The sequence below is a fragment of the Chelon labrosus genome (assembly GCF_963514085.1).
Source record: "Chelon labrosus genome assembly, chromosome: 3".
Lineage (NCBI taxonomy): Eukaryota > Metazoa > Chordata > Actinopteri > Mugiliformes > Mugilidae > Chelon > Chelon labrosus.
Genome location: NC_140339.1, coordinates 20,116,509 through 20,255,710, shown reverse-complemented (window position 1 = coordinate 20,255,710; position 139,202 = coordinate 20,116,509). Strand labels below are relative to the sequence as shown.

Below are 139,202 nucleotides of genomic sequence, written 5' to 3'. Positions count from 1 at the left end.
ACACGTGCGCACAAACCCTGGTGAGCACACTCCCACCAGCGGACAAAGTGCACGTTGGAAAATATGTCCCGTCAACCAGAAAACTTGTAGAATGACCTGAGAAAAAAATTCCCATATTTAGTTCAATGTACAGTTCAAATATTGTTCAATTGTTATATTGACTGCTGTCATTAAAGCACATGAATACCACTTGTCTCCTTAAAGTGTTGGTGTCCATCTGCATCATTTAGATTCAGTTTTAGCCTCTGGTTTGACCCTCAGTTAGTTTTAGTTTAACCATCAGCATAGCACAAAGCATTGTTAGTGTTGCTAAGGTTACCTGCAGTACTACATTGTTTTGTTCCTACTACTGTGTCCAGCGGATGGTATGAGGCCTTCAACCTATTTAAATCGGCACTCTCTGGCTTTCATAATTAGCTGCTGTGAAAATAAAACTGACACCGTTATATAAATTACTTTTTTTTTTCCCATCTCCAACTTGATGATAGCCCATTTTGGGGCCACTGATCAATTAAAGTCCTTTTGTAACCTCCCCTGCACCGGCACTCGCAAACACACTCAACCCGTTAATGAATGGACGGCTAATTAAGACTCAAAAAAGCGAGGGAGTCACTTCTTCTTGATTGATAGTGCCCACCGTGTTCTCTTCCTGCTATTTTGCATTTTAATGTTCATTAATAAACTTTTATTGTTTTGTTAATTATAATGCCAGCCTCCCTCGCCGAGATGATAACAGAAGAGAGCGATTTGTTCAGAGAGATTTTCAGCTACATGAAGGAAGGCGACAGACAAAGTGGCAAGAGAGTAAAAAGAGACAAAGTATGCACACAGAGAAAATAGCAGGAAGTGGAGGCTAACATATAGTAGTTGTGTAGTAGTGGTACAGCTGTGTTTACTGTTTAACTGAGGTTTTAAAGCCAGTGCCTTTTAAAGCTATGTGGGACGTCTGATTGAAATCTGCACAGCCTCTGGAAACGTTTGCCCTCTGTTGATGTAGATGAAGTTTTTGCAGTGGATTTGTGTGACGTTCTGAAAAGCAGAAAACCAACCAACCCCTTTAAAAACAATCTTGAAACATTCTTACAACTTTAATTTAACCCCGGTCATGGTATTGATTCGAGATGTGGAATCCATTTTTTTATTTTTTTTAATGCGTCTGTGTGAGGGGAGACAGAAACCGAGGGCTGCAGCACCTGATTGGTTTGTTAAATGTTTCCATGCTTAAGTACATCTGCTTGTGTAGGCGTGCGCTTATGTGTGCATGCTCATTTAAATGTGAGTGTGTGCATGTGTGCTGTGGCCCTAAAGGTGCTAGGCCAGGGACGCGCATGATGGATCGTGCAGGCCAGTTGATAGCGCCATTACTCACTGACACGCACACATTCTACACACTCTAGCACACACAGACACACACACACACACAGCACACACCTGCCTGACACCTGTTCCCCATGGGGGTCTGTCTGCCCCTGAGGCCAATGCCCTGGAGACGAGCAAAGCCCAAAATTATTCTGCACGCCAGCAAATACACATAAAGTTAGAAAAAGGAAAGAACTTCTAAACTTTGTAGGACATGTCCAAACATTGTCTTTCTCTCCCTCGCTCTTTCTCTCTTTCTCTCTTTCTCTCTCGCTCTTTCTCTCTTGCTGCTTATCTTTCCTTTTTCTCTTTTGCTGTAGGAGACAGAGACAAGTATATTATTATGTTGCGATGGTGGTATGCTGAAAATAGCGAGCGTATAAGATCAGAGAATGCATAAGCTACAGCATGCAGTACAATCAATAAATAAAATATCTGAAGCACTAGAGTAATTAAAACTGTCAAAGACATGGGTAATTGTTTACTCAAATACAATTCTGAGGTACTTGTTCTTTATGTGAGCATATCAATTTTATGGTTCTTTTTTACTTTGACTGCACTATATTTCATTTTCTGTGTTCCTCGTACTCCTTTACATTTGACAGCTACAGCTACTTGTTACTAAACAGCAGATTAGGACTTTAAAAACCAGTCATAACCTAATGAATGATATAAGATGCAATGTAAATGAAGCCCCCTGACAGAATTTACCTCAACCAACTACAACATTAGAAGGATGAGACACTTTTGGTGTGAACTGAATTCTTCATTCATTCATTCATTCATCTTCTATACCCGTTTAGTCCTGTTAAGGGTCACGGGGGTCTGCTGGAGCCTATCCCAGCTGTCATCGGGCGAGAGTAGGGGGTACACCCTGGACAGGTCGCCAGTCCATCGCAGGGCTAACACAGAGACAGACAACCATTCACACTCACACGCACACCTACGGCCAATTTAGAGTCACCACTTAACCTAATGAGCATGTCTTTGGATGGTGGGAGGAAGCTGTACCCAGAGAGAACCCACGCAGACACAGGGAGAACATGCAAACTCCACACAGAAAGGCCCAGCCAGCCCATGGATTCGAACCGGTGACCTTCTCGCTGTGAGGCATCAGTGTCATCAGACCACCTCGCCACTGTGCCGCCCCTGAACTGAATTCTTTCACTTCAAAACCTTAAATACCATTTCCTGGTGGCTTTTTTTTAATTGTTTGACTTAAGGAAGGTTTCGAATGCAGAACTTTAACATTTAACAGAGTATTTTTAAATTGTAGTATTGTCAATTACTTCATTAGGTTAAAGATATGAGAATGTTTTCCACCACTGCTTGGATGTAAATTTAAGGAAATACAAAACAATCCCACAATTAGCTTAATGAATTTACTTGGATATAGAGTATCTGTTTATAGTAGCCTATCAATTTTTAGTGGGTAGTCATCTCTGACGGTAAAACCATCTAACGAAAGTTCCTTGTACATTTTGCAGTTACAAGCTTAAACCACTCAGGGAGCAAACAACTATCTGAAAGATGTAAAAAACAAAAAAATAAAATAAAATGCAGTTGGTCACTAATAGCAACCCTTTTCACTATAACTATATTCTTTATAGTCATCCACTGTCACTAGTGGAACTTAATATTACATGCTGAGTTCATGAGTTGCCGTAGACCTTCCACTGTTTGTATTCAGATTAACCAGACTAGCAATCTTAGTGTTCAGTGAAGTAAAGATGGTTCCTCTCCTGTGTTGACTTACATGAGAAGAGAGAAAAGCTGAAAAGAATAAATAACATGACACAAATTGAGTGGCTAATTGGCATTAAATGGGGCACTTAATTGGCATCGAGCGCGGTGAGAAAACACTCATATCTCACTTCATCTTCATTAGTAGGAAAAACTGATGTGATTTGCTTGTGCGTGTGTGTGTGTGCGTGCGTGTGTGTGTAACTCAAAAGGAACTGTAACCAGCAGGCGATGATAAACACTTTTACTGGGTCAAATGCATACGACCCAGTGGTTTTCGATTTGAGTTGTTTCTTTCAAATCTTAAATTTCAAATAAAACATAAAAAAAAATAAAAAAATTCTGCAGAAAACAAAACATATCCATTATCTGCATAAAAGTGATTTTGGCTTGACATCTGACCCGCATATGGTTCTCCCATCTGTAAATGTTCAACCTGCCATCACTTTTATGTGGAAGAGGTCCTTTTTTTATATAGTATAAAATTGTTAAACGGGTCTGCCTGTTGAAAATATGTCCATCTCTTTAGCGCAAATAAAACAACTTGGCTGAAACGGCAAATAACATATGTGAGGATATGTTTTCATCTGCCACAGTCGGGTTGATGGATTAGATTTCTACTTCATTTTTAAAAGTACAGCCGTCCCATGCAAAACTTCATGCTCACAGTATTTAATATATAACTGGTCCAGACAGGTAGCTGAGTGTAAGCCGTGTGTCTGTTTCACACTGGGTTAGTAGCATTTTACATACTTCTGTGAGACTGCAATAACCCCAAAAGCAATACTGCTATGTAAGAATCAGTTGTCGCAGATATCAATCATTCCACACTATGACAGATTACATTGAAGAAACTCATTCTCTTCCGTGCGGAAGTTTTTTTTTTTTTTTTTTTTACCACATCTTTATATTGACTTTAATATGTGTCTCAGTATTTTTAAGTTACATTAATAAATATTTGTCTCTAACAGACGAACTGTCGGGACAGACAAACTCAGAAACAGACCGACAAAAAGAAGGTTAGCCTGGTAGACAGACAGGTAGCTAATGTTACATATAAGGACTCCCAGGGACTTGCCGCAGCACACAGCAGAGCACCTGGGGACACGGCAGCCATATGTTTAAGCTTTGTCTCGTCCTACAAAACTCAGTCTGCCCTTCACGTGATTTGTCAAAGGCCTGTGCACAGTGACAGGTACAGGGTACAGGAGGGCCTGAGATACTGAGACACACAGCAACTAAAGGAGAGAGGAAGATTGAGGGAGAACAGCAAGAAGAAGGGAGGGTGGGAATGGGAAGAAAGGGAGAAGCAGGGTAAAATACAGTAGGACCTCATGGCGCACAGGAGAGAGTGGCCAGAGACAAGAGCTGAAGTGGCAACAAAACAGATGTGCTGTGTCTTTTTTAAAAAAAAAAAAAAAGAATTTAGGATGGCGGTAAGCACAGAAGGGGGAAAAGAAGGAAGGAAGGACTGAAAGAAAGAGGCAGGTAGTAGACAGAGGGACCGGAGAGAGTTTAGAGATGAGATACAGGGGGGGAAAAGTATAGGTTAAGAAGCAGAGTGCCTCGGGGCTCCTTTTCCTCTTTCTCTCACTCCACTCCCTCACTCCCTCCTCCCGCTCTTCTCTCGTCCTGTCTTTCGGCCCCCCTACCTCCCACCAACCCACACCTCCACCAACCCCCCACCTCCCCCGCTCTCCCTCTGTCCTTCTGTGCAGGGGGTTGAGGCGCTGAACAGATTATAGCGTAATTAAGGCGCTAAAGCAGCACATTATCCACCTGGTGGCTTATCCGGGGCGGCTAGCACCGTGGCTAGGCTAATCAGTGTGTGCGCGTGTGTTCTTGTACGTGTGTGTGTGTTCTCGTATGTGCGCTGTAGATGAGTGCAGCCATTTGTATATTTTCACACTTTGCATGTCTATGGACACGTATTTTCCCGAAAGCGCGCATGTGTGTCTCTGTATGTTTAATAGTGTGTGTTAGCGTGTGTGTGTGTGTATGTGTGTGCGTGTGTTAGTGTGCACAGCCAGCAGCATTGGGGCCCATCTCACCTGATTAAGGCCTCTTATAGGGATGTGTTAAAAGCATTAGGTGAGGACACGAATGTAATTCGTCATGTTTAAAGGCTGGAAATTGAATCAGGGATTAGGTGGCAGCCAAATGAGAACACTAGACATTCCCGGCTAACTGTATCTCCTCTTCTCAATCTTTCTGCCTGTCTCTTTTCTATCATCCTCTCTCTTCATCATTCCCTCTATTTTTAATTTCAGTTGTTCCTTCTCTCTTATCCTGCCTCCACCTCCTTCCAGTTTTGAGTTGTCTCTGAGGTTACATATAGCCAACGCATGTTCCTACACCCACTTTCTTTCTCCTCTCTTTCTCTCCCTTGTCCTCTAAGTGGTTAAATTGAAAATAATTGTGCAGACAGACCACCAGAATGCAATACCACGACAATGTACTTGAACGAGAGGCCGGTATTATTAGGTTGTGGAGAGTACTAAGTGTATAGTGAAATACCTCAGAGAGTAATTTTATACCTTCAGACTTTATTAAAGCTAATAGGTTTATATATACCTCCCCGAGGCTGGTCAATTCATTAGTTGAAACCGTTCAGAACTATTACGCACACAACAAAGTCAGAGCGCTGAGACGGCAAGGAAGAGAGCAAGAGTGTCTGTGCGCCTGCAGTCGTGTGTTCTTGGGACATGTCAGAAATGGCGTAGCAGATTAATTCAACAAATATTCTGAGTTATTTTAAATAACTGCAATGAAACATGAAATTAAATGAGCTCATACAACTTGCTATCAATGATAAATTAACTTGTATGCATTACTTGATTAAAACAGGAATGAAAAGCAAGTACAAATTACAAATTAATGTATTCTAAAAATAGTGTGATGCAAATATAAAATCATTTAACATCTTCTGTATTATTATTTCACTGCTTTTTTTTTTAAATCTTGAAATTCAGTTTTGCATCTGTATGAATTTAACAAACAATTTAAAGAAGGTTAAATAATGTGATTATCACCAAACAATAATTATAATAAATATATTAATACTATGCAAATAATTTTAATTAATATAACCTCAAGTTAAAATGTATTATAGATTTACAAATAATTGTAGGCCCCTTCAGTTTGTGGTGGAACGTGTTGAGATTAGATTTGTTTTCACTGAGTAGACCACAGACAAATTCAGTTTTCCACGACAGATTTGACAAAGTCCTCGTGCAACGACAAAGAATCCTATCAGAACACTTGAAAGAAAAAAGAGAGCGGACTGGCAGCACGGGGGCGTCTTTGTCAAGGGCGCTGCCTTTATTTTCATACACTGCTGAATGGGACATGCAGAAAAGGGAAATGGTGAGTGCTAAAGAGCCCGTTGTGTGCGTGTGTGTTATGTGTGTGTTGTGTGTGTGTGTATGGGTGTGTGTGTGTGTGTGTGTGTGTGTGTGCATGCTCGTCCTTATATGTGAGAGACACCTTGAGGGGGTATGAAGGTGATGATGTTCAAGTCAAAGCCTTGTCTCCACTTTAAACAAGATAAAATAAATTATAACATATATTTATTGGCTTAAATTATAGTATTTAATGGCAGGTAAAAATAAAAAATAAAAATGATGCTTTTTAAATCACGTTACATTGCAACAAAGCAAGATTTTTCATGCATATTAAATGAATTATTGTCCAAAATCCTGTCATGTGCAGTATTACATTTAAAGGACGTCTTTGTATATATTACACATTTATCGCTTAACAAATTATTTCAGTCGTAAGAGGTTTAAGGTCTTGTATTCCTGTGTCAGCCATAATTTTTTTTCAGATAAACTTTTGCTCTGACATCACTGGAGGCAACAAATGATTTCGATTTGATAAGATTAAAATGTAAATGATACCTTTTAAGAGTATACGTTGATTTGGTGGACGCACAACATCAACCAGAGCTGTGTGCGCTATTATAATAAAGTCTGAATTGTCTTTCTGTAATTATTTGAAGAAGAACTGGAACATTAGCCTGCTTCTAAATCACACAACATATAAGAAGATTTTTTTTTCTATGATTCTGCATGTCTGAAACTCCACCTGTGCGTCGACAGGGGGACGCGAGTAAATCTCAGAAAAAGTTCAATTAAACAATGATGGCAAGCATCAATGCAGAAAAGGCTGAGTCATTGTCAAGGACACCTTTTTCATATTCAGCGTGGGGTACGACATATGTGATCGTGCATCTGCAGCTTCGATGAAATTATGACATTACTGTCTGCAGTTAGACAACATATGGTCCAAAACTTTTAATCAGTGACTAAATGCTTAAAATACCAAATATCTGACTTTTATTATATTTTCTTGAAGCCAAATGTTGAGGTATTTTTAATATGTGAGACTGAGCTTGGTATTTGAATGTTTTTCTGTTTTTTTCATCTGATCATCATCTGATTTGAAAGAAGAAGGTTCACTAAGGACAAATGTCTGCAAAAGAAAGCTAAACTAGATTAACTTTTTTTTTTTAGAACATTCCAGATATGATTAAAATGATTGATCTTATTTAATGTGCTTATTCCAGTTAGGAACAAAAATGTGGCTACAACGCAAAATCTGCATGCACTCTTCTAGACTTTCTGATTTAAATTGTTGTGCTCCAATATTTGGTTTTATACGCAGACCAGACTGCTGCACTGAGTAGGAGGTTATTTGGTCACATCTGTATTTCTATTTTTAGACTGGAATCCCAGTCATATGAATGTCATTGCCACTAACACAAAATAAACAGCTTTTTACCCTGAAACGTCTTCATTCAGAAGGTGGATAAAAACAATATGACACTTGTGTGTCACACCGGATCATAGACAGTGGCAGTCATGAAATTATTGAATTGTTTATTCATAACGTATGCATTGTTAGAAAGACGACATAGCTTGACATATTTGATGCTATTTGAGTGTAATTAAAAAACTGAACACTGATTGAGAGAATACGTTTTGTGTCTCACATTGACAAAGTATTAAATCCACCACACTCTTTGCTGCTTTCTGTTTTCTACAATTACATTTTGATCACAGTGGAACAAAATGTGACACAACCTCTTAACACCATCAGGCCAATTATTCACCTAACCTTGAATCAATGTACTAATCACGCGGTCATTTGTGGGGAAACCATGTGATTAATTTCTTCTATAGAACTGCCCTATAAAGTCAACAGTTTTTGTGTATTATTAGTGTCTACTTACATCACAATTAAAGAGTGGAGGAAACTGCATGATGGTATCATTTTATTGAACTACGTAATGCTGGTTGTTAATAAAATGACAAACTCATCCTGAAATACCCTGACTGCTGATAAACTTTAAAATTTTATTTCTCAAATGTCTGCATGTGTGTGTATGCACGGCTGTTTTCTTTTTAGATTATGTGTAAGCCTGTTTAGCTAAACCGGCATTGCACGTTCACCTGGTTTTATTTACTTATTAAAAGTTTTGGAGCGAAGCAGCAGCTTTCTAAACTAATTGAACCCACAGGAGCTTCCAGTCCGAGCATTTCGATGAATGTGTGAATTATGCGAGAGGTTGCAGTTATCAGAAAATGTCATCCCGGGCCCGTCTCTCTCAATGATCTAGTGTGTTTTTTTGTTGTTGTTGTTGTTGTTTATAACTTCACTTTATGCGTGGTTGTTCTGTAGCTATTCTGGTGCTGAATGTGCTGGATGACTCTGTCTGCCAGCTCAAAGACAAAGAAGGACGGTCATTAGACTATTCTGTAACATCAGGTACTGTACGCCTCTCTCTCTTTCTCTCTCTTTCTCTCTCTTTCTCACTATTCCTCGATCTGTCTTTTTCTAACACGCACACACACTTTCCATCTTTCTTGTTCTATTTTCCTGTTTTTCCCTCTCTCACTTTCTCTCTCTCTCTCTCACACACACATCAGGTTTTATTCTGCGCTATGGTCTACATTCCATCAATGTCTGGTATCATTTCCTGGTATAGAGCTCCATCTACAGGTCCTACGAGGAACACTTCAGATGCTGCTCACGTCCCTCTCACCCATTTACTGGTTTCAGGAGACAAACACTTTTCAGAATCATTCTCAAAGAAGGGAGAGCGCTGCTTTTTGTACTTTATCCCAGTCCACATACATGGCTGTATTATGAGAGATTTATTAGTCATATTGAAAAAAAAAACGTGTAAATTGTCATCTTCTCCAAAGCATAATGATCAAATAACACACGCAGTTTTGCCCAGAGCTGGGTTGCTGGAAGCATAAAATATAATTTAAAGTGTGTTTTACAAGAAGTCATTGATTTTGGCATGCTCTAGTTGATTAGGGCAAACCAGGTCAATTTGAAAGCGATCCATTTTTAACATTTGCTTTGAATGTGCTCACGTGTCGTACAAACTAAATTAAGATCAAAGTTTCAAGTATTATAATTAGTATCTTATAAGTATTAGTATATATAATTTTAAATGCATGAAGTCACTGAGCGCGTGTGCATATTCTGTACGGGCGGTACATATACGCGGCTGAGTGAGTGCAGCCATTGGCCTAAGTGCAACTGTTTTAGCTTTTGTCTTGGTTTCGCGAGCCCTTACAATAGCCTGTTATATTTGTTAAAGTGATGAATGAGTTTGCCCATTCCATTCTTCATTTTGAGTGCGTGTGCGTGCGTGCATGTGTGTTCCAGCGTTCTCAAAGTCATTGTTTCCCTAGAGAGAGGTCAGTGTGCTTGGTCAAAGCTTTCTGCTGCCATGCTCACCTCCCACCGCTGACCACAGAGCGAGGGAGGGAGGGAGGGAGACTGACTCACCTATACCTGTAATGCAGGGAAATTAAAATTCTTTTCATCTTGCAGCTCGACTTAAGGTTCATGAGACAAGTATATAAGTGAACAATAAAAGCATTATATCCCAAAATAAAACATAAACAGATACTCATCTGCAATTAGAGGAAATGTTCAGATTAACCTGGGTGTTCTGAACTCTTCCTTTAACTGCAGGTATCTGGTTATTAGCAGATCTTAGTCATGTGATTTTCTACTCACAGAGGTTCCTAATAGAAAACCTGAACTCTCCACCAGACATTTAGAACTGAGCAAGCAACTTGTATGTTGGATGAGTGGCAAACAGTCTTAAAGCTAACCCAACTAGTGCGAGTACCATTTTATATTTTTAGAGATCATGACGTGGTTGAATCAGAATCTTCACTATCAAAAAAATGTTATGGTTACTCAACTGAATCTTTCCTATGGCCACAAACTAATCCTACAGTTTAACAGCATTTCTGGTGTTTGGGTATTAAAGACGGAAGGTCATTTTTAACGTATCTAAATGTCTGGATTCAGCTTTCTGTAACTTATTATGAAATTCATACATGGCCTGCCAGTTGGGTCATAGCCTTACTTCTCTCACACACACACACCCACACATACACACACACACACAATACACCCATTATTAAACAGTCTGCCATGGGGGTTGAGTGTGTCGCCGCTCTCCTTCGTTCGCTCACTGCCCCTAGAACAATTTCAATTTTAATAGCTTTTACTATGTATCTGAAGCACTGGAGACACAAAAAGAAAGGGCAGCACACGCACACCCACACACACACACACGTGAGGGAGAAAACTAGTCCCCCTTGTTGAAAATAGAGCCATCAAAAATGAAGGCCAGCCCAGCGCAGCCGACAGACAGACAGACAGACAGACCCCACGAGCATCTTGTAATTATCCCTGTGGACGAGTTGCCTCTAGCTGGGCTCAGCTACCCACCCCAACCCCCTCTTTCTATCATCCCTCCATCCTGCCGCTAACCCCTCCACTGCTAATTTCATCCCAGGGATTAGCCCCTGCTTGCTTGTCTATCTTGTAATATTTCCGGAGGGTGAAATGGTGAAATATCGCCTTCTTCTACTTATAATAGGACTTACTGGCCTGGGTCGGGGCATGCTTATGCCTCCATCCCTCTCTTCCTACCTCCCTATTGCTATTCAGAGATGGAGAACGAGGGTGTTTTTTTTTTTTTTTTTAAGGAGATGAGGAGAGAGAGAAAGAACACCCCAGGAAGTGCCGCTGCTGCGACACGAGCTCTACCGGGAAGTGACCGCAGAGAAGGAGTGAAGGTGAAAGTGAAAGCGGTGCGTGGCGGCCCAGCGCTCTGGTAGTACCTGCAGGGCAATGCAAGCTGTTTTCTTTATGCATAAAAGAGAAGGAGGGAGGGAGAGAGGGAATAAGAGGAGGAGGAGAGACCTAGACAGAAGTGCCCCACGCTGCATCTCCACTACCCAGTCTTTTGTCTAAGTGTCTCTGATGTTCTGTAACGCCTGCCTGTCTCTCTCTGCCTGATTTTTGCCATAGCCTGTCTGTGCGGCACTAATTTGTCTGCTCTTTGACATCCTTCGTTGTGCGTCTGAAATTTGCTAGAGTTTACAAATACAAGCTTTTCAGAATTTTATGTTTTGCTGTTTTGTGCAACAAAAGAATTCTAGAAGAGAATTAGTGAATCATTACATTATATTACAAAAATACCTACAAGGATCACCTCTAATTGCAGTAAGTGAAATAAACTGAGAAACACTGATTATAAATGGCATCGTATATGACAAACTGAACAAAGAGCCTAACTTTCTGACATGACTGGACCGGATTGAGTAGATTGGGATGACGAATGCCACTAAATCCCACTTTGAATTACAGATTATTTCATTCGACTGAATAAACTCCAGTATGGTAACAGTCAGTTCAAATCTCCATGTTTCTGCAAAGAGATCCAGAGTAACGGAGCAGGTGCGTGCTGAACACTGAGATCGACAGCAGGATGACGTCCACGCTGCAACTGTCTCCAAAAGGTAATAAATTCTGCTCCATACTGATTTTAGCTGTAAGTCGTCGTATTATAATGCACAGGTAACCTTTAAAACTTTAAAATGGGATTATGACTGCTGTTTGTGTATTTTCATTGGTTTCACCTTTGTGTCTATCACAGTGTGTATGTCTGTTCACTTACACCTGCACTGAAAGCCATGCATGTGTGCACCCATTTAACGTCTTTCCACCTGCGTGTATGTCTGTCCATCTGTGTGCGTCTGCCTACATGTTTGTCTCTTCATACCCTAAATGACCTATAGCCCTCTGTCTCTCACACACTCCTCTCCATCACTCCAGCCTCTCATTACAGCTGCAGAACCCCAGCCTGTCACGTAATTAAAGGCAAAGTTATAAATGACCAGCAGGCCAAAAGCCATATTTCACAGGTGGCCGCATATTTATTTATAATTTTTCACCTTTAAATGTGTTTCTGATGCAAATGAGAGCCAGGACACTTTTCAATTAACTTTGGGGGCCAGTCCCTCTAAGTACCACAGAAGCTTGTTATTGAAAATAGAGTATTTTTGTTATCAGCCATAAATTATTCCTGTGTGTCAAAGAAATTGCTAGATGTAATGTATGGACCTGTATTTGGTGCTACCAGAGGTGTCCGGAGCCTTTCCCCTCCCTTAAGAACTTGGTGATTGCTTTTCTGGAAACACCACTTTTTTCCCCAGGTACACATACTGTATGATGCCCCCTCTCTCTTTTTTCTTCCCACTCTCTTTTACATGCACGCTTTCACACGAATGCACATGCACCAACGACTTCAGCTGCACAGTTTGCAGTTTGACGGTATATTATATGAGCAACTGGCCAGCAGGTTGATAGGTATATATGGTTCTTTAACGGTGACAGACTGAGAGTGTCCCCCTCTGCCTCATTTTCTCCTTAATTGACCCACTGAGGGAAAGCACTGGAGCGACCTCACTATGCTATCACATCAGGGATAAAGACTGAGAGGACGGAAGTCTCAGAGCTCACAAAGAAGATAGAAAGTTAAGTATTATAAAAAAAGTGGACAAGTGAAAGGAAACAAAAAGAAGAGACAGGATGACTATTAAGTGGGAGAAGAACATGTGTTCCTCCTGCTCTTCTGTCCCATCAGCAGCCCCTCACAGTGTGCGATGTGTAGGATATGCTTTGAGATATGTGTGCGTGCACTCGCAAGTGTGTTACATTCGTTACAATGTGTGTGCATCACACGTTAAGGTGTGTGTGCAGCTGTGCCCTCTCCCTGGTGCGTAAAAAACGTCCATTAATTGAATTCCCCCTAATTTCCCGTCAGCTTCGCCTTGCAGAGCGAGACGCCTGCCTGCCAGCCGCGCAACGCCACACTTCAGGTATGGTGGATAATGGAGGATGACATTTCTGTCCCACCATGCCTGAGGGCAGCATGTGATACATGGCTTCCTCTATGAAGGTTAAACTCAGCTAACCTGCCTTTGGCGTTTCATTACCCACTTGTTAAATACTCTTTTGGTAATAAAATGATTAAAAATTTTATTGCTTCTCTCAAATGAGGCCTCTTTTCAAAGGGATTTAATGACTTTGGAGATGGATATGAGTGTGTGTGTGTGGGTGTGTGTGCGCATGTGTGGGGTGCACTTGTGTGTGCATGCATGTGTGTGTGTATCCAGACAAGTGCATCTCCAGTTAGGCACGACCAGTGTGTAAAAACCTAATGAGAGTGATATGCTTTACAGCGAAACCACCATTATTCTCAGCCAAACGACCTGGGCCGTCATTATGTGTAAAGTAGCAATACCTTTTCCCTCTGCCGGGGCACATTCAAATAGACATGTTTTACATACAGCTCAGTCTGTGTCTTGAAGCGAAGTGAAGTATTTATACTAAAATGAATGGGCCTGACTATTTTTACATCACAAGTTAAGCACCGTGGCTATAGCAACGGGACATAAAATATTATATTCGACCCATTAACAGGAACCACAAGCCTTGCTATGCCCAATATGGCTCCACAGCGACTTAGCAAATCATTATACCCAGTGTCATTTTGGCTGTAAAATTAGCAGTAAAGGGACTCGAGAAACTGATCTCAAAAACCCAATAAACCAGTTTCTTATGGTCTGAGTCAGGAAACAGGAATGGGAAATGGAGACCTGTTTTAAGGCCACCCAAAAATATGCAGGAAAAGATATGTCAAGGTAAGTTGCAAATATGCAGTATGTTCATTTGTTGTAATTACAGAATGTCAAAACAGGATGTTTTTTTTTGGCTGTAACATTTTGAATTAATTTAAGCAAGCTTGCATTTGTATTTTTTCAAGAATTTCCTAGTTTACCCTGCATCCCTGTTGGATTTTTGAGTCAGTCCCAGTCAGTTTTGTTGGGGTTCATTGTTGGTTCAAAAAACCCACACACACACACACACACACACACACACACACACACTTAATAAATGGCTGGGTCCCCCTCCCTCGGGCCAGAGGAGTCAGTGCTGGCCGGTTCATCTGATATATCATGGCAGCCCGCTCTGCTCTGCTCCACTGGACCCTGTCCAACACCTGTTCTCCCATCAGGGGATGTTGTGTTGGCGTGGCATGGCTGTGCCACTGTACAGATTGGCACTGCCCAGTTGGGGCAGCGGAGAGGATGAAGTATGAGATTCCCAGAGAAAAAATGTAAGCTGTAATTAGGAGGGAGGACCCACAGTGGATAGCGGGTATGCCTTTTATAAATGTGCTGTGCATTTTTATGATTTAGGTTTCCCTCGACATTGTTATTGCAGCAAATGTATGAATCATGCAGTCAGTATTGATTTAGAGGTGGGTGTCTACTTCTGCTCAGCTGTTGTCAAACCAAATTATGAATGTATATTTGAAGGTTTTCACCCAAAATTGATAAAGGTTTCCATTTGTGTTCATCTGCTGCCCTTCATTTGCATCAAGAAGAACTAGAACAAGACTTCATGACTTTGATCTAAATTACTGAAAATTAATTTGTCACATAAAAAAAATTAAGTCTTTTCAGCTCAGTTTATGTGGTCGCTGAGAAAATAGGAAACTCCAAAAGACTGTTGCAACCCAACATGAAACTTTCAGGCATTTCATTAATCTACACTAAAACCCAAATATAATTAGGTCTGCTGTCACTGTTTTCCTCATTATGAGTTTTTTGGAACTAAAGCAAAATTAGTCTCAGGAGGTAAATCAACAGTTCAAAAATATCACATTTGCCACTTTAAGTGTTGGTCACAGAGAGTAGATATCATCCATGTGTTTCTACCTGTAAGACAACTTAAAGCTCCCGATACACTCACGTGTCTTTCTGTCTGTTGGTTTGTTGTAGCCACAGGGACATTTAGCACAGGGGTTCTCAGGGATGTCTCTTTTGCCCCATCAGCATGACAGAATGCCTGGGACAGAGGGGAGGTGCTAAACAAGAAATGAACTGCTGTGTAGGCGGGTCCTCTCTGCAGGGAACATGACATGCAGTATACTCTTCTCACAGATCCATGCTTCTGTCCATGCTGGTGGAAACAAAGAGAAATGAATTACAATTACAAGCATGCATCTGATTTGTTAAAATTATTGCACAATATTTTACTGTGACATTTCAAGTTTCCCCTCCCTCCTCCTACTTTTACACATTGACTGTATATGCTGTAAATTCTTTTTTTTTTTTTTTTTTTTTGTCCAGCAGAGGGCGAAAGACATCTAGAAATGGATTCGTGTCTGGGAGCGGAGTTTTAAATCACTTTACTGTGTATGGTTCCCCACATTTTTGTTTTAATTTTCATCTGAGAATATTGTTTTCCATTAATTATTTTATGTGTTTTTCCCCTTGTATGTATTGTGTGCCCTGTGTTGTACAGACTCTAAAGTCCATCTCAGTGAATTTATACAAATTAGTAATTTTGTACAATGCAAATAAAATGTACAACATGTATTGTAATAGTACCTTCATAAAAATCTAATTCCGTTTGATGTAAATTAAAACTGAATAACTAAAACTGCTAAATCTATTTTTAATGCGATTTTATTTAAAATTACACTCTATGCCATTGTTGAAGCAGAAATAAATTACCTACATTGGATGTGAACCACTTTGCTTCTGATGTGCACAGCATTCTTCTTAACTAAAACCTATAGAGCATGTCTAACTTGTTCTAAATTAACTGACTTCACTAACTTTGAGGACAGACAATTCCTGCTCAGAGGGGCTTTCTTCGGTTTTATTTTTCATGGTGAAATGTCAGCTTGATAACCTACTGGAAGTTTCCATCCGCCCGTCAGGTCTGATTCATTATAAAAATATGGGGGTTTAAAAATGTTCAGCGTACCAGAGTCAACACTAGCAATTGTGCGGCTCGTTAGAAAAGATACAACAGAAGAAAAGTACATTTTGTTTTATTTTTTTTCCCTAATTAATCAGTTTGTGTTAATAAAACAAAAAAATATCTGCAAAAACGACTCAAAAACTAAATCGAATATTGTATATTGTTAATCGACTAATCAATGCAATACGCTGATCATATCTAGTCATTTGATCTCAATAATTACACAAGGTTTTATTTAATGCTAGTCCAGATCTAGAAGAACAATTTTGCACATTCAAGACACATCAGACTAATCGATTAATCATTTTGGTTTGCTATTTTTCCAGAGATGCTGTCTTATTAGTTTAAAAACCTGACATATCCGAAAACCTTTATGGCTTTCAATGCCATTTCTAACATTTGATAGATATTAATAATAGCAATGAAATGTGACGATACTTACAAGAAATCTTTTGAGTTTCAGTAAAGTGTTAAGAAGAGGCAATCTCTCGGACCGTACCATTGCTGTGGAGGGAAGGGGGAGGGACCTTTCCTCGCGGAGGATCAGAGGTGATGACACTCGCGACACCCAGTCCCGCCGTAGGTCTCGCGCTGGAGACATGCTGACAGCATCCTGGATCAACTTGCAAGCTTCCCGTGAAGAATAGTTGCTTCTCCCGCTGGACTGTAGAGGTAAATCCGCTCTGCGGCTGTTTCTTTCCCTCACGTATGTTGAGTTTTCCTGCAGGTAGAGCACATCATTACCTCTCCTGGCTTCTTACTGAAAACAGAGCTTCTCTGCCAGCTCAGTTGTTGCTGATGCTGTTAGGAAACAGGAAATAATCACCGTGAACAAGGCACAGTGGAGCATTTAGCTGTACATTTCGCTGGAAAACATGTGGTATTTGCGTGTTACCACACTTCGTCCGTGTTTTTTTTACAGTCGTTTTACGCTTAATATGACAGGTCTCTGTGTAATTTTACCTCTATGGTTTTAAATGCAGTTTATCCACAAAATGCCCCCTTGCTTTATTTATTTATTTTTTGTTTTATGGCAGTATAGCTACTGACAGCTATGATGCATTTCCTCAGACTATATTAACTTGTAAGATCCAAAATCTTAACTGAAACTTAATTATGTTTCTTATATTATTTCTTATTATTTTTAAGGTTTGGTTTTTGGCCGCATAGCATAAACAAAGAAGCTTATGTACACAGCAGATAATCTGGTTGACTTTTATTGGATATTTGTGAATACATTTCTCTAAGTGGTCCTGCAATGTGACTTTTTAATAATCAATTCTGTGTATTTGATTATGTCCCATCTCGGATAATGTGGGGATTATGAATGTTGCTAATAACTTAACTAATGATGGTGGGGGATCTGTGTGCTCATGACTCGGTTAAAGTTTGGAAGACGTCCTGCGGCTAAAATGCTTTAAACCTTGTTACTAAGGTAGAGTTCTTGCTAGATTGTCATGCATGTAGACAACACAAGTTTCCCTGTAGTTATGCAAGATAGAGAGAGCAAAAGAAACAAGAACCGCTCAAGGACGTTTAGTGAGATAGCAATGCAACAGGCAGGGCAGATGCTGAACATTTCAGGGAGTTGGAGCTTTGTAATGCCTTCCAGCTATTTCTATGCACTAACTCCCCCAGATGTACTGTATACGGTATAGAGAAAGACATAGAGTCTGGTCCTGTATGCTATTTTGTATATATGCCAGTCAAATTGACTTCATATTGAGAGTATTTGTATGTAGGTATGCGCATGAGGAGAATAATTGAAAATTGTTGTTCTGTGGGTTTCAGTGACTGGACTTTGTGTGTTATGGTTGTGAGGATGATGTGAAGTTGAATGGTTGCCTGTAGGGTTGCCTGACCAGTTGGCCAGTTGGCTGGCAGGCCATCGATCCACTGTCCGTTGAGCAAACTGTGAATGAACGCATTTGCTGTGGGTCACCGGTCAGCGATGCGCCCATCTGAGGGACCACTTGTCTGTGTGTGCTCGCAGCTGACATCTCTTTGCATATGCGTTTTGCTGTGGCTCAGCGCTCACGGAGCATCTGCAAAGCTGGATGTTTTTCTGTTGTAATTCTACTGTTCAAGGCTGAAAAGCATTGACCAGCTGACACCGGTCGTCATTCCCTTGCCTTATTGCCTTGTGTTTCCATGCACAGTTACGTGAATGCACACACACCGATATGACGGACAGTGTGCTCCTTGAATGGTAATGTTGTGTGTGTGTGTGTGTGTGCGCGTGCGCAAGTGTGTGCGTGAAGACTGCAACCCCGTGTGTCAAACTGAACATAAAGAAAGAATAGCAGGGATGCTCCCGGGTTTGAGTGGGGCTGGTATGTGGGCCTGGCTCACAGAGAAAGAGCCTGGGGTTCTTATCTGACCTCTCTCAGGATGACCTTTCACCCCTCAAGACAAGCCTTTTGTGTCCACAGAGCCAGAGACCATGGGAGAGCGTGTGTGGGTGCCTGTGTATGTGTGTGTGTGTTTGGTTGCATGTGTATTAGAAGTATAGGCCACATCAAAGTCTTACTTAAACATTGTTATCTGGACTCACCTTTGACCTTTGCGGTCATGAGACATCCCTCAAACTCATACATCCATGCCCTCGCAGCACAGAGTGTGTGTGTGTGTGTTTGCATATATTAAGCACGGAGGAACACAGAAAAGGTGTGTAGGGTTGATTACCAGAGCTTTGAGCTTTTTAAGCATCCAAGAAGATGCTGTCAAATGTTAGATATAAAATTCACAGATTTCACAAATGGCAGTGATACGTGTTCTTGTGTAATATACCATAAAGCAGAATATTGAAATCTAATTAAAAGTGTTAAAATCCTTAACAGAAACAGCACTGGTGTGGTAGCATGTGGACTACTTGGAGCTTCAGAGTTTAAAGGGATCCTAACTACAGGTTTGTATATGCGAGGTGCTGTGTTTAGGGGTGGTGGTGTTGGGAAGGGAGTCCAAGGGGTCATAAAACACCACAATAGTGTCTCTCTCCCCAGGGTGAAAGAGAGGCAGAAAGAGAAGAAGAGGAGGGGGGTGAGATGAAAGGATCTCCCACTTCCACGGCAAGGAGAGAGGAAGGGGGGGGGGGGGGGGGGGGGGATGGGAGGAGAAAAGATCAACAAAGCTTTCTGAAAAGTTTTACTTGCGGCTTATGTCTGTCATCTCGGCTGCATGGCTTCCTTTGCGTGTTACAGGTCTCCTTGGTTTTGTTGGGAACACATTCGGTCATGGCAACGGAAATGGCTTAATGATAAATTCAGGACCTGTAACACATCAAGAGTGAGTGTGCAGCTGGAGATAAGAGATGGAGATGGTCACTTTGACTGCACAATACAAATCCAGGCACATGCTGTTAGATTTCAAAGCAGAGTGGTTGACGTTTTAGCAGACACAGATATTTAGCTGCATGTTACGCAATAATGTGTGTTCTGTGGGAATTCTGTTTTCTCTGGGCCATATCAGACACCTCAAATGACAATTACATGTATTAATATTTACAGACTGGCAGTTTTGGATTATTTGAGGTTTGGTGTTTCGCTTAAGATTCAGAAAAAAGGTTCTTTTATCTCCTCTCTTCCCATTTCCCTCCCTGTCTCCTCTTCTTCTGGTTGTAAAAAGATCAGTCTGCTCTTGAGTAGAAGGTGTGATTACTTCCTCTCAGTACCGGCTGTGTTATGACAGGGCTTTTTGTCTTCCACCCTCTGTCTCCCTACAAGGTGGTAGAAGGCATTAAAAGTCTGCACGGCTTCTTTACATATGAAAGTGCAGGAAGCAGAAGGTGGCTGGTAAGGTGTGTGTGTGTGTGTGTGTGTGAGAGCATGCGCATGGTGCTTGGTCATCTCTACCGTGAATCTCATTAGGAGAATTTTATTTTGTAATATATGTTTAGAGAAAGCCTGACCTGGCGTCTGGAGCTGATGTTGTTCTTTTTACATTTTTGCCATTTATTTAAAGTGGATAGTCAGGTGCATTTCATTAGACTTAAGTTTTCTGACACCAGATACCGGTTTGTGTGATCAGTTCCATTGCTGCTTTAGCTTCTCTCACTAGTGAGGGTATGGTCTTTTTGCCTTCATTTTTTTCAAATGATATATAGTTTTGACCACTGAATCTTTGGAGTCACGTTACCCGTGGAGCCTCAGATGGTTTTTTAAACAGATTTAGTAATCCAAACAAAGGTGGAGCCTAAAAGGGAGATTCATTTTTGTTGTTTAAAGAGCAAACGAGTGTTTCCTTGGCCCCATTGGCTTCTGCTTTCATGTTTTCTGCTGAAGGATGCTGAACACACACACACACACACACACACACACACACACACACACACACACACTTGGAGTGTGAGATTTAAGTCTGTAATTTGAGATGCTAGTCTTTTGGCTGGTGAATGAGTCTCATCTGACCAGGCTTGTCAGTCAGTCATGTGTATCTTTGTGTTTGTGTATAGCAGCCAGCATATGGGCAGTCAGCGGTTTAGAGGAGGGGGATTAAGTTGTTTATAATCCAACTTGGTATTTCCCTCCTCACTTGACCCATTTTTTCAGTGCAGAAAAGTCTTTTATGAAAATACTTTTACTTAATTAGTTTATTTAGTTTTATTGTTGTTTAATGTACTTTTTACAAGCAGATCAATATCTGTTAAAAAATATGTGAGAGAAGTGAACTGGGAAGAAAACCAAAGTGAGGGAGATGCACTTGAAGCGAAAGCAGAAAAACAGAGAGAGGGAGTAGCGTCTAGGTCAGGGTGCCCTGACTCTGTCAGTGCAGCTGATTTTATATTATGCTGTGTGGACAGATTCCATCCGCCACTAACTACTGCTGAAGCTTGTGTGGACCTGTGTGTGTGTCTGTGGGAGCAGATGTGTGAGTTTTATGTGTGTTCACCAGTGCGTAAGTGCAAATGTGTCTGACTGAATGGCTTGACAGTATTAAGCAGCACATGTAATATTAATGTCAGAGGGCTTTGGATGTATTCTTTCTTTTAGTGCAACTTATGTTTACTGTTTTAGTATCGACTCAGGTTGTGAGTCTGGCTTTTTGTCAGAATCAAACCTTTGTCAGTGCATTATGTCTGTTAATGGACAGTTCATGCATAATCTGTACAGATCATTTGTTTTAAATAGAAACAGTTCGCTGTTTATTTAAATCCAGACTTTCTTTTACATATTCTTTGTTCTTACTTCTTGCTTAGACTTATGTTTATTCTTCAACCCATGAAGATAAGTTCTGTGAGTGTACGTGGGAATAAATACGGTTATGATTCTGAGTCACATTTTGTGGCACATTTTACAATAACCATTGTGTTTGTTGTTTCCTTCTAAAACTGGCACTGCTTCAATACTATGATACTGGCTAAGGGAAAGGCTGCTAACTCTGTATTTACAGTCACTGAGAGCAGGGAAGCATGAGTTTCAGTTAAGATAAATTGGAAATGCAAACTAAAACTTCCATCAGCTTGCAGATTTATTATCAGTTACTCAGGCAAGGTTACTCTATGTTTGCAGGACACCAATGGGGAACTCTTATGCAGGCCAGCTGCGGACCACGCGTTTCGAGGAGGTCCTCCATAACTCCATTGAGGCATCGCTGAGGTCGAACACCGTCGTCCCTCGACCGGTCTTCTCACAGCTGTACCTTGAATCAGAGCAGCCGGTGACACATGATGGTGGGTTCCGCTGAAAGATTTCAGTCCATTTTATACTGCATCCATTTTTTTTCTTGCCCTTAAAACTTAGTGATGTGATGCGATGTGGTGTGTTTGTGTCTCCAACAGGCCGTACTGAGAACGATGATGAAGACGATGAAGAGGGCTCGGAGTCTAACAGCCCTCCAACACCCTACCAGATGAAGCCCCCACCTGATGGATGCTGCACTACAGATGGTATGTACGCATACACATCAACAGTACAAGCTCTTAAAAAATGCTAGTAATATCAGTCACAGGGGTTGCTGAACAGACACACTGAGCAAGAGATGTAGTTTTCTCTACTTGTGTCTGTCAGATTCTATCATGAAATCATTTTGTAAAAATAACTGTTCTATCCTTGTCTTTTTCTCCACACAGGCTTTTGTCAGGCAGGCAGGGACTTGCGTCTGTCTTCGCTTGCATCAGATGCCTTAGACGTTCCCCCTGGGTTTATGTTAGTTGGGGTAAAGTCCCCTTCCAACCCCGAGAATCTGCTGGTGTGTGCCGTGGATCGCCGCTTCCTGCCAGACGAACAGGGTCGCAACGCACTGCTGGGTGAGGCAGCAGGCTTGCAAAAGGAAATAACATTTATTTTTGATGCAAAACACATTAATATGTCAGCTTTCTGCTAAAGACCAGTGCATTTATAACATTATCCAGTTACATGACTAACTGTACGGCTGCATAAAGCACTTTATTTTGTACAAGTAATCATACATGTTTATGTGTGTATCCTCCAGGCTTCTCAGGAAACTGTATTGGCTGTGGCGAGAAAGGCTTCCGCTATTTCACAGAGTTCTCCCACCACATTAACCTGAAGCTCAGCACACAGCCCAAGAAACAGAAGCACTTGAAGTACCATCTGTACCGAAACAACCAGGGCATGTTGGTCAAGGGGGCTCCCATCTGCTGGAGGGGAAACGGTAAGAGAGGATAAATGTGTTACAGTGCACTTGGCAGCTGAAATGATATTCAGATTTTTTTTGTAGTGCAAACAGTGATTTCACAGATTTTAGTGACTGGAGATAAAAAGCCAAAGCTTTGGCAAGAATGTAGTGACTTTCTACACAGTATGTCCAATGTTGTACATGAACAGATTCAGATTGGTTATGCACAGTGACTTAGCGCACCGCCTGCTGAGTCTCTCTCTATTCCCTGTTGCCGCTACATGAAACAGGATTCACAAAAGGCATAACACAAAACAGCTGGCAAAATAAAGAGCATGATGTGGAACATGGTTAAAAAACAGACTGTACTCACAGTACACAAAGTGTACTCTTGCTACACAGTTCTAACAGTCCTCACTGTCTCCTCACAAATCAGTAACACCTTGAGTTATTTACCCTTGACTTCCTGAAATAAAACCTACAGTTTACAGGCTCCTGTTCAGTTTTTAGGATTTAATACAGATTGAATAGATACATAGAGGAAGTTAGACCGGTGTATGTTTCTGCATATAAAGACAATCAAAGACCAAGAAGGGAAAATAATCACAAAACCGATTTCTGTACTATTGTTTGGATTATGATTGTAGAATATGATGACAAGATGTGAATAGAAATCATACATAGAACCATGTCCAGTTATCCATTTTGAAGATGAAGACATGCTGATGGCTTACCAATACATTGGAGAATGATAGCTAATGTTGTAATGTAGCGATTCTCGGTGTATCTGTGGATCTATCGGTCCCAAATAAAAATGATGCCATTACAAAGACAGATAAAGATGTGGCCTCTAGTGTGGTCTTTTTTTGTGTTTGTTTGAGGTAGTAGGCCAGCCACAAGATGTAGGTCAGTGATTCAACATAACTTACGTTGATCTAGTTTGTCTCATTGCTCCTTGAAATTGGATTTTACTCACATTAGCGGCTGCAAAAGAACAACTTTGCCACCGTCAGATTAGCGCATTACTGACTGAATTAAGTGAAAAAGAAGGCCTTCATACACACATGCGTGTTTGAAAACATCAGGTGCTATAGCCATGATTGGAACAAAGCTGAACCTTAGGCCCTGTGTTGTCCGAGAAAACTGACCCGTGTTGATGGGGTAGCTCTGAGTGTGCTGGTGTGACCAGATGGACTGGAAGTAAAGCCTTAAGGACAAGTGAAAGGTGAATCTAAAGAGTGTACACAGAGGCCACAGCCTGGAGGTAACCCATCAGACTGTAATGGTGTGACAAGAGAGCACCTGGTGAAAAGGCCTGTACTACATCTATGGTGGATAGTAACACCATAGATACAATGTCTTCCTAATGTTTTTATCCTAAATTCCTCAATTTGTGAAACTTCAGAGTTTAATTCAAAATAACTCATTGGCGTATCCAGTATATTAAAATATCAGCTCTGAGGTGATCTCTTATTCCTGGAATATAAAGCATAGTCATCGATTTAGCCCCCAAACAACACAGTTTGTTGCTAGGCAGCAATGCCTAACCATGTGCGGGTAACCTAAGGGATGTCTGTGCATGTTACATAGGACAAAGAAGGAGACGCATACATAGTGGTCAAAGCACACTCAAACAGTGAATTCCTTCCTTAACCGTCATTCACTTTCCCTTGTTTCTCCTCTGCTGCAGGGCTTCCACAGGCAGAGAAATAGTACTAGTATTGCCCTGGAGCTGGTTTTAAAACACAGTCAGACCATGATTCTGATGGGGCTCCAGGCTTCCTACCTCAAAATTAACAAGATATTGCCTCCAGGCTTCAATGTACATGTCGACTCACACCCGTACACAAGTCTACAAGTAATAAGTCGTTACAATAACATGGGTGCTATGCATTTGTCTGTATTTCTCCTGTCTTTCAGACGGCAGGATTACACAGTTGGTCACCAGTGTCTCAGAAGGTCACTTGACATCAGAGGAACAGACACCGACCATAACAGTGACTCAGCCATCACACACACCTGGCAGCTACACAGGTAACAGAATCCACACGTACATGTCAATCTACTTCAATGTGTGAATTAATAAGAAAAGTTTTCCTTTATGTTTGTATTGTCGTGGACATAGATTTAATGTCATGGTTTTAAACAGGCTACATGTCTAGTTTGAACACAAGGCTGCTGAGCATTAATGACAGTGACATTTTGGACAGCCAGTCTCTGTTTCATTTTAATGATCACAGAAATAGCCCTCACGATTGTTGTTATTAATCCATTTCTGTCTCGCGTATCTGTGAATTCCAGGACCACACGTGGAGCCACAAACAGCTGACATTCCGCACACGCTGATAAACGGCAACCATGCTGTTCCCTCCATTGCCCAGCCGCCTTTAAACCAGTCGGGGCCTGGCAGACCTTCAGCTACAGGTAGAGACTGTGCACACTGGTGACTTCAGCTCTTTATTCCCGTTCATATCCACAGGGATGTGCAGAGATGTGAGCAGTTATCCTCCTCATGTGCTTCATGTGTTCAATTAGGATCTATATTTTTTCTTATGATATGCCAGGATTTGTGTCTTTTGATAAGGTTGTAGAACTTCTTTGGATACAAATAGAAATTATATGTAACCGTTGAGCATTAGAGACAGAATGATTTAGTGCATGTGCATGCATCTGCACAGAGTTCATTCTTGATTTCGTGGAGCGTCATCATTCAAATGAGAAACCTGAGTCCCTCTCAGAAATCCACCCTCTCCACCCCCTTGAGACATCACTGTTGTCATTATTGCATATTTCTGGGACATAATAGATATGAAATACAGACAATATATTTTTAGAAATCTAATTATAGGGTAGTGAAACTTTTTTCTTGCTTTTGTCTGACGTTTGTGTCTGTTGTCATTAAGCCCCTCCCCTGGGTTTCTTCACACCTCTGAAAGGGAGCACTCCTGCCACCAGCAGCCTAAGCAGTGTGTGTTGTGTGTGTGAGGGTGTCTGTTATAACACCCATGCTATACAGGAGCCAGCCAGCTGCATTGTGTGTTGGGGGTTGTCTTTTGTTTCCCCAGCTTTCATTCGTCAACACTTTGGGTACTAAACCTCTGCCTCCTTCTTTTCTCTTCTGTCTGTTTCTCTGCCTTTTCTCCCTCCCTCAGTCTGTCACCTCTATAAACCAGGGTTATAAAATCCTCTCTCTGTCTCATCTTTTTTTCCCCCTGCCTTCTCTCTGAATGAAAAGCTTCCTTCCTGTCAGTGTTGCTTTTTTCATGGCCTCTTTAACAAGTAGGCCTTTTATGTGTATCCCTGATTACTGCATTTCAACAGAAACTTGAGGAAGAGACAGGTTAATGCATGACTAAAATACAACTGTTTTCCATGACTATATCAACAGAAGTCCATCCTATAACATGAATTAGTCTATGTTCTATTCATTTGTGTGCTATTATAATGACAAAAGGGACTCATATGTGTTAGAAGAAAACAAACCAAGTAATAAAAATGTGACACTGGGAAAAAAAAAGAAAGAAATCAATGTCACAGATGAGTAGAAAACTGAAATAAATAAATATAAAAAACTAATCGTTTATGTGCAAGTTTATACATATTATGTACAGAAAGCTTAATGTTTTTAAGCTAATGTATATGCATATAATTTTGCTCTTAATCATCCAGGGCCCCATGCGAATGCTGGACCGCCAAAGAAGAGGCACAAGGGCTGGTCGCCTGAATCATCTGCCAACAGCATGCCAGAGAGCACTGTGAAGACACCGCCATCTTCATTAGCCATATCAACATTATCAGTGTCCTCTGTCATCACAAATGGAACCAGATCAGGTACAAACAGAAGACTAGTCTTACAGTCAACCGATGTAAATGATGAAAGGAGAAACACATGAGAGAACAATGTGGTGACGTTATTAATCTAAATGCTACAGTATATTTTAAAAAGTAAATGTATTTCTGTGCTCGTTTGCCCACATTCAGAGACCTCAGCCCTGCAGAGTTCATCGCAAGGGTCCTTAGCCCCAGTTTCTCCCCCAGGGCTGCCTGTAACAGTGCCTGATCAGCTGCTACATACCTGCAGACTACAACCTGTCATATTCAAAGGTTAGAAGATCAATTGTTTTAGTGATTTGACAAAATGCACTTTTCATTTATCATGTTTTCCACTCACCTGTCACTACTGAACTTTCTCAGACAGGTGAGTTTTTCAGTCACTGTCCAACAGATGGGTATTTTAGCTTTCCTCTCCTCCCAGGTTAGAGGTCAGCCAACACCCGAGGGGGTTTCTCAGACTTTTAGTCCCCTTCCCCTTTTCAGCCCTTTGTGTCACCTGTCAACTCATCTTTCTGTTTTTTCTCCTATTTGCCCTTCACGTCACCAATCATTTTCACATTTCCTGAGTTTTTTGGGTTTCTTTGTGTCTTCAGTCACATTTTCCCACCCCCTCAGCTAGCATGGTCTCCTTTGAGAATAGATAAAACTGCATTTTCCCATCACCTGATCCTGAACAGCTGCTGGTCTCTATTTGGGTTTGTTGCTGTGTAATGACTTCACTATAGTAACTCAAAAACTCAATAAACAGATAAAGATAAAAAAAAAAAAAATATTCGATTATTGTTTTCCCTTTTGCAAGAGGCACTTTTAGGTATTATATTCATTATATTCTGCATGCTTTTGGCTAAAAGGAACATATATTTTATGGGGCTATGCAGAAGGAACAGTTTTATAGTCATTGGCCAAATGAGTTGGCCCTCAGTCCAAGTTATTCTCTGTCATCTCTACATGTTCACCTGTTTTGTCCGTGCATCTCTTATTTACACAGGCCACGGCCCTCTTCCTCAGTTGACTGGCAATGTGAGCGAAGTGCTCATCAGCTCTCTGCTCCAGAGTTGTTACCTGAGCTCACAAACACTCCCCAGAGTCTATCAGCATTATGGTCCGTCCCCCATCCAGCCCCTGTCCACTGAGATGCAGATCCTACTCACTGTCTACTACCTTGTTCAGCTAGGTCAGTGCCTGTGTACACATTCAGTGAAGCTGCTGCGTTTTGAATGTAACAGTGTTAAGTTTTGTTTGTTTTGTTCGTGTCTCACATTTATTTTTTTCCAAAGGCCCTGACCAAGTGCCTCTGATCGAAGACTTGGAGCAAATATTCATGAGGTCATGGAGGGAGTCCCATCTCAGTGAGATCAGACACTACCAGCAGCCTCAAACACCTGGAACCCAAGGGAGGCACTATGGCATAGAGGTCAGCCATGACAGTTAGCATCATGGCAACTAGCAAGCTATGACACTTGCATCACACTAGCATCACATAAAGTGTTTCTGTTTTGCTATTTGCATGTATAATGGGGAAGTGTTAATAGTTAACCTCTTCATTCGTCATTTTACAGAACACATACTAATGACAAGACAATATATGACTGAATGAATTAAGAAAGTCCTAATTTTTTGTTGTGTCCCCAGACGCCCTCCACCTTGCCTGGTCTCCCCCATCATTTCTCTGTACCTCCCCATAGCCAACAACCCCTCACTCCCAGCCAGCTGCCTTGGCTGGCCCAACTGGCTGCATCATCCTGTGGAGAGGGGGTGATAGTGTTAGGTGAGGAAGTTGGATCTTTGTCTCAAGGCCTCCAGCAAACGTTCAGCAGGTTAATGGATGGACGTCTTGAAAAGACCAACTATGTAGTCATTATTGTGACTGCACCGGGACAGGAAACACAATCCTGTGTGGTAGTTACAGGTGGGCCATTCAAACAGTATGCGAGGCTGCAATGGAGTTGTCCTGGGAATGTAAATAAAGTAATGAAAGATTTTAATTATACATATTTGCAGGCAAACACCAGTGTCGTGCCTTGGCTGAAAGTATGTTCTCTCCCAGTGAGGGTCTGAAAGAAATCAGCCACCAGCTCTCCACGGGTGTTGCCCAGGAACTAATTCACTATTGCAATTCCCTCGGTCAAGGTATGTTCGACATCTGTGGTATGTTAATGTGCATGTTTATGTGTGTTTTAATCTACTAACACATTATTTCGCTAATTTCTCAGACGGTGACATGGATTCCCTTCTGGACAGTGCCAGTGTGGACGGCAACGAGCCATCTCCCTTAACCAGCAGCCAGGAATCAGCCGAAGACAGGAGTCTTAAAAACACACACAGTCCGAAAGATTCACATACGCAGTGTTCAAAAGACTCACTCAGCCCTAAAGAGACAGCTTCAAGTCCCAAAGACACCTGTTCAGGTAAGATATACATGGGTTCTGGTGTATGGGTCAAAATGCATTTCCTCCTTTACACTAATGTCAAAATTCCCTAAAATGTGAAATAGGTCATGGGCAAGATAATTAATTGTTCTCTTTAGGCAGAGGTCATGTACTAAGATCATATTATTTTCCCCGCAGTTGTAATTCATTCTTTTTCAGTTTTAAGCTTCACATTTATTATGTGTGTTAATCTTGGGATTGTCTTTTTGCTATCAATCTTTTCTCTTTGGAGTTTCTTATTTTGCATAGTAAGTATTCACAGCAAAATAGGACAATCATGTGAATTTGTGTTTGTATGTCTGTAGAATACTCTGTAGAATGGCGTGAGGTTCGTCCCATCCAGCTGGCAGTGGCCCGGAAGCTGCTGTCCCACGTTTGTGCTATAGCAGACTCCAGCACACAGAACCTGGACCTTGGCTCCTTTGACAGAGTCAGCTTCCTCATCCTTGTCCCACCCTCCGAGGTCACTTTTCAGCAGACTGTACTCCACCTCTGGAGTTCTGGTTAGTCACACAGATTTTTATCAGCCATTGTATTCTCCTTTACTCTGTAGTCAGGAACCAGCGAAAGTGATGAGTCTTAAAATAGAGACATGAGAAATAGTTTGAATGCCTGTATCTAATACATGATGTGTTTTTTATGACCTGTACATCTCTGTCTTTGTATGTCTCAGGTGTCCTGCAGGAGCTTGGTAGTTTAGACCAGGAGTGTGTCGCACCGCAAGAGGCTGAGCGTTATGTGGTCAAGATGGACCAGACTGCCCAGGCGCGAATTGATAACCTCATCCGGGAAGCTCACAGCAACTCCTACACCCTCCACATCCTGGTCCATGACCATGCCCACTGGGATATTAGCAGGTGTGTGTGGGGAGAAAAATATGTTTGATTAAACAGCGTGACACCCCGGTACCACAAGAGCAAAGTAAAGTAATCAATGTGTTTTCTGTCACTCAGTGCCTCCTACAGCAGCTCAGATGGAGGTTTGGGTCTGGTGGACAAACTGCTAAACTCTCGACAGGTCAGAGATGCTACAAACATCCTGATTCTCCACGTCACCTCCTTCCCCTTTGCTCTTCAGACACAGTGCACCCGCATCAGCCCCTACAACGAGATCCACTGGCCATCCGCATTCAGTAATGTAAGGCTCTATGTGACAGGCGTTTTCTTTGTAGCGTAGCATACTGTAACTGCACATATTCGGATAAATAACTTGACTGTGTGTGTTTGTGTATGCAGGATGTGGACCTCTATCATGAAAGGATGCGATACTTTGGTGTGTCAGAGCTTTTAGAGTCGACTCGTTCAGGGAGCAGCTTGCCTCTAATGCGTTATGATTCCTCTTTTGAAAGCATGGCGTCCGCCCTAGAGGAAAGGTAGCACACTCAAATGTTCTTAATCTACATAAACAACGTATGCTTAAGACTCCCTTACTATCGGTTTTCCTCTCACTTCCAGGTTTCCAAAGCTGCACAGTGCTGTGATCCGGACCACAGTTTTGATCCACCACTACTGTGTAGCTCTGATGACTGTGTCGGGCCGAATCACCGGTTCCCACAATCTCCACAAACACACCTCTGTGGAAACCATGGAAATTGTCCAGTCTCTGCTCACTGCTGCCCAGCAATGTCCCACCCACCATGGTCACATGGTTCTACTGCGGATCCCCTCTTTGGCTCTGGCAACGTGGGCCCACCGACGGCTTTCCAGAGTGAGGAGGCAGCTGGGTCTGGAGGAGAGTTTTGAAATCATTCTTGGGAATCCCAACCAAGCACTGAACATTGGACAGACCTTCATTGATCAGATCAAGGTGGAGTTGTAGTTAACTTTGATCAATTTCATCAGAACTCACGAGTAAAAAAATGAAATGACATAGTGTGAAAATTGTATGTTTTCTGTTCTTATGTTTGTGTGTGTCCTGCAGATATGGTTGAAGATCCAGGATGCTGACTGGGTTCCTCGTACCTACTTGGAGCTGGAGGCCCTGCCATGCATTCTGATCCTATCAGGGGCTGAGCCACTGGGAGAATCACTGCCCAGGTGCACACACTCAGTTTTGATCATAAATCCTTGACTTTTGTTGTCAACCCTCACTGCACTGTAGTTTAACTACATGTTTAATTATGTCATTTGGAGTCTAATTAGTGAATGAATTTTATCCACAGGTCGCTAAAATACTGTGACCTTCGAGTGATAAGCTGCTCCTACCTGCACCGGACCACTCTTGAACAAGAGCTGGGACTGGCTGCTTATCTAGTGAAGGCGGAGTCACGGCCCCCACACAACCCCGGACCAGGAAGTGATCTGCTCGAAAGCGATGCCGAAAAACTCAGCAGCACTGACAATGAGGAGGAGGAGGGACAAGACCATGGTGAGATGAGGCCCACATAACTAAGTTATGAAATATTAATAGATAAAGTAAAAAAAAAAAGGGTTTTGAATGGAGATTTCAGCTGGTTTGGTTAGTGATTTAAAAATATCTTTCTTGGATGTGCTCTTGGTCTTGTTGTTTCTAGGAGACTCTCCCCTCTCATCCAGCCAGCCTCTCCAGTCTTGCCCGGACAGCGCTGCGTCGGATCCCTTCCCTGCTCAAAGCACCCCTTCTCCAAATGTCCAGAAAGGGACCGTGGATACCACACAATCTCCGTCACAATCACAGACTCAACATCAGCCCCAGCCCTCATCTCAGTCTTTTCCATATCCTCAAACTGCACCACACCACCAAACCCAGCCTCAAGTTCAAAGTTATCCCCACACCCAGCCCCCCAGTCAAATTCAGCCATTATCTCAAACAAATTCTCAGCCTTCCACTCAAGCTCCCCCCCAGCAGCAGTCCCTTTCCCAGATGCAAACACTCCACCACCAGTCTCAACCGCCTCCCTCTGCCCAGTCTCGTCGGCAACACTCCAAATCCACATCCTCTGCCTCCTTGTCCCCGCGAGCCTCTTCTCCACATCTGAGCTGCTCCTGGGCACGAGGGGTGAGTCGTCCACCATCTGTGCTCCTTCCTCACGCCCTCTATGACATTATCACAGCCAGTGACAGCAGCGGGCTTCCACGATGTACTTCATTCCTACCACATATGTCTGTTGCGTGGGCAAGCAGCTTCAGGTAGTACAAACATTTATTATTTTATACCAGTATGAATATTTGATACATATAATATATGGATATAAAAGTTGATTTACCATTTTGCTCTGCTCCAGCAGTATTTAGAACCTACAAACCTGATCAAGACGTATGTAATCATGTACTCTCTCTTCTTCACTCAGACCTCTGCTGAGTAAAATGATGACATGTACAGAACAGTCGCTCTACTATCGCCAGTGGACAGTCCCTTGCTCTTACCACATGGACAGCAGCAATCGCACTGAAGGACGAAGTGACAACTTTCACCCTCGCAGGTTGCTGCTCAGTGGACCTCCACAGGTATTTTCTGTCTTTCTTTGATTCAAACTTAAGCTCATATTGTTAGTGTATATATTTATTTTTTCGTTGTTTCTCCATGATTAGGTGGGTAAGACAGGAGCTTATCTGCACTTCCTGGGTATTCTGTCTCGCATGCTGATCCGACTGATGGAGGTTGATATCTACGATGAAGAAGACATCAACTACAGTCAGTATATTTGCCTCAGACTCTCGTAAATTATGGAGACTAGACTACTCCAGTTCATTTCCTAAGTTTTCTACTGTTGTTTCCTACCAACCCTGTTATGCATACACTTTAAAATGTGTTGTGTATTTAGGTGCCCAGGTGGAGGGAGTGCAGTACCACCCACCCAGTGCTACCTGGCCCAACCCAGACATCATGAGGACGCTGCCATTTGACTACACCATTCATGACCCCAAATATGATGATATCAGCTCAGTATATTGTCCTGCATATAAACCCAGTGCTGAGAGTAAGCACAGCCTCAAAAACACTGACACACAGCCACAACTATATCTGCTTTGTACATTGTTTTACAGGTTACCTGTGTGTTTTTCTTAAGTCCTAGTGTATACTTACCTATGTTGTCTTCTCAAGGAACTCCTGCTCGGCAGGAGGATGTGTACATACGTCGGCGGACTTCTAGGATTAAGCTTTCGAAGTACGCAGCCTACAACACGTATCATCATTGTGAACAGTGTCATCAGTACTTGGGCTTCAATCCTAGATACCAGGTCAGCACAATACATGACAGGCACACCGTGTGAGAAGTGAGACTCAAACTTCTTTCAAAATGTAAACATGACATATATCTCTACTCATAATTCAGATGTACGACTCGACGCTGCATGCCTTCACATTCACCCATCTACTGCTCGGGGAAGATATCCAGCTCTACTTCATCATCCCAAAGTCCAAGGAGCACTACTTCAGCTTCAGCCAACCAGGAGGACAACTGGAGAGCATGCGCCTTCCTCTAACTTCAGATTGGGTTTGTCTTTCTTCTGTTCCTGTCTGAATCTGAATCTGAACCATTTCCATGTTTACATTCTCCTGTATCATACACCAGTTCATTGTGTGGGTCAGAATATTCCTGCCCTCACATTACATTTTCTTATCATTGATTATCTCACATAATTGAGACCAATGTGAGTGTAAATTCTCTCATGCTGTACTGTGGCCCAGAGGCCAGTGTCCACTTAATCACAGATTTTCAGAGATACTTAATCCCTTCTTCAGAAACAGAGTTATACTATCTCTGTAGTCTTTTTCTATGTAAAGGGACAACCATATCTGCCTTTAACGTGGCAGGGTAAGACCGGGTGCAACACCTCTATTGATCCACTAGGTGGTGCAGGTTGACAAACTGTGTCAAACTATGCTCAGCAGCTTTTATTTATTTATATTGAAAAATATGTACACAGAAGATTCCTGTCATTCAGAATAACTTAGTGTAGCAGCAGAATGTTTTTTTTTTTGTCACACCAGCCATGAATGTTCAATCGTCTTTTCGCTGGCATTCACATGCTGCATGTATCTAAAACTGCGGCTTTATCCTACACAGACGGCCTTCCCGTTTCCTTTCCCATTTTTGTCATTGTGTTTTATTTCACATACAGCATTATCATTTGTATAAAACATACTTATTTAGGTTTTTGTTTTTTACTTTCACAGAGCCCAGACTGCATCAAAAGTCCAATCTTCACCCCGACCACTGGTCGTCACGAACATGGCCTGTTTAACCTGTACCATGCTATGGATGGAGCCTCACATCTGCATATTCTTGTGGTCAAAGAGTATGAGATGGCTGTCTACAAAAAGTACTGGCCCAACCACATCATGCTGGTGCTGCCCACCGTCTTCAATGGGGCTGGAATAGGTATGTCGCTGCTACTAGTGATAAGAACGCATGGTACATTCATGATCCCTTAAATAAATGCTGTTATATCAGGATTTTTTTTAAAGACCACCTTAATAAGACCTCGATGATCGTACAGGTGCAGCTCACTTCCTGATCAAAGAGCTTTCATATCACAACTTGGAGCTGGAACGTAGTCGCCGTTTGGAGGGAGGAGGCCCAGCGGGTGACGTCTGGCCCTTCATTATCCTGGCCGATGACTCCTGCGTTATGTGGAACGCTGTGGACCTCGACGCACGCAAGTACATACTGACAATTAATTTGCAGTGTATTCACTTCACTAGGCGTGAAGGACAAAATACTGTAGCTGTGGCTTTAACGAGAAGTGAGAATATGTTACATTATCGGTTTACGAGTTGGGTTTAACATAGCCGGTCTTTGATTTCTGCTGTCGTCAGCGGTCCAGTGGAGCACGCGGTGTCACTGAAACAAGTCTTACAGCACATGGAGGCCTGTCCTGACCTTGCCCACTATGGTCTATGTGGCATCAGGAAGTGGAGCAGCCGTGGAATCACAGGTAAAGGGCCACAATGTCAGACCATTCTACTATATTACTTGATTTATTTATTAATGGAAAAATAGCAAAGGGCAATAATATGCAACAAACTACAGCCTCTAAAATATTACGTCAGTAGCACTAGTATCTACTTGTCACAGATGCTTTGAATTTCAGTTTGTTATGTCTTGATCAGACAGGAAATTGTTTGCTTTTTTACACTTAATAAATCAATAAATTGTGTGTGATGTGCAATGCAAACAAACATCCCTGGCTCATGAGTGAAATGATGTTGTAGCTGCTTTTTGTTTTTTGTTGAACCAGGTAATAAGTATCGAGAGCCCTTCTCCAGAGGGCTCCTTCATGACTTCCTCCTCCTCAACGTCGACCGGAGTCAGAACATCCAGTACGACCAAAACCGCTTCACCTGCCACGACGTGGACTTCACCTTGAGGCTGCACAGTGCCGGCCTGCTTGTCTGCCGGTTCAACAGCTTCAGCGTCATGAAGAAGCAGATCGCCATAGGAGGATACAGAACATTTATTATCAAGACCAAGGTACATGCTGAGGAAGCATAAAGAAATCGGAATCAGAAAGTACTTAACTGAAAACAAAGATGTGTTGTTCTAGAAAGTGAGCAGCCTGCTCCAGTAAGCTCTTTTCATCTTGACTGGCATATTAAATATGGTCCTTAAATGACACAAAAGAAAAAGCGTGTGAATGACATGAGCACACTATTGCATAAGCCTTTGGCATTAATCGATAATCTTTATTTTCTCCAGATGACAGATGTTCCCACCTCAGTGGGGCCCTCGCAATACATCTGTGCCCCGGACAGCAAGCACCTTTTCTTGGCTACACCAGCTCAGCTCCTTCTGGAAAAATACCTCCAGCACACCAGCCAGAAACTGTTTCCACTCAGCACCAAGAACTACACACACCCTGTGCTGTCTGTGGACTGTTACCTCAACCTGGGACCTGAGGTAGGGTGGATGTACTTACCTCTCAACGGAAGCATGAATTCCTGCATGCTGTCGATACGAGTCACACTGTTCCTTCCTCCTGCAGGTGACGGTGTGTTTTGTGAGTTCCAGGCCACATTCCGTCAACATCAGCACCACAGGGTTGTTGTTCAGTGGCCTCCTCCTCTGTTTTGCCGATGCTTTCGTGACTCCTGGGTTCCTCAAGAAATTCACCTTTCTCAAAGGTACAGCAGGAGACCAGTAACAGACAATAAAAATGTGTGAACGATACATAATGATGGGTGTAAGAGGGAGCTGAAACGTGGTAAAAGTGGGGTTTACACAGGATATTTCTTCATTCTGAATGTCTAAATATCCTACATGTGGCATATCTTGATAACAAAAAATAACGTTGTCGTTCTAAGTGATTAAAAGTCATACTATATAACTGCAACGTCACTTATTCAGTTCTGCCCCGACACCTTGATTGCATGTCATCTGTTTAACCATATTTCATGTCTGTATCTTTGTCTTCGACTAAATAAAGACAAAAATGGTCTCGATAAATAGGACAATCTGCTTAAGATCAGTTAAATACAACAAATGTTTTAATTGTGTCTCATTTTTATAGACTGAATGAATGAATTTTATGAATGAATAAAAAAAGGTGTAAAACAACAAACTGTTATAGGCAATAATCTTCCAGTCATTATGTACATTTTAATTTCCATGTCATGATTAAAGTGTGTGTACCTCTCCCTCCTGTCTGCCTGCCTGTAGGTGCGACTCTGTGTGTCATCAGTGCAGATCGTAGCTCCCTGAGGCAGACGGTGGGCAGGCTGGAGCTGGAGGAGGAGTGGAGGTTCAGACTCAGCGATGAGTTCCAGACGGCCAACGCCAAAGAAGACCGACCGCTCTTCTTCCTGACTGGAAAGCATATATGACTGAAGCAGGGGTACGCAGTGGGCTGAAGAGTCGCAGCCAGGCATGGGATCACTTTAATTGCCAAAGACAACAGTGTGTTTCGTGGCGTGACAGTTCGCACTAACCCATGAAAAGAAAGATGAAACTTTGACTGTTACCTATCAGACACTCAAATAAGATGGAACCTCATGGGAAATTCTGGTTAAAAAAAAAAGGAAATTTGCAATAACCATGAAATTTGTTTCCTAAATAAGAAGCATCCATTATCTAATTGTGTGTTTGTGTGTGGATAATATGCTAAAAGAAATCATCTTGTACAGACAGTAAGCACAGATTTAATCAAAAAGGAAGTTAAATCGATGCTTTTTTACCCTTTAAGGAAACTCGCTAGACAACCAAATACTAGTTTTGGATTCTTTATGTGTTTGCAGATTTAGTTGTTTAGAAATTCTTACTGCAATATCTGAGTGTTCAGACTTCTTTGCCGGTGCACACGACAAGAGAAGCTTTAAAAAAAAGAAAGTGTAGACACAATCATTTGTGTGCAATGGTAACTGATTATTGGCAACATTTTTATAGGGAGATTTTCGTAGAGGTTTGTTTTGCATGTGTGTTTTTACGTCTAAAGTATTTTGAACTGTATTTTGTCATATTTGTGTTATGTAAAAAAAAAAGTACTTATTTCACAGTGTGTGCAAGAAAAATAACTGTGGAGCTGTTTATCTGTTCGAACGTTTTAATGCGTTGTGACAGATAGGCTGTACGATGATTCTTGTTTTTACCTGTCGGATGAATCCACTGTGTACTGACTGCATTTCACGGTGCACAGTTTTGTATGCCTTTAATTGTATAAATGTACAGACGTTTTACTTTTTCTTGTGTTTGTTTGGATGTCTCTCTGAAAATGTGCACGAAAAGGATACTGTGCCCATCAATAAGACCTGTGTGTTGCTGCACCTGGGTGCTCAGGAGATATTTGAGACTGCAAAGTGGATACTCATCCTACTCTCAGCGAGCTAGCTAAGGATCACAAGGACAGGGAGTCAAGTGGCAAAATACGCCTCGATGACAGCTGCCTTCAGAAACTCACGTGGAAGTCCTGCCTGTGTCTGGGTGTGTGTGTGTGTGTGTGTGATGCTACTTGAACACATGTTTAATGATGGTTTTTATTTCTGGATGAGTAAGGGCTTAAAACTCAACCAAAACACAAACAGATACACAGAGAGGACATTGATGATCCCTTTCAAGAGACCTCCCGCCAGAAAAATGCGGAATTTATATCGGCATGTGGCATCGAGCCAGCACCTGAAGCTGCAAAAAGAGAGTATGAACCCTCTCAGATTTCTTCCAAGTACTCAGAAAAACACTTGTTGGTAAATTTAGTCTAATACACTCACTGCTCAAGCAATATCTGCTCACTCAAAAACAGCCCCCCACATTTTAGACCCTAAGGACTCATCCAGAACTATCTAGAAGAGCTTTAGCACCTATTTAAGAGTTGTAATTAGCGGAGACATTAAGACTTCATTTTAAGTTATTCCTGGTCTCGCTCTCGAGGACTTGTTGAAATATCTTCACAAGTTCTGAGACTCTTCACTGAAGAATCTTCACAACTACTGTGAATCATGCGACATGGAGCTATGACCCAGATGGAGGAACAAGACTTCAGCAGCCACAGTGAGGATGACAGCCCCAATGACAGCTGGTCCTGGGTAACAAAGCTCAAATGATCTTTTTTTTTTTTTTTACTGATTAGCTGTACAACATGTAATGTGCTGAGTAATATAAAATAGTGTTGAGAATTATAACACTGAGTGAGTAGGCCTGCACTGCACTATTAAAGTAGGTGTGTGAGTTAAAAAGGTGGGAAAATATCTAATGGAAATGGAGAGAAGAAAAGCAAATCTTGAAACTCTGACATGAATTCCTGTGCGAAGAATAAGATGGAGGTGGAGGAGACCTCTGTCTGACCAGTTCCTTTAGAGTACATTCACTCTGTGTTTATTTGTCAGCGTGTCTGTGTTTGTGTGGCTTTACAGATGGTTCTCAGTGTGAAGCTTTGTGAACTTTTGTCTCTGTGTGCAGTATAACCGCGTGCCAGCTCATATCTCCACGCATGACCTCAAGCCCACAGAGGTACTTATAAAGGCATATTACACCATCACAGTCACTGAAGCTGTTACATAACACCACCACCATGCCTGGGCCCTGTGAGAGGTCTGTGAGCTCAGGCAACACCTCCACAATTTTCTCCTCTTGCATTACATCACATATGTGTAACTAAAACACTGCGTCCCAACGGTTTGGGAACAACCCAAAAAAACAGGATGGTGTTGACCTGGCCTCCAAATTCACTAGATCCCAAACTGATCAAGTATCTGTGGGATGATCCACAGAGGCCCCCTCTCCTCAACCCATAGGACCCAAAGGCCCCCACTAAAAACATCCTGTTGTCAGACACCACAGGACACCCTCAGAAGGCCCATGTCCATTCTCTGATGAGTCACAACTGTTTTGGAGGCACAAGGGAGACCTACACAATATTAGGAAGGTGGTCATAATGTTATGCCTGATCAGTGTATAGCTATATATGCTAAATGCTCATTTATGATGTGAAGACATAGTTTTTAGGGTCAGTTAATGATACCGACAGCACCGTTTCTGTCTTACTTAGAAATCATGATGCAGATATTTGTTTCAACATTAGTCAGATGTTGTTGTTGTTGAGGTGAAAATAGGTTTGGTGGCAGTGGCTTTAGTCAGACGCGTCTGTCCCTGGAAACCAAACTAAGCAGATTTTTCTAAAGCCCTGTAATGTGTCTGGATTGGGGGTAGGTTCAGTAGTTGAGCCGTGGTGTGTGGCCGGGGCAGCCCTCTGATTGGATCAAGAAGCCCATCCCTCTGAAAGACACCCCCCGTCTCCGTGGTGATGAAGTGAATGCATTGTTGACCTCGGAGGGAGTGCCTGAGAGAGATCAGGCCACCCCTTTCTCTACAAACCACCTTCTTCTTCCTTCCTTCCTCTCCCTGTCCCTCTCACGTGTCTGCCAGGCGGTAAACACACACCCGGTTCGTGCAGACAAGGAAGATATTAAGCCTCACTGAGAAACAATCAAATCACATGTCACACGTGCAGTATTGAATGAAATTCCTAAGATTGCACAGAGCTAATTGTGTGTCAGTGTTTACAGCTACAACCAAAACATGCAGGTGTGTAACTTCAAATTGTCAATCAGTTTCCTTAAAATGCTGCATTATAGGGGAAAATGAAGTCAAAATACAATCGTGACATTTGATGAATAAGAGATAATTATTTAGTAGTTTTTTCTTGTTAATATAGGATTTTCAGTATAGATATTATACATCCACATTTAGTCAGATGTATAGTGCCATGTGCTTAAGCCACATTAACCACATGACACCGTGGCCCCCCATGCAGTGGACAAACCAGTTCCTCTCCTTCCTCTCTGCCATATTTCCACATATACAAACCCACAAACGTCAACATTCTGCAGATTCTCTGTATGTCCTATTCCATACTCTCTCTGTCTCCTCCCGCTCTCACTACGGTTGGCTACTTTTCTGCCCCCGGATGAATGATCCGGTTCTTAGAAACCCCAACACGTGCTTCCTTGTTCCCTCTGCGTCCCGCTGATAGTATGTATGTGTGTGTGTGTTCATTGGCCACTTTGCTGAAATGAAGAGTCACGTGTTCCACAGTCATGCAGTGCAAAGTATGTATGTAATGACAGCGGAATTTTATACATAGGGTCAGGGATCACATGTTGGTTTCATGCACACACACAACTCATCTTGTGTGTCTGTTGAAAGGTCTTGAATAACAAACAAAGGTGGAGGCAGTCAGAAAGGGAGTGTAACTCGGGTGGGCTAGTTCTTAGAAACATTGAGCAACAGCTAAAAGCCATGAGACCCTGCCAGAGAGACTCTGTGGAGAGATAGACTTTTGTGTTTGTTTCTTAGAAGTGGGAACTCTGTGTCCAGACTCAACTCATAGTACCTTACATAAACCTACTATAATGTAATCAGATTTTCAGGACCGTGAAAACAACACAATGTTGTTTTCTGCCTGCCAGAAACTTTTTCATGGAGCATTAGTTTGTAACTTTAGCTGTTTGTTATCCTGAAGAAGTTTGTTTTTCAGTCATGCCTTCAACATATACAAATCACAGTTTTCACAAAATAACGGCATCATTCTGAATAAAAAAGAGCTTGAACTCAATCATTGTTAAAAATCTGATGTGGACTGTTGAGACCAGTTCAGTAGAAATAGTTTCAAAGAGCATGCATATTTCCTTTTGGGAGGATGTTCTAGCTACAAAGGTCAGGTCCAGGTCAACACCTTGTGCTGTTCTTCATGTTTTTTGAGTTGTTCCTAAATCGTTTCTGTATGTGTCTATGTCACTCTGCATCCTGCTGGGGATGGCTGCTGCCATCAAGGAGTGTCATTGCTATGGGCTGGGAGTCCCTGGTCTGGTCTAGGTGGGTGGTACATGTCTAAGGAACATCCACATGAATGACAGGTCTAAAAGCTCCCCAGCAGAACACTGAATTGTCACAAGATGGTCAGTGTTATTTACTTCTCCTGTCAGTGGTTTTAATGTTGTGGCTGATCGGTGTACACTGAATATAATACTTCAAAACAGGTGTATGATGCTACATAGTGTATGCCTGATTGTTTTCCTAGGAGAATTTAGCTTAGCTTATGACCTGGCAGCTAGGAAGCTGATTTGCTTGGTCACAACTTGATTTTTACATAGTTTTATACTTTTCCTGTAAAGATAAAACTGACTCTTTGTAACATGTAAATCAGAGAACCGTACTTCAAGCAGAGCCAGATTAACAGTTTCCACGATTCCAGACCTTATCCAATAAATAACCCACTAGAAGCTCCTGGATGTAGTCTCATCTGCCACACAGACAGATAATGATATCAGTCTTCTCGTCTAAGTCAAGGTATATTTTCCAGAATGTTGAAAAAAATGAAACCAAACCACTGAGGTCTTCATATTGCTGGTGAAACCTGGAACTTTCTCGAGGGCCCTGTTGTACTACATGGAAACATGCTTTGGGATGCAGTTGGTGAGCTATACACAGTATGTAGAGAACATCACAACAAGCCGTCTAGCCTGTCACTTATAGAACAATGCAATGAGATTTTATTTCTAATTGTGTTAACCTAAGCATAGCTCACTACATGCTAAAAAAAAAAAAACACATTGACACCGTCTTGGTCAGACTCTGGGTATATTTTTCGTTTTGACAACCGAGACACAGTCAGTTCATTTCATGAATGCAGATGACTTCAAGCTGCCTGAATGTCACTGCTATTCTTGTCTCCTCACATACTAGACGTGTACTTCTTCAGAATAGAAATGAGATCCTGATGCTCTTCTCTTCGGCGTACTCAGATGTACAGTATGTATGTATGCATTTAGGATTTAGCCTGCTCTGTGTAATTTGAGATTTCTTGAGATGCTATAACTGTGTCATGTACGGCCCCACCATACACTTTATAGTAGTGCTACAAAAAACACACGAGTGTGATGCTACAGTCAACACAAACAAGGTAGACGTAAGTCATTAATCAACTGTCTTAGTGCTTAGTAATGATAGATGGATAATTGGTAGATACTTTATTTAGCTCATGGGAAATCTGATATCTAGCTGCATCATTACACAGAGACAGAGGAATTACAGTTAGAAAAAAGGATAAAGAAAATAAAAGTACAGTGAGGTAGATTGTTTAAAAAGTATTTATAAAAATAGCTTTCTAGTAAAACAACCAAAGATTTTCCATGTTGTAGATAAAGGCTTTAACAATGTTAAATCAGTAATAATCCATTTAAAAGCACCTGGATTGCCTGATTGTGAAAAATCAGGGTGTTATTATATTACTTTACCACAGATATTGGTCTTATTACAATACTCAATACCCAGATGAGCTGTAACTCAAATGGCCCAATGAGGATTCTCTCTGATGGAATAATCAATTAATTAAATATCAACCCCAAACTAGTTTTAAATATGTTTCATTAAAATTTTTTTTGTTTATTCTTAGTCGTGTTGGTTGCATGAAACAGGAATGACCGGAGAATACAGCCTCAGATTACATCACGTTAATATAAAATCACGTTTAAATGAGTTTTAGAGGGAAATGTTCAGTAAACAGTCCGTGACGTCGGTGGCGACTCAGCCAATCAGCTTCCTCCGTGTCTGCGGCTCCATGCCTGAGGGAGGAATAGCTCAGCTATGGTTTAAATAGCGAAGCAGTCCCGAGCAGACGACCTAAGATCAGATGTCAGAATAGCTGAATGAGGCCGAGACTAACCGACGATGTTTGATTTGAGGACTTAAACCCGCAGAGGACATATGGTGGGAAAAAACCGGATGGCGGACAGATCCCCGAGCGGAGAGCGACGTCAATAAATAATGTAAGCGAGCGATAGAATTCCTGCTGTAACCTGCTGTCATGGGGCATCGTGTGAGATTTATGCATTATTTTATCTCATTTACGCATAATTGACTTCCACCAAAAAACAAACACCTGAGTCGGTGTTTGTTTTTTGTTTTTTTCGCGCATTTCAGTGCGCTGCTGTTTGAATGAACGCAGAGCTCCTGTGCAGACTGCAGAGCCTCACCCCGTGTGCAGATGTTTACATGTCGCTCACATTCTCATGATATCACCACAAGCCCCATGTTGGTGCATATAGTGTATAGTGTGCTGCTCTGGTCCAACACAGACGATAGTGCCAAGAACAAAAATATTAGTCCATGTCTGTTAATATCTAAAGAAGAAAGTCATAAATAATAATAACAACAATAATAATAATAATAAATGCGATTGTAAGGAAAGCATTCATGAAAATGGTTTCTTTCTGTCTGTCTTAATGTTATTCAGTTGTAACCTCTTTTAGTTGCAGTCAGTGTTTGTTATAGAGAGTAATCCTGGTGTCAGACACATTAAATTGATGTAATTGGATAATCCTTCACATCATCATCATCTGTAAATCCCTCAGCCTCCCTGTCACCTCTCAGCCCGCCTCTCTGTTTGCACTGGTGGTCTCAGTGCCTTTGCTCTAGTGGGGGCTGCAGCTATCTTTATATTCACCAACTTTTAATAAAAAGGCCTCTGCGTGGACTTTTATGTCACACTTTAGGCTATAGGTCACGCCCGTTTCTGAGATTAAGAGGAGCAGTCAGCGTGTGTGTTGTCAATTGAGTGGTACAGAGTGATCTAATGAGTGGTCTCGTGATTGGCTATTACATAATGGGGAAGCACTGTGACTGGCCGCTAAAGGCAAATGTCCCGGAGGAGTGGGCAAGGCCTGTGTGTGTGTGAAATCCGTTTGCACGTGGCCATTGTTGCCAGTGATATCAGGGCCATGCACAAACAACCGCATGTTCATGATGGTGAGTGTGAGACACAGAAAATAAAGAATGAGGGGGTGAGAATGGTGGAACCAGATAAAGGGTCAAATATGTATGCAGTCACACTAATGAGAATAACAGCTGACTGAAATTATAGGAAAAACAAAGTTTCCTCTGTTGTGTCAAGTCACTTGGGTAGCTTTCCTTTTATTTGCACAGATATTTAGATGTCTTTACTATATCTGACCAACTGAAAAACATCAGAAAGGGCAGCAGAACACATTCACTGGGTTAAAAACCCTGTGCTGTGTCACACAAACAAACAAACCTGTGAGGAGAGAGTCACACATGCCGGACCATCATAGCAGAAGATCCCCAATCTATGATTCACAGTAACTGAGGCGTGTTAACAAATCTTCGTCATCGTTACTGTTCTTATCATGGTCTGCTGAAATATGAGGCCATCTGTCCTCCGGGCGCCCCGCAACAATGTGTGCGCGTAGCGGTATCTGAGCCAGCACGAGCTGACAGGTGGATATTTTAAGGGACACCACACACAGAGAACAAAGTGTCATCGTGTACTGTGTGTGCTATAAACATTGGTCTCTCGTTTTGTTTCTGGATGTCACCCTGAATTTCCTCTTAATTTTAATTAACACAGTCTATTTCTCCAGAGGGATCCATCCTCCTTTGCTTTTGTTTGCTTCTTTTATTTTCCTTCAGAATAAGACCTTTGTCTTTTACTCCTTGATCCTCTCCTACTAACTCTAGTCTTCTTCCTCACAATGGTCATTTTTAAACAGTTCTGAATCCAAGTTATATAACAAATTCTGGTAAATTTAGAAATGTTTTCACTCACATTTAAAGCTCAAGACATGGTAGGTTGTTTGTATCAAGCAAACTGGACCTATTGCTTTACACAACTTATAAAAAGCAGATTTATATATTTGGCAATGTCCTCCCCAAAAATACCTCGTTATCATGTCCCTGGACTGAAGTGATACCCACAGTTGCTCCCATGAATAAGTTATCTTGTCCGTAGTGCCATTCGCTGTTTAATTCACACCACAGCACAGACCACAAACAGACCTTGCGAATACACTTGTGTTTTTTCCCGTTTCAGTATTTATACGAAGACATTAAATGTCAGCTTAACTATGTATACAGTATATCAATAATATTCACTGCGGCTGTTCCTTTCTCCTGGCCCGCACAAATCAACAACCACCAATCTCCCAGTTAATGTGCTTCCCTTTCTGGGTCTCTTTCCAGGGCCATGTTTGGCATTCTAGACATAGATCACTGGAGGCTGTGGATCAGAGACACTGGCACAGCACCACGTGATTAATCTCGTCCCTGATGGGCTGTGTTTGCACTACAGAGAGGACAAGCCATTTCTGAGTTTAGAGTGTGGTTTTGTTTCCAGCAGACAGACGTTAAAACATTTTTTTGTAAGGAAACCTGAATGTTTTCATACACCGCCACCATGCAGAAACATACTTTCGTCACCATGCACTGCACAATAATGTACTGTATACATTTAAATATTTTTAAATACTCGCTCAGACTGTACTGTTACCAGAAGTAATGAGAAGTAGATAGTCATATACACTGGTCAGCCACAACATTAAAACCACTGACAGGAGAAGTAAATAACATTGGCCATCTTGTGACAATTCAGTGTTTGCTGGGAAACTTTTGGACTTGGGATTCATTGGTGTGGATGTTACTTAGACATGTACCACACACCTAGACCAGACCAGGCAAACCCATCCTATAGCAATGATGCTCCTTGATGGCAGCGGCCATCCCCAGGAGGATGCAGCCTGACACAGACACACACACACACAAAAACGTTTAGGAACAAAACAGCACAAGGTGTTGACCTGGCCTCCACATTCACTAGATCCCAAAGTGATCAAGTATCTGTGGGATGGACTGGAACAAGACTGATCCACAGACGCCCCTATGACCCAAAGGCCCCCCACTAACAACATTCTGTTGCCAGACGCCACAGGACACCCTCAGAAGGACCATGTCCATTCTCTAATGAGTCACAGCTGTTTTGGAGGCACAAGGTAGACCTACACAATAAACAAACAAACTGTGGCTCAGTAGGTAGAGCGAGTTGTCCATGAACCAGAGGGTTAGCGGTTCAATCCCTGGAATGTGCCACCGAAGTGTCCTTGAGCAAGACACTGATCTTATCTGTGAGCGAATGGGTAGATGTGTCTGTGACTGTAAAGCGCTTTGAGTACCAATAGGTAGAAAAGCGCTATATAAAAGCAAGGCCATTTACCATTACCATTTAGGAAGGTGGTCACAATGTTATGACTGGTCAATATATATAATACCAGCAACTTTTAACAGCAGGGCAAGACCATGTCAAATTGGTATCGAGTGGGACAACAGTAGCTCATAGTCACCTACCCAGATTCTAAACGGTGCTGTTTTGTTTAGCCTATGTTATTTTTATTTCTTCGGCTACATCACATGGACATTGGAACTATTGGTGGTCATGTCTGCTATCCCCAGACAGTGCTACAGCATTGAAATCATCCAGCAGCAAACCTGTATAATGATCTGCTAGCTAAGATCCAGACCTCATCCAGGCCTCAACATCATCTTGTCATGGTTGCCAAAGGAGGGGATGCCATATGTGAAATGTAATGAACTGGAGTGTAGAGGACCATGCTGGGTTAAAAGCAAACCATGACTGGCCCGGTGTCCTTTGCATTTGTCCCATCATGTGATGTTGTGTTTACAATGTTATTGTCACTGTCTACATGTTCTACTGTCTGACTGACCAGTGGTTGGGATCATAGATTTTATGTTACATAAAATAGCAATCCATGCACACTAACAGTTAGTTAAAAACTGCACCTAGTCCTCTTTAAAGGCATTAAATGTGAACAAAGCTTAATAAAGTGGACAAACAAGAAGAATAAGTAGGGACGTATTTGTAGCACAAAAATCAACAAACTCTTCCCTCCTCTCTCTCTGTCTGTCTCTAGTTGCAGACCATGAACTATGTGGGTCAGCTGGCGGGTCAGGTGTTTGTGCAGGTCAAGGAGCTGTACAGAGGACTCAACCCTGCAACACTGTCTGGATGTATAGATGTCATCGTGGTGCGGCAGCCCGATGGCTCCCTGCAGTGCTCCCCCTTCCACGTCCGCTTTGGGAAGATGGGTGTGCTGCGGTCCCGTGAGAAACTGGTGAGATCAGAGTGTTCTCGTCACCCCACACTTACGCTTAACTTTCCTATCCATATGTATACAGTGTCTGTGTACAGGTAATATGGACATTTAACTATTCTTTATTGTTCTTTTTCATTTTTCAGTACCATTATAAATAGTTTAAAACAACATTTGCCCAAGCAAAAGCCCTGGATATAAAATTGTAATTACCTTTCATTACAAAATCACAAATTAAACCTCTGGTGACATTATATGTGTAATGCAGTAACATGTTTTGATGGAAACTGCAGTGTACTTCCTGAATGAATTCAATGAATTCTACACTAAAACGATAAATGCATCACTACATCTTTAATGAACAAGCTGAAAGTTACAGATAACACAGATGAACAGATTTTGATTTATAAAGTTACTAAAGCTGACATGGTTTAACGCGCCTTAAAGGACTGTTTATTCTGTTTTGCAGGTGGACATAGAGGTTAATGGAGAGCCAGTGAGTTTGCACATGAAGCTGGGAGAGAATGGAGAAGCCTTCTTTGTCAAAGAGGCAGAGAACAAGCTGGTGAGTAATGATTGACAGAGTCCTTTCGCCGAGTCAGTAAACACACACAAATATAGAACAGAACATACAGTAACTTGCGCACTTGGACGTTATGAAGCCTGAAATAAAACACAGGCGGTCGCTCCATTTGGTCTGGTGCTCTTAGAGAGGATGGTTTATTCTTACCCTCTTTAATGGTAGAAATTCACACAGGATGTACTGCTTTATTAATCTACAAGAACATAGTGTTATTTAAATACCTTCATTTAAAAAAGACAAGCAAAGCAGAAATAACCATCTTAATGGATATTTAATGGATATCTTAATTGAATGGGACTCAATTCTTTAATGCAGCTTCAAAGAGGAGGAAAGACAACTCTTTTAAATCATTAGATATATATTGATCATATTGATCTCACATTTCCTTGTGAATTTAGTCGTTTTGTATTTTTTTATTAATAAATTTTGAGTTAATTTTTGTCTTACATGTATAAAATCGGATCAAACACATTGACATTTCCAGATAAATTGTGCATGGACAATGGCATCTTTCTGTTTCTGGAAAAAAACAATCCCCTGATCTAATTCTGTTTGTACGAAAGCAGATAACGAATTTAACATATCAGCTGAAATATAAGCTGAACGACGAGGCAGAACAAGAGCTCCTGTCCTCCTGTGGTATCCTGTTGACCAGCATGACTTTAGTTTCCAGGAGGTGAAACCACCAGGACAGACGAAAGCAAAAACAGACACTGGTCTGTCGGACTCACACTCAGGCAGCTGGTAGCTAACGCTAAGACGTGACTGTGGACAGACCTGTCATATTGTTAAACTCAGCAGCATTACTACATGTCATATGTTGTCTTCATATGTACTGTCAACAAAAATCCTGGAGCACGCCCCTGATATCAATATGTGGATGTGGCACAATCTAAAAGAATCTAAATATACAAAAAAAGAAAAGAATAACAGTAGTGAATATCCCAGCACATCAAATTCAGGATCACTCATCATCATCCCATGACAATGTGACTGGAGTGCGTGCTGTGTAGAAACAGATCCGATTAGGAGGAGGTACTTGGCAAGCATCCTGTTCATGTTGGAGCTTTCGTCTGTTGCTTTGCCTCAATTTCCTGAACCAGCATTAATCTGTAAAACTAGAATTATATGGAACACAATAATAAAATCAAATGTAGACATACTCCACTTCAGTCTGAAGTCTACATTTGATTTTCAGACAAATAGCCTGAAGTGGGGATGCTTTTGTTTTCAAAAGTGATTCTGTAAAGCGATAGGTTAGAAGGGAGGCTGGGGGGATTTGAGGTTGTGGGACACGAAAACCAGGACAAATCGATACCCTGCACTGGTGAACAACTTTTCTTAGCAGTCACAAAGTTATTTGGGAAGTGGTGAGCAATGATGGCTAGGCTCCCCGTTCAAGAATTAAGAGGAATTTGTCATAATCTGGGAAGATCTAATTCCTAATCTGAAGGATTACATTGGCCCACTTCTGCTTTCATTACTTACTTTGTATCTATTATAAGACATTTTCTAACAGCCAGTTAATCCGTCCATCCGTGCAAGAGGAATTCCTTAGATTGACTCCAGCATTAATACTGGAATGCCTCAGCCCTTGGGAACAGATGGGAAAATTACGTCTTTCAAATTTAAAGCTGCAAAGCTTTTTATTATTCTTATTTGCAAATTATCTGACCGTGTCTGTGCAGAGGGTCAAATCTTCTCCTCAACATAACCCTCCCTCCACAGAGTGGAAAACCACCAGAGACCTATTTCTAGCATTGCCCAGTTCTGTGTACAGTTCAGACAAAGTAGAAGATAAAGGAAACAGACATTCACACCAAGAGGAGCAGGACAAGAACAGAAAACTTCCGGCCAGTAGTTTTATAGTCTCGTAGCAAAGCACGCTGGATCTTTTACTGAGGTTATACGATGAAATGCTGTCTGGCAGCTTGTGGACTGCGTCAGCTTCAAATAGTTTATCTTACGTCAGTGTATTGGCTCCGTCTTTCAGAAACCGTTTTCGTTTCGAAGCTCAACGGCAATTTTAAGAAACTATTTGGCATCAAGCCCAATCTTCAGCGCCTCTCCTACCCCCACCCCCGTTCCTCAGGGTGTAAAGTTAAACTCGAGGATTTGTTGGGGCTTGTGCATGAGCAGGCAGATACTGTGCATGAAACATTTACTAAATGTTCTACTCTTCAGGCTACAGCCACAGGAATCTTTTAATACTTGTAGTAGAATCGGATAATCTACTTAATGTCTTTATTTTGATGTGCCTCATGGGTGAAACCATAAAAATAAGTGTAATCGTCTTCATGTGTATTTCATCAGAATATTTAGCTTTTTCGTGCAACCTACAACAGAGATTAAAAAGAAAAAGCTGTTTTCTCAATGACTGTGAGGGTTTGCAGCATATAAACAACTGATGAATTGGTGGTCTGCTGATAATCTATTTGAAAACAGACATGACAATATTTTTCTCATTAGGGTATAGTGGTTTTGGGGGTCGATGTTTCCAGCGAGGGCAGACTCAGAGCAGATGTGACCTTGCAGAGTGCACATTCTGTGTACTGTCCCTTTTCCTCCCCTATCTAGATGAACTGGGCCATGTTGGACTGTGGTATGACACGTGCACCGCAAAGCATGTGTCAGTCTGCGCTGTTCAGATCATCTCTCCCTCCCTTGCGCTGCCTCTTTCTCTCTATTTATTCTTTATGCATCGTCATGTCGGTGCGGCTCTGACGAGCAAATCTGTAATTTTCCTAATCTGAGCTCAAACCCAAATTCACTCACCAGATTATTATAGACCCACATGGATAAAGCAAAAAAAAAAAGTTTTATCAGTCAGGAAACAGTTTATACTCTGCAATACTCTGTCGGTTCATCTCAATAACTGTTCTATAGATAAACATCCATGATCGTCAGTGGATAAATCCTAAATACTTTTACGTGGCCAGTACCAGCTTCACTAAAAGCTCCCAAGTGTTTTAGAGCAATTGCAAAAATAGAGTTAAGACAACTAGCTTTGCAAACTTTATGCTTTATATTTATATTAACATATCATCCAACAAAGGTTATGGCTGTAGACTTGCACTAACTGTCCAACATGACATCATAATGTTTCTAATTATATTTAGCGCAATTCTTTTCTGTAGCAGCTGCGGACCTGATTTTATATTCCTCCATTTAATACCCATTAACTTCCCATTTAAATTTGCTTAAATCAACAAAGACATTGCAGTGTACATATATAGAATATGTTCACAACAACAGCACTTAAATGTGGCCTGTAAATTCTTTCTAATTTTGAGACCTGCATCTATGTCTATCTATATCCCAGTAGATCAGCAGTGTCGGAAATAATCATACCAGCCAATTCGATTTGAATTCCCAAAGATGGTATTGATCATATCTACATGCCTAAATGCCAGCTAGTTGCTGCTATGTGATTGGTGGATGTTTGCGAACTGGTGAACATGTCAGTGAGGTGTGATATGTAATAAATTATAGATACTAGTGTCCACAAACTAGAGGGCTCTGGAGAGAGGGACTGAATCGAGTGCTGTAAGTTATTTCAGCTTGATTATGAATTTAATCATCATATCTGTTTGTATTTGCATCTCTCGTTCTCTTGTCAACAGGAAGTAGTTCCGTCCTACCTTGCTACATCACCCATCTTGTCAACAGGGGAGGAGTTAATGGAGTCCCAACTGGGCAGGGGCAGTTCTCGCCACCACGGTAAGCTCTGCTGACAAAAGAAACGCTGTGTAATGTGCGTAAATCTATGTGATTATTGAACAGTTTTTTTGTTCCTCTTTCTCATCACACAGACGGCATCCCTTGCAACTCACTTCCTGTCCAGGGCCTGGGACTACAGCAAGGTGATGGAGGGATGACCAAGAAGAGGAGGAAGCGGAGGAAGAAGGCACGGCCGGATGGAGGTGGAGGAGGAGGAGGAGGAGGGGGGAGGAGAGAGGAGAGCGGAGAAGAGTTCTCAGAGGACGAGGACATGTTCACTATTGACTTGAGCTCGGATGAGGAGAGGGAGGGAGACGCCAGCAGGTGTGTCCATGCATGAGAACCTGTATGATTGTGTGTTTGGGTGAAAGAGAGAGAAGGAGGTTAATAAGTGTCAGTCAGACTTTTCCATTTCTGAGGAAAACAACTTTCGTCAGAAATCGCAAGGTTGTGCCAATGAACCAAGACATCATGTAGCTGTCTTAGGTGGAAAAACCCTGTGTGTGTGTGTTTATGTTTTTCATACATCAACGAATGTTTTTTTTGGGCTTTGTAAGGATCTCTGCTACTAGAGCAACAGCTACTAGATATAATGCCAGAAATTAGTATGAGAAAACATTCAGATGGCCTTGACACTATGCCTCAGCCTCAGCTGTACCTTTTGTGTTGTGCTGCATCCTAAAGTTACTATGCTGATGTGCTAAACATTTTACTGCTACATCAGCATGTTACTTGTGTCACTGTAAGCATGTTAGCATGCTGAGCATAGCATTTAGTTCAAAGCCACACCATGCCTTCACTTCACAGATCCACTAGCAAGGCTGTAGACTTTTACCCTTGATAACAATCAAATGTTAGCCCACCATCTTCACCCTGAAGCCTTGAAAAACGTGGCTTTCACTCTTGTTTCTGTCTATGATAAAATATTCATAACACAAATCAGAGTTAAAAGCGTTTTTGATAATTATTTATCAAACGAGGAACTCTACTTCATCTGGATTGTGTGGGGATAGATTTTATTGACAGGGACAAACAACAATTCAAATGTTGCGGAATATTAATTTGTGCAAGTGAGTGACATCTTCTTTCTCCATCTGAGCTCAAACCATTTCTTATCTAGAAAGCCAATATTTGCATAAAGAATCGTTCAGGGACTTTGAACTAAGGATACATGATACATGAGAGTTTTTTTTTCAACCCCGTCTCAGTTCGGTAAAATTATTTCAATGGAACAAATCACTTGCTTGAAAATAAATCAAAGAGAGGTAATTTAATGTGGAAGCCTGCAAGTTTGTGCATGTTCATGTTTACGTGTGTAAAGCAGCTCTTGCATTCAAGAGCGACTCCAATTGGACGCGCTCCAGGGATTTGTCCTGTTCCCACAGTGTTCTGTGTCTCTTTGAAATAATGGCCCTCAGTCCCGTCCATACTGCAGGGGTTCCAAGCCTTTTTTAGGAAGTTAACCACATGGTGGGCTGGGAAAATTCCTAAAAGCCTCAAAGAAATCGACAAATGTGGCTGCTTTGTGTTGCACTTCATACTGTACTGGATGAGCGTATTTTCTTGGCTGGACTGTGGTGTGAGATGTCCAACACGTTTTTCTGTGTTGTTTCAAAACATTATGAATCATCTTTATCAGAACAAATGCTTTGTTGGACTTGCAGAGGGACTATTATTATAGTATGGTGTCTGTACTGGTTTTAAAACAACATCTGCATGTGTACAACTGACATCTCCCTGCATGTGTGTGTTTGTGATCAGACCAGTGTACAGAGATCAGGGGTCAACAGCCAACAACTACACACGCCCCAGCGCTGACAGGAATCATTCAGAGAGGTATTAGATACACACTTTATGATAAAGTTGGCATTTTTAACACCTATATATCATATACCTACAGTGTGTTCAACTACTGAGCCAACAATGCCAAAATGTTGGCTCATGCCACACCCAGGGGCGTATGCAAAACAAATACCTAGCACTTTCAGGGGAACTTTAATAAACTCATTTGGACCCATATTGAATACATTTTTTTATCTTTTTCATAATATACTGCTTATGGTTATGCTTATTTCTGACCTCACAATAAGAAGATAAAGATAGTACGAAATGAAGGAAAGAGAAAGTGAATTATCATCTATATCTGTTTGTTTGTGTCTTTTTATCTTCCTGTAGTAATATGATGAAGGAGACTCTGTCCATCCCTCCACCCTGTGGTCTGTCTATGTCTTGTCCACAGCGGACTTCTCAGTTCTCGTCCCTTCTTAGGTATCACCTTCAACTCCACCTTCTCTTAAAAATGGAAATGGAAATACTGTGTTAATAAAAGAAAAGAACTGATTTGACTCTGATCTAAGTGTCTTGAATGTCATGTTCCCAGCAACCCTGACGATTCACGGTCATCAACACCGAAGAGTGACTCGGAGCTAACCAATCAGTCTAAGGACAACCCTGAGATGCTGTGGACCTGGGGAGAGCTTCCACAGGCGGCCCAGGTATCCACACACTAATGATATCACATGGGAATGTTTGTATGTGACTTCATCTATCTGTGACATCTCTTTGACAGCAGTATCCACTGAATCATTAGATTCATCATAGAAGCCTTTAGCTGATTTAGTTTGTTGATTGTCCTACACAGTGTAGGTTCTGGTTTTCAGGATACTGTAAAACAAGATGAGCACAGTCAGAGTAGTCGGCAGCACTAGGAGAGCATGTTTAGTAGTCAGGTACCTTGCTCAAACGCACTTTAGCCGTTGATGATTATACAATATAGTCATATTGATTTATCATTTATTATTACAGATTTGTTGTTCCATTATTTTCAAATTACAGCTACAACAACAAAAATGCACAAACGTGCCAATTTGATCTCTGTCTTTTACAGCCATCCTTCCTGACTTCCCACCAGAAGCAGGACTCTGACAGAGTTTCCATCCCAATTTCTACCAGCACCCACTTCAGAGCCATCAGTGATGCAGGACCTCCCTCCCTCACTCTCTATAACCCCCAGTCAGAGGACAAAGACGCTGAGGAGGACAGAAGTCTCGCCAGAGTCGGACTAACTATCAAACACGAGGGCGGACCTGGAGGAGAGCAAGGTAATTATATAGAGGATAATCAAGGTAATGGAAAGGCTAACAAATCTAACACGAGCTAACAAGTCGTAGGCAATTATACACACAACACAAAACATTTATGAATACTATATTTCATAACTGATTCTACTTCACTGAGGATGTTCCAAGGAACATATTTATGTTTTTAATAATTACCAACCACTTTAACTGGTTGAAGCTTCCCTTGTGTGACCCCTAGTGGTGCTTTAGTTGACTTCTTGAGATTGAGACGCTGCAAACGTTAACCACATTCATCAGTAGATCCTGGTGATCCATGCGGTCGTTTTATCAGTCTGTTGATTTTCTGTTGTGTTGTTTTTTCCCAAGGGATAGGGGTGGAAAGTGTTGGGCCACTGTGTGCAGAGATGGAGGGTTTAACAGCCTGCTCAGTGTCTCCGAAGATTCTGCTTGATCACCTGGAAGAGGGCAGGAATAGAGGAAGTCCAGTCAGAAGGACGGATTCACCATCGAAGAGGAAAGGTACAGTGTGAGCCTTCCATTTTTAAAAAAAGGAGTTCTTGAACCAAGAAGTGTCTTTTCTGCTTCGGATTAAGTTTAATATTGTTCCTTCTAGAAAAGAGAAGCCAACATCTAGGTGCTGATGGCATATACCTGGATGACATTACAGAGCTGGAACCTGAAGTAGCTGCTCTCTACTTCCCTAAAAAGTATGACAACAAACATATACATCTACAGTGTGTGTTTGTCAGTGGCGTGTCCTTCTAAATCTCTTGTATTGTTTTTTTGCTGTTCAGCTCAGATAGCAATAACACCAGTGACCACTAGATGGCAAACAAAACCAAACAAAGATTTCACCTTAAGCTGTGGACTACACCACGTATGTGGATAGCAACTTCCTGACATTTCCAGTGTCTGTAATGAGTTTGACTTTAATATAACTAGACATTCCACAGGGATCATCATCAACATCAACTATTTTACTTTAACTCTATTATTTTGACATCTTGTCTCTCCTTTAAAGCAGCAGAAGGCATTTAGCAGGAGTGTAGTCATTGCTAGTTAGTTGGCTGCCCCAGGCATAGAAGTCAAGCAAACATACAAAAAAAAGACTATGTAATGTAATTAATTAGAGCAAGCCCACCAGAACCCACTCATATTGTATCACAGTAACTTCAGACTCAATATAAGAGCCTATGAGAACAATTTGGTCAATTTGGGACCAGAATTTAATCGCCTAAAAGGGGCGGGCTCAACAGCATTCATGGAATACAGCTTGACTTTCACTGAACTATATTTAAAGGACTAAATGTCTACAACAGTGACAGTCGCCAAACTGTGGTGGAATATTGTATAAAAATAATTTTTCCCCTTTGGCAGTGTGTCGCCCAATCCCCCCAAGGAACAAACTGTCCTCCTTTTCCACCCTAAATATGGGGGTGTTTATGTGGTGCTATAAATGAGATCCTCAGCTGTGATCAACAAACATTAAACTTCTGTTTGTGTCCTGCTTTACAAAAGCCCTGACACTTTTCAGTTCTTATACTGTTTGAATGACTTTGTTTCTCCCTCATCAGTGATGGAGGCAGCAGCTCAATGAAGGGAGACACGGAGATGATGATGATGGGCGTTCGGAGCGCTAATCAGTCCCCACAGTCAGTGGGCAGCTGTGGGATGGACAGCGGTGTGGACAGTTTGTCGGACCAAATGGTTGACCTGCCTCATGTCGCCATCTCTTTGTGCGGAGGACTCACAGACAACAAGGAGATAACAAGGGGTAGGATAAGGAACATAACTGAAACACTGACAAGTAATGGCACACAGGCGTTCAAAGTTTATAACACAGATTCAGCTCATCTGCTTAATACTTCTTAATACATATGTGTGCTAATCTGTGTGTGTGTTCTTGGTCTATTTTATTTCATGCCACAGAGCAATTCTTGGAGAGGGCAGTTTCCTACCAGCAGTTCTCTGAAAACCCTTCCATTATTGATGATCCTAACCTGGTGGTCAAGATAGGAAGCAAGTATGTATTAATGAGTGCATTTATCAAGACACATAGTGTATGTGTGCTTTATATTAATTTGTAATAACAATTCAAAATAGCAGACCATCATATGTACTGCATGCTGTATTAGCCATATTACTCAAGTTAAGACCTTTCAAAGTAAAGCACTGCATTGTCTCACTGGACCTCTCTTACTGGGGTGACTCAATTTCACAATTGGTTAAAAAAGTATTATTGACCTTTTTACCTAACTGCCAGCAAGTGTATATCTGTGCTTTGCAGGTAGGAGTTTGTCTGAGGGGTAGAAAGTTTTATGTAGCTTTCTTTCCTCTGTTGTAGGTACTACAACTGGAGCACAGCAGCTCCCGTCATGTTGGCCATGCAGGTCTACCAAAAACCCCTGCCGCAGGTGAGACCGCCACCACAATGACAAATATTCACTCTCATTTGTTTCCAGTATTGTGCGTATTGAGTTAAAGTAGCAGATTTTAAAGTGATTTTGTCAAAATTTGAAGTATAAATACTGTATAAATGTGCATAAGAACAAGTTGCTTGGATTCTTGTCACCAATAATGAAAGACCTGTTTAAATCCTTCACTAGAGTAAAAATACCAGTACTACTATTAACAATACTCTATTACATGACTGCAGGAAAAAAATAGTTAGAAAAATCCACAAGTATCAGCAGCAAGATGTAGTTGAAGAATAGAAGTAAAAGTACTGGTTGGGTCCCTCTGACTGATAAATTATTATTTATGACATTATTAGATTAACAATACTTGGGCATCGGTGTATGAGCACCATGTCCCAGAACTACACACTGTTTTTTGTAAAGATCCCACGAGCCAGTGAGGTTGAAACCCGCGGCTTTAATCTAATACAGCATGTTGTATTTAAAAAAAAAAAAAAAAAGAAAATACATGTAGTGGAGTAGAAATGATCAGTCACAAAGATTATACAGAAGAGTTCAAAATCATTTATTGTTGTGATTTTTAGTTATAAGATGGCTGTTCGTGTGTTTATTTATTTTGTTTTTTTTTGTAACTCCCTGCATCAAGTTTCTCCTGTGCACTCCCAGCATTTTGCAATTAATTCTCTTTAATCTGATGTTTCACTTTGGTTCAGTGTTGTCATTTCCCAGCATCCTCTCATTGTTTCATGTCAGTTAATCCCAATGCTACCAGCTAATGTGTGTTCACAGTCATTTCTGGCTCTAATTATCAATATATCCAGGCAATGTGATATCTGTTTTGCATAATATATGCTTCTATATGATATGTGATTTTGACCTTTATGAACATTATATATACACTGTCAGAAATGGCAGCAATTGAAATTGATCATTTATGAACACACATGGAAATGCTCAAATGAAAGCTGTCAGTCTTACACCACAGTGAAATATTTCATTAAATCTTTTGTCCTAACACTTGAATAACGTCATGTCTTTATCCCCCCTCCTTATTTTCCCTTTTATTTACATACATGCTTTCTATCACCATCCATTTGTGTTTACCAAGTGTTGGTGTTTGAGTTATGTGTTTTCTGCTTTTGGCCTCTTCTCATACTGCCTCCCTGGTCTGTTTGGCTCCAGCACTTCCCAGCCTGTATGATGCTTTCTTGTCAGGGCATGTCTCTGCGTGTCCGTATCTTGTCATCTTTTTCCATTACTGTCTCTCTCATTCTCCTCGTGATGTGCCTTGTTGTGTCGCCCACGTACCGCTATCCAACCTCAATCTTCAAAAATCTTTCATTTTCAGGTTTTCTTCTTTTGCTTTTTGCCAGCATGCGTTTAAGTTTTCCCCTCCAACTGCGTTTGGGTTAGTTGGAGGTTAATGTGGCTTGAAATGTTGTGTTTGTCATGCTTTCCTTTTAAGTCTTTTGGGTTGTCGATTTTTCTCTGTGATTTGAGTTTTTTTCCGTCAGTTTTGAGTTACAGTTCTCAGTCAGTTTTGAGTTGTATGTGCATGGTTGTGTCCAGGCCTCGGTGGAGAACATCATGAAGGAGAAGATGCCAAAGAAAGGAGGACGCTGGTGGTTCTCATGGAGAAGCAGGAACAGTGACTCGAAGTCAGTAAGTACACAGATAGGCACGGTGACGGTGAGATTTTCTGTTCATATCTCTCTGGTTAGTCCAGTTGAATCCGACCCTGGTTTGTTTCCCCTTTGGTCTGGTTGACATACTTGGATTGCACACCAAAAGAAATCACACTTAAAGGACATTTCCTCAAAGTGCACTCCACAGTTTACTTGAATACTGACAGAGCTTATGAGTGAATGCACTCAGAGCTTTCTTTTTCTGTATTTAGTCACTCGTGTGCCAGACTCATGTGACCACCTGGCAGAGTGAACGTTCTCACATGGTTCATTGTGATGCATTTTGATCCGCTTCGATTTTTCTCTGCGTGAAAAGAAACTGACCATGGTCAAACCAACAAACTCATCAACTGACTCTGGCAAGAGAAAATGTACCGTTGATTGCGAAAAAGTTGACTGAGCCAGTTGTGACCTTTGACCCTTTGTGCACTTCAGGAATCAGCGACAGAGGCAGGAGGAGACCGAGAAGAGGGTTCACTCACTATGTCCTCAGAGAACAGGTAACACAGTCAGTTTTTGTATGTTTTTGTGTGTCTTTTTTTCCATCTTTACATGACTGTGTTTCCCCCTCGCACACCTATATTGTCATCCCTTTTCTTCTTTCAGGTTGAAGGATGAGTCATCCTCAAGTGACGAGGATCACAGATCATCCACCCAGGTGTCAGGATCCTGTCAGTCAGAGCCTGGTGTGAGTTCTGGCGCTGTCTGTTATAAGAAGACTCTTCGGCTCACTTCAGAGCAACTGGTACAGTATTTAATCCTGCAGCCAGACTTGAAGCGGTGTAGGGACTTATTACATATTACAGACATGGTTTACAGCGATAAAGCAAGAATATGGGCAAATTAAAAAGTAACAAACATCACACAGCGTCTTCACATGGAACTAGATGTTACATTCTTGTGTTGACAGTAAACTAAGACAATGACGTTTTTGACATCAGAGTGGGAGGAATACCTCATATATTGACTTGTTATTATATGTGTTCCATATGTGGACTATGTAACACTAAAATGTTTGTGTCTGTCCTTGTCTTTGTGTGTATGTGTGTGTTCACAGGCTAGCCTGCAGCTGAAGGAGGGTCCTAACGATGTGGTGTTCAGCGTGACCACTCAGTACCAAGGCACCTGCCGCTGCCACGGCACCATCTATCTCTGGAACTGGGACGACAAGATAGTGATCTCCGATATAGATGGAACCATCACCAGGTAAGAGACGGCAGGATAGCAGCCCACAGTATCTGGCCTGTTCAGTTTCAGCAGATCACCAGCAGATGTCAGCGTTTTCAAAGGATTGGGAATTCACTTTGGGTCAAAGGCCATGCATGTGTGTGAAATTAGCTCTAAGGAACATCTGCATTCATTTTGTGATGGCGTCTTTCTTGTGATACATTTTAGGTCGGACACCCTAGGTCACATCCTGCCCACACTGGGTAAAGACTGGACTCACCAGGGTATTGCACGGCTCTACCACAAAGTCAGCCTGTGAGTGCTCCCTCACAATTACTACCTGTGTAGTTCATAGTTTATTTTGTTTTAACTAAAATACACTGCACTGTGGTTAAATATATATATCTCACTTTTTCACAGGAATGGATATAAATTCATGTACTGCTCAGCAAGGGCCATAGGAATGGCTGATATGACGCGAGGCTACCTGCATTGGGTCAATGAGAGGGGGACCATGCTGCCTATGGGCCCAGTGCTGCTCAGCCCCAGCAGTCTTTTTTCTGCTTTGCACAGGTCGGACACACACATCACGTGTACAAACGTGCATTTTGTATTATAAAAAATAGAAAGAAATTGAAAAATGGACAAAGATGAATATGTGAAAATGTGCTCAATGTTATGTTTTGTGTAGAGAGGTGATTGAGAAAAAACCGGAGAAGTTTAAGATCGAGTGTCTTACAGACATCAAGCAACTTTTCTACCCAAACACTGAACCGTTTTACGCTGCTTTTGGCAACAGAGCTACGGTGAGACTATGCTATATATATATATATTTTTTTATTATTCTTGTTCATATTTTGCTCTCATGGCTTATTTTCCAGAAGCTAATTGTTTGTGTAATTTCAGGATGTGTATTCCTACAAGGAGGTGGGCGTTCCTCTGAACAGGATTTTCACTGTCAATCCTAAAGGGGAGCTGACACAGGAGCATGCTAAAACCAATATCACCTCGTAAGCTATATTCTCCGTTCCTCTTGGATTGTGTACACAAGTGTTACCCAACACATGTGTACACTGCTGTCTAACTCGTTGAGTTCTATCTTTGTACAGTAAAAAATACAAAGTCTGCTTGTCTCTCTTAGCTTTGGGCACCTGTGCGAGATGGTCGACCACGTCTTCCCACTCCTGGTTCAGGATGAGGAAGCAGACTTCCCCCACTCTGACCCTTTTGGACAGAGCAACTACTGGAGCAAACCACTGCCTGATGGCACCAGTCATGAAGACGAAGACCCACTGCCCCTTGAAGCAAGCTGAAGAAACACCATCAAATCTATCATGGGGGTTGCTGCATTGCAAAAAAGTTCCCTGATGAGTTTCAGCTGCTTATTGGGAATGAAACTAACTAGTAAATCTTCTTGACAAGGACTTAACACAGGGTCAAAGACTCACATATCACACACGTGAAAGTGCACTGACTCACAAACGCACACACACACACACACACACACACACACACATTAACACTCAGAATATACAGTGTAAGTGTAACGCCTCTTTAGCTCCTTTGACAGGCCATCATTTTCACAATAGCATTTCTCACTTAGACAGAACCTATTCTGTATTCACCAAATAGTGAGAAGAGACTCAGAAACTTGGTTCAAGCGAATGATCCTTTCTGACCTCAAGTACAGTGGACACTTTGCACCATAAACCCCATGTTACATTACGGTGAAACCATCCAGAGCATGCAAAAAATAGAGCCAGACAACTTCTGGACCAATTCCCTTTGCAGGTTCAGCTAAATGTGTGTTGTCTTTTGACCGTGCTACTGTGAAATATGTGGTTATGGCACATTTTACAGTGTTCAGTGACTATATTCAAGATAAATGCAAGACAATGCAATTCACTTCTGTCTGTTATTCTCTGTATTTTTACACGTGCAAACAAATCAACTCCAGTGATATGCAAGAATGTAATGTGTAAATCGTTAATTTTTCTAATGCAACTAATTTATAAGCTCACATAGGACTAGTATATTTTCAGTTTGATAATGTTGGCACTGCACTGTTCAGTATACTTTCATGTACAGCACTGACCTGTCCTGTAGTGATGGATGGGTTTCTCAAAAGAAACACATATTTGTACATATTCTTTATTTTTTCATTTATATTCAGACGTTTGTGTTTTCATCCACTGATCAAATAACACCTACCGTACTGCATTAGTGAAAGAAGGAAGCCTGTCTTTGTAATTGTAAAACTTATAACAGGAGAAACCACTGTAAATTATTTTTGTGACCACGTGAAGTGATTTTTTTAAAAGCTCTTGAATTCATGTTTGTCAAAACTGTCAAAAATATTTTGGTACTGGTGGTCATTCAAATGTTCTTGTGGCCATAATGTGCTTTACTGTAAATCTTGTTTTTGTTTTTTTTTGTTTGTCTTTTTCAAACCAACTGACTCACGTTGCACTGAGAGGTGTCATTTTCACCATGTTACCACTAAAGCAATAGATCAACATGCAGTATTTCAAGAAAAAGATCTATTGCGTCTTTTCTCATTTCATGATAAATCATGAATGCAGTCATTTTGCTTTATTCAGTACCTCTGTTTTAATATGGATGAAGATGGAATCATTATGAACTATAGTATTTTTTTGCAGCATAGATACAGAAAAGCAACATTAACCCACACATTGCAAAACCTTCACTGTGCATGTTAAAACTAAACTGTTTAAATCAACTGAAGACAGATTCTGTACAGTTTGATTGTATTTTGAAATGATTTGCAGTTAAAGAGCCCTCCGACTGACCGTGTCTGAGGCCGTGTTATACTATCATATAGTGCTTCTATACTGTTTGTATGTGTGCATAGTGTGGACGTTGTCTGATGCCGTACTGTGGATGACTTTGCCTAAAAGAAAACTTAACAGGAACTAATCTTTTTCTGAACATAAAATGGCTGATGTTAATGTGAATCTGGGGAGTGAAAGTTAATATGCTCACGAGGAAAGAAAGCATGCTGTTGTAATGTTAAGATGCATATTTATGTGGATAAATTGTCACCCGATCTTTTAGGGAGGTGCATTGCAATTAAAACGCAGAAAACAGAGATGAGATGGTTTGGTTTCCATCCCCCATGTAATTTTAATTTTTACGTCCAAAATGTGTAGAAAGTCATCTTGATGATGATCACCCGATTCTTTCTGTGAAAGATTTAATAAAAATCTTGGCTAGCTTACAGCCTGTCTCTGTCTTCATTTTGTCACACTTTTTTTAAACTAAAAAGCAGTTGTTGGACATGTGTTGTTTACTTCCTTAATCTTTCCTTTCACCTCCGATGGTGACCTTCAGGTTTAATTGAACTGTCCAAGATGAGAGTGATATCCCAGAGCTCTGATGCAGTAAAAGAGAAGTTCGTCCACTGCAGACAGGAAATGCTTATCTTTCTTAAAGCATCTGTTCCATATTAAGGACTAAGCCCTAATGTAAATTAAGCCCAACCCATCAGTTCCATCTGCTTCCACTACCTCCCCATGCCACCTTTTCTTCATCCTCTGCACGCTTCTTTTCTTTCATTTCTTCTTTTCCCCCCTCTGTCATTGATGGAGTAATGCCGCAGCAAACAGCTGTGTCCCTTTTGAAGAAAACAGGATATCCTGTCTCTCTATTTGCTTGCCTCTCTCCGACTATTTCATCACATTCCTTGTACTTCTCATTTTAAGCCCTGCCCCCTTTTAACCCATGTGTGCACCCCCACAAACACACAGATCATCGTGCCCCCTCCCTCCCCTGTTTTGGCTAGAGTGAAGGAAAGTTTGGCTCTCTTTTAGGAGTAGATCATTTTTCACTGTCTTGTATCAGTCTTGAAAAAAGACACAAATATCTATTTTTCATATGATGTTGATTTATGTAGTGGTATGAATTTATACAAGAACATTTCAAATAAATTCTTAATTTAGGTTTCCTGCTGTTCCTGCTGTGGGTGTAGAATTATAAAGCATGCAATTACTTGTTACATACTGTAGCACTTACAGAGACCATATGGCCACATACTTAATATTGTGTAGGTCTCCCTTGTGTCTCCAAAACAGTTGTGACTCATCAGAAAATGGACATGGGCCTTCTGAGGGTGTCCTGTGGTGTCTGGTAACAGAATGTTGTTAGTGGGGGCTTTTTGGTCCTATGGGTTGAGGGGAGGGGCCTCTGTGGATCAGACTTTTTCCAGTGCATCCCACAGATACTTGATCAGTTTAGGATGAATTTGGAGGCCAGGTCAACACCTTGGGCTGTTTTCCATGTTTTGTGGAGTTGTTCCTAAACCATTTTTTTTGTGTGTGTATCAGGCTGCATCCTGCTGGGGATGGCTGCTGCCATCAAGGAGTGTCATTGCTATGAGGTGGGGGTACCTGGTCTGGTCTAGGTGGGTGGTGACCAATGCCATGTCCAAACGTTTCCCAGCCGAACATTACATTGTCACAAGTTGGTCTATGTTATTCACTGTGATTTTAATGTTATGCCTGATTTTATGGGCATATTTAATTAATTTGTCCATTATGGCAACGAACATTTTAATAACTGATCTATAGATCTAAGAATCAAACTAAAACGAGCGATAAGGAGTGTCGCGGTTGAGTTCCGGATGAACCGATCGTTTACGGACCGCCCATCAGTGTAACTGCGCTCCAGATGGGAGTGTGAGGCCATACGTAGCTACAACACTGGACTCCAGCTCCGACTACAGAATTACACAAGACCTGGCATTTATCCCGTCTTCTAACGTCTCTTTTGTCTGTACCAGGTTTGTAACAGCTTCTTCAAAGCAGCTGGATTTGCTCGGGGCAGGATAATCGGTTTTGTTTGGTGTCAACATCAGGATTCGACATTTTGGAGTTAAGTTTAAATATCGTGCAGAACAGCTGAGCAGCAAGTAACTATAACTTCAACTTGAACTCAGTTCAAGGTAGTGAACGAGCTTGTTCGGTATTAGCCCATGACCTACGGGGAAATACAGTTGAGCAAGTTCAACTTGACAAATATTTTGTTATCATTAATTAGTAACAAATCCCAGGAATGTCAATGCATGTACTGTGCTGGGTTCGTTTAATTGACTGATTGAATTATATCTTCAAACTTACAAAGTAACCACTACAAACATGAATATATTGTGCCTATATATATATATATATATATGAGTTAAGACGTGCAGCTGGTTAAATAAATAGACTAACACACACATATGTATCTTCATTTTTTTAAAGTGCCTATTCATTCTTGACAATGACTTTTCAGTTGGCAAGTTTTGGATTTATTGCACTGCATCAATTCCCACACTAAATGAAAAAAATTACGGCTGCAGTATAACCACATGTAATCATTGTAAAATGAAGAAGTACACAGTGTATTTGCATGAGGAAGCTAGTATAATGTCTTGTACCCAATCACAATCATAGTGCCCAACTGTGTGTAAAACTACAAAAATTCAACTTGTGCAAACAAATATGTTTATTATGTCATATAGGCTAGAATATTCCCTGCAGCCTAAACCAATTCCGACAATATAATTTTTATGCTTTGGGTATTTTTCTTTAAAAGTGTTAAGAATCTATATCAAGATTTGATCAAACCCAAGCTTATTGAGGATAAGCAACATGACTGCCCCAGCTGAATGGCCACGTTCATGTGGTCGCTCTTTTTATGTCCAGTTTGTGTTTGTCCATTAGATGTCTGCTGAACTGTACACTGCAGCTGGACCAGGTGGGAATAATGGAATTGCTGCTGGCACCACATTGGGAGGAAGCAAACCAATACACCGCTTCATTAAGGGTCAACCAAAGATTATTGGCGTGAGACAAACACACACACACATGTGCTCAAAAGATTGTTCAATTAGTAAAACTGATACTGGCGCATTACCATCGCAACTAATGGAGACATTGCTAATGATGCTGTTGTTAAAAAAAAGTAAAACCGTGCTGAAGACGTCACACTAGAAATGGCTTTTGGTTTCTCTTTCAGACCGCTGTGCTGATCATGGGTGCATCCTTCTTCATCTTTACTGTTTCGATTATGTCAGCTTCAGCGTCTCAACACATATTGACACCAATCCCGCCTGGTTTCATGTTGGGATCACTGGTTGGTAGTTAGTACTGGAATTATTCACATTGTTTTATAGAAACCAAATACTAATAATAATAAATAACCGAAATGTATGCAGGACGAGGGCTTGTAGTCATTTGAACCTACTTCAGTTATATATTTGTTTGTACTTGTATTTGTTGTCCTGTTCCCAAATTGCAGTGTATTTGGATTTTACAGAGCATTTGAGGGATCACTTAATGACACTGCTTTTCTCTTTACCCAACTGTAGTACATCACAACTGGGATCCTGTATATTGTGACAGAGCACAACCCCACCAAGAAAACAGTAAGTTCTATCATAGTTAAATTACTCAGTTAAAACTTAGTGCTTCCACTAGCCGATTAAACACTCTTAAACACTTATTCACTGATTTATTTGCAGGATTGTTCATTTTGTCATATATTGTGTGAACTATTATCAGTATTCGTATCTGTTTCTTCTTCATTTCTCTCTGCTGTAGGTAACCATGTCATTAGCTATGACCATTGTAACCATATTGGGGGTATGTTATTCTATCCTGGACACCGTGCCACACTTAGGAAGCTACTACCACTATAGGTACATACACTATCATGAAGAAAACATCACAGACTCCGAATGGCAATGGTTAATGTATTCTGAGGTGATTATTATTTCATTATTTGTTTTACTTTTTTTTCTTGTTGTTGATGACTATATAGTAGCCTGGCATAGCTGGCAGTCTGGTAACCAACACTGGAATGTCTTTATGAGGCGTATTTCAAGCGATACAAAGAAAAAAAAATATCTCTGCACATAATTAGGTAGTCCTATAAAAAAAAATCAGTGCAATGAATTATGTGGCATATGCTTTTCAACAAATTCCTTAATCACTGTGAACTGTCCTTTCCATTTTTTTTCACTGTCAGTATGTTTTACAACAGATGTAATAGTGGCTCTTCTGTAGATCACCGCATAAAACCCACCTAAATGATTTGATTGGCCCGGGAAATCTTAATAAATCTAATGAATGGTGGGGAAACTCTGGGCTAGCCTCCAGGCTACACATTTAGTACATGTTGGCTTGATGTAGAGCTTCTTCCTTCCTTTACTTTTACAGGATTTGTGAGTTTGAAGACTCTATATTTTTAATATTCGATATGTTATGCAGAGAGCTCACACTTGTGGCACAGAGCAGTTCACCTCTCTAACTTCTATTACAATTACTTCCATATGTTTTTGGACACAGCACTTCTGACTTCAGCTAATTACTTAAGCATATTCTAGTTACATTTATATAATAGAGATAGACTCAAAGTGCAGGCTCTCAGCTTTAATTTGAGGGTATTCACATGTAAATTGGAGGAAAGCTGTAGGAATAAATAATAATAATATTAATAATAATGCATTTAAACTAAAAGAAGAAATACCCATGACTAAACAACCCTGCAGACAGCTGCAGTAAAGATCTGGTAGAGCATCTCAAAAGCGAAAACCCATCTTTGGTGATATCCATGGATTCCAGACTCCAGGCAGTCATCTCCCGCAAAGGATTCTCAAGAAATTATTAAAAATTAATATATTTGTTCAGTGGTTTGGTTAATTTGTGTATTCGCTTTGGAGGCCGTTAAAATAAGGGGACCTCTGTCGACAAATGCTGAAAGTCCTACACATATTTATTTTTTTCTTTAACCACTTGAATTAAAGCTGAGAGTCTGCACTTAAGGCTGTCATTCATTATTTACAATAACTTGAATGTGTTTTGGGAATCATCTCAAATAAGAGAAACTGCATTGTTCAAAAAATCTACAGACATATCCATGTTTATATATTTTGGTAATTATTGATGGATTTATTTGTTTATTTATTTATTTATTTCTGCAGCCAATCATATGACCAGCTCCACTCCATCTTTGTGATGAGAAATTGTGAATAAAACGGTCCACTGGAGAAAGTAGACGTAAAAATTGGAGATGGAATGAAAATAGAAAATGAACTGCCGTCAAACATCTGGTTGTGTGATTTTGAGATGTGTGTCCTGTTTGTGTTTATACAGGCCATGGGAGTGAGTATGGAAGGTGTCATTGCGTGCCACAGTTTTGTTGGCGGAATTATTTTGATAGTAATGGCAGCTCTGGCCGGGTCAGCCCTGCGTTCCACAAAGAGCCAGGTAAAATACACAGCACAGATAACTTGTGACAGCCGTTCATGTCCCACTAAATGAAGCTGTCGCACAATATTTGCAAAGCTTAAACGATGTTGCAACATTAGACCCAGTCAAGTCAAGCACTCTTTCTCCTCTCTTTAGGCCATTGTGGTGATGACTGCTGCAGCGAATGAAACCCCAGTTGAATAACGAGCACAAGAGGAGGGTCTGAAACGAGCAGAGAGAAACAACATGAGGCATACAAAGACTCTTTGTTGATATCTCATGACTCCTAAACAGTAACCAGTTCTCACTAACATGCTGTAGTCACTGTGTACAATGTACTAAAATGTATATACTGTATGATAACCTAATGTCTTGTGGTGATTCTGTGATTCCTACTTCCTCCACCATGCTCCACAAGGATTATATTTACCTCTTTTGATGTTTGCCACCAAAATCAACAGAATGATGGCACTGAACTTTCCCCACAGTATAGCATTTAAGTGCAGTCCGGCTTGTCTCCACGTTGTGTTTGCACAGCATCTAATACACTAGTGTAGGTTGTTTTAAATTTCTTTGACATTAGGTCATTGGTGCTCTTGTTACAGTAAACAAGAACCAGAATTTCAAGGATCAGTGTGCAGAGATCTAACAGAGATCTATTTGTAGAAATGGAATAATATACTACTGCGAATAGTAATGTATTTTTTGTTGGCTTAAATGAAATCCATAGGTCTGCAAATGGAGCTAGAGTTTTCCATGTTGCCCTGACTCTAGAGAGGACCTTGAAAGCAGAGAGTGAGGAGTGTTCACTTGGCTGAAGTCTGCAACCTCACCTCAGGATGCCACTAAATCCTTCACACTGGATATTTGATAAGGCACCCTTTTTGTTGATGGTTTATGGCCTATTACGATTAGCTACGTCAACAGCTTATAGATCACCTACTAACACCCGATAGATCAGTTATAAGCCAATAATAAGAATCACAAATGGGGAAATTAAAAATATGATTGTCCTGAGCCAGCTCTCAGAAAGTTACTTGACTTGTTTCTGTTAACGACCAGAGCCAGTTTCTGATGGGCTACACCCATAGATGTTCCTATTTAAACTAATGCTTCCCACCAGTCCCTTAGAACTGAAGAAGCTACTCAGATGAGTGGCGTCTCCTCAACGTCTTCTCAAAAAAAAAAAAAAAAAAAGACTACAAGTCCAGTTGCCATTCTTCAACGCTTTTTAGTTATACCATGACCTGGATGACTGAAAACCTTCACAGAAATATAGCAGTTCATTAAGAAGCCTGTACTCGCTAATGACTTGCCAACATGTAGAGCTACATTACAAACAAATGGAGACACAGCCTGTGTTAATTTTGAGACATTTCAGGTGAATGTGATGCAAGTTTTTTTTTTTTTTATTCATACAACAGAGTGGGAACTTCAGAACATCAGCCACATGTGTTGAACTGTTCTTGGTACCTGAAGTGTTGAATACTGAACAATGCGACCCAGTTCCTCCTTCCCATCCCTTACAGAAGAAGTTTGGCATTGACGAGACAACATGCACAAAACCTCACAGCTGCCCTTGACAGCTCATGTTTCATAGCACAGCACACTATTAGCACAAACACTCAACACAACCAATGTACAGGAGACAGTATGAGACATATGGCAAATGAACTTCTCTGTAAACAAAGACGACAGAGTAATGTTTGATGAAAAGTAGTGACTACTGAATACAGATACACTAGAGTACTAAGTGGAATGGAGTCAACACGTACAGTAAATATGACAAAGAGTGACATGCAAATGCAATGAGAGCACATAGTGTGTATCTACACAATCGCTCTCTGCATTAGAAGTAAACACAAATGAAATGACCTTTTTCCTAGTTATGTTCGCCAAAATCTGCATTAAAGTGCTTAGATGCACTAGATTTTTTTCCGTCTTTCACTGTTATCATCTAACACTTCTGCTGCAGTCTACAATCACTAGTCAGAGAGAAGTCAGAGCAAAAGAAATATTTTGATTGCTTATGGCAGAAAAAAAAGAAGCTGTTAATCCAAAATGAACATATAATATCATCCGTTACCTTATAAATTGATGCTGCAAAGCACAAAATTAATGACACATCCAGCAGATGTGGGAAGACATTTTCTTTCATTAGGTGTCATGGTTTTGACTACATGTTAAGTTTTCGGCCTCCAACCAACTCCTACCAAATATCTGGCTCTTTCCCTCCCAAATACTCTTCTATGTTTAACAGCTGGTGACAATCTCTATCTGCTGGCTAGTGCAGGACCTCTAGTGTACAGTAGGTTCTTGGAGCACTGTAATTGAAAATAGCTTCTGAGACATTAAACCTGAGTGCACGCAGCTAAACAATGACTTGAAACTCACTACAAGCTTGGAGATACGGAGTCGTGTGACATTCTCTGTAGGTTCGTCACCACGAGACACTCCTTTCTCATTGTCACACCATTACAAAAATATCTGTTCTACCTGCTTAAAGCATTAACTTGGTCTATATACAGCAATGCTACTTTCTTCCCACGCTAGCTGCTCAGTGTGGATATCTACAGGTAAAACCAAACAACGTTACGGACCCGACACCAAAAATGGCTGAGATATGACAGAAAATCCTAATAGACTATAAAAGTGTCAGGTGTTGGTTCACTGTTGGTAACTGCATCCTTAAACAGTTGATTTCCACAATTGACATAGAAAAGATTGATTCTACCATGCATACTATTTTTTTGTATTCTTTGCCTCTTTCCTCTTCTTCACCCTACCTAAAATAAACAATTTCGATTACATTGCAGTGATATCTGGGATAACTCCCATCATATATTTGCAAAATATGGAAGAAAAAAGACGGTCCAAAACTAGCGGAAGCAAACCAATACATTTGGACAATGGGTTTCAGTTTTGCGGTCTCTCGTCATTGTCTCATACTGAAGAAGGAGGGGGCTTTCGGAAATTATTCCCAAAGGCACAGCGCTGGTGAACACGCATGTGCTCTGTGACACGGTATTGCCGTGAAAAGGTCATAGGGCAGTGGGGGCAAGGGAAGGGCCGTACGCCAAGGTGACTCCGCACATGTCTATTCAGAGAGCCCCGCTGGCTGAAGGAACGATCGCACAGAGAGCACTGGAAAGGGTGGTGAACAGGAGTTGACAGATGAGCTGATATATTTGTTGGCATGCTGGCTGAAAGGGTAGATGGTATGCAAACAGACAAGGTGGATGACATAGAGGCTTGTACAGAGTCTGGCACACTAGGGGATGAACAGACTGTCCAGGTACTGATCTGGTGTTCACCCTCTTTAGGGTTGGAAACTACCTCCCCAGCTTTTTTTATAACCTGACCTCCTGCCCTGCTTTGTCTTTTTCTTTCAGCACGTGTCTGTCCAAACAATGACACTGTCTCAGGCTCATCACCACTCTCTGCCTGAACTCTAGTTGTTTTCATGGCTTGCTTCCGGATCCCAGTTGCAGACATGTCCCTTTTGCAAGACACAAACAGCTCAGCAGGTTTGGTGCTTATGTTCAGCAGGACAACCTGGTCTGTAGTCTCTGTAGCAAAGTGCTGCTTCAAGGGACTTTGACCTGGACTTGCAAAGGTACCAACCTCTTCCTCATCACTGGATTCTGAGTGGCTAGGCTGAGAAAATTTCAAATCAGGGCCACCGTGTGGTAAGTCCTCCCGTGATAGGCAGTGATAATGAAGATGTCCATGGTATGACTGGCCCACAGCACTATACGTGGTGTCAGACATGACACTGTCCACCGGCGTTGTAGAAGTTAAGCGTGGCTCTGGGATTTCAATGCCTGAGATCTTTTCAGATTCCGGAGGCGTGCGGCATTCAAAGGGAGAAAGACAGCCAGTGCCATTATACAGACTTGATTCTGCTGTTGTGGAGAAAGGCAGACTTGAATCAACACGGTGTTTTTGGTTTTCCATAGCTGTATGTATGTCGTTTGAATCATAGTCATGCCGACTACGTTTTGTGCTCATCTCAGCTTGACACATATGTGAGTACCAGTTCGTTTTAAGTTTGTAGAGGTTATAATGGCTGTCCTGTGTGTCCTTTTCAGCTGGACAACCGTTACAGTAACTGTGTTCCTCATTCGCTTCTCCCTGGGTACATATATAGTCACAGTGAGAGTTACTTCCTGTGTTTGAATCCCTTAGAGGAAGTGGAACTACAGCATTCACATCTTGTGAGTGGTTCTCTGCCGCAGTTGACTTGGAGACGTTGTAGCACTCCAGACAATCTAGGCATTTATGATTTGAGGGACAATCCTCAAAACTGAGATGGCTTTTATGGTTTAAGCCTTTGCTCAGTTGCTGCTCGTTCTGTGCAAGTGAATCTCCCCTAAGATGGTTTGGGCTACTCTGAAAGGAATCACAATGAGCCTGCTGATCATTATGGTCTGTAATGTGGGAATATCCGTTGACCACATGTCCATTGTACTGTATTATACACTGATCTGTATTGCTTCTGTTGTGATCCTGTTGCAGCACATCATGTCTATCTGCACTGGATCTGTGATGTGAATCTTCTGTAGCACTTTGATTTAAACCTTGATCCATATCATGCTGGCTCTTTGTTACCAAGTGGTTTTCATTGCGTCTAAAATCTGGATTCTTTGCTCCATACTGATTCTTATGTTTAGTGGTAATAGCTTCAAAATTGTCGTCATTGTCTATGGCTGCTGACTGTGAGACAGAAACCTTGCTGGAGCTGACTAACGCCTGGGATGCTGGATGGTAAGGAGGCCCTGCAGACTCTTCTGTTAGTTGCAGGATAGCGGCTCTGCTACTGTGACAGATGACAGGCACAGCTTCACAACATAGTTTTGGTGATGAAGAAGAGGATGTAGAGGAGCTCCTCCTGTCCTCAACTGACCTCACTAGCACCTCCCCTGTGCCCTTATGCCAGATCTCTGGTTTTATAATGCCAGCTAAATGAAATGGATCCTTTTGTACCTCTTTGTCCTCTCCAAACATGTCATGCATTTCAGCAGTGGTGGGGATATTTTTAATCGAATCCTTTGGTGTCAGAAGGTTTACTTGTCTGTAGTCACGTGCCTTTACGTTACTTCCAATGCTTTCAAGTATACTACTGCAGGAACTTATATTAAAAGCACGTGCATTTGTTCTGCTACAGTGGGTTGCACAAGTTTTACTTCTATTTCTACTAGCACCTGTTTCTGCATCTTTACTACTGGAATCTATACTGGGTGAATGTGTCTGACCTTCATCACATGTCTCCGGACTGGCTGAATACTGATGAGTTGCTCTCTCTGGTGAACTTGTAGTACTTTGCATGCTGGGAGTGTCTCTTTCTTCAGGTCTTCTAAAGGCATCAGTACTGGGCGTTGGCGGCAGATCTCTGAAGGTGTGCACACTCGTCCCATAAACAGTATTTGTGGTTTTATACGACTGGTTTTCAGCTCCAGCTGACGCAGGCTCATTATCAACATCATTGACCTCATACTGTTGCCAAGCCCTCAGAACCTCCTCCAGTTTATCCATCTGCAGGTGGCAGGCCGCAGTGAGCAGACTGTAATACAGCTGCTGGTTATGAGAGTGTGGCAAAGCTCCCGTGTAAATGTACTCCAAAAGAAGTGCTAGGACAGAGTCAGTCAGACATGGAGCCTGCAGTTCCACCAGGGCACCAGTAGAGGACAAGAGAGACGCCAGTACTGGACTAGAAGCAGCCAGGATGCATCTTGGGGAGGAAAGAAAACTAGATTTGTTATAATGCATGAAATCTTGAACATAATGTGAGATGTCCACAGCGATTATAATGCATTAATGAGTATTTCGACAATATATACAGTACATGTTTGAGTAATAAAAAAGTTGTGTTACCCACCTGTGTGCAGGGTAGAGTTGACCTGGGCTTTGTCTCTGTCTGAGAACACAGTCACAGAACTGAGCTTGTTTTCTCTGAATGTTTAGATATGTCAACAGTGATGCTGCATGGCTGTTAACTTCCTGGGCAGAGGTTGACACCTGGAGAGTACAGGGCGGTCGTTATATAAGTTATATAAGTTATATAAGTTACATAAGTTACATATGTTTATACATAAGTTATATACATATATATATATATATATATATATGAGACAGGCTTTTCATGTTCCTACTTTATAGCTCTATTTCAAAATCTCCTTGAAGTGATGAAAACAGACCATAGACGTTTTTCTTTATAAAATGAATTTAAAGAGCTAGATACATTTAATGAGACTTCAGCTATCCAAATTTGCTAAAATGAGTTTTCATTTTCTGAGGTCAGAAGTTTTTTCTGTCTTTTTCTGAATATTATTCCACGGCAAGGAAACAGAAAGAGGAAATTTCATATCAAAACGGGCAAATTCTTCGAAAGCTACTAACTTATTTCACTCTAATTTGCTTCTGATAAACAGAATTAGATCTTTCCATGGAATGAGCACTGCAGATTGTGTCCCCATTCGCTTACAGTGAAAGCACATTTGGAAGGATTCTTTAAATGACCGCAGACTTTTAGAAAACATGTTTTAAAACCAATCATATTTACAAATTTACACTTTTACTGTGCCTAACATATTTTAAGTGCTTTCTTTGGTGGCTTCACAGTTTTGACTTAACATGCATCTTTGGCTTCCACTCATAGCTTCAACAGACTTGCACAGCAACATATCAAAACCCTATGTCCTCTTTTCTGCCAAATGAGCATAACTAGCCCATATTTTCTTTCAGTAATATCCAGCAGTATACAAGCACACAGTCATCTTGTTAAAGCTAAAGCTGTTTAAATCACACAGTTGTCATTTCCAAAGTGTATAAGTTTTGTGAAACTATATTGTACTTTAAGCAAACAAAGACAACAAATCCATAACTTCAATGAGCATGATTGTTAATAAATGTTTACTATCAGCAAATATGCACAACAAGAAAAAATAAAGATACACAGCCCCAAGCAGCAAACTGTTATTAGACTATTTGAACATATAGAAATAAATACTCTCTTACCTCCATGTTGTATTGAAAGTGGAGCAACAAATATCCACAATCTTGCTTGCAGTTAAATGGAGAAAAGAACCTCCATGGAGGATATATAGTCCCAGTTTACCATCTACGCACACTGTATCATTCGGAAGACAATCACACGCTTTTCATCTTGAGGTTGGCATGACGCGGAAGGACAGGTGCTTATAAGGAGTGCTGGCATCCAACGTCAGAATCTCCATCTCCTGTTATGGAGGGAGACTAAGACCAGCCCACTGAGAACCAGCAAGAGACCACAGAACTGAAGCAAGCAGAGACAGTACTTCTACTGCAAGTTAATTATACTTAATAACGGAATAATTACTTAAAGCAATTATGAAGCCTCCTTTTTTGTGGGGAGGTCAAAGGTCATGGTCAGTCGCAAAATAGTCTGTAGTCTGACGTGAGCTTGATTTTAAGGGTAAAATGTCTGGAACCGGAGCTGCAAGAGTCTTACAGTGCCTGTGTCAAACTGGATCTGTTCAAAACATTAACTGGTCTCCACTAGAATCTCCGGCTGCAATGTGAGAGTAACACACAAGCCATCTTGTGCTTGCACTGAAGAATAAACGCGTGATGCACGTCAACATTTCTATCTGCTTTAGCTCTACAGAGGGAAGCGTCTCCAGTGTCAGGACTATGAGCCGGTCCCACTCAGCTGACGTTTTGTTGACAACTCCATACTAAGTCATTTCTCCACCCTTCCACACCATGTGCTTGTCACGCCTTTTAATCTCTCCAGGACCCTGGCGACTGCGCAATGGAAATACTACTGCATCACGAAGTGAACCATTTAAAATTAGTCCCATGGCTCCAGCTAATAACTGCCCAACTGATTTGATGTCACATTTAAATATGTGTATTACACATATGCAGACACTGAGATGTTACTTTCCTGTAAAATGAATTTAATTATAAAAAGATCATTTTTAACACAAAACTGGCATTTTACTTTCTAGTGCCCATAACAGTAGATGTCCAGTGCTTTATTATATACTGTATATAATACTGAACAACTGTACTGTTGTTCAATGTATGGTTGTGTTCGCTTTTTGTTTGTATGTATATGTTGGTCATGTCTGCATTATATGCACTGTTTTGTGTTTTTCTGTGACAGACTGTGGAAACAAATTTCCTTATGGGACAATAAAGGCTATCTATCTATCTATCTATAATAAAGTTCTTTCAGTATTTGGGTTTGTTGGGAACAGTGATCCTCGGAACAATAAAGGGAGAATAGTAGAGCAAATCTGTGCAAAAAACTGTGCCCTCCGTAGCTTAATGGTTAAGGAGCACTAAGGGTTACGTTATGATTCCAGTCAGGTGACCTGTGTCTCCCCCCATAATTCCAGTCATGATTCCTCAGTGTGACTTTCAAATCAAATATATGCATGTATATATAGAGAGTGAGCATACCGTATGATAGTTAATTAATCCCTCTCTCACACACAGCGACACAAACGCACACAAATTACGACATGTACAGTATTACTGGCAAGTAGTGGCTTTGAGAGTTTACATTCACTGGGAGTGTGGTGCCATTGCTCACATACTGTACGGGTGGCTGGCAAAAGAAGGTGTGTCTCACTTGGTCACAGACACAGCTGCAGTTTGTGTAAACTCATCACAATCATGGACTCTGCTCATACTATTTATGAGAAAAAATGGTTTCAGGCGTAAGACACATATTCGTAGACTACTTAAAGGTATAGAAGAGATATTTGCAAATACAAATGGTCAAGAACACACAGCCTATGTTCTAATAACGTTAAACTGATTTGTAGCTAGGCCTAGCAGCACAACCAGCGTCTGAACAGAAGCAGAATTTTACATTTCCATGTGCACTGAGGCCAAATTGTGATGACTAGTGAACTCAATAATGACAAGTCTTGTGGGGTTTTTCTAGGATACAGTGGTCAGAACCTACCAAAAGGACTCCAAGGACACATTACTGGTAAACTGGCAACAGGGTCATGACAGCTACGCACGCAAGGGAGCTGGTGCATGTGGTCCGGTCCCACAGAAGAGCTTATGCAGAACAAACTGCTGAAACCCTTAATGCTGGCTATGACAGAAAGGAGTCAGAACACACTGTTCATTGCAGCTTTGCTCCAGATCGGCCAGAATACCAATGCACTGAGCATCAGAACCGGACCATGGTGCAACGCAAGTCGGTGACCTGGTCTGATGAATCAAGTTTTCATGTACACGTACCACCTACCTAGATATTGTTGCACACCATCAAGGAAATTCCCTTATGGCAGTGGCCTCTTTCAGCAGGATAAGTCACTCTGCCACTCAGCAAAAATGGTTCAGGAATGGTTTGAGGTACATGACAAAGAATTCAAGGTGTTGACTTGACTAGGCTTGCAAAGTCTCCAGATGTCAATCCGATCAAGCATCTGTGGGACCTGCTAGAAAAACACATCCAATCCCTGGAGGCCCCACTTCAGAACTAACAGGACTTAAACCAACTTCAGCTAAAGTCTTGGTGCTTGATGCCACAGGACACCTTCTGTCCAAAGTCTTGTGGAATCCATGCCTCAAGGGGTCAGTGCATTTTTTGGCTGCACTAGAGGGACCTCCTCAATATTAGGCAGGTGGTTTTAATGTTGTGGTCGCTATTTACTATTTTTATTTATGAAGCATTGAAGCCAAAATTCTCAGGCACACATACACCAAACACTAAAGTGACTGCACTGCACTAGTGGCCAGTATGACATAACAGCTAAACAGGCACCACAGGGACACATTCTCCGCATTGTTATGTCTGAGGCTGTTGGGTACTGCATTAGCCAATGTCATGTACCATCTTCCAGGACAAGGTACAGGGTATTCCGTTTTACACAAGTTTGTTTCCACACAACCTCTCTGCCAGCAGAAGCCCTGCAAGAACACACCGCCCACCACGGAGCTGCAATCCCATCTATCCTGCAAGTGGTTGATGTCAATTCCAGCTGGCATTGGTTGAGAGGCACATTTACACATTCACACCTACAAGCAATTACAGTTGCCAGCTAATCTAACCATCACAATTGTGAGGAACCCAGAGCTCCCTTGTGACTTCTAGTACCAATTAAAATGTCAGACACACCTACTCATTCAAGGGTTTTTCATTATCTTTTACTATTTTCCAGTTTGTGGAACTATACTGAATATACGAAAATCAACAATCCAGTGACATTTGGATTTGTGTTAGATTTTTCCAAGCAGGCACCTTTGCTTTAACAACAGCTTTTCACACTCTTAACATTCTCTCAACCAGGTCTCTGTCATCATTTCACTGTCACAGATAAACAAGACTATTGAAAACATTGCAGTTTGGTCTGATTATGGTCCAGAGACCAGGAAGATAGTCTATCCGAAAGCTGTCAATACATTTCACTCTGAACTACAGATGTGAACCTGTTGGTGGCACTACAGGAAAGATCAGAGTATCCTCAGTGTTATCAAGACTCATCTGGATTCTGAACGTCTGTACCAAAAAAACTGTGCCAAACCATCATGTATACTGTGCAAGATCAAACGTCAGGGGACCACTTCAATGAGAGGACTTCATCTTTTGGGTATCATAACTGTCTGCAGAAAATTTCATAGAACCTCATTTAATACCTGGAGATATGGCTCCACTGACTAACAGACCATCGTGTCATTCCTAGAGCCATGCTGGTACAGTAGTAAGACCGAGACAAAGCCCTAAGAGTAGTTACATAATACATTTAGATTTCCTTTATGACTCCACAGGCTACTGAGAGTGTGGAATGAGATGGGTGTCCTGATATAACACGAGACAAAATAGTTTTCATGTGTACCACAGGAGTACTTTGGGATCAGTAGTCAGAGCTTGAAGAAAATGTACAGTACACATGTACACGCTTCAAATAAAAAAAGACCAACCAAACAGGCACATGCACAGACAATACTTAACTGGATACATACCAGTCCGGTTTCTGCAACACAAACTGTACGAGGCTCCAGCTGTTTACTTCTTGTCCCAGTTCCATTTTTACACATGTAATATCATCTTCAGCTTGTTCTCTCTCTCTCTCTCTCTCTCTCTCTCTCTCTCTCCCTCTCTTTTAGTCACACATCCAGAACATTGTAGTTGCCGAGGCTGCTATTTTTAACCCTTTGGCATATTGTTATACACACTGATCCTGACATTAACACCCATGCAAAAACACATACACAGTAGCAACAGGACAGCAGGTCTGCTTAGGAACTCTCCTGCCAAAAGAAGTACCAGGGAGCAGAGTGGTTCAAATTAGACTGGAGAGCATTCAAGAGTGACAGAACATCTTGTTGGCCACGGTGCACTGAAAGTATAACCTCCCGTATTCAAGTCAAGCTTGGGACAATTGTTCCATATCATAGTCATTCCACTCTACCAGTTTTTCCTGTGTTTATTTTCTGTCAATAAAGATGCAAAATCAATAAGTGCAAAAAAATGTGTAGGAATTTTAATAACTTAATTATTGTCCTTACATGTTGCAGCAGCAGCAGTACCATAAGCATACACCCAACCTAATCATCCACATATTGTCCCGTGCAGAGTAGCAAAAAGCACTCATGACATAGCTACTGGGGCTTAAAGCCTTAAATATTTCCTTCCATTCAAACAAGCAAGATCTAAACACTAAAAGCAGATGTAACTGTTGAACATCTTCCAGATGAGATGTTCCAACATCAATTAGGATCGTAGCTGTAGACACTTAAAACAAGCTTTTGGGAAATGATAGCAGTATTTTTCTTTGTTGAAGATATCATCAGTGAGGTCTGATGCAGAAGTTGGAGACTATGATCTTTAGTGTATTCTGCTCCATTGAAGCAGTTTGTCTGCTAAACATTTGATGCACATTTTAGGAATGCTAAAAATGAAGTGAATGAGGAAGGTGAACTTGGTGAATTAGGTGAATTATTACATTTTCAGGTGCAGTGCAAATTGCAGAAGACACAGCGAAACAGCATCTCTATATTTAGTATTTCATTTATGCAATCTTACATGAGTAATGCAGCGGCAGTAGTGATAGTAGCAGCAGTACTCTTCATCCAACACAATCAGTTTGTCATTCCGATATAAACCAGATTAAACCTTGAATTCTCTGCAAAAGTAGTTAAGCCAATCTGCAACAGGACGACTCAGACTGAGTCAGAGAACAGATCTCTAGACCAATCGTATGTCTGGTTCTCTTCATCAAGGAGGAAATCTTTAGATCCATTAAGACTCCTTGTATCAACTGTCTCACTGTCACACTTTCCCAGTTGTCCCAGACTTCTTAACGATGATGAGGGAGTTCCATCCAAAAGTGTTCTTTTACAATAAACTCCGTCACACGGAGAACCCAAATTACCCTCGCTGTTACCAGTGCGCCTTCTTCGTCTCAGAGTTACACCCGCCAGCGGAGAGGGGGAAACGACGACTTCACTGTCCTCAAAGTCACACGCAGTTACATTACAAACATTTGAGTCACATTTGGTTTCGACTGTTCCTGTTGATCCCAGGTTTAGAACCATTCTTTGGATGCTGTGTTGTTGCTGAGCCCGGTTTTTATGATTGTCTGGTTTCCAGAACCTCCTTTTTGGGGTAAGTCTGCAGCTGCGTCTGTTGGGTTTCGTGTTCCACGCCAAGTTTTCTTTTGTAGACTCTCTGCCAACCTGAGACAACCGAGTGGTGCGAACAACGTTCAATTCACAGTTAACAGAAGTTGTTGTAGTTGGCTTTTTACTGTCTACTGTGACTCCAGAAACCTGACTGTCGGTCTGTGAACAGAATTCACTGGTCAAGTTTCTGGTGGTCAATACTTTTACAATGGGGGTGGACTGAGAGGGAGGGACAAAGTCAAAATCTTGTGTGCCATGTAGTACTAAACTGTCTCTCTTGTTACGCTCACTACTTTTTAGTTTCCGTGCGTCCGGTGTTGAGTAAGTGACAGTGGCGTTTTCAGTCCTCGGCTGCTTTTTATCTTGCAAGGAAAATAGTGGGCATGCTTCTTTGGTCATCCTGACAGTTTCTGCATGTGTGCTGAGCATCTCTGTGCTTGTAGAGTTCACGAGGGACCTACTGAATAGGTCTGCTGAACAGTTGTAGGTGTCCCCGTCCGGTTGCTCCTCATCTTCCTTGTCAAAAGACAGAGAACTAGCTTCGTCATCCTCCTGATTACACTCACGGGAACAAATTATCCTGGACAGACTCCTATTCAAACTTTCCACATGATTCCTGCATACCTGGTCGGATAAATCATGACTGTCGCCTCCAGTCGGTGCAGGTGTATTGGTGATATCCAGTAATAACTGTGAACGGCTGCCTGGTGTGGGCACTCTTCTCTGGCATGCAGAAGCTGATTCAACTGTTGTGTTTGTGATTTCCTGGTTATTTTTTGCAGTTTCTTTGTTTTCTTTGGATAAAAACTCTGTAAGACTCTCTGAGAATGGCAAATCTTCCCAAGCCAATGAGCTCGACAAAAATGTTCTGCTAGAAAATTCATTCGCAGCGAGGCTGTATCTTGTGTGTCCAAACTGAGAGGGACTAAAACAAGTGGTCAGGTTGGGGCTATTTCCAACAGATTTAGTAAAAGACGAGTCCGGGTATTTGGCAAATGATGGAGTGCTATAAAAACTGTGAAGTGGAGGTCTCTCTTCTGTGACTTTAGGTTTCTCCTGGCAGCCTCTCTGTCCAGGATGTGGTGTTGTGCTGCTGGCTCCACTTTCCTGGGTACTGCTGTCATCCTCCTGCTCCGCTGATGAAGTAATTACTCCTAATGATTGATCCCACACAGAAATGGGAGTACGGATGCAGTCTCTGTGCAGTGATCTAAGATGGAAACAACAAGAAACGTCATGAAATGTCACAAAAGTGAACAGTTCCTCCAAATAAACGACCTCAGGAGGATTACACTGAAAGTTACTGCTACTGTAGTGACACAGTCATAAATTCTGTACTCAGCGGCTAAAATATAAGAAGAAATTAAAAGCTTCAAAACAAATGTGTTCTTTTAACTTTGAGTTTAGATTTCCTGATCCAATTTGACAAACTCTTATTAATTTATTAAGTCCTCGTGGTTGCTACAATCTGCCCTGGACATAAAAAAAACTAAGACATATCAGAAGCAGATCATTTCTTTATTTCATTACCTGTTCGGTGACTGGGAGAGAAGATCAGAGGTAGCTAGCGTGACATTAAAGCTGCCGGTTTGAGAATGATCAGGATTGATCAGCAGGGTTGTTTCTGGAAGTTTGGGCTTTTTGCTGTGATCAACACATCCCAGTTCAACTTCCAAAGCTTTCTGAAGAAGAATGCGATAGTAACTGACCACCGTGCAGCCTTCCAGACCCGTGGTTTTGGGAAGAATCATCTGGCTGGCAACAAACTGGGCTGAGTCTTTACTGATGGAGCCATTAGGAACAGGATCTCCTAACCAAGGTCCACTTTCTGTTTTTGACTGAAAGACACAGATGATACCAGGGACTGTTTAGATCAAGCAACCTAATAAACAAAATCTAATTAGACGCATCTTGGACTTATCAATCCACGTATCATTCATTCTTTTTGTCTACAATTAAAAATATGAGGAAAAGATTTTGCAATTAGTTTATGAAGTCAACACACACAGATTTTTGTTCTTAATATTATGAATATGAACTAGTTTTATCTTTTCAGGACAGCTTCAACAGAAAGTATAACATTTCCAGGGGTACAGCGAGTTAGATCAGCAACATAAGGTCTGTTTTATATTTGTTCACACTTAGGAAGATCACGTTTGCTGACTTAAAATGTTAACAGATCTTTTTTTTGCTGTGTAATCCTAAAGTTCTGAACTGTTCCAATACGAGCCCAAACAGTCGATTATGGACTATTTCATATTTACCTAAAAATTATGTCATAACCAGGATCAGTAGTGGAAGTGTGCATTGGGATCTCCTTATTTACGACTGTTTAACTACGAATTAAATGGCTACAATATGAGGCATCAGCATAGTGAGTGTAGCTTACTTATGCGTGTATTGGAAGACAAATTGGAAAGCTTCACCAGTATGAGACTCTGCCCTTTTTCTAAAATTTCTTCAGCAGCAAGGTACATCAATCAGTCAGTGCATCCAATAATACAGAGTAAAAAAAGTTAATTTGGTCCATATCCCAAGATGGGTCCCTCCATATGAGCTGGGTTCTGCTCAAGGTTTCTTCCCGTTAAAAGGGAGTTTTTCCTTGCCACCGTCGCCTTCAGGCTTGCTCTGGGGGTTTCAGGCTGGGTTTTTGTAAAGCGTCTTGAGATGATTTGTATTGTTATTGACGCTATATAAATAAAATTGAATTGAATTGAAGATATCCAATATCAGATTGTATATTCACCTTCAAACCAAAGACGAAATGTCTGCCAATGAAACAGTCCCTGACCGCCTTCAACAACAATGTGAATCTTGTTGATGGAGCGACTGGTCCATCCACATTTTCCACTAACCTACAAAAGTATAGACACAACATAGACAAATATTGCTTTTCATTAAAGTGACAAACAGAGAGGACATTGATCACAAAGTGAGATTTTTTTATATGCTCCATTAAACACAGGTAAAGTAGAGCTTTGTAAATGGTTTCCCTCATCAAGTGTTTCATAAAATCAATCAAAACAATATCATTATAAATGCACATTTCTGAACTAAAACATTAACTTTAATATAAAAAGAGGAAATTTTGCTATACTTCGTTACATTATGTTATATTTAACACCATGTACTAAATGATGTGCACCAAGACCCCCTGCTTAACTATTTCATATGGGAGCCATTCATACCACACTGTTTCTACATGAGGTGATAAATTGCAACCATAAACAACATTTGGCCCAGCTTCATTTTAATCTAGTAGAAAAGGCTGAGGTTTGCATAAAACTGGGAGCACGCCACAAGATAAGACTGGTGGACTTTGTCTAGCCTGCAGTGTAAACATTTGCGTAAAGATGCCTGAAAGGTCATTTCTGTACTCGCCTCTGCAATCCACTTGCGCTGATGCCAAAGAATGGGTTCAGGCTGTTTCCAAATACCGTCACACCAAATATGCATCTGTCCCGGGCCACCTTCAGTGAGAGACGATATCTGTAATCCAACTGTTCCCTCAGACAACTATAACCACACTTGAAGCATCTGCATCTGCAGTGACAGAGGTTTAAGGTTAGGGGTTAGAACATGTAGGAAAACTTTCTTTTTTCAAAAAGGAATCATTTTATTTTGTGTGAAAGTCGTCCAGATACAGCCCTTCTATCTACAGTCTCAGCTTATAGACGTCCCATACGACCAATAATGATTCTCAGTTAACTCAGACAATTATACAGAGGTTTTAGTCTCACAGCACAGTTTCTACAGCGACTCCTATGGACTCAATGCTTTTAAAACGGGGTTGGTGCTTTTACCTCGTCGTGTCCTGTTGTTCAACATCAATTCGTGAGAAACAGCCCTTACAGCACGGATAAAAAATGCACGTATCTTGCAAAGACAACACAGCACAATCCACCAGAGCCCGTCTGCCAGACATTTATACGAGTAAAATCAATCCGAGGCACAGACAACCAACTGCAGCTAGCAGGCTAACGGAGGCTAACGGAAACTCGTCAAAATACATGAGAGCTATTTCAACTTAATTTTACCGCAATAAACTAAAATACCAAAAGCTACCACTATAAGAATATTTTTTTAAAAAGTTATATTCCCATTTGAGGCAGTCTAGAAACATTTGTTTCTTTCCTGTATGCTGTTCTTCTTCTTCTTCATGTTTTGATTGAAAACTCAGATGGTAGATCCCTCACTGCCACCTACTGGACAACAACCGAAACAGCATATTGGCATATAAATCATAAAATATAACTTTTACGTACTTGCAACTCATGCACACAGTGAATGAGTTGCACTTGGCTGTTACCCTCAGTCTCATTACAGTTGCAGTCGTTTTAATCAGTGGCCATTGTGATGTTCAAATAACACGTAGGACAGTTTTAAAAAACAAACCATAGGGCTGATGAAGCTTTTTGTCTGTTCTTGGTTTCCGAGTCCGCAGCAAAACAGTTCTGTCTGTTTGTCATTTTGTTGATTTATTTGTTCCTTTGGTTTTCGGTGCAAAGCTGATCAAAACTGTTGGATTACATGTGCAATAAATGATTTTAGTAGTGGCTAATGAGAAAACTGTTTAGTCAACACTGAACTTTGCTGTCTTGACCATATGAAGAGTTTTGTAAGACTAAATTCAGCGATGAGAAAGGGATTTTAGTGACTGTAATAAATAAAATACCTGCAACTGTCAGAGTCAACTATCAGCAATTGTGCCATATGCACTAACATGGTCAGATGAAGAGGAAAAATTAGCCCAAATGGCCAAAAATGTGGTTGGATATAATGGTTAAAATAACAACATCATGTGAAACATGGCTGCAAGCTGAGAAGCCAGTCGCAATAGACAAATATTTACTCTGTTGTGTAAAGCCAGTCACACAAAACATAACACGGTACTAAAGTAAGGAAGTTTGTTTCAGCTTGCTTAAAAGAAGGCAAATTGTTTTCCTATTCTTCTCAAGAATTCTTTTTTTATTTGAATATTTTTATTGTGAATGAAAAAAGGACTCCCGGGATGGTCCGATAAAGGCTGTTACAGAGATGTTGGTATAGCATAATAATAATAATAATAATAGCTTGGACTTACATAGCGCCTTTCATAGTACCCAAGGTCGCTTAACAATGGGGGGGGGGGGGGGGGGGGGGGGGGTTAGGGGTCAAAGGACTTTGTGAAAAGAAATGTTTTGAGGTGCTTTTTGAACATGGGCAGGGACGGGGCAGAGCGAACATGTGTCAAATCTGTCAGTTTTATGGATTTCCTATGTACAAATGTCACAGTCACACCCTAGAATCTAATTCACTTATCTATATCCATTTTCCATGTCATTTCTGTTGGTTGGAAGGACTGCCTGGTCTTATATGTCTTATATATACATAACAAAACTCAGACAATGTTGTTGTTTGGTCTTCCTACAACTGAATGCAGCCATTGTTACAAGCCCCTACATCCTGTTCTGGTTCATCATTGTTGTTCTTATATATTTATGTATTTTTGTTTGTTTTGTTTTGTTTCTTTTGATATTCGACTTTCTGTCTGCCCTTGGTTAGTTTTTCTTTTTTTCTCTTTAAATATAAATATATGCAGGTTATGTTTCTTTTAACATTACACAAGGATATTATGGTGACAGCTATGATCTGATATGCTGATGTTTTCTTTTCTTCTTCTTATTCCATAATTGTGAATCAAGAAATCGATACCAGTTGTGTAATGTATCATGTGAGAATAATAATAAAAAATAAAAAATTGAAAAAAAAAATAAAAAATCTGTCAGTTTTACATCCGGTCAGGAACTTTCCAGTTAAAATTAGTCTGTTCCAACTGCACGGTGGGTCAGCAGAAAGTGTATCTAGAATTTTAATCCACTTCATATTGGAAAGACGAAGAAGAAGAAAACAACATTTGGTGTTTTTGCATCAAATTTAAGATAACAACATGACGTGATATAGGGCTGCAAGCTGAGAAGCTGCAGTCCCTATCAATCCTTCATTTAAATGAATGTGCATTTAAATATTAATTTCCTTCTCCACCTTTAATCCATTGCCATACACGTCCATCTAAAATTATTCATCCTCCCATAGTTTCTATTTTATCCAGGCATTCCAGTTGTGTATTCACAGTTTTCCTCAGATATCTGACGCACTGAAATGGGAGTGGAGATCTCTTTCACCGAAATAGTGGTGTAACATTTCCAGCAACAGCTTCAGCGTCAGAGGGGCATAAGCAGCGAGTCTGCGCTCACGCCCCCGCAGTGCACAGTGGAATAAATCGTCTCGTCGTGGAGTGAAGCAGTTAATCTAGACTAGTGGTAAGGTTTCTTTTTTACTTGTGTCGTCAGATTTGCTGCATTAAAGAAAACACCTCATCTTGTTTTTACTTTTCAGGCGAGTTCTCGACAGGATGTCTCTTCTCCTGCTTTTTTTGGGGCATGTTGTGACTGCGGTGGCTCTCCCTGGTGCGTACTATTAACAGGTAGAAACAGACGCTAAATAATGTGTGTATGCCAGAGGTCGGTACTCATTTGTGTTTCGTGCAGGAGTCCACAATGAAACAGGCCTAAATCTTGACTGTACCAACGACTTGGAGAGTCTGATGTTTTGCCAGCTGGATACACAGAACTGTACTGACTACAACTTGACCATCCAGAGTAATCAGGGGTATGGGTAAGTTTTCAATAAAAGGAGCTGCATCCACATAAGAATAAGAGGTAGATGTAGTGAAAATATTCAGAACATGTTGTAAGGTTCATGTCTCTCGTACTCCACAGTGCTGTGAGCTGCATTTTACAGCAGTGTGACACTGGACGGTGTTGTTGCACCCTCACAATGACACTTGTCCCTGGGGAGACTCATACAGCAACAGTCCGGAGAGATGGAACAAGCTTGGGGACAAAAGAAATCAGCGTCTCAGACACCGGTATGTTGATTTCACTTTAATGAAAGTCCACAGATCTGCAGCAGCCAGAAACAGACTGATCAGAGGTCAGGAAGCACTCATTTTTAACTTGTCTTGTTTCTATACAGTAAAGCCCAAAACTCCAACTATTGTCTCAGTCAATGAATCCAAGGGGAATTTTGAAATTAAGTGGAGGTCAAACATGTACGGTACCGTCGGTGAGACCCTGACTACTGAGGTGACTTACTATAAAAAAGGAGACACAAAAAAGGTAGGAGCAATGTCACAGGCACTATATAACAGTTCACTCTGACATGATCATGTCTACATCTCCAGGACAAATGATCTTTGATTAGCAAACCCTCCTTTTCATCACTCTTTTTTTGCCATGCAGGTGTCTGAACTTACAAAAGCGGCTTTTGCTGATGGACTGAATTTCTACTCAATAAACGGTCAACAACTGGAGCCAAGCACAACGTATCTGGTCAGCGTGAGAACCCACGCAGATATTAGTGGAAAGTTCAGTAACAGCAGCAAAGAGTTGGAATTTACAACCTGTAAGTCTTTACAGTGTTTTTGTTGCTTTGTAATGCAGTAAATTTTACATTTCTGAACACGTTAAGAATCATCCAAGCGTATTCTATAAAATGTGGTAAGATGTATACACATCTAATGTGATAATAGAAAAAGTAAAAAACATTTTTATTGTTACATGTAACCAAAGCTTGTTTGTGAACCTAAATTCCTAAATTTATAAATTTGTGTCTGCATTTGAACAAGCAGTGTGATTTTCTGTACATGTTAATTCACAACTTACCTGCAATAATGGCAGTAGACAACAATAGACAACATTTTCCCTTATTATCGTTGCAAATAATCTCCTTGTTTTGTGTCTTGTGCCAACAGAAGAGCCGTATCAGCAGAAGACTCCAGTTTGTCCCCCCATTTCCAGTGGCCTTCTGTGATCTTGTGTCAAGAGTTGAGGTTCGGTGTGAGAGCTCTGATGGAATGGTCAGTGACGGCAAAAGTGAAGAGGCCCCCCTATATGACAAAAAACCCCTGCAACGACTCAAGAAAAATGTGTAATTCCTCTGTGTTAAACAGGTTTTCACACAATAATGCCTTATGACCAGCTGACACAGTCTTATATTTCTTTAACATGTCAGGCCTTTAGCACTTTAGCACTTTAGCACTAAGCTGCTCGAGTGATAAATGACTGATGTGATCTCTGGCTTGTGTGACATTATTTGCGACAAAGAAATTACTCAAGCATCAGCTTAACCATCAGCTTTCACACGGAGCTGCTGGTTTTCTGTTGCAATATTGCTTCCTGATGTTGAACTCCTCTCTAGAAGAACTTCATTTTCACAATAAGTCAAGACGTGTCATGATTTGCGAATGCGTTTGTGGATTAGTCTTCCTTGTAACCGTGACTTAGAACGTGGGTACACAGAGTTCTGCTGAGTCCAGTGCATCAGTTTGAAATACTTTGAGCATCAATAATAAAGCTTCATTCACCATTATTTTTCTGTGGAACCTCTGGTCATGTCATTGGGACAAATGATATGCATGGCTTGATATAACAGCACATGTAGTGTTGCTTACAGCTAAAATAAGAATGACAACTAAATCTACTTATATTTGAAATAAACAATAAGCATAAGTTTTAGGATGTGAAGTGTTCGTAACAAATCTATTTTACATTATTGGAACACACAGCTATATTCAGTATTGCGTACAGTGCATGATTAAATCATCTTTTACCTGAGAAAAATGTGCACAACAGACCACAAGTCAGCTCAACCGCACTTGCAACATAAATATCTTTTGCTCTGACATGAACCTCTTCTGCATTAGAAAACTTCTTCATTTTAACCGGAAGATGTTCAGTCAGTTTCTAATTTCTTCTTATGAACTGCAGCAGTAAAGAAAACGTGGCGACGTGAGGCCGCTCATGTGCCGCTTTGCTGCACCTCTGCTTCCACCTGGTGGTCACATATGAATATGGTCGCAATCACTAAATGCACTTTGTTAACTTGTTGTTCACAGAAAATGAAACATCTATGTAAACAACCGTGCAAGCATTTGTCTTTTTTATTTTATTTTATTTTAAATCCTTGTTATGGTTTTGGTGGAGCCATCACATCTCACGTCCTCTTTTCAACACAACAGAAGAATCTTTGTTGTCTTCCTGATCCACCCTGCTTCTGCAAAGACTTCCAGACATCCAGCATTCACTGTGTCAGAGAGATACTTATAATCATGGAGCCACATGTCCTCAACCTTGGCAATAATAAGTCTTCCTCTGTGGGGCTGGGGAGTAATGGAAGGAAAAGTGAAACCATCCTGGGAGGAGCCGTGATCCTTTCTGCGACCAGGAGAAAACAATAACCACATCGGTCTTAACAATAGAGAATTCCCTCGACTCTTTCTCGTCTCTTTCAGGGTCTCAGTGTTTAAAACAGGTGCTGAGTGTGAAGTGTTATTTACTGTAAGGTTGTGTTCTGTCGTGAACAGTTTTGTGTTAGTCACACAAAACATGACACGGTAGCCTACTAAAGTTTACATCCGGTCAGGAACTTTTCAGTTAAAATTAGTCTGTTCAAACTGCACGGTGGGTCAACAGAGAGTGTATCTACAATCTTAATCCACTTCATATTGGAAATAATAATAATAAGAAAACAACATTTGATGGTGTTTTTGCATCAAATTTAAGATAACAACATGACGTGATATAGGGCTTCAAGCTGAGAAGCTGTCAGTCCCTGTTAATCCTTCATTTAAATGAATGTGCATTTAAATATTAATTTCCTTCTCCACTTTCAATCCATTGCCATACACGTCCATCTAAAACTATCCATCCTCGCGTAGTCTTTATTTTATCCGGGCACTCCAGTTGTGTATCCACAGTTTTCCTCAGACGTCTGCTGTCGGCTGACGCACGAAATGGGAGTGGATATCTGTTCCACCGAAACAGTGGCGCAACATTTCCAGCAACAGCTTTCCATATCAGGAAGAGGCATAAACAGTGAGTCTGCGCTCACGTCCCCGCAGTGCACACCGCTGTTTTCGAAGGAATAAGTGGAATAAATCGTCTCGTCGTGGAGTGAAGCAGGTAATCTAGACTAGTGGTAAGGTTTCTTTTTTTACTTGTGTCGTCAGATTTGCTGCATTAAAGAAACCACCTCATCTTGTTTTTACTTTTCAGGCGAGTTCTCGACAGGATGTCTCTTCTCCTGCTTTTTTTGGGACATGTTGTGACTGCGGTGGCTCTCGCTGGTGCGTACTATTAACACATAGAGACAAACCCTAAATAATGTGTGTATGCCAGAGGTCGGTACTCATTTGTGTTTCGTGCAGGAGTCCACAATGAAACAGGCCTAAATCTTGACTGTACCAACGACTTGGAGAGTCTGATGTTTTGCCAGCTAGAAGCACAGAACTGTACTACTGACTACAACTTGACCATCCAGAGTAATCAGGGGTATGGGTAGGTTTTCAATAAAAGGAGCTGCATCCACATAAGAATAAGAGGTAGATGTAGTGAAAATATTCAGAACATGTTGTAAGGTTCATGTCTGTCGTACTCCACAGTGCTGTGAGCTGCATTTTACAGCAGTGTGACACTGGACGGTGTTGTTGCACCCTCACAATGACACTTGTCCCTCGGGAGACTCATACAGCAACAGTCTGGAGAGATGGGAAAAGCTTCGGGACAAAAGAAATCAGCGTCTCAGACACCGGTATGTTGATTTCACTTTAATGAAAGTCCACAGATCTGCAGCAGCCAGAAACAGACTGATCAGAGGTCAGGAAGCACTCATTTTTAACTTGTCTTGTTTCTATACAGTAAAGCCCAAAACTCCAACTATTGTCTCAGTCAATGAATCCAAGGGGAATTATGAAGTTAAGTGGAGGTCAAACATCGACCGTTACATCGGTGAAACCCTGACTGAGGTGACTTTCTATAAAAAGGGAGACACAAAAAAGGTAGGAGCAATGTTACAGGCACTGTATAACAGTTTACTCTGACATGATCATGTCTACATCTCCAGGACAAATGATCTTTGTTTAGCAAACCCTCCTTTTCATCACTCTTTTTTTGCCATGCAGGTGTCTAAACGTGTAAATCCGGCTTTTGTTGATGGACTGAATTTCCACTCAATAAACGGTCAACAACTGGAGCCGAGCACAACGTATCTGGTCAGCGTGAGAACCCGCGCAAGAATTAGTGGAAAGTTCAGTAACAGCAGCAACGAGTTGGAATTTACAACCTGTAAGTCTTTACAGTCTTTTTGTTGCTTTGTAATGCAGTAAATTCTACATTTCTGAACACGTTAACAATCATCCAAGCGTATTCCATAAGTTAGTGTAAATCCTGTAAAATGTAGAAGTCCTGGTAAGATCCATACGTATCTAATGTAAAGTAACAAAGTAAAAAACATATTTTTAAGGAAGACGAGCTGCTGATGTAGTATACAGCGTTGAGAAGTAATACAAAGTGTCATTGTTACATGTAACACAAGCTTGTTTGCGGTCCTAGATTCCTAAATTTATACATTCGTGTCTGTACTTTCTGCTCTTTGAACAAGCAGTGTGATTTTTCTGTACATGTTAATTCACAGCTCCCTCTCCTGTTCCCGTATTCCCGGCTATAATCATCGGCCTCAGTATTACTGCTATCGTCCTCACCGGTGTTATATATGGCTCTTATGTAAAGTAAGTCTTCTTGCTGTGTCACTCTGCGCTATGTCAGTGCATTGTATGATTAGTATTGCCACACCTGAATTGTGTTCATGTATCGTGTGTGTTGCTTTGTTGATAATTTGTACATTTGGTTTCAGGTGCAAAACAAAGTGGTGGGACACAGTTGTCAAAGACCTAAATCCAAAACTTCTTAACATGCATCCAGGCAAGCCAGAGGTAAGACACGTAGCGATTCAAAAATTTGAAAAATAATTTGAAGGGGCCCTCATATGGTCTTTGAGGCTGTTATATATCTTTCTTGTCGATGGAAAAGGTTTACGAAGTCACAAAACCCAAATGCCACTCAAGAGAAAACACGACTTCTGAACTTCCTGAGACACTTTGCATGCAGCCAGACCTATTGTTGTGTTACTCGTGGGGTCTTTGTCACTGCATTTGCATAATGTAGGCTCTAAGCAACCACAGCGTGTGCCACAGGACCAGTCAGACAAAAGTGGGCTTTTTGGGAAGGGTTATTTAAAGAGACAGGAGCTAAAATGGAGCCTTTCAAACAGAGGGTGAAACAAGATGTCACAACAATGTTACACTATGGTACAAATAATGTGATTTTGAACCTATTCTAGTAGACCCCTAAGATAAATATGGCCTCTTTAAGCTTAATTTATTTCATGTTTATTCAACGTGGTTATACATAAAGTTCTTACCCTTCGTATTTTCTTGAAATCCTAATGTTTCTGGTCGTCAGTATTTCACCAGTTGCGATTCAGTGGGTTCATGTTTTGTCTCTGCATACTGTAGGCTTTCATTGTTGTTCGGCCGCATACACGTTATACAGCCATATCATTATGTAGCAACGTGAAATCAAACGACATGAGTTTGTTTGGCTGTACTGTGAACAGATGAACAAGTTCCTCTATTGACGAAGTAGTTGCTAAACCGGAGTTTGCCGCAGTCTAACACCACATGCTGTTGTGGTAATCACAGGAGCAGGAAGATTATTACTCTGGCTGCTTTCAGTAACATGACAGCGCCATTTTAAAATGACTTTCTCTTAACTGAAGTGTGATGGTTTGGGATCTTCTTGTTTCAGCTTTTGAAGCCTTCGGCACCGATCATCTCCCCTGTCAGTGTCACCATTAGAGATGATTGCAATTCTCTAGATGACTCCAATAAAGGGTTAGTATGGCTGCGTAGATACATCAGCATAAAACATGTCTCCTTATAGATTTATATGTCATTTTTGTGGCAATTCAAGTAACGATTTCTATGTATTCAGGTTGAAGCAGTTGCTAATTGACACTAGCAGCGGGAGCCTGCAGCAAAGCAGTGGAATCAGCACGGGATCCTCGGGTCTCAGTTATGCTAACACGGAACCTGTCGAGTTTTCCCTTCATGCCGTTCAAGAGGCCCTTCATAAAGCTCTGCCCAATATCGGCCAAATGCCAGTCTTGACCATCAATCCCTTCACAGAATTCAACAGTGACGATGGTGTCAAAGTGCACGATATGAGTTCTGGATCATCTGGCTTTGACAATAAAACCTATTCCCTCCTCATCCCCAGAGAATCCACATACCATCCCAGTGAGAGCAACACTGTGACCTGTCCTATCCAGCAGGTACCAACTGATCTGTCCCTTTTGCAAAAAAATCTGATTTTATCATCTGTGGATTCATCTGTTATGGTGATAGAGGATTCATATCGGCAATGCAACGCTGAATCTGGGAGGTTTTCTTATGCTGAAGACTCCAGCTTGTCCTCCAGCTCCAGTGACATCAACACAGCGGACCGTTGCGATCTTGTGTCCAGAACTGAGGCTGGGTGTGAGGGCTCGGAGGAAGTGGACAGTGATGGCCCTAACCTAAATGTCAAAAGTGAAGAGGCCAGTCTGTGTGACCAAAATCCCAGCCATGGCTCTTTGGTGGTGGATAACGACTATCAGTCATTTCAGAGTCTAGTGCGGCAGCCTGATGTTTCGTTTTCAGAAGAGAAAAGTGGAGAGCAAGGGGAGCGCTTGGACAAGTATCAGGATGAATCACTCATCAAGATCCCTCCAAGTGTCTTGGGTCCAATGATTACACCTTCAATGTTCATGTCTGCTGAACTTTCCCCAATCACCGTGGTCAGCGACTATCACAGCGTGTAGTTCAGTGACGACGCTTCGGGTTTCAGTTCATTCCTGAACCTTGAATCGGCGGCAGAACAGAATTACTGGACTTTGAGTTTTCTTTGCTCGACTTTGAAATGACTATAAGTTTGGATGTACAGTATATATTTTTTTGTTTGCATTATTTTTGGTTTGAGTCAAAGAATTTCATTTCATTAAGTTTGCACTTTAAGGAGATTCATGTAAAATATCAGTAAATGCACCTAGTTTGAGATGTAATGTTATATGCTCATGTATCTAGATACCATAATGTGATAATAAAGTCTATGTATTTCACATTTTTATTTTGCATAGCAGATGGAAACTGCATTCCCTAAATGTGTAATCCCAGAGAGCACAGTAGTGTACAAAATCTCTCTTAAATATACACATAAGAGTTATAAGTATAACAGACAAAAACTGGAGAGCCATCTAAAGCTTTCTAAGCTCTCCGAGAATAGCCCATGTAGCCAGTTAAGTCATCGTTGCCAAACCTTTTAAAGACAAAAAAAGACAGAATTCCGTAAGTGAAACAAGCCACAACAGCCGTCCGTCATGCAGAGTTGTGAAACGACTTCCTCATTGCACTTCTCTGGAACTGCTGAGCCATTTTCACAGAAACACGTCACTGGGCTTGGCAGTAAACATTTGTGACTGCAAGGAACTTCTTCAGCGGTGACAATAAAAAGAAATTATGGCGATCAATAATACATACGCTATTATAAAAGTATTATAAAAGAAATAATAGTTGTTTGTACTGTGGCCTGTCCATTATCCAGTTTATTTCCGTTTTCTTACTGATACCAACAAACTGCCTTAAACTGGCTTGGTTTCCGTGGACAGGACATAATGCTATAGTATGTATATATTTTCAATATAATTAAATGTAATTAATAATTGACATAATATGGTTATGTACAAATACTATGCTATACAATGACTAGTAATTTCCTGTGCTCTGATAATCTATCTTTTCTGTATAAGGATCTGGATTAAACAGTTTTAACTAATTTAAAATCATGTTTTTGTTTTTTTTCATATAATCTAAAAAGCAAAGGCATTGTTGTAACATACAGTGTATTTTGTAATGTCACGTACTGTATTAGCTCTGCTTCCATCTGCTGGTCTCAACACAAACACCCACATGAAAGGTCACATGACAAAAATATTTTGGCACTGATTTTCAACCATCAGGTGACACATGCATGCCAAAATAAGCGCAACACGCATACGGATACGATAACATAACTGTGTAAAATGAGAACTAACAGAGGTGAATCCAAAGATATGTGCATACTCAGCTTGTGGAAACCTAGGAAATCAGTAAAACTCTGTACAATCCCTCATACAGGCACTCCTTCATACTCCACCTAAGCCTCGCTCGATACATACAGTATTTCCTGTAACCTGAAGAGCCACTTAGGCTGCGAGGTTATTGGAGGAAGAGAGGGATTGTCTTAACTGTGTGGGTTTTGATTGGAAGAACGCAGCTGAGTAGGAAGGGTGTCCCAGTGCGACCTCTGATTTAATCTGAGCTCCTAAGAAATTTTCTGTTATCGCTGAAACTCCTGTGTGGCTGCTGACGCTCGTGCTGCTGACCACCTTTCCGCACACCTGAAGCTCCCACCGCAGCATGCAACAACCAGGCCGGCTGAGGCTAAGGCCGTGGCTGGAAGAACAGATTCAGTCTGGGAAGTATCCAGGAGTCAGCTGGCTGGACCAGGTAGACCCCTCTGTCTCACCCTCATCCCCCACTAATACCCACACACACACACTGAGATACACACATGTGTTCAAAATGATTTTGTAGTAATGGGCAGCATACAGATTAACTCATGAAACACCTTTAACAACAATGTAACTAATTCTAATTTATTGTATTTTATTCTACAGTCAGCACGAATCTTCCAGATTCCATGGAAACACGCTGCTCGTCACGGCTGGAGTATTGACCGAGATGCTACGCTCTTCAGGAGTTGGGCCATGCACACTGGTAAGACCCACAAATACACATGTGCACTGTGAAGATTCTCAGGCAGGAAAATATTACACCACAGGTGCAAGCTCATGTGCTACCAAGGTGCATGGAGGAGGAAAAGAAACTAGGAAGATCAAGACTCCTGCAGCACTTGTAGTAGATGGAGCAGCTTTATTGGACCTAAGTGCTTGTCATCAAGAAACACGCTGCAAAGGACTTTCTAAATAATCGGTTACTTAAAATATACATTGCAGATCACGATATATCTAAAATGAAGCTAAAACAAAATCAGCTGGATTTGAGACATGACGTTTTAGATGTGTCGGTTGCATTGAAAATGTTCCACCACTCATTTAAGTGGCTTCTTCAGTTCTAAAGAGCTCTAGGACTGAAGAAATGTCTTCAAGGAAACAACCGGTTTACCCATCTGTTGCACTGACTGCTTTTATTTCCTCCTTCTGATGTTATGTGACATTCTTACATTCGCCTTACAGAATGCACTGCTGGAGTCAGAGCCACAGAATGCACTTCAATTACAATAATGCTTATGATAGTAGTGATAGTAATACCAAATTATAGTTTGGCCCTGTATGATGAAGTGTCTTGGTTACTTCATTGAAAGTAAGTAGTCAAAACGAATGCGCTTCAGTAAAGGGTATCATTTCTTGAGGTTACATACATTCAGGAACAAATATCAAGTTTCTAAACCTGAAATCTATCTGAAACTTTAAGTCTTGTGCCCCTTCTGCTGTTGCACAGTTCTTGTGTTTTCCTTTTACCTAACAGGAATATGGCTTTGTATTTAGATAATTTAATCACTCCAGGGAGGTTTACTAGAAGACCGGTTTCATCCACGGTGGAAGATTTTTCCAGTGAAGAGCTGGCATGGCTGTAGTGTTGTCTTTCTAGATCTACCGCATTCCTAAAGTAATTTTCCAGCTAAGTATGGAGAGCTGCACAGACATCTCAAATAATACAAGGCTTAACCTAAAGCATCTGGGTAGTGGTCACCAACCGTCTCTTTTCCCTTGGGGTAGATAAAAAATCTATTTATCTAAAGATTTAAGGGATGTCAGTCCAATCCGTGCAAGTCTCCACACGGACTGAAAAGTGAAGTACAAAAGATCCTGCATCTTCTCATGCAGTTTTTTTTTTTAACTGTAATCTATGTCTGTTAAATAGTCACCATCTTATAATCATCAAACAAATAACACTGGGTGATTTGTTTTTCCTTTCTCGCAGACTAAACTTTTACGTTGTGTAACATACATGATGTTTCACAGTCTGATGACCTGATGTCTTTACTCTGAGTCACTACTTCAGTTAAGTTCCAGCATGCACGCGCGAGCATGTGTGCGTGCGCAAACCTGTACATCTCAGTATATATTTCCGTCTTGGGAAATTCATGATTTGTGACTTTAGATGCATCACATCATGGGAAAGCTCCAGTTCACTTGCCGTGGATGCGCAGGGTGATCATGTTGCTGTCAAAGTACAACATCAATTCCTTTCACAAGATCCGGAAAAAAAATAAATAAATCTATTCAGCGACATACAAAGCAGTAAAGTAAGTTTAACAAAAGTAAAAACAGAAGTTGTGTAGATTGCTCTAAAAATGTGTATAAAAAAACATTTATTAAAAGAAAACCATAAAAAGCACAAGTGCAGAGAACAAAAGCTTTAGTTATTAATGAGTGTGAGAGGCAGCAGCATGTGTAAAGCCTGTGTGCTCCTTTAGGTCTTGTTAGCCCTTGTCCGCTGTAAATGATCCATAGTGGATCTTAAAGCTCCAGTGATTTCATGAGAGCCCGATCTCAGTGTGGTGCTGAATTTGAGAAAGGACTCCACACAGCGGATGAAGTCATTTGACAGCAGGCTTGATGATGGATGGTCTGCCAGCTGGTGATAGATAATGGTAGCGTCACAGTCACTGTGACATTTCAAGGTGAACGTATTGAATTAACATCAGCAAGGCTGTGTATCGCTCTGATGTGATTGTATGCCTCGTTCCGCGGACATTAAAGGCAGTGGTTTGGGTAGAAAGTTTTAGAGGATAACTTAAAGGCGGAGGTGAATTACTTCCAATAAACACTGACAAATCCCCCATGAGGTCACCCCTAGTCTTTGTGAAGAGCAGTGTTGAAGTTCAGTGTGGTGGTTTACACCGTTGCCGACCTGGCTACAGCTGACTCCATCTAACTCCTGGTTTTTCCAAAAGTTGTGGAGTGTGAATGAAGCTGAGGTTCTTGGGTTATCTATAGACAGATTGCTGTCACTCAAAGTGGTCACGCTCTTTGCTATAGAGACCAGAACCCCTTTCTGTAGCAGGCTGTAAACTTGTTTATTTCTGCTGCAAAGGAGACCATGAAGATTAACTCACTCGCCGAAAGAGCCAGCCTCATCGTTATTGTGAACCTCTATCATATATCTCACACTTTCTAGCTCTTATTTTATGTTGTTCATTTCCTGCTTTGAGTATGAGTCATGCTTTAGCATGCATGCAATGTATTTTCATTCAGTATTGTACTGACTGAGATGTGTACATGATATGCTTGGTATTTAAGCGCCGTGAGAGCAATTAAAACGTTCAGGCTGTTACAGGTGTGTTGCTACTTTCCAGAAGAGTCCTAGTTTCTCTGATCTTCTATGAGAGGGAGCCAGAATGGCGACAACTACAAGAAACACACAAGGCCGAACCGTAGTTTAATAATTTAATCCCTTAAATCCCTTGTTTCTTGTTGATCCCCAGTGTTTTCGCTTGTCGCCATGGTGAAACGATGTCCACGTAAACTCCAAAGTAGCGTTCATTGTTCGTTGTTGTTGTTGTGATTACAGGTGCAACAATGACCGTATCAGGCCTTTTAAGCCTGATGTCAATTTTGTTATTGAACTTACAGCCAATAAAAATAAACTTTACAATTATTTTCAGTTTAAATTTTTTTCCCAGCTGCCTGGATCGCAAACAAACTGGCATAGCAACAACTGCCAAAAACTTGTTCTGTCTGTGTCTACCGCACACAATGTTTTTTTGGCTTACGAGTACTTAATTAAACCATTTTGCCTTTAGCTAAATTACCACATAGTAAACCTGGTCCCGATAACATAAACTGCTCACAGTACTGTTCGTCTCTATGTCCGTTTACTTCAGGACGGTACCATCCAGGCAAAGACAAGCCAGATCCCAAGACATGGAAGGCAAATTTCCGCTGTGCCTTGAATTCCCTGCCTGACATCTGTGAGCTGCGGGAGCACAGCAGAAAGCGAGGCAGTAATGCCTACAGAGTCTACAGGATGCTGCCCAGCTCACAAACACACAGACGCAAGAGAGGTAAAAAAGACCACACAAATGTGGTCGCTACTTCAGGTGTGAACAGGCAGACCTCAGGTGACAGCCCTCACTTTTTTTCTTTTTTCTTTCCTCTCTCCCAGGGCTTCGGTTATTGAGCCGACCCCGGGAAAAACAGAGCAGTTCGGGAGCATGTACACGTATTGATTCATACGCAACGCACGCTTGGCAGCACACCACAACAAGACCCATTTCTGACCCAACACAGAAGGTGGAGACTGGTGTGGAAGACACGTTTGACAGCACTCAAACGCACGGTGAGATGAGTTTCTGATAAAGTGCACTGTTGCCTTTCTGGGTGTTGGTATGATAAAAGTCACTGCCTCTGCAGCCTCAGAAGGATCACAGCTATTGTTGTTGTTGTGCAGGGATGTGGGAGGCCAAAGCAGAAGACCAGGAACAGAATGACGCCGTCTTTAAGGTGCGACATCTGTAACCTTCTGACTGACCAAATGCAATAAATTTAGGTTTTATGGCAAACACTGTGTAGAGACTAGAACAACTGTCCCTCTTAAAATTATCTAATGAGACTGAATCATATTTATCAATTGCAAACATCCTGTTTGGGTTCTGTCCGTGGTTCTCGTGATGTCTGTTTGACTAACTAAGTGATTTTTCTCCCTTAGCTGATGGACCACTTAAGCAACACTGATCTCTGGAGCCAGACAGCAGAGCAGAGATGGAGAACACACTCTCTGTGGGACCACTGGCACTGTACGACGTCAAGTTTGTTTGCATCTTCCCGTGTGTGGACAACCCTTGACTCCTTAATGTTTTCAGTAAAGTCCGTTTGGCCTCACAGATAAAAAAAAATCGTATCAAATAATTAAGAAAGTTAATTAAAACACTTGTTTTTTTTTTTTATTGTTCTGGGCTATTATGTGCTCATGCAAAAATATGAGATTTAAATTTAGAACAAATCACACAATGAAACATCTTTTATTTTTAATAGATGAACATATTATTTTTAATTTCGACAAGGATGGCCAGTTTCCATTTAAAAAACAAACAAAACAACACAATCATAGAAACAAGCATAAAACGCAGTCAACCATTTCACATCATTTTAATGAGACATGGAACATTTATGTCACATTTAAATTTCATTTACTTTTTAAAGCACTGGATGTCTTCCGTTTAATTATTTAGAAAGAAAAATGAAGACATGAAAAGTAAAAAGCTGTATCTCACTGTGTTGATTTGAAGTGGGAGATGTGTGCATAGTGTGAGGAAGACTATAAAGCATTAGTAAAAGTACACCTACAAATTTAATGTAGTTCAAATCATGAAGCACCAAAAGTCATCTGGGGCCATGTTACATAGTAAAGTCAAGACCTTACAGTATTATGAAGAGAAACACAGTCATGCCAGCTTGGGCACTGGATTTACTATAGATACATTCTTCATAAAAGCACATTAACTGAAATGTAGTAACAGTTTAGATAATAGCCACAAGCTCGCATTTGTTTCTATCTTTGCATTTGTGTTTACGTGTTGTTTTAATCTCCTCAGATGCTGGTGATGACAACCCCTACCCTCTGCACACAGAGAACTACGGTGATTTGTTTGGTCCCAACCACTTCAAGGAACTCTCTGACTGGCCCGCACATCAGCAAACACTGATGTAATAGCCGTGAACCAACGACGCGACCTCCTTCTTTTTGTGGTTACCACATATTTGATTAAAAGCTGTTTTTTATCCAGGCTTCCTTTCTTTAACTATAACAGTTTTCCTCCTGTCTTTCTGCTGAGCTGACCACTGAGAGAGTAACAGGAGAAGACGAGAGGACAGAGAATATTGCTCTGTCAGTCAGCCGGTCGGTCGCCCTCTCTGCTGAGCATGCTGAGATAAAGATCCAGTTCCAAGCCAAGCTTTTCCTCTGTCATCATCACTTGTGTTCACTGCGGTTCAGTGCCTCAAACTCACTGAAATGACACCAAGCTCACAACATAGCTTACAGAGGAAACACATCTCATTTCGCTTCAGTTATTGTTCTCCTGTTTCTTTGAGCGCGACTGGATGTTTATCCGATACACAGTAAATGAAGTGCTGAACAAAGAGGCAGGGAATTTAAACAAAACTCCCAATCTTGGCCTTAATTTACAGGAAGCTGATTTAAGCTTAAATTTGTATATATGTGTGTGTATGACTCTTCTGTTTTTGTTCTTTAATTTTGAACAGTTTGTAATATTTGTTTTTGTGATGAGTTTTGTACTTATGGTAGCAACATATAGTGTGGTTAATATTGTGTGACACTATACAACCTATTTTGTGTTTGTATTTTAAAAAAAATGATCCTGCATTTACAAAATGCAAAAGCGACCAATGTACTTGAGTTTGTTCGGAGTCTTTACATTCAGTGTATATATTAAAATGAAAAATGAATTAATATGTTTCAGTGTGTTAAAGTCCGACAGTTTTTTTAATCCTTAAGCATCTTCCATGATGTCTTGGTAGGAAGACGTAGCATCTGATTTACTCAACTGGTGAATAGATTTGTACCATACAGTGTATTGATGAACTGTGTTGAAGAGGCAGTATGATGTTAGAATCACATTTTACTGTTATTGCAGTTGCGGCTGGGACTCAGTATCCCAGTGAATTAAATCAATACAACAAGTAAACTAATCTTATTTAAATGAGCAGGTTTTATTTAGCTGAAGCACACAGATCGTGCTGGGTTTATGTAGGCTGTGTTTTAGTATTCTGCACAGCCCAACAGAATTAAAACCGAAACTGTAGTTGCCACTTGTGGCCACACGGGACGCTGTTGTCTCTGCTTAGCAAAATTGACAGTCTTGTAATGATTATAACTGCTTGAAGACTACTTAACTGACAGGTAAATAAATACTTGTGCTTGTAGTTTACAAGCCTCATACATGGCAGACATTTTGACATGCCATAGCAGAGGAAGCACAAGTACGAATATCACCAATCATGGCTCTGTTCCTTCGAAGAGCCACAGTGTTATTCACAACAGTAAGGCCTTAAGTGTTGTGTGTTTTCCTGCTAAGGCACCAACAAACAAATCTTGATATAATTAAACCAATATCAATAATTATAGTTGTAAATACATAGTAACATTTATAGTCTACTACTAAATTTGATGTTTTTAAAGTGGTACTGCAGCAAAAGGAATTGTTCACTTTGCAGCAATCACTGTGTGGCGGCTGCATCAGCTGCTGCACGCTAGTGTTAGTATTTCTTTTATACTTTTACACTTTTTACACTCAGACATTTCATCAAATAATGACATTACACATAGTCTTTTATGTTCATACCACACACTTTATTCATTTTGACAGTTTGTTGTCTAATTTGGGTGCACACAATTTAGTTAACATTCTGTCACATGGGTTTTAAGTTGCAATTAATACTTACCTTTTTGTTTCTCCGAGCTCCACGGGCAAAAGGCTGGAGACCTGGTCAAGAGGGCCTTTTAAGGACAGCCCACAGGAAGTGGAAGGAGCCAGGAGGGAGAGTGGAACAGGGGGGACTTGATTTGAAATTCTAAGAGAAATCTTTGTTTGTTTTTTTTGATTTTGTTTCCTGTAAAGATAATTATTTTTCGGTATATAGTTGCTTTTGATGGTTGGGTATATTTAGGTATCTTTAAGTTTGTTGAATGTTTATTGTTGTTGTTGTCAGTTAAGCTCCCCATGTTTCTGTCTAGGTTTAGTCTTCGTCTATATAATCCCCATGTGTGTCATTTGAGGATAGGTCTGGTTTAGTTATGTTGTGTTAGGTTGAAGCCTTAGTTCTTTATTGCTTAGTTGGCCTCATTTTGATTTCGGGCCCAAATTTTTGATAGCTTATTTTTTCCTAGTTGTTTAAGTTATTTGAATGACTTTATATTGTTATTTTGTTCAAGACATTAAAAATAATTCTTCTTTTTACACCGTTGTCCTTTTGCCTTGTCCCTGACACACTGCATCCGTGGGCCATCATCTGATGACAATTTAGCTTTTGCATTTCTCTGCATGTGTCAGTGTGTATTGTTCCCGTTATTCTATAATCTTGGCACAGAGATGCCAAGGGTTGGGAAAATATGCAGTAGAAGAGCAAAGGGAGGCTTCACTCTGTGTTTGTAATGCAGCACTCAGTTCATAATAATACTTTCATCTGTGGGGCATACATAGGCCCAGTCACCATTACGTTATCCCACTCAGCAATAGATACTGAATTAACAGACATTTATTTGAATGAAAATCTTTGAGATTTAGAATCAGTAGATAAAACTCGTCCAGTTGAAACTAGGTCCAAGTTTTTTTGTTTTTTTTTTAAATTAAGGACTTTAACTTGAGTGTTATTGCACTTCATTGTACCATTTACTAGGCTAAAAGTAAAAATACTTTCAGTAAAGTAAAAAATACCATCGTAAACACATGAACTAGACAATTGTTCAAACATCAACAGATAACATTTATTTATATTTTTTTTTATTCTGAAAAATGCAGAAAAAGACAGATGAATTTCCCTTTAAAGTGGGAACTACATTTTAGGCAGGGAACAAAAAAAAACAAAAAAAAAACACTGTGCCAAAACTAGCTTCCCTGTAATGTTATACAGACAAGTAACCAAAATATGTATGAATCTGAATACATATAAACCATGGATCCATCACTTTTATACTTTTATGTATTTACAGTTTCATCACAAAATAAGTCCTATGACAGGAATCCCAAAATGAAACATTCAACCAGTCCACTAGCACAGCCTGCTGGTCAGATAATATACTGCAATCCCAGAGTGACTGCTAACACTACAGCATTTAGCCCAGAGCAGGGAAACCTAAAAAACAACACATACGTGGATCTGTCCTCACACAGGAATAACTACACAGACATTTAAACAGGAACAGATCTGTGTGGCAACATTTTAACCTGATCAATTAAATCCGTCAGGGAATATTGGGAAAGTTAAGGCTGTGAATGATGTTGCAAGTGTGACTATATGCATTCGGGGTGTTTCATGTTGCCTGGTACCGACACTAAATGTTTCATTCTCCCTGTACCATAAATAGTTTGACAGTAACACTCACTTAACATCAATCTACATGCTTGACGTATTACATTCAACACATTTTGTTGTTGAAAATTTCAATCAGAGGATGTACATGGAGGACAATCAATCACCTGTGTTATAAGATCCAATGCATCGGGTTCAGAAATTTGGACAACACGTGACAATACTGAAGGATGGAAATGTGCATGTCGATGAAAAAACATTTAGCTCCAGTCTGATACAACAGAGCATCATCAGGCAATAAGAGCTGCATTTGTTTGCTTTCCCCCTAGAGAGGAAAACTATATGTGCTTGAAGAAAAAGAATAAACTGTGACAAACACAACATCTACAGAGGGTCAGAAGGTGAGTTAATACTTCACATGAAATCGTCATTTAAAACTGCAGCAGCTTCATCACACATTGCTACAAAAGTGGGTCGCACTCGACTGAATGTCAATTTGGGAGCATCAAACAAAGGACTCCAGGGGAACAAACTCATGTCTGCTCACATTTTGAAAAAATAACTGGAAATACAATTGTGCAGGAGAGAAAAAGCAACATGGACATATAAGAGGTGAACTGTGGGCACGAGAATTCTGCCAACCCACAATTGTAGCAGTGTTTGCAGTGGTGATTAGGCTACATCAAAGTTTAAATCTTGGTCTACTGTTGGTATACAAGCATCAAAAAGAGAAAAAAAACATGAGTCTTCTAAAAACTACTAAGCATTGAGCGTTGAAATTGTGCTAATAAAACAAATAAACATGACTTCAGAAGGCAGATTAGGAAGTTCATAGTTTATTAAAATTCTATATGTTTCAATCTAAATGAGTATAAAAAAAACAGTTGAAATCAATGCAAAATTCCTAAGCAAGTGTGAGTGTACAATGTGTGGTCCAGTGTACGCTACCCATTTCAAGTTTATGACAAAACAGCAATCTTAAACCCTGAAAGCAACTTTGAATCATGAGTATTTCTCAGAATAGAAACTATGAACATATAATATTTGCCTTGCTACCTTTACCTGTCCTTTGATAAACCTCTGAGAATAAAGCAGGAAACTGAATGTTCCAAATCTCCAGCGTGGCCCAGCCACCATGAGGTCCGTTTACAAATCAGAGAATAAATACAGGCATCCAAATGGGCTACAACAGCAGACATTTTTAGAAAATATTTTCCTCATGCATACACACAAGCATACTTCTGACTGAGATTATGAGCTTTCTAAACCCTTGTATCTACTCTGAACAGTTACTCTTTACAGTGCAACAGTATGGCAGCAAATGGATAGCAGTGCTTTCATTAAAAAAAAAAAAAAAAAAAAGGAATGGAAAATAAAAATATGTACAACATCATGGAAAAGCAGTAGTTTCATCTTTTGGTCCTGCGCCCATTACAGACAGTACTGCTTTTTTTGAAAATTCTTCCTCATATCAACAACAGCAGTTTCCACAAGACTGTGAAGAGCTGTGGAGGGACAAGGTGGAACACATGTTAGGATTTCAAATGCTGTGGACTGGAGGGGTGTGTGTCAAGCCCAAATCCCACAATCCACCCCGTAAAGGTTAGATTATGCTTCCGCGTAGTGATCACGCAATGGTCACGCAATGGCCACGCAGTTGCTCGGACGCAGTCGTGAGACCGTGATGGTTCTGCGTGGGGTTTATGTGTCGAAATGCATGCCACACCGGTAGAGGGCGCTATGATTTTTTGTGACCGACCGACCGAGACTCTTGTGACTATCTCGCCTCGTTATTTACCTTCCGGCTTTTGCCGTAGTCACAGTGTACGATGGACACCGAGACAGAGAGACTGGCGTTGGAGCTCCAAATTATTCAAGCAGAGGAAGAAATACTTCTTTTGCAAATTAGGGCACGACAAAGGAGACAATTATGTTTATGAGTGGAAACCGGAAAAGCGGTCTCCAGCGGATGTAGTTAGCGGACCAATCACAGCCAATGCCGCTGCGTTGCTGCTGCGTTGCTGTTGCGTCGCCTCGACGCGCGTCGAGGATTTTTGGGAGGTGCGCGTCTGGCCCTTGCGTAGGACGCACGGGGGTCCGCAAGGACGCAATAGGTCCGTAATAGGTCCGTACGCACGGACGCGCTGTGTCAACGCGGAAGCATAATTTGGGCTTAACACTCCACAACACACTGGCCAGTCTAAGGAGTACCTTTAGTAACAGACTCATCCTACCCAAATGCACCACAGAACGCCACAGGAGGTCATTCCTGCCTGTGGCCATCAAACTTTGTAACTCCTCCCGCGGAGTGTTGGTCAATCTTAACACTCTTAACACTTGATGCCGTTAATTTATTTGCAACCTTTTTCCTCTGTATATTGTGAATACTTGTGCAATATTGTTTCTTTTACTTTAAATGCATCTTACTTTATTTTTTATATATTTTTGTACCACTTTTATTGTATTTGCTCTGTCAACTAGCAACTGTCACTTTATGGGACCAACAGCAACAAAACAATCTCCTTGAAAGATTAATAAAGTATTCTGATTCTGATGATTGAAATAAAATGTTGGTTGAAATCAATGTGAACATGTGGTCCTGTTATTTTACCTCTAAATGTCTGATACTGTCAGGATGGATCCATCCAACCGCATTTAGCTGAGGTGAATTATTGGTGGACTGCGTTCAAGGTCACTGCCAAGACAGAGGCCCACCCTGGTATATTTATTTGCTTATTTATTTATTTCAAATGAGTGTTTCTATTTTAACCTGTGCAGCTTTTCTAACTCTTACTGCACTTGGTTAGTAACCAGGAATACTCCCACACCAATTACTTTATGTATCTTAAGTCGTCTCAGGTGATTTAATTAGCCAGTCAGATCTGTAGCTTACATTCTATCAGTCCTGCTACTGGAGTGTGTGAGATGCACACACACACACACACACACACAAAGTGAGATAAACAACAATCTCAAATCCTGGTAGACAAGAAAAAGCTCACTTCTCTCTCTGAACAAGGGAAACTGGGGGACTGACACTCAATTGCATTCTTATACATTATGTAAAAGCTCATAGTAATGTACTTCAGAGTAATCAATCATTCCAGTTTAATGTGACAACTGTTGGTATAGTAATAAACAAAAATTATAATGGAATAATAATAAATTGCACTTAATTTAAGCCAGTCGTTGCCTACATACACTGCTTCACCACATGGTGTCTTCAGTATATACACTCACAAGCCACTTGTGAAAACGGATCCATTCTACCACCACAGCCCCCACCCCCTTAACTTTCATGAAACTGAGAATTGGTGTAGTAAATATTTTCACTGGTGTACCTAATGAATTGGTTAGTTTATGGCAATTAATTATTACCAAAGATCAATGGGATGATTTTTTTGGACCTTTGCACGGAGCAGTTTTCTCTAATTGGACTTCTTGGAAATGTTCTAGGATATCCCTTAACTACAGAGTGACAGCATCTAAAACAATAAAAAAAAAAACATAAAGTGACCATGGAGTTTTAAAACAAGGCGGGTAAAAGGTTAAGGATTAACCAGCTAAACTACAACAACGTATCAAATTAAAAACAAAAAGGTTAATTAGCATCGCATTTTACTGACAACTGAGTCATAATCAAATGGAAAACTAAGGAGATTACAAGCAAAACTAAACCAATAAAGAGGAAGAAGGACATTGATTAGTTCACGGAGGGACAAAATTCCCCTTAAAAGACATGACTATGTAGACAACAATCACGTGGTGTGCAGTGTGTCTCTGGTTTCCTCTTAAAGCCACACCAGACAAACTGTTGCTGTTGTCTGTAAGCATGACTTGTCATCATTTGCATTGACAAAGTGTGGGTGTAGTCAAGACAGGAACCTTTACTTGGGGTGTTCATTATATAGTGTGAAAATCCTGACACGGGTGGGTTTTTTCTCAGCGTGAAGGCTGAAGGCTAGAATTTCCCAGGCTATATTTCGGTTTGTGTTTTTGGTCTATTATTTAAATACAGAGGAAGTACACACTTTGACCAAATATATGAAAACACTAATTTAAACTAAGGTTGCTTAGTAGCCTTAATGAAGAATGTTGAGCTGTTAAACGTTGTAAAGGAATATTTTGGTATAACTAAACCCTGGTTTTATCTATAAAATCAGTGGGAAGTTAAAATTTTCCCCACAAACATGACCTTTTTAAGGTCACAAACAAATATTTGTATATACAACTAGTCTAAGCTGGATTAGAATGGCTTTAGGGTAGTGAAATTTCTGTGGCTGAATATCAGTTCCACTTACCTTGTTACAACTGAGAACCTTCAGAGCCTCCGTGCACGTAACCTCCTTTAGATTTCATCTGGGCTTGAACAAGGTCCACCTATAAAAGGGTGTAAATATTGAACAGACTGGTAACATGTCTGCTGTGCTCTACTGGTTGAATATTCTGAAAAAAGGACAAAAACCTACTGTTGCCAGTCCCAGGCCCATGTCCCCCGAGCCTACGTGTGTGGTGTGAACAAAGTTTGTTGGCTCCCCGATCATGGAGCGATCGATTCGTCGCCGCCGTTTCTGAAAATAAGCATCATGAAGGTGTTTTAGACCTCAGGATCACTAGCAGACTAACCGAAGAAAACATAAGCAGTCACTAAGGATGGAGGAGAAAAACAGTTGAAAGATAACCAACTCAACCCTCTTCTAGAACTCAGACTGAGAGAGAGGTTGACATTCATAACTCGTTTTATTTTATTAGTTAGTCGACAGGCTGGCTGACTACAATAAGGAACAACTGATTGTTCTCTATCAAAATAATAAACCATATCGAATGTAATTGTCATGCCAGAAGTGGACTGTTGTCAGCTGGAGGTCCTGCCACTTTATTTAATCTTTGAGAGTCTCTCTGACGTGGGGTGCGCTGCTTTTTTTTAAATCAGTAATTTTATCTGTTATAACCACAATGTTTTAAAACCATTTTAAAGTCTAAAACTTTTATTCCAAATAGTGAAATATGGAAGATGTTTGGGTCGGGATAGTGCATCAACACCAGAGAACACTGCTGGAAAACCACTTAAAACCTCTTGTGTAATTTTCATACTCACAGGCTGTGGCTGCTCTGCAATGCAGCAGCTGAAACAAACCCAGAACTCAGTCATCCCAAGGCTGTTGAAGAAGCCACAGCAGTTTCCTCTGCGTCTGTCTTCCTGTTCGGTGTTACCAGACTCGCAAACACACGCCGGAAACTGATGACAGACACAGCCCTCTGTTTTTTCTGGGGTAAATCGCTGGCCTAAGAACTGTTCTCCCAAGAAAGGGCAGCACACACCTGAAAGGGGGGGGAAAAAAAAAGTTTAAATCAAACGCTAAACAGCTCAAAACTGAAACCGAGAAAGAAAATATAACACAACTTAATTCTGCCATATGGTATGCATCTTAAGTCAGGACAGAGAAATTAGGTCAGCGTGTACCATGTGTTTCAGTATAGGATGTTGAGCAGTCACCCACCTTAGAGACACGCTGCCCAACTGATCAGTATCACTTTATTTTCTCTCCTGTTAAACAACAGTGTCTGAATATAATCTTGTGCTCTCGTGGTCAATATAGCCACGTAGCCATATAGTCAGTGATCAGTCACTGAACTGTTCTTAGCAAGGCAGCCTTAATAATGTGTCCATTATAAGTGACATCCCCTTGGAGCTGAAATCATCCAGAGGCTTATTTCACTAATAGTACATAGAAACTGAACTCTCTGATAAAATGTCTGACTACACAGAGAAACAGAGCTAACTGGAGCATTTGGTCTCAAGAGGATGGCCTGAGATAACACTACTTGCGTTACAGATATATGCCCATGTACAAGTAGAATGAGTGCTTCTTGGTACACATGATTACTCTGTAAGTTTGGGTACTTTACGCAGAAAAAAAATGCTATAATTAGATCATGGTTGCGGGAAAGGAGGATCAAGTCACATGAAAGGCTAAACGAAAGGCTTGCACTTAATTTTAAAGCACTAGAGACAAAAAAACCCAAAAAAACAACCCAGTTGTGACTCATTTCTAAAGGTGACAACGTAATTAAACGTCGGTGTGACTGCTTAATGGCATGCCGGTGAATATAATGGCTTCGGTGTATATAACTTGGCAGCATCGGACGTTTTTCAGCCATCCTTGGCAGTCAAACGGGAGGTAACAGGGGATCAAATGATGTGCCAAATGCAAAGAGCTCGCTGACAAAGTGCATTTCCAAATTCGTAGCACTGACACTGCAGCTGACAGGACACACCGCTGACATTGAATTCACTTGCAATGCAGGTGAATCACACAGTCAGGTGGCAGAGAATGGGTGAGAAGGTGCTCAGTGCTGATCTTAATGACATGTGAAATCCTTTGAGAATTAGCAACCCTGCCTCTGATCCCGGATTTAACGAAAGAACGTAATTAGTATTTACAAACAAATGGACATTATGTAACTTGGTAGCGCTGCGGCAAAAACTGTACTATTCACACGACGAGTCTGAGTTTAATTCACAAATGGGAGCAATTCAATATAAGTACAGGGGGTGTTCCGGTGTTTCGGGATTGATTTAAAGTTAATTGGTAGATAGGGGTCGTCGCCTGCAGCGAACCAGAGTTAGCATTTTCAGCTGCTAACACGGCTAGCTCGCCAGCTAACGTTCCCGAGCTCGCTAACAGCCGCAGGTCTGTGTTTTTTTCCACTGACAGCTAGCTAACCAAGCTAACTGATCCCGTTTTCGAAAAAGTGTAACTACAGTTTTCAACAAACTCGATATGTAACACAGATAAACGCTCGCGTAACCGCCGCCAGCTTTACAGTGACACATTTCCCGTGTTTTATCAGAATTTTAGGCGAAAAACTTACCAAATGGTGGCCGGTTTGCGGGAGAAAACGTACGATCAACTGAAAGCTAAAGAATGCAAAAAACACCAGGAAGTGCGATCACCGATTACGTAACAAGACTTCCGCTTTAAAGTGTGACGGTTTCCGTGTTGACCCACGTTTTCACCGGAGACACATTATTTGCTGATAAACTGTACGTATTTCAGTCCTAAACATGAGGCCGCTAACAGAAGAAGAGACGAAAGTAATGTTTGAGAAGCTGTCGAAATAGTAAGTGAACGGCGAAGGCACTTTGCTACCCTGTAAATGCTCAAATGATACGCTGTCTGTAATGGTTAGCATCCCTGTTAGCTTGTGCTGTGTGTGAACCATGCCTTCTCTTCCACAACAGCATTGGAGAAAACATCAAACTTTTAGTGGACCGACCTGACGGCACCTACTGTTTCAGGCTACACAATGACCGTGTGTACTACATGAGGTAAACACTGATAAACAAATATACTTGTCATGTGTTGTAGCTTCATCAGTACGCCTACAGATACACGCATCGTGCTTTTCTGTCCACAGTGAAAAAATTCTTAAGTTGGCCACAAACTTTTCCCGGGACAAGCTCGTCTCAGTGGGTACGTGTTTCGGGAAGTTTACAAAGACCAGCAAGTTCCGCCTGCACATTACAGCTCTGGATTTTCTTGCGCCATATGCAAAGGTGACTACAGCTACATCTAATTTTATTTAATTTGTATCTTTGCTTTAATGATTTGCATCACTGTAGTGCTGCACGAATGGATGGTCTGCTGAATTTTTCTAGCGACAGAAGAAATGTACTCTGCAGAGATGCACAGGTGAAAGTGCTTGTAATGGCAGGCCACTTTTACAGATCAGTGACATATGCCAGGTAGACTGGCTGTATCTTTACTAGTATATACCCCTGCTCTGTGTGCCACACAATGATGGCATGCATGAACCTGGGATAGCAGCTTCATTTGGCAGCACATTTACAAAAGACCTTTTCTCTTGAGACATGTCTAAATGTCTTTGTTGAATAATGTTAACAGCCAGAGTTGGCACACTTCTAAGGGGGCACTGCTGGATATGAGACTAAAGCGATATTTTTCAGTGAAACATTAGGCTCACATGGTGCCTGTGGCATCAACTCATGCACACCACCAAGAGTTTAGTATGCCCTCTAAACAAGAGGGGCACAATAGTAGATGCTTTATTATTTTGCCGTAGCTGGTAATTCTTCATGTTCCGGCCACATATGAAAATTAATTTGAAAGTGTGAAGCCTTGTATGTTGATATTAATATCATCAGAATGTCTGTAATGGAAGCTTGTTTGCCAAACCTAGTTTTTGTAGCAACACAGATGCAGTCTTATAGAAGCAATGTTGCAATGCAGAATGCTGACAAAGGTAAAAAGCAGTGGTTGACCAGATAACTTAAGCCTGCTTTTTCACAAATGCATCCGTGCAGTGTCAAGTTTGCCTGTGGCTCTTGATGATGTGGGTATTTTAAAACTGACTTACAGTACACCTGATGGAATATTGGAGTCATTTAAATGCCAGTATGAAAGCTTTATCCATTACAAGAACATAGATTCACTGACCTAATATTGATGCTGTTTGTATGCTGCTTATCATTTGTACCGGGGATCCTGGAATTGAAAAATGATATTTTTCTGTCTGTGACAATCAAATGGTCATTTGCCATTGACAGTTGTATGTTTAATTTAGGTGTTACTATACGTGTGTGTGCATCTCTCCTAGTGCCCTCAGTTTATTATTGGGCAGTATAAGATTATTGGGCAGTAGCTTCCATTCTTTCTTCTTTCTACCAATACCATAAGCTATACACACTCATGTAAACATGTATGAATAACGTGGAACTGTCTTTAGTTCAAAGTGTGGCTGAAACCTGGAGCAGAGCAGTCTTTCCTGTATGGGAACCATGTTCTGAAGTCTGGCCTTGGAAGAATCACAGAGAACACTGTGCAGTATCAGGGAGTCGTGGTCTACTCCATGGCCGATGTGCCTCTGGTAAGTCTCTTTAACTACAGTGCTTAATGTTCAGTATTCCTGCTGGGGAAACACATGCTTGAAATCGGAGCATATCTACTCTATAGAGGGATCAGACATGTTATGTGTGCCGTTTCTGAATTTTAATGTATTAACTAACGATAGTTGACACTTTAACCGTTTGTTTCTGATCCGTCAGGGTTTTGGAGTGGCAGCCAAGTCTACCCAGGAGTGTCGGCGAGTTGATCCAATGTCCATTGTGGTGTTCCACCAGGCTGATGTGGGAGAGTTCATTAGGAACGAAGACACGTTAACATAAAGATGCAGCAACAACTGGACTGTCAAATCTTTTCTAACAACCGATTATATACCCAGTAGTATTCACTGACATTTATAGCCAGAACAGCTTATTTCCACTACTAAACATTTAATAGTGAAATGTTTGGATTCAGGTGCCTGGTTCAAGGACACTTCAAAAGCAGCTTCTACTACTGGACCATATTTCCCTGCAGTCCAGGGGACAAAAGACTTCTCCGACGCGTCACAGCGTTCTGACAGCCCTCTTGCTCTTTGTACCAAATGTTGTCAAATGAAGTGGAGATCTGTGTGTGTGTCTTTTGTAAATGGCATTCTTCAAATAAATCCATAACGTCTTTGTATGTTTTCAGTCTTGGTGAGCTTTCTGTGTAGGTCTGCAGTGATGATTCATCACTACTAACAGCTATTTTAACAAAATGACGAGTCTTTGAACCGTAAACATTTGAAATTTATTGAATCTGAACATGATTAACAAATGTCTGAAAATGCATTTCCTCAGAGGAAACCAAGTCAAATGAAGATTTAAGGAAAAAATTAATATAGTGACAGCTGTGGCATTAAAAATCTGCCAGAACTCATCTTAAACCAGTTTTAGCTTCTTAAGTGTTCTCCATCTGTCCTTTAGGTTCACATTTGTTCGATCCTTGAAGGAGTAATATGCTTTTATTTTACTCCAGTTTCCCTCTCCAAATTTGTTGACCCCTTCTTTTAACGTCAGAGTTTCGGCCTCGGTCCACCTCTGCAACACAACATCAGATCACTTTACTGAAGCTTTCGTGACACACACTTCCAAAACTGACAATGCATTATTTTTTTGCCAGTGTTGTTGCTATTTTCACAAGACATTGTAACAAAAAATATGTTGTGTCAGAATGAAGCAACAGGTTTTTAAATTGATGGTTCACTGGAGTGTTGCAAATGCCAAGTTGTGATACACTTACCCTCTTCTTGTGGCCCGAATCAGAAATAGTGCTCTCATTTAGTCCTTTAAAGAAAAACAGAGTACATTAACTGTATGAACATGATTATTGGATTAATATACTATAATTCAGTTAATTGATAAAATATTACCATTACGCTTCTTGGAGGGGAAATACGACTCTTCGTCACTCCATGTCTCCTTACTCTCTTTTGCATTGTTGTAAATTTTTTTCCTGTGAGGATCAAGAGTTCAGTTTTTATTTCTTGGTGCTCTGAATGTTCAGTGCAACAAAAAAGGATACTTGATTATCTTTTACCCATTATTTTAAAATATTTGTCAGTCTTTCCAGGGCGATAGTTAAGTCAATCCATTCTTGGCTAAAGCTGTGGGTGTAATCTTGACGCACCATTTTAAATGTGAAGGGCGAATGTCTTGAGCGGAGCGCTTGTCAGGAGCGGAGCGCTTGTCAGGAGTGGAGCTCGTTTGAGGACCAGGCTGGAAAGGCAACGCATCAGGCAAGCTGGGAGAGGTGTCATCTGTACTATCTGGATCCCTGTGTATATAAATACAGTTTGTCAAAAGTCCATCACAGAATATTTAACTTAAAACACTGAAATCAAATGAATTATATTATAGCATTTAGACTTGCTTGCTCTGAGGATCGCTGGTTGGTGGTTGAGGAGATTTCTGCACCGGACTTTTGCAGGAGGCCAATCGCTCCTGCGTGTCTTCCTCGATGTCTGATGATTGCTTAGCCTTGGAGTTTCTGCATGATGAGAGTCAAGTCAATTATTATATTGAAATGTAGAGATCTGTTACGATTGTGATTATGCTCTGCTCTTTATCTGTGCAATCACTATTTTCACCTAACAATGTAACTACACACACAAAAAATAACACAACTAATGCAAAATTACAGATACTCTAAGCTACCAGGTTCATTCTAGGTAGCACAATGTCTGAAGTTCTTCATTGATCCGACAGCAAAGCGTCATCCAAAATAGTATCTCAACACCACGCAATTTGTTTGGTGGAAACCATCCCACATACTGCAGAGGTGGCAACAGTGCAAACACTAGTTTGTATTAATGACATGCAGTGAGGATGGAACCGATGACGAGAAGGAAGAGAAGAGCGCACTCATGAGTGTAAGACCAGCTAGTTCCTCTCCCTCTACGAGTCATTTGAAATAGAAGAGGGAAAGACAGATGAAAGGATGAATGACCCTGCAGGGCTGTTAGCCAGTGTAATGTTAAATGCTTGCCCTTTTATAAGCCATAGTTCAGTAACTTAATTTATTCAGTTTTTTTGTAGCCTATACATGCTTTACAAGCAGTCAAGGTCCTGTGTGAATTTCTTCTAAACTGAGTCTATCAGAAGCTTATTGAATACAATCACGTTCTGTAAACAGATATATCCATTTTCCTACACATTTTTTCATTTGTAATAATAACAACAACTCATCAGTCAGTTGTGGTTGCATTGACCACAACAAACAGATCAGAATATTAGGTTATGGTCATCAGCCCTGAAAGTGTGAGGTGATGTTGTACATTTGGATTTACCTTCTGAGTGAACTATTGGAGAGGTTAAGGAGATCCCCACCACAATCTTGCCTGTCGGCATCCGGGTCAGGGGAGTCGTCTTCGATGTCTGAAGAGTCAACCAATCTAGCTCTGAATGAAACACAAGCAGGTTTAATCACATACACGCACTGAACAACACAGGATCACACACAACATACGCATAATGAAATTCCCAGCTTACTATCCACAAAATGCAAATATTCAGCAATTACCTCCTAAGAATCTGTAAAGATATTTACCTTCTGGCAGATCTGGTCACTCGTCTGCGCTTTCGTGTGGGTACGACAACTTCTTTGACTGTCAGTGGGCACTGCAGATCTTTTTTACCAGATACAGCACGTATCTGTGGTGACTTTTCTATTCTGACTACAGGCTGCATTTCCTGAGAAGATGTTGTGCACTGAGAGGTTGCCTGACTGTCTGGTTCAACCACTAGCTGTGCCAAAGTGGGAAGCTGCTGGTTCCTCGTCACAGCGGCTGTCTTTGAGAGTGAGCCTCCCTTTGTCTGAGTAGCAGCATCTGTTTGAGGTGGTTCATCTGCTGGAGAAGCTTCCATGGGGCTGCCTGAGTTTCTCTGGAATGGCCCTTCCTGCTCGGACTCCAGACTGGTACCGCTGTTAGGATCGAGTGAAAGTTGCAGGCAAAAATCTTCTCTTTCCTTCTCCTCAGTCTCCTGCTCAACCCTCTCCACTTTTTCCTTCAATTGAGCAAAAGTCATTTCATCTGAGCCCGCAGCCAAGGCATTGTAGGCTGCTTCGAGTCTGGTCCTCTGGATAACTGACTGTCTCCTAGAAGATAAGACAAAGACAAGAGAAAGAAGCTGGACAGTGTAAATAGATCAGAGAATGAGAGGGGTGGCCATTAAAATAAGAGAAGATTACTCAGTGCTAGAAACTCTAGTGACTGAAGCCCTGGTAAAGTATGTCTTTCCACACAACACTATGTTTGGTTAGGGTGAGCAAAGTAATCGAAGCAACAATTGATGACTTATGGGTTCAATATACACTCACTTGCCAAAATATTAGTGAAAATAAATGTATTTTAATATAACAGTCAAAATCTTGACTTCATGAAGGTTATAGTATTCAGCATTTGTTTAAAATATCTGACGGAGCTGTTGATTCGATATTTTTTATTATTTTGTCAAACCCCATTCTAGTCAGCGGGCTAGGCTAAACAAACAAAAACACTTTGATGTTTAAATTCAAACCAGTTTGACATCACCACAAACTCCATCCTCCAAAATCATCATATAATTAAATCACCACCTTTCTTAAACTTTTTCATAATAAACTGAACATCATCACAGTCATGAAGGAGGATTTAATGTGGGGCTGTTACATCAGAATGCATTCATTCGTTTGCAGTCATGCATCTTTTGGCAGGTGAGTGTTCATTTAATGTACACCATCTTTTAATAGTAGACATCAAGGTATTAAGTAAAGACGATAATTTGGACCTCAGTGCTTCTTCCATTTTTCCCCATAAATGGAAGCGACACTTCGATGATGTTGACATCGAGACATCTGTGATGGCTCTGCCCTCCCTCAGAGATTGAGCAACTAAAAATAAAGAGCACTGAGTACTTCATAATCTGACTCACAGCAGACAAAGGCAGTGGGGTAAGGTCTGAAGAAACTGAGCTAAGCAGCAACAGCCATGTCTTGAAACCAACACCAATGTGGAAGTACTGTGAAGTGGAGTTGCTTGGTGGTGGTTGCTATAGACTCCCATTCAAATTATGCTCTCTACTCTTATGAAATCAATACATTTTTAATCCACAAGTCATTACGGTGTCAAGCAAAATTACATACTCCTGATCGGAGTGCTGGTGTCACTTAATATTTTACCATTAAGTAGATATTATTCCTCAAGGGGAGGTACAGTTGTTTCAGGGTGTGTCTAAGTTGACATGTCGTTTGGACATGTTGTTTGGACAAGGCAGAGCAGAGTCATTCACTAGTGAACTTGAGTTGTGTGCTCAGTTATTTTGTTGTTATTGTTGTCATGTCATGGCTTGTCCTTAGATTAATTGTAGTAATAGAAACGTAAGGGTCAAGTTTTTTTATAAAGCAAAAACGTATTTTATGAATGATTTTCAATTTTGATACACTCTATGTAAAATGTTAGTGTTAAAGCACAGTACAGCTTACGCGTTAGCTAACACAACAACAATGCTCTACTTGTTATCTTCATGTGATCGTCAGGTTTAAAGCTTTGCTTCCCTCGTGGAAAGTTCTAGCTCTACCCAAAAAACATGACGTCAATGTTTGGAAGAGAGTTCAAACCAATGAGTGACATCATTGCTTGCTATACTATATTGCTTATATATATATATATATATATATATATATATATATAAGCACAGAACATGCTAGGAACGAGTGTGTCAGATTGTGTGGCTGTCCTTCTGCTACTGCAAAGATAATGCCAAGTGATGGGAGGAGCAGAGACAAAGTTTTCAGTGTAAGTGACTTAACAAAGATCACACTGCTTTGAAATCTTAAAGCTTTTTTAAAGCCTTTACACCAGTGTGGAACATCTGTGAGCGAGAGAGAGAGAGAGAAAACCTACCGCTGTACAATCAGGACAGAGTTCACTGTTGGACTTGTGAGTGGGCTGGGTTCGGCCTGCTCTGAGCTGGATTCAGCTTGCTCAACAGTTCCAGCTGCTTGGCTCTGTTGTTCCAGAAGGGTTTCATCAATAAGCTGCTTCGCTGCCTGGTACACACACACACACAAAACCAAAAACACATGACGAGACTTCAACAAGCAATTAACAGTGTTTTATCTGTAGATAACCAAATGTCAAGGTTGTCACAAACAAGGCTTTCTAAATGAACTCTTCTGAGATTGTTCTTATCATGTTCAGAGGACTTAACAAAGAGAGCCACAACCAAAATAGTTTTTTATTCAATGACTCATTCAAAATTGCTGATTAATTATAAGATAAGAGTTTTTATTTGCTGAATACACACATACCTTATGGAGAAAGGGTAAGGTGTGTGGGCAGAGTGTCTGGCAAAAAGAAAACATCTCCTCCTTGAAGTGTTGGAAGTTGATCTGCTTGAGAACTTCATTCTTTTTTCTCTTCTGATTGATGCACCCCATAAATATAGCTTTCTACAGAAAACACAAATGCTCTGTAATGTGAGCCACATCGCATGGTCAAAATGTTTAAAAGAAGAACTGTTACTACTTCTGTTATGTGGAAGTGGTACTTTTTATTATTGTATGGGCAGTTCCAGTGGGAACGACTAAACAGAAGTGACTTATAGCATTACTTTCAATGGAGCCGTGTAATATGATGCACTAGTCTCTATGATTGAGCTAAGCTACATTTACGTAAACTGACTTATGAGTGAGGAACATACGCATCACTGGCAGTCTGGTCATATGAACCATTGTATTTTGCAAGGCATATACTGAAGGGACAGGGCTGCAGGGCAGGGATTACAACAGAAGGAATGGAGCAGAAAGTCAAACACAGGGAGGATGGGGGATGATTACACTAGACCAGGCTGATCTGTCAACCACAATCAAGAGACTGAAGGGGATTTGGTCCAGCATATTAAACTAGTTCCTTTAATGTTTCCCTCCCTCCTCATGTTCATCCACTAGCGATTCCTCAGCATTAATTAACATTAATGTTAATAAACATGTCTTATGTCTTACATTACTGACCACCATTCATGGCTGATGAGGAGATCAAAGTAGGAAAGCTCACAATATCCATGGAGGGTTGCATGTCCCTGCAATAGCCCAAGATTATTTTTAGAGGTGTGCTGCTCAGCTATACTTAACTAGACCCTGAATGGTGACAGAAATTCAGCAGCATACGCCAGAGTTTCTATAGCATGCATATTTAACTAATGATGCATTATTTTAACCCAGATTCCAGAATTTCATGATTATGTAAAGCTAGTTACAAATAAAAAGTTAAATAAAATAGGTTAAATGTTGGCTTGACTGAAAAGATAAGGTTACACAGTGAACAGTAAACTCACCTTGCCAACCATTGTTTTTGGAAAGTGTTTGCTGATCATCTCTTCTGCTTTGTCAAAATCATTGTTCTTTATGAAAAGCCCCACAATCTAAAGACAGAAATACACAATTTGTTTAATCAAATCTGACTACACTTTTGAAAACATCTGGCTCGGACACAGTGAACAGGGATGACACAACTGTCAGAATTACATCCATGATTTATATTTCTCTGTGAACGGTCTCTGTTTGTGTGCCTGTGAGCCCAGGCCTCACTGAGAGTAAATATTCGATCACCATGCACTAAATTCAGGTTAAAATGACAATACTAGCGTCAGATTTCATTAATTCCTTCAACGTGGCTAGTGGTGGAATAAAAGTGGCTAAGATTCTGCGTTGAATATAATGGCGAGGAAGAGAAAACAGTAATCAATATAGGACCGTTTGCAAACATCGTTTAACGTGAAACATATATGAAAACTCTTGTTTCACATTACAAAGTACCCCATTGCACATTTTTCTGCACCAAGGTAATTCCTTACACTTTATGAAATTGCACACAAAAGTATTTAAAACAAAATGGCTAAATCTTTCTCATTGCAGATAGCTAGACCTCGCAGGTTACCTCACAGTCTATGCTGGATTGAGAAACAAATAGTGCATCACTCCAAACCCATGTCCCTTATGAAATGAAAGAAAGCAATATACATCCATGTCTCAGAAATAGTAACTTTTTTTTGACCACAAAAGCAGTACAGCCCGGGTCAGACCTTATGAAATGACTGTAACTGAAAACCAGGACCAAAAAACTGAAGTAAGTATTGAAGCGTAGGTTGAGTTTATTGCTGTAATTTTAAGAGTGAGGCATTGCATGCACACACACACAAGATTGGGGCAAGCATCATAATTTAAACTACAGGTTTTCATTTAATTAGGAACAATATTTGTATGACTTTTGCAAGAGGATGTAACGAGTGATCTAGTACAGAAATTAACTTCATAAAAAACAACTTACCATCTCTTTAACTGATGTGCATACATTCTCATAATCTTGTTGTGGGATATCGCATTCCTGTTTCATTTCTTCCAGGCATGTTAAGGCTGATTCCAGGGGAGTCTTTGACGGATCAGGCTCAAATGGGACGTCTGTATGATGAGACAAACAATATTCATTGTAGTATTTAGTCAAGTGGGATAAATTGATGAAGGCATCACCTGCCCACCTCAACTTCACTCCACCCTGTTGCCAATTATTGAGTCGTGATCACAGACTGTATAAAGATGGACAGAGGCACAGCTCCTCCAAAGTGAAGCCAAAGCAAGTAGAGCTCCCCCTGGTGACTGGCTGCAGTATAGGTCATAAGCTCCACCTCCATGTTAGTGGATGGGACAAACTAAAACAATACAAGTCAAATCATTTTTCAGGATAAGTTTCGTTTTAGTTATTTGACGCTTTAGAAGAAGGATGTGACATAATGGACTACCAGTTGCCATGCCAACCACTCCGTAAAGCGGTCCGTGGGACTGTGGGAGTTATATATATATAAAAAAAACATTAAAAACAAGTACAGTGTATAATCCGAATGCAAGGAGTGGGGAGATGCTGTCCATATTTATGCAGTCTATGGTTGTGATGTAAGCTAGGTAGTGGTTTAGCAAACTAACTAAAAGAAACATAAAAACAAAAGGCCTTAATAAATAAATTTAGGAATTAACCAGCAGTGGAAGAAAATACAGATAATATAGATTAAACAAATAAACAATATAAAATGATTTAATAAATGACAGACAATTAAAGGCCAAGGTAAATAGACAGGAAAATAAATACAGAAGCAAATTTAAACAGAAAAATCCATTGATGTCACATTTTATTAATAACTTATTACCTATGACTACCTATCAGCGCACATAAATAACAAACTAAGAAACTGCAAACAAAAAAAATTAAATACACTGCCTGGCCAAAAAAAAAGGTCACACACTCTAGTATTTCGTTGGACCTCCTTTAGCTTTGATTACAGCACACATTCACTATGGCATTGTTTTGATAAGCTTCTGTCACAAGATTTATTTCCATCCAGTGTTGCATTAATCTTTCCCAAGATCTTTTATTGATGATGAGAGAGTCTGACCACTGCACAAAGCCTTCTCCAGCGCATCCCAAAGATTTTCAGTGGGGTTAAGGTCTGGACTCTGTGGTGGCCAATCCATGTGTGAAAATGATGTCTCATGCTCCCTGAACCACTCTGTCACAATTTGAGCCCCGTGAATATGTCCGTGCCGTCAGGGAAGAAAAAAATCCATTGATGGAATAACCTGGTCATTCAGTATATTCAGGTAGTCAGCTGACCTCATTCTTTGGACACATAATGTTGCTGAAACTAGACCTGAGCAACTGCAGCAACCCCAGATCATAGCACTGCCCCCACAGGCTTGTACAGTAGGCACTAGGTATGATGGGTGCATCACTTCATCGGTCTCTCTTCTTACCCTGATGCGCCCATCACTCTGGAACAGGGTAAATCTGGACTGATTAGTGGTTTTGTTAAGGCTACACAGGTGTTCAGTCCCAGTGGTCCCAATCCCTTGAGTTCCCTTCGCATTGTACGTGCGCCCTGAGTTCTACTGTTGTTTTTTCTTCGATTTGATTTCACCAAACACTTAAGTGATTGCTGATCACGATCAATCAGGACTTTTTTTCCGACCACATTTCTTCCTCGAAGACGATGGTTCCCCACTATCCTTCCAGTTTTTTAAATAATGTGTTGGGAAGTTCTTAACCCCAATTTTAGTAGTTTCTTCAATCTCTTTAGATGTTTTCTCTGCTTGATGTATGCCAATGATTTGACCCTTCTCAAACAGACTAACATTTTGTTGTCAGCTGAAAGATAATCAATTTTGCAGAAATTATCCAATAGGAGGCTCGTACATATTTGCATAGTTAAATCCTGGCGGCGACTTTGTTTTGGCCAGGCAGTGTATATTGGCCTACTACACCTTTAGTGTTGATCTTACCCAGTCTTTCTCCGTTATTTATCAAGGTGAGAAACTGCAATACCCTTATCTTTATTCGCATGGCCTCAGTAAGCACCACAGGACGAACCAAAACACCTGCAACAAAACAATAAAAAATGAACAAGCAAGATCTTTGAGCTCACCACACCGAAAATATAAACACTTGACCTGATGCTTTTCCTGGGAAGTGGCTGTGACAAATATTGAGCACGATTAAAAAAGGGACAGTTAACTTTAGCCAAATTCAATTAGCTTAACCAAACGGATAAAACACCAAAGTTAGTTAGTTGGACACAACAAGCTAGCTTCAACTGATCTAGCTGTGCGTGCAAGCAGCGAAAAACTGGGAGGATACTTACAGTCAAGTACATCTCTAACACCAAGGAACTCCGCGTATTTCTTATTTTCAAACAACTCCAGGGCCAGAGACAAATAATAGTCCACTAACCAGCGGTTGACTACCGATTGGACATCAGTGTGCTGGCTGTTTACAATTTCGTTCGTCGCCATGTTCACAACAAGTCAACGGAAGCTGGGAAGGCGGGCAAAAGTTTAAGGCGCATCAGAACGCCCGCGTTTTTTATTCGCTGAGTTTAGCTTTTCAGGCAGATAATAATCCTACTGTTTTAGCGTTACAAGAGTAATTAATTAAAAATCGAATCACAGTATACACGCGTGACGTTAAGATACGACCAAATACGAGATTAACCTTAGTTATGATCGGACAGTCCTAATGAAGAGAGCAAAATTTGGTTAGGTGCGAAAGAGCGGTGCCTTAAAGTCTAATACCAGGGAACAAAAACCCTAAATTCTAAGTACTTAAGCAGATCTTACACCGGCGGGAGATTTTGTACTGCCACACACTGGACTGGAGGGAATAGTGCTGCTCTTCACAAAAAAATCATCCTTAAAGGTTTTTGGTGTGTATTCTCACTTAGTATTTAAATAAATGCATTCTATGACTATATATCTGGCCAACCAGCCAATATCCAAACAATCAATGCCAAATTGTACACACTGGTGAAATTGTTGTGTTTGTTTACATTTTCATGCGAAATCACAAATTCAGACGGATGATGGACTGAAGATTTGGGTCACATAATATTTCCTGTTTACTAGATTTTATTTGCTGTGATGCGCTGGTTATGCAATCTCAGTGAGTTGGTTAATGTGTGTGTTATTGGGTTTCAGTTTCAAACGAGTCCATCCTGACACACTTACCAATCTACCACCTGTCACCTCATAGGTTCATATAGCATCAGGTATATCTTGTATTTGTATCATGATTAGACTCTACGTGTGTGCTTCAGTCAGATGCATGTTTATCTCCCTCCTCCTGCTGTTCTCTTCTTCTTGCCGGCCTCAAGCAGATGGGTCCCTCCGTATGAGCTGGGTTCTGCTCAGGGTTTTTTTTTTTTTTGCCACCGTCACTTTCATGCTCGCTCTAGGGGTTTTGTAGAGCGTCTTGAGACAATTTGGATTTTTATTCACACTATATAAATAAAATTGAACTGAAGTGAATTGAGCGTTTGCTTTCGCTTCAAGCATCTTATGGCATTGTGACAGCCACAACACAAAACTCATAAGTACAGAAATGTAACTTCACAAAAAAGGCAATGGATCACAAATTCTAGCTTTAATTTAGTCAAGTTTATTATGTAAAAGAATGACATTAACAACATGAGACATTTTAAGATTATGACACAATTTAAAAAAAAAAAAACGAATAAAACATTCCTTTTATATTTTGTTAATAGTCACCTTTATACTTTATAAAGCTGAAGGACTTTTGCTCTTGAAGAAACATTCTCTCAGGACTGTAGGAAACTAAATCTTTCTGTTCATGGTGACGTTAAATGGTAAATCTCCAGCCTGTTAAGTATCATTACTATACATCACAAATTTCTCTGTAATCTTCATTTTCTGTATAAATCCAACCAGAGTCGGAGAAAGCTTTGATAGAATAGTGTTGTATTGGCTCGCGCAGTTTTGCACAACAATCGTTCTCTCCCCACAGTGATTGTAGCTTTTCAACTCATACAGCAGAAGGAAGAGAAAATACAGTTATCAGTAGATTCCTTTAAAAATTCATTGCTTCTATTACTGAACATGAAAAACCCTGTAACAGAATCTCAATGCACGACATTATGACTAGATCTGAGTTTGGTCAAGAAACTGGACTATCCTACTGTAAAAACACTCGCATACATCAAACAAGCTTGTCCAAATGATACCAATCAACATCAAATATTTATACCCAGCCAACACAGCAATGTTTGTCGATCAGTAATTATCTCAGATGTTTTCCAACCTAAAGCTAAAGGTTTAGAACTGCATTAGTCCTCCTTCTCATATTCGCACCTATTCTAATGTTATCTCAGGTTTATTGCTTGTTGGCTCTGGATGTATCTTTGCCATTTACACTTGCATCCATTTTCAGCTGTTGCATATTTGTGCAACTGCAAAACAGCATGCATTTTCCCCATTGTGTTTTGACAAATCTTATACAACCGTTACATGTGCATATGATTGAATGTAGCTGAATGCAGAACGACAGTGATTGAAAAGGAAAAGTGATATTCTGGCAACATTTTATCAGAAAACTGTTGAGGTGAGGCAGTCCAGCAGAATGAACCGAGAAAGGAGAGGCCAGCATTAATAAAATCCCCTGATATCAGTTAGCTTTCAGTGCTGCGACCCTTACTCCCAAAATAGTTTTACATTCTAACGACAGCATGTTATTTAAAACATTAGAACCACAGAGCATTGGGTATCATAATTTAGTGTAAACAGTGGACATAGACTTCCTTCTCCTGACAACCACAGATGAGAACACACAGCGGCGTACTGTCCAGCAAGTGAGCAAATGAGACTTTTAGAGTCCAGATTTGATAATACTTTAATGATACCATCCTGTGAGACTTTAAATCCTGAACTGAGGACTCGGAAAGGCACATTCCTCTAGTGCCAAAAGGTTCATTAATTATGTAATACAAAAGTCAGGAGACAAGACATGAAATGGACACGTTCATAAATATGGCAAACATCACAATATCTTTTTAGCGGATAAATTTGTTCAATGATTTCAAAAGCGTGGGCTGGGAAAGTGTCTGCTATTGTCCTGCCACTAGATGTTACGGGTCTGAAATTTGTGGAGTGGAGCGTAGGAAAAGGTCTCACTGAGACGACGCTCGGTATTAAAGCTTGAATAATGAGCTGGTACCTCAGCCTTTTATAGCAAAGTGCCTCCATTTTAAATCCATGGGGCGACTTCACAATGGAGCTTGGCTCTGTTGATCAGAGTGAGCTCACATCGAGCCAAAAGGAGGTTGTGTGAGTGTTTTCAAGTTCTCCTTTTCACACTCTTGCACCACACAGCCAAGAGGCACGGCAAAGTGACCATGTCTGAGACATGTCTGTGTCTCCAGGATTTGTAAGGTTGTTTTTTTTAGAGTTTAACTGCTGTGAAGTCTAGACCAGCTGTTAATAGTATAAAGATTCCTACTACACATTGATGTTGCGCCCCTTTTCCCACACCAAGAAAAACATGTACAGGAAAAGGATGCAGACTTTTAGTAACATTCAGCTTTCGACCTGAATCACTTTGTGATTAAAACACAGGGAGGCATTTCAGTGGTCTGGTTTTGTCTTATGGATATTGAGCAGCATGTGGGAGTGGTGGAATGGCAGATTTTTGGATACTTACAATTAAGAAAACACAAGATTTCTTTTATTCAAATGAGGGCTCAGAATAACACTAGTCATCTCCAGTGAGTCATTATGGTCAGCTGTGAGGAGTGGTCACAGTGCAGCAGATGTGTTTTGTTTTTGTTTTTTTAAAAAAAGGAAAATTAATTTCTACTGGCCAGAGTAACCTATAGAATCAACAATTTCAGCCCAAGGAAGGAAAAACATGACAAAGGGTAGGAAAAGCCACTCAGTCCTCTTGAATGACAATGAGGCTTATGTTCACAGTAGCCTGTTCATTAATTTGAAGATGATGAAAGCCTCGTTTTCAGGCTGATATGCTGACTGATTGAGCTGTTATACATGCAAATTGAGGCAGCACAGTTCGACCTCGGACGCCCACTGTGCTCCATATTCAGGTTCTTCCTCAAGTGTCATGTAAGTAGTGCACGTCCTTGACTGTGATTCCCTCGTCTGGGTCCAACAGAACAGTGGTTCCTATTTAGATCCACTTGTCTGGGTCCAGTGCTGATGAAAGATATGTCGCTGATTTCCCCACGAGTAATTCAAACACTAGTTCTGAATCTCATTTGTGCAGCAAAGAAAACATACTGCTCACGTTGTGTGCTGAAGGTGCAGGAGGTTTAGTTCAAACAGCACCTCGGACGGTTGGGAATAAGAGGATCACTTGAGTTACATACTGCATGCTTTACCTAAAAACACATAAACAAACCAAAAAGCTGCTCATGTCAAAAAATATTCCAGCTGTTTGGCATACTTGTGGACACCAACACCAAAGGCATGTGAGAGTGAGTTGTGATGCTCTGGGTTCCCTCTGCAGCAACCTGCCTCTTTGTCATCAACTCAAAAAGGACAGCCTCCGGGAGAGGGGGTCCACGTTAGGAGCGGCCAAAGAAGGCATACAAAGACATCTTGCCAAGTGTTGACGAGCTGCATCAATCTGACCTGCTTCTCAGACAGAAAACTCAGACCCACCACGGCGACCTTGGGTCAGCAGCAGCAAGCGCCGCAGACGTAGGCCTGTGAACGGATTACACCACAGCAGAGACGGCGGACCTCCAAACACAGTTTTCATTCCGTCCCATCTCATGCGACGCTCCCATGTGGGCTTCTCATTTTTGAGACGTTCAATCTCCTGCAAGGCAAAGGTTATTTATTACACTTCGCTTTGGACCATTAGTATACTACATTAAACTAATTCAATATTATATCCAATTGCAGAGAGGAAGGCATTTATTTAGAGTGAAAATCCCCTGTTGTCATCTAAACGCCCTCATCTTTCAGCGACCCTCTCTGCCAAACAGACAGCTTGCTGAGAGGAACAAATCCTGGATACTGACCGTCTCATCATTGCAGATGGAGTGGATCTGCGTGCCAAACATTACAGCTGTGAAAGTGAGGAAGAGGATGGCTTCCAGACAGAGGAAGATCAGCAGCAGCACAGACACCCCTGGAGAGAAGTCACTGCACTCTAGTGACAGGAAGAGAAGAAGAGAGACACATTTTTAGTGAGCACTGAACAACTGAACAATCTAATAAAGCACAAAGTAAATTAAATGAATTGAAGAGGATGGATTCCAGTGGTTTATTTTGTTCTCTTTGTCTTTGGTCTAAAAACCAGACCACTGGGAAATATCTTGCAAAGTGGGCCATTAAAGACTCAACTGCACTGTTGTCCAATAAAGTTGAGGAAACAGATAATCTGGGATGTGAATGTCCTCATTTTTGTCTTGCTGATGCAGTAAACGCTCTCTATAAGCACAGATACTCAACAATTTGGCCAATGCCCCAGTACAATATAATTCCTCGCTAGGTCAGATTATCCTGTAGAGGGCAGTAGAGGATGGCGTTCAAAAAATGAAACATTATCTTCATTTTCTGGTTTACGCCTACAGAGAGATCCACGAGGGAGCTGGTAAAAGATCGATGGCAGCTCTGTGAGGATTGTGCTGCATAACTCTGATGACCTGTGCCTAACAGCTGGATGAAAATCTATCTCTCTTTGTAGTTTCAACTGCCTTATTTCTGCCTGAAACTATATATTCATCCTGCATTTGTGTTTGTAACTCATGTAACAGTCAACCCTGAAGGACAGAGAGGACTTACCACTCCACTGGACTTTAATACAGGTGAAGAAGTGCATACCACTGAGGGCCAGGGCATGAGCAGAAATCAATGCTATGTACATCTGTGAGAGGCACAAGAAAAAAGAAGCACGAAGAGATATAATAAGAAAAACTCACATACAGAAGACAAAGAGAGAGGTCATTCCACTCACATCACATCAGGTTAGTTTAAATATAAAGTGGTATAGTAGCCTCCTGAATTTCACAATCAAACTGTTAAAACTTTTATTTGCAGTTAATTAGGACAATTGCTTCTATGGCAATCTGAAAAAAAAAAGGAAATTGAATGTTTCAATCACACAGGTGACCTTGTGCTGCTTAACTCTCAACCACATATGACGGCTTTATGTTCCTGTCCTCAAAGCGTTCCAGTCAGCATATGAAGCAATAAAAAAGTGCTGATGCTGTCAAGAAAGTCCCCAAAGAGCCACAGAGCACATTTAATGTAGACCTGTCCCTGCTGTGCTCGACACCAGTACTAAGGTGAAAAACCCAGCTGGTTATTTCATTGTGAAATAGAAGCAAGACAGACAATTTTCAGCTCAAGGAGGGAGCTGCTTTTGACTTGAATCTGCTCTCCAGTTTGATTATGCAGTTTTAATATGTAAAATGTGCAACTCCCTATAGTCCAATAATTTCCCATAATCCCCACCACACCCCCTTTTTAACAACTGAACTACTTCTGTGTACTTACAGTGAAAAGAACGAAGAATCTCTGATTCTTTTCTCCCACACAGTTATTGACCCAGGGACAGTGATGATCCATCTTCCGGATGCATCGCTTACAAATACTGCAGGCAGGAAAGAGACAATAATGCATGGCAAACTGACTGCTATAATATGCAAATATCCTCAGCTACACTGTTCCTGTTTTTAAAAAAAGGTATGTATAGAAATGTTTTCAAAAGCATAACATGAAGCTCATGCAAAGGCTGACCTGCAGTGGTGGGCCCTCTCAGGCTTGATGCTACAGCACTTTGGGCACTTGTAGATGACCTCACCAGGCTTCAGTTGTAAGCTATCCATGTACTCCTTGGTTGCATTGCCTTTAGGAACTGCGCCCTAAAGAGCAGGGGGAATAAATAGTTTTTCACTGAACATGCAGGAAACACCATCTCTTCTGGTCATTTCTGAACTACAGCAATGAATCTTGTGTGAACCTCACACAATTACGCTAAACTGATCAAACCATGTGTAAGTACCACGTGTACTGAAATGAAGAGATGAAGTAAAAACTTCTAACTCCAGTTTGACACACTAAAGCCTAATTGTCTGTGTATGAATTGTGATTTTAAATTGAACAGATGTTCAGGCTGGGCTGTTCGGCATCATCAGACATTGTGTTTCTTTGAGTAAGCATAAGTGAGCGTCAAGCTTTTCGCAGTGAACAATGATCTGTGTGGAGATATCAAAGGGAACCACTTTCCCTACTGAATGAAATCTTGCTTAATTATTACCTACTTAAATCAAAGAAAGCCCATGTAATATTGCCCAATAAATGCTTGACAAATGTTTGATAACCATCTGGATAAGCAACAAAAGACCTTCAAACTAAAGGTCTGAAAGCATTTTCATCTTATCAGCTGAAGTGTAAGTGTGAACTCTAACACCCTCACATTGTTTGGACCTTTAATTTAAGTGGAATATTTTTTGTTGAAACCCCTCCCTCAAAATTACCTGATTAAATTAAACTTAAAATTAAAAACGTAACATTTAACTCCCTCGCTGATGTTATTCATGTTTTTTTTTTCTCTCTCAAACCCTGCTTTCTCTTTAAACACCATTACTCTTGTATTTACACATGTGTTTTCAGCCATGGCGACTATCAGCTGTGTTTAACATCCTTACCGGGTCAGTCAACATGGTGCGCATGTGCGAGGCCAGTGCAAGCACAGCCAGGGAGTTGAAGGTGGCCCCGTTCAGCAGCGAGTACCAGAAGTTCTTGGCGGGCAGAAGCATTACAAAGTTCACCACAAACTCAGCGTACAGCACCAGGAACCACGTCATGGCTGCACACACCATACCACAGCCGTCGTGAATAAACCATAGTGTACGGTTTCCTGCTGCGTGGCCTGGGTGAGGACCCCCCACCATCACCCCGGATGCCAGGCTGCCCGTCTCGACATCTGCACCTGCTGACAGCAGCGGGTGGTGCTGCTCCATCTCTCGTAGTCGGTGGTTTGAAGACTGCATCCTGCCCTAAAGAGAGGAGCAAGATTAGTTTTAGGACCACCGTCTCAAGATTACATATCCTTACTACCAGCAGCGACAGTGTGGCTGATGTTGTTTGGACCTTGTGAGTCTGTCTGTGTGCGTGATCATGGCAAAATGTGATCCTCGAGACACACACTGTAACAAGAATGATTACAAGGGCGGTTTTAAGTACCTTGCAGACGCCTGTGGACACACATGCTTAATGTGACAGTGGCAAGATACAGTCACTGAATTTCACATTGGGGTAGTTGAGATCAAGAGCTGTGTTTAAAGGCGGGTGTGAACCCACCACATGTAGGTGGGCCAAGTGGGAACTCCCAGAAATGAATTCCGAGTACTTGGCAGGTGTTTGTGTTGTAAATGTGTAAACCGTCACAGCCTTGCCATATCAAGTCAGAAATCTTTCCAGTTGCTCAGCTGACATTAAAATCAAGGCAGTGCAATGATAGGCGTGGCCCAAGAATGATGTCATGGCTGGTATGATCCCACCATGAGATGGTTTCCGGTTACAACTATTGACATAATGGATGTTAGAACCTACACAAATTAGATTAAGTGCTAAAAGGGTCTGAAAAATTACTACAGGGGGATTGAGAGAGTTGGAAGAGAAAGATTAAATGTTGCAATAATCCTGTTACAGTTATCATAGCTGTCATCAAGTGTATGGCATTTCTGTATGGACTCTATACTGTTTGAAGGTAGATTTAAATCATGAAATAGTGACCTTTCAAGAAGCAGAAGTAGTTTAGAGTGGTTTATGTGTTACCACACTGACAGAGACCACAGTTAAACGTCAGAGCTGCTGGTGATTATGACAGGAGATAAACAAACCCACCAGAAACAACAAGGAGGGTGATTTTCTCAAACTGTATGCCACTAATGGGGCAAAGAAATACTTTGATCAATGTGGCTCAATCTTGGACTCGGCTTCTGAAGCTCGGGGACCTTTGAGCCACGCAGCTGTTATTACAAGCGGCATGAGTCATTGGAGCTTTGGTCTTCTGCATTCATGTCAAGGTCGTAAGAGAACATTGAGGACCAGCTGGAGAGACCGTGTCTGCGGCTTCAGGATAAATCAATGGCTATCCTCGTCCTTTAGGAAACTGATCCTGCAGCTGAGGTACATGTGCACAAGAAATAAAAGCTAATAATAATCTGTAGACCCAGTTACCTGCCGCTAGCAGGCCTCACTGGAATTCACAGAGACAAAGTAAAGCAATAAAACAAGTATTTTTAGGTTTCTTTGGAGAAAAAAAAAGCTGCAATTTGCTCTCAGATGTCATATCTGAATAGATTACAGTACATTTATTACAGTGCATATATGAAAATGTGTAATTACTGGTTAAGCAGACCCGGGTAAGGATCAATATTTCCCTTATTGCTGAGAACATTATACCCTGATAAACTATCACATCATGTAGAATATTCTTTACTTATGTTTTGAAGAAGCATCACACATTTCAGATATGTTCATTGATAACAAAGGCTACAATGTAGTAGATGTAGAAGTGCATTTACCTGTAGGTTTGTACTGCTGAAGGAAAATGGTACTGCTAAACAGAGACTGTAATGAAATAACACTCTCCCTCACACCTCTCTGACTTTCGTACAGGAAAAGCTTTAATATATTGCTCTGCATATGTTTCCTTGACTGTGACTGGTTGTCATGACACATTTGTTAACAGCAAACCACAAATATCGGTGGCACTGCAGAAAGAAGTCTGCCTTACACACCTCACACAGATGCTTTTATACATTACCCACCGTACGATACAATCTTTGATCAGTAGTGAGCCAAGATATTGCTCTAAGCTGTAATGAGGAGGTTTTTATTGCATTTAAAATGTGGTGAACAGTTAGACTCTGATGAGATGATCTGAAGCTAATTGCTCCTTCCGTTTACTGAGCGTTTTAATCAAATGAGACATATCCTGTGAGATGGGTGGTGCAGAGCTCAGCTGTCAGTCTTTAGCTGACTAGCAGGCCAGGCTGCCTTCCAAACGCCCCGCTGATGATTGTTTCTGCTTGCATCCAAAAACGTGCCATGACAGTGGGTGTCATTCAAATTGTTTGCGAAATGGAAACAGAGACAGCAAGAGGTCTGCAGTGCTGAACCCCCACCCCCCCAAAGAGCTGAGATCATCCCGACAGTCAGAAAACAGAGATTCTGATATTCTTACAGAGAGAGTCTTGTACGTAGTTAATTTGGATTGAGTTTACGATGAAATGTTTGGCTTTAGGATGAGATTTTAATCAAACATTAACATCACATAAATGTAGACTGCTATAATCTTGTAGATGGTAACATACTGTTCTAAGCTGCTGTAAAACACATCATGGTTTAGCCAAAGGTAAGTTCCTCAAGCACTATGATGAAGAGGAGTGTTAAAATTGTAGTAAGGACTGTGGAAAAACATTAGAAGCTCCTCTGTAGTAGATATTCACTGTGCTTTTTCACAATTGTGTTCCAGATTAAAACTGTTAAATAATAATGAAAACATTGCTCTGTTGCCAAAACAGATAGGAATACAAAGATTTTCTCTGTTTCTCTGGCGTTTGCCCATGATAATCATTTATTTTCTTGCCAAATGTTCTTAAATATAATTAAAGACACTCATAGTCCACCTACACAGTTTTTCCTCTTGTGTTGCCCTCTTAGTACATAATGTCTGAGGACCCCACTAAAATCATAGCAGTTACACCCACTTTCTACCTGACTTGAGTTTTAATTAAGCTTATTGCAGCAATATTGTGTTGTTAATATGAAACATATATATAGAAGTAAAGCTCCCTACGAATAACAGAAGCAGATTTGTTCTATATTGTAAATAACGACAAAGGATGCCTCAGAGGTTTAATGGATCCTTATTGGTTTTGTAAAGGCTCTTCTTCCTATCCTCTGTTTGTTTGCTCGTAAATGTGACACCAAACAATATTAAAACACTGGAAAAAATGGAAGTTAGCTATCAGCAACACCCCGCTTGTACACAAGTCTGGGTCGGGTGAGGGGGTATGAAGTTTAAAGACCCGAAACATCCTATGACCTCGGGTTCTTCACTGATGAAGTGTCCAAGTAGCACCAGAAGGTGTATTTAAACTCAAGTGAGCCAAGGGTGCACCACAGAAAAACAAACAGTTACCATAGTTTCGGCTTTAACGTAACGGCATGTTAAAATAAGTCGGACCCTGGACCACCGCACTGTCTCAAATGACAATAATATTTCACATATTAAAAAATCTGGAACAACGGTTTTCAAGATCAGCCGAATGAGATGAGATGTATCAGGAACTGAATGGCAGAAAGATGAGGGGGATTGGAGAAATGCAGCTCAGTCAGTAACGATAAACCAGATGACACAGAGCTACGTAACGGAAAAGGCCACCTTACATTTGTTAGGATGAAGTTATATAGACGTTTGACATTCACAAAGGGGATGTAATCATAAGGGCAGGCAAGAAATGTAGCAATTAAATCAAAATGACAAGTAATTTGTCTATTGTACACAGGTCTGTAATATTATTTTGACATACCTGCCAGAGAGAGATCATCTATTTGACTTAATAGGCGTATTCGGTTACAAACAGACTTGTTTATCACTTGTCACCCGGATTTAATGCCATGCTGTTTTTCTGTTCAACAAACAAGAAAATTTGCATTGTCCTTAAGAGGGCGGAAAACGATCTTGCCAGTTTAAGGAGTATTGATTTTTCTGTAGTCAGTGAATAGGAGGTCCATTAAAGCCACACCAGATGCTTGTCCAGCTGTCTGCCCTTCCCAGTCAGAGGGCACAACACAAGAGCTAACAATCCCTCTCTGTCTCTCTCTTCTTCTCTCCGACACACACAACCAGCAGTCACCTCAGTGTCACTCTGCTCAGATCAATTTGCAGGGTCATCACATACCAAGTAAGAAAATTAGATTAAACAACACCCAACACCTAAAATGTTACAGAAATAAATGGGTGTCAGTTTACTGAGTGATTTGATTTTTCACTGTCATATTCGAACAAAGAGCTTAATGCCCAATGTAATGCCACTGAAAACGAGACGCACCTAAATCTCTCCCACTCCCTTGCTTTGGAATTCATATCATCACACATTTACGAGTACATATTCCACTAACACTGAGTGTTGTGGGTTTGTCTTAAGCACTACAATAAAGGCAACAAAGTCCAACACAGCCAATCTGTTTGCTAATGTCTTGTCAAGTAAATGCTCTCTGTTAACATACTTCTAATGTCTGAAAAGGCCTTATCATAAGCCAAAGCCAAAATCAGGAATGCAACTCTTCCAGCGTTTTGCATAAGACATAAACAGCTGAAACGAGGTGAGATACCCTCTCTGTGAGAACAACGCAAAAAGAAAAGGGGTTACATACCTAATATGTTTCAGCTTCACAACAGCATACTGTGGTGTGTACCTCCCGGACAAGCACTCAGGATGGAGTACACAGCTAGTCCGGCACGTGCGCCGACACCTGAAACAGAAGCAGGCACAACAATTTTACACATACATACTGTACTATCATGTCACAGTTTGTAAAGTGCAAAAAAATAAATAAAATTAGAGCCTTAACAGGAGCTGGATGTACCACACAACTGTTAGATTAGACTGCATTAGTCTATGCTTTGGTCAGGTGTAACAAATAAAGTCACCACTGAGCATATGCTTAACTGTTACTAAACATAACCACAGTTTGAGTAATTCCTGTTTCCTCTTCAGCTCCATGAGACCGGGGAATGCGCCGTCTCAGATTTTGCAAGTTTCCCATGATTACTTTCAGGAAATACACTCAGCACACTGGCTATTCATAACTATGTGGTGACACTGCACTAATTTTGATCTGGCCACTTCTGTGTAGCACAGAGGTCTGCGTGTAAAACCATCAAACGACAGTGAAAACACTGAGATGCACACAGTGCTAAGATACTGAGACTAAACAAACGAAATGACATCATCTGGGTTCTTCTGAAAAACAAACTAACCACACATGCAGATGCAAATACCTGCAAAACATTGCGCGTCTATGTGTGTTAATACTGAGATAGCATAAATGCTGTTCAAACCTGTAACATAGCCAGCTGTTTCGGACAGCATTTTTATCTCACCACACAGACGACACATTGATTCGCGTCAACAGAGCGATGTTTATATCATATATTCAGGTATGCTTCAACATACAAATCATCACCTTCCCATGTAACACCCGCCATCAGTGTGACTGGTCATACTAGTGAAGCTATTATTAACCATCAACTGGCTTGTAAGCATCAATCTGTGTCGAGACTCGGCTCTACAGCGATAGCTGCGGAGGTCGTGATTGAAACTGAACACTTCATCACACACCTGGCACGGCGGCATCTCGCTAGCCTGACACTGACACATGCAACCGGACTGGCTGCTAACAACTAGCCGCTGAAATAAGCTAACGCGGCTAGCATGCTAGCATTACATGCGTGCGACTTGTGCGAAAACGGTGCCTTCGGAGTGACAGCTACTTGACATACCTTAATATTCCTATTTTCTTTTGTTGGCAACTCCTTCTTTATACATTTTGACGCCCAGTTCGTGTCTAATTCAAGCCCCAACGCGGTCGCAGTCAGCAGTGGTGGTACACCGCTTTAACAACGGGCTGACAGTGACCACTGTAACGACAGAGCTTCCGGGGTTCACCTCGGGTTCGTTCGCTGCTCTTCGTGTATATCCGGCAACAATGTTTGGTCAAACAGCTCCGCCCCGTGGTTGGTCACAGAATTGCATATGCAAAACTGCGATGACACCGATTCGCCAGTCATGGGCGCTATTGGCTAAATACAACAATTAATAATCTTGTAAATTGAAGCATGATTAAGAGGCAGTTGTCAGAGGTGTGACAGTGGCTGTCTTATGGATGTGATGCACGTCCTAATTTACATTTAAACATAGACAACTCAGTCACATTTCATTAAACAATTTAAATTACTTTTCATTTATATTTCTGCAGACAATTTTCAAATGCACATCTTATAGTTTACAGTTTCAGAGTGCATTCTCTCCACTACAGTGTTATCATGTATTTCCCTATGCTATACAATCCCCAGCAACTAAACTTAAATATGTACAAATCACATTTGTACATTTGCATCAAACTTGATTAATTTATTTTACAGTCATGGTTATCTGTGTACTTTTCAAATCAGTCTGCACCCAAACTCTTCCAGAAACACAACCTTGATCAGTAAAAACAGATACAAAAAAAAAGAAGAATGATCTCTCTCAGAATAAACCCAGTGAATCCCCTTAATGTTGCTACAGTGATCATGACTTTACAAAAATCCATTCGTTAATAACTCAGCAAAGAAGCAAACTCTTACTGCCCTGCAAGCCACTAAAACTCTCGCATGTCACACTTCTGGTCCAGTCAGTGATGTCACAACAGGTATTTCTGGCGAGCACATGGTGTGACTAGGTGAAATATTTAGCTTGAACTGAACAGTCTCTCATGGTCAGCCGGGGACAGATGCCCACTTGTAGCAGGATGTCCCCAGCAGGGAGCTGTGGGAAACTTCCTGGCAACGATCTCTGCCGTCACGTGTCTCCCAAGAGTAGATTATAAAGCCAAGACAAAGCAGCTTGGCCCGTCTCTGCCTTGTGTCTGCAGCTGCGCAGTGAAAGCTCAGGGCTTCTGCCCTCTCCTGTTCTGGTTCAGAGCCAATATCAGCTGTCTGTTTTAGGGGGAGGGAGAGAAAAAATACCCAGCAATCCTCTAAAGCAGCTTAAAGGCTGAATCTGGGGACTGAAGCCCTTTCCATTTCCAGAACTACTTCTCTCCCCATTATGGCTAAATGAGCATCTGACTGACTACCAAAGGAGCAGACACAGCGGCCGCATGTAAACTGTGTCCTGTATCCTGGTAAAGGCTCTTTCTATCTGATAGACATCCCCCCAAAACATCTCCTTTGGAACAGAAAAAGACATTAGAGAGAGTAAATAGCAAGCGAGGCACACAAGGTTATTTGATTTTAACTCTTGGTGTAATCAGGAGTCTTGTATCCGATTAAATAATGAATGCTAAGTGCTCATGTAACAAATAAAATCTCCCGCTGGAGCCCTTGGGTTCCCATGTGCATTATTATTTTGGCGCAGTCCCCGCCACCACCCTTTGCTGACAAGCTGGCTTTTGGAGCGAAATGAAGTGAAGCAAAGCAGAGTGGAGAACAGAGTGGTTTGGAGTGTGCGCCGTGACTGTAGCTTGTCCCTTTGTCAGTGTATGTGCGTGTCTGTGTGTGTGCAGACAGAATAAATAAAAAATTAGAAAGGGAGAAGAAGATGGTGGGTTTGGCTCAAATCAGAGGGGATGGGGGAGGAAAGAGAAAAAGAAGAATAACAAAACAAAGTTAAAGTCAGACTGCTTTATTTCCACATGGCCTCAGGACAAAGCCTCGCCGGGTCAGTCGCTCTTGTTGGCTGTTTCCCTGTTTCATGTCTGTTTAAAGGAC

At 40.9% G+C, this 139,202-nt stretch overlaps 11 protein-coding genes across 16 annotated transcripts; 6 read left to right on the top strand and 5 right to left on the bottom strand.

Annotated features, from left to right (window-relative positions):
* Positions 1-21,310: 21,310 nt before the first annotated feature.
* On the top strand, positions 21,311-37,935 carry greb1 (growth regulating estrogen receptor binding 1). Its single transcript, XM_084541975.1, has 33 exons — positions 21,311-21,934; positions 22,043-22,150; positions 22,334-22,510; positions 22,696-22,878; positions 24,763-24,876; positions 25,144-25,266; positions 26,512-26,673; positions 26,824-26,946; positions 27,665-27,850; positions 27,954-28,090; positions 28,309-28,585; positions 28,678-28,806; positions 28,890-29,084; positions 29,411-29,608; positions 29,779-29,962; positions 30,059-30,242; positions 30,341-30,477; positions 30,560-30,911; positions 31,026-31,141; positions 31,267-31,472; positions 31,618-32,212; positions 32,374-32,530; positions 32,615-32,717; positions 32,848-33,003; positions 33,129-33,265; positions 33,361-33,522; positions 34,206-34,410; positions 34,529-34,691; positions 34,848-34,966; positions 35,270-35,502; positions 35,728-35,928; positions 36,014-36,152; positions 36,688-37,935. The coding sequence occupies exons 1-33, from the start codon at positions 21,781-21,783 to the stop codon at positions 36,849-36,851; spliced, it is 5,979 nt and encodes a 1,992-aa protein (XP_084398101.1). The 5' UTR covers positions 21,311-21,780; the 3' UTR covers positions 36,852-37,935.
* Positions 37,936-43,080: 5,145 nt separating this feature from the next.
* lpin1a (lipin 1a) lies at positions 43,081-63,306 on the top strand. Its single transcript, XM_084574923.1, has 23 exons — positions 43,081-43,283; positions 47,235-47,435; positions 47,884-47,979; positions 51,621-51,717; positions 51,810-52,041; positions 53,479-53,553; positions 53,893-53,985; positions 54,098-54,212; positions 54,605-54,818; positions 55,164-55,316; positions 55,411-55,504; positions 56,372-56,571; positions 56,727-56,820; positions 57,142-57,211; positions 58,784-58,876; positions 59,335-59,399; positions 59,506-59,644; positions 59,957-60,105; positions 60,295-60,381; positions 60,487-60,639; positions 60,758-60,872; positions 60,973-61,076; positions 61,208-63,306. Exons 2-23 carry the CDS (start codon positions 47,244-47,246, stop codon positions 61,377-61,379), a joined length of 2,802 nt encoding a protein of 933 aa, XP_084431049.1. The 5' UTR covers positions 43,081-43,283; positions 47,235-47,243; the 3' UTR covers positions 61,380-63,306.
* A 2,370-nt stretch (positions 63,307-65,676) lies between these two features.
* LOC311486140 (uncharacterized protein) lies at positions 65,677-69,402 on the top strand. The gene is made up of 5 exons (XM_084541902.1): positions 65,677-65,909; positions 66,082-66,198; positions 66,434-66,490; positions 68,220-68,333; positions 68,472-69,402. Exons 1-5 carry the CDS (start codon positions 65,787-65,789, stop codon positions 68,517-68,519), a joined length of 459 nt encoding a protein of 152 aa, XP_084398028.1. The 5' UTR covers positions 65,677-65,786; the 3' UTR covers positions 68,520-69,402.
* Positions 69,403-71,240: 1,838 nt separating this feature from the next.
* Positions 71,241-75,338, bottom strand: LOC311486139 (uncharacterized protein; the record flags this gene model as incomplete). Its single annotated transcript, XM_084541901.1, has 4 exons — positions 71,241-72,586; positions 73,571-74,046; positions 74,194-74,333; positions 75,333-75,338. 4 exons carry the CDS (start codon positions 75,336-75,338, stop codon positions 71,259-71,261), a joined length of 1,950 nt encoding a protein of 649 aa, XP_084398027.1. The 3' UTR covers positions 71,241-71,258.
* A 2,604-nt stretch (positions 75,339-77,942) lies between these two features.
* On the bottom strand, positions 77,943-85,094 carry ddias (DNA damage-induced apoptosis suppressor). Its single transcript, XM_084540890.1, has 5 exons — positions 84,752-85,094; positions 84,330-84,491; positions 83,695-83,803; positions 82,479-82,786; positions 77,943-82,158 (listed from the first exon to the last, which is right to left on the bottom strand). The coding sequence occupies exons 1-5, from the start codon at positions 84,871-84,873 to the stop codon at positions 80,487-80,489; spliced, it is 2,373 nt and encodes a 790-aa protein (XP_084397016.1). The 5' UTR covers positions 84,874-85,094; the 3' UTR covers positions 77,943-80,486.
* A 5,494-nt stretch (positions 85,095-90,588) lies between these two features.
* LOC311485385 (uncharacterized protein) lies at positions 90,589-95,673 on the top strand. Of its 3 annotated transcripts, none has more exons than XM_084540751.1 (10): positions 90,589-90,952; positions 91,046-91,116; positions 91,198-91,321; positions 91,432-91,580; positions 91,688-91,827; positions 91,951-92,113; positions 92,463-92,556; positions 92,682-92,760; positions 93,635-93,720; positions 93,821-95,673. In XM_084540751.1, exons 2-10 carry the CDS (start codon positions 91,062-91,064, stop codon positions 94,686-94,688), a joined length of 1,758 nt encoding a protein of 585 aa, XP_084396877.1. In that variant the 5' UTR covers positions 90,589-90,952; positions 91,046-91,061; the 3' UTR covers positions 94,689-95,673. The 3 variants fall into 3 exon arrangements, with proteins under 3 accessions (XP_084396877.1, XP_084396875.1, XP_084396876.1); XM_084540749.1 differs by having other exon boundaries at positions 90,590-90,952; positions 91,198-91,327; XM_084540750.1 differs by having other exon boundaries at positions 90,590-90,968; positions 91,198-91,327.
* A 190-nt stretch (positions 95,674-95,863) lies between these two features.
* Positions 95,864-101,711, top strand: LOC311510067 (interferon regulatory factor 1-like). Its single transcript, XM_084574998.1, has 7 exons — positions 95,864-96,411; positions 96,582-96,681; positions 99,815-99,994; positions 100,096-100,269; positions 100,381-100,433; positions 100,639-100,726; positions 101,525-101,711. The coding sequence occupies exons 1-7, from the start codon at positions 96,322-96,324 to the stop codon at positions 101,638-101,640; spliced, it is 801 nt and encodes a 266-aa protein (XP_084431124.1). The 5' UTR covers positions 95,864-96,321; the 3' UTR covers positions 101,641-101,711.
* A 4,085-nt stretch (positions 101,712-105,796) lies between these two features.
* On the bottom strand, positions 105,797-111,913 carry cdc42se2 (CDC42 small effector 2). The gene is made up of 5 exons (XM_084575033.1): positions 111,858-111,913; positions 110,080-110,303; positions 109,451-109,552; positions 109,283-109,361; positions 105,797-106,486 (listed from the first exon to the last, which is right to left on the bottom strand). The coding sequence occupies exons 2-4, from the start codon at positions 110,131-110,133 to the stop codon at positions 109,287-109,289; spliced, it is 231 nt and encodes a 76-aa protein (XP_084431159.1). The 5' UTR covers positions 110,134-110,303; positions 111,858-111,913; the 3' UTR covers positions 105,797-106,486; positions 109,283-109,286.
* Positions 111,914-111,933: 20 nt separating this feature from the next.
* nip7 (NIP7 nucleolar pre-rRNA processing protein) lies at positions 111,934-114,511 on the top strand. The gene is made up of 5 exons (XM_084575032.1): positions 111,934-112,106; positions 112,228-112,314; positions 112,404-112,542; positions 113,733-113,873; positions 114,052-114,511. Exons 1-5 carry the CDS (start codon positions 112,051-112,053, stop codon positions 114,169-114,171), a joined length of 543 nt encoding a protein of 180 aa, XP_084431158.1. The 5' UTR covers positions 111,934-112,050; the 3' UTR covers positions 114,172-114,511.
* Positions 114,512-114,572: 61 nt separating this feature from the next.
* On the bottom strand, positions 114,573-124,527 carry terfa (telomeric repeat binding factor a). 2 transcript variants are annotated; one of them, XM_084575029.1, is made up of 13 exons: positions 124,036-124,526; positions 123,677-123,772; positions 121,677-121,807; positions 120,685-120,771; positions 119,660-119,800; positions 119,253-119,398; positions 116,918-117,466; positions 116,658-116,768; positions 115,742-115,858; positions 115,499-115,645; positions 115,242-115,324; positions 115,112-115,155; positions 114,573-114,909 (listed from the first exon to the last, which is right to left on the bottom strand). In XM_084575029.1, exons 1-13 carry the CDS (start codon positions 124,184-124,186, stop codon positions 114,751-114,753), a joined length of 1,962 nt encoding a protein of 653 aa, XP_084431155.1. In that variant the 5' UTR covers positions 124,187-124,526; the 3' UTR covers positions 114,573-114,750. The 2 variants fall into 2 exon arrangements, with proteins under 2 accessions (XP_084431155.1, XP_084431156.1); XM_084575030.1 differs by lacking the exon at positions 120,685-120,771 and having other exon boundaries at positions 124,036-124,527.
* A 652-nt stretch (positions 124,528-125,179) lies between these two features.
* zdhhc7 (zDHHC palmitoyltransferase 7) lies at positions 125,180-137,527 on the bottom strand. Of its 3 annotated transcripts, XM_084574925.1 has the most exons (8): positions 137,232-137,527; positions 136,103-136,201; positions 131,359-131,709; positions 130,448-130,572; positions 130,205-130,301; positions 129,491-129,572; positions 128,725-128,855; positions 125,180-128,519 (listed from the first exon to the last, which is right to left on the bottom strand). In XM_084574925.1, the coding sequence occupies exons 3-8, from the start codon at positions 131,701-131,703 to the stop codon at positions 128,337-128,339; spliced, it is 963 nt and encodes a 320-aa protein (XP_084431051.1). In that variant the 5' UTR covers positions 131,704-131,709; positions 136,103-136,201; positions 137,232-137,527; the 3' UTR covers positions 125,180-128,336. The 3 variants fall into 3 exon arrangements, with proteins under 3 accessions (XP_084431051.1, XP_084431052.1, XP_084431053.1); XM_084574926.1 differs by lacking the exon at positions 137,232-137,527 and having other exon boundaries at positions 136,103-136,443; XM_084574927.1 differs by lacking the exons at positions 136,103-136,201; positions 137,232-137,527 and having other exon boundaries at positions 131,359-132,116.
* Positions 137,528-139,202: the final 1,675 nt, after the last annotated feature.

Excerpts from the sequence above, each read along its gene's own strand:
- lpin1a (XM_084574923.1), top strand. The coding sequence starts at position 47,244 with ATGAACTATGTGGGTCAGCTGGCGGGTCAGGTGTTTGTGCAGGTCAAG. Across the intron at positions 47,980-51,620 it reads AAGAGGCAGAGAACAAGCTG|GAAGTAGTTCCGTCCTACCT; the intron begins GTGAGTAATGAT and ends TCTTGTCAACAG. Across the intron at positions 55,505-56,371 it reads GCTCTCTACTTCCCTAAAAA|TGATGGAGGCAGCAGCTCAA; the intron begins GTATGACAACAA and ends CTCCCTCATCAG.
- LOC311485385 (XM_084540749.1), top strand. The coding sequence starts at position 91,062 with ATGTCTCTTCTCCTGCTTTTTTTGGGACATGTTGTGACTGCGGTGGCT. Across the intron at positions 91,828-91,950 it reads AAAAGGGAGACACAAAAAAG|GTGTCTAAACGTGTAAATCC; the intron begins GTAGGAGCAATG and ends TTTGCCATGCAG. Across the intron at positions 92,557-92,681 it reads ATATATGGCTCTTATGTAAA|GTGCAAAACAAAGTGGTGGG; the intron begins GTAAGTCTTCTT and ends ATTTGGTTTCAG.
- LOC311486140 (XM_084541902.1), top strand. The coding sequence starts at position 65,787 with ATGTCTGCTGAACTGTACACTGCAGCTGGACCAGGTGGGAATAATGGA. Across the intron at positions 66,199-66,433 it reads GTTTCATGTTGGGATCACTG|TACATCACAACTGGGATCCT; the intron begins GTTGGTAGTTAG and ends ACCCAACTGTAG. Across the intron at positions 68,334-68,471 it reads TGCGTTCCACAAAGAGCCAG|GCCATTGTGGTGATGACTGC; the intron begins GTAAAATACACA and ends TCCTCTCTTTAG.
- greb1 (XM_084541975.1), top strand. The coding sequence starts at position 21,781 with ATGGGGAACTCTTATGCAGGCCAGCTGCGGACCACGCGTTTCGAGGAG. Across the intron at positions 30,912-31,025 it reads CCTTCATTGATCAGATCAAG|ATATGGTTGAAGATCCAGGA; the intron begins GTGGAGTTGTAG and ends TGTGTCCTGCAG. Across the intron at positions 34,692-34,847 it reads GTGGACCTCGACGCACGCAA|CGGTCCAGTGGAGCACGCGG; the intron begins GTACATACTGAC and ends TGCTGTCGTCAG.
- LOC311510067 (XM_084574998.1), top strand. The coding sequence starts at position 96,322 with ATGCAACAACCAGGCCGGCTGAGGCTAAGGCCGTGGCTGGAAGAACAG. Across the intron at positions 100,270-100,380 it reads TGACAGCACTCAAACGCACG|GGATGTGGGAGGCCAAAGCA; the intron begins GTGAGATGAGTT and ends GTTGTTGTGCAG. Across the intron at positions 100,727-101,524 it reads TCTGTGGGACCACTGGCACT|ATGCTGGTGATGACAACCCC; the intron begins GTACGACGTCAA and ends TAATCTCCTCAG.
- terfa (XM_084575029.1), bottom strand. The coding sequence starts at position 124,186 with ATGGCGACGAACGAAATTGTAAACAGCCAGCACACTGATGTCCAATCG. Across the intron at positions 119,801-120,684 it reads CAAAAACAATGGTTGGCAAG|AAAGCTATATTTATGGGGTG; the intron begins GTGAGTTTACTG and ends TGTTTTCTGTAG. Across the intron at positions 115,646-115,741 it reads ACCAGCGATCCTCAGAGCAA|GGATCCAGATAGTACAGATG; the intron begins GCAAGTCTAAAT and ends TTATATACACAG.
- nip7 (XM_084575032.1), top strand. The coding sequence starts at position 112,051 with ATGAGGCCGCTAACAGAAGAAGAGACGAAAGTAATGTTTGAGAAGCTG. Across the intron at positions 112,315-112,403 it reads GACCGTGTGTACTACATGAG|TGAAAAAATTCTTAAGTTGG; the intron begins GTAAACACTGAT and ends TTCTGTCCACAG. Across the intron at positions 113,874-114,051 it reads CCATGGCCGATGTGCCTCTG|GGTTTTGGAGTGGCAGCCAA; the intron begins GTAAGTCTCTTT and ends CTGATCCGTCAG.
- ddias (XM_084540890.1), bottom strand. The coding sequence starts at position 84,873 with ATGTCTGGCAGACGGGCTCTGGTGGATTGTGCTGTGTTGTCTTTGCAA. Across the intron at positions 84,492-84,751 it reads GAACAACAGGACACGACGAG|ATGCAGATGCTTCAAGTGTG; the intron begins GTAAAAGCACCA and ends CTGTCACTGCAG. Across the intron at positions 82,787-83,694 it reads ATTTCGTCTTTGGTTTGAAG|TCAAAAACAGAAAGTGGACC; the intron begins GTGAATATACAA and ends TGTGTCTTTCAG.
- cdc42se2 (XM_084575033.1), bottom strand. The coding sequence starts at position 110,133 with ATGACTGAGTTCTGGGTTTGTTTCAGCTGCTGCATTGCAGAGCAGCCA. Across the intron at positions 109,553-110,079 it reads TTGCAGAGCAGCCACAGCCT|AAACGGCGGCGACGAATCGA; the intron begins GTGAGTATGAAA and ends GCTTATTTTCAG. Across the intron at positions 109,362-109,450 it reads TGGGCCTGGGACTGGCAACA|GTGGACCTTGTTCAAGCCCA; the intron begins GTAGGTTTTTGT and ends ACCCTTTTATAG.
- zdhhc7 (XM_084574925.1), bottom strand. The coding sequence starts at position 131,703 with ATGCAGTCTTCAAACCACCGACTACGAGAGATGGAGCAGCACCACCCG. Across the intron at positions 130,302-130,447 it reads GAGAGGGCCCACCACTGCAG|TATTTGTAAGCGATGCATCC; the intron begins GTCAGCCTTTGC and ends TCCTGCCTGCAG. Across the intron at positions 129,573-130,204 it reads GATTCTTCGTTCTTTTCACT|ATGTACATAGCATTGATTTC; the intron begins GTAAGTACACAG and ends TGCCTCTCACAG.